Below are 144,179 nucleotides of genomic sequence, written 5' to 3'. Positions count from 1 at the left end.
CTAAGTCCAAGTCCAAGACCAAGCCCAACACATGCACAAGCACAAGCCTAGGCCAAGTCCAAGTCCAAACTAAGACTAAGTCCAAATCTAAGTCCAACTTTTATTGATGCCCACTTTATGAAACCATTCTCATTCACAACTCAATGGTTTTGGGTCATTATTATTGTATTGCAATCTTCTCACGTCAGAGAACACAAAACTACTCTGACCTACCTCAACTGGTGGTTGGGTCCCACTTAATTTTGAATTAGAGTTGTCGAAAACCATTATTTTTCAACAATCCCCCACATGAACAAAATTGGATGAAAAAAGAAAAAAAACAAACAATGCTTAACAACAAAGACTCGGACAGAGAGAGCACATAGAATAACCCTGCATCAGAAAATGTAGCTTTTGGCCTTGAACCTTTCGTAGTGAAGCCTATCAGATTTACTAGCTGAGCAGTGAACGTGATGTCTTAAATTGTTCTGCCATTTGTGTAAATTGAGACAATAGACCTAACACAAGAGTCACTCTAACCATTGTTCTTGTTCTCACTGTTATGTCCGGTTTGGCCCTAGAACACTAACCTGGTTCAGTGAGTTTTTTTAAAGTATTCGGTGTCGTCAATTCTTAAAGAAGCGGCCCCACTTTGCACTCACATAGGTGACCTACATAAGGTATCTCATTACATCATGGTTGACTATTCACAGCACTGAGGTCATTAAAAGCATCGGCTTAACCTTCCACCCCACAGGGTATCATTGTATAAAGGAATGGGCAAGAGGATTTACCTCTTCAGTGACTCACCCGTTACACGCAATTAAGTTGTCCTTTTGAACTTAGATCTTGGGATATCCAATCAACTAAGTTGGGTTTTCCATTTCGATAACATTCGGTAAAGGCCTTAACCTCATTCCTCTTGACGACTTCTTACTAACTCTCGATTTAACCCTTTGATTGGCAGATCCGCAATATTGTCCATAGACTTTATGTAGTCTATAGTGACAACACAAGAGAGTAGTTGTCGTATGGAATTATGTCTTCGACGAAAATGTCTAGACCTTCCATTATACGTATTACTTTGTGCCTTACAAATACTTGATTGGTTGTCTCAAAGTATACAAAATCGATAGTCCAAGTTTTGATCAACATGGAATATTCTCAAGAAAATGGCAAAGCCATTCAACTACTTCAGTAGCTTTATCTAAAGCACTGAACTCTAACTCCATCATTGATCTCGCAATACACATCTACTTGGAAGATTTCCAAGACACGGTTGCATTTCCAAAAGTGAAAGCAAGTCCACTAAATGACAAGATATCTAGTAGGCGTGCCTCTGAGTACAATTGGATATCAAATGTAATGCTACCCATAATTCTGATTATATTGTAAGTACCTTGGTCCCGCACAATCACCTTGTCCGTAGACTTGAGTCTACATTTGGTCGAGAATAATAGTGAGAGTGTATTTTAACTGAGTAGGCTATTATTCTCGGCCAAATGTAGACTCAAGTCTAAGGACAAGGCGATTGTGCAAGACTAAGGTACTTACGGTATAATCGGGATTATGGGTAGCATTACACTTGATATCTAGTTGTACTAGGAGGTGCGCCTACTAGATATCTTGTCTGTTAGCGGAATTGTTTTCACTTTTGTGTAATGTCCTAAATTTCAAAGATCAATTAGACCGAAATTAAATAACCCAAGCGTGAGGTTTTAGAAAAATACCTTCATTCTCACTTAATTAATTATAAAAAATCTTTTTCATTAACCATTTTCTTTACTTTTCACAAAAAAAAATAAATAAATAAATACTATGAATGAAACCATAAGCCCACTCTCCATGTATTTCAATTAATATAACATAATCATTACAAATGGAATGCCTCAAAGTTTACAATAAAAGAGAAGACACTACTCTTTACAAAAAATAGCACTCAACCAAATAACAAATGCAATATTACAATTCATCACTACATTACACTTATGAAATGGTAAAACCAACTGTTTGATCTTCAAATCCGAAAATCATTCCCTGTACACATGTACAGGCAGGGGGTGAGCGAACCACTAGCTCACCAAACAATCTTATATTATAACATTAAAAGACATGCGGGTGTAGTGATACAATGTTACCATACATATACAAAATCATATTATGCCATAACCTTATGATTTTATTATCTAATCCCTTAAATCCAATTTATTTAATTAACCACAACTAGTTAACTTAAATAAATAAACATGCTTCAATGGCAATAGGACATCCTTTTCAATCTATTCAATTATCCCATTGTGAGTTAAACAAATAGTTAATCAATTCATAATATTGTAAACATTGTAATCCTCCACTGATAGCTAGAACAGTTATCTCTAATGTATTAATTAAAAGATAACAACATGGATATACAATCCAACATATAACCATAACTTAGAATCTCCCATGATTCCCAACATTTGGAAACAATCCACAGTCCGCATTTTTAAAACAAAATTTTCAAGACTTATATAACTTTCCATTAAACTCAATATTTCAAAGGAGTAACCAATACTCGATATTCCAAAAGTTTCATAAGTGTTTTCCAAATCCTCAATTTTAAAACCAAACAAAATCTTTTCTCAATAATTCAACAACTCCCAAAACATTAACATTTAGGGTTTTTCACAAATTGGGGCTTTCTCACCTTCAAATACCCACATGCAATTTATATATAGAAAATACATTAAATAGCAAGATTATAAGTAATCAACTCCCAATTCAACCAAACCCTCAATCTACAGTTCAAATATCTTATATATGAATTTGATGTGCAAAAAAAACATTAGCATGCTCCAACTATTAAAACTAATAATCAATTTTTCAATTGTTTTCACTCACACAAAACTTTCAATCAACTTTGTTCCACCTCAACCAAGATAACCAATATGGTTTTCACCAAATCTCATACTTATTGCATATTACCATTTCCAACCTACTATATTAAAAGTTATGGTATTATCTCAATAATACACTTTTATTCATAAAGAATATAAACTTTAAACCAAACTAATTTAATCCACTAAATTAGTAAGCTTATTTTATTCACATTTTTTTTTCCAAAAGAAATAATACCAAACATAACTTAACATGTCTCATCCTTCAAACATAACCATATGTCATACCAAGTGTGGGGATGTATTTTCTGAATACCAACATGTGGCAAGGTGACACCGACATGTCAGCCGAGGTGCCACGTGTCCAGGTTGTAACGCCGAGGTTATCTCAGCAGGGCCAAGGTTATCTCCGAAGATATCGAAATCTGAGATAAATGGATAAAAGATAAGGGACAAGAGTCCTAGAGTAAAAAGGAGACTTAGCCAAGATAAGGATAAAGCTCTTAGGGAGTTTATCTTTATCTCTTGAGGAGTCCAAAGTACGTACTGAATTGGAGTCCATAGAAGTCAAGCTTCTAGTGGGACTAGGATTGAGTAAACTATAAAAGAGAGGCACCCCCGTGGGTCTAAGGTATGCAGTTTTATGCTTTGAGTAATGAGTTTAGCACTGGAATATCTTTGAGAGATATATTGACTTGATCGTCGGAGTGCCCCCGGGTGGAAGAACCACCGCCGGAGCCTTTTCTTTCTGTTGCAGGTTAGTTGAAGCCATCTATTCTGCCGGTGCTCTCCAGCTGATTACTAGGCGGGCAGTGTGGTCAGAAAATCACCCACACAATTTGGCGCCGTCTATGGGAACTTAGAAGAATAGATGGCCAGTAACGGACAGAAGGAAAACATTGGGGGCGACACTCCTGCTGGGAGTGGCAGACCAATTGACCTTGACGTTGAAGAAGACAACCACAATGCAGAAACTCATGACCAAGGCCATGGAGAGAAAGACGTCGGCCAGGAGGGCGACACTTCGAAGAGAACAGACCAAAGCAAGTACTATAACGAAGATAACCTTCAGGTATGGAGGGATAGATGCCTACGGAGGGATGAGGAAGTAAAAGACTTGGCAAACAAGTTGGCAGACCTACAGTCAGTGGTCAACTTCATGATGCAAAACAATGTCATGCAGCCACCATACCCGCTGCAGGATACGCCAATGCCAGCAATTAATACCTAGAATGGAGGAAGAAGAACAATCCCCGAAGTCCCTCAGTACACCAGGAGCGGAAGGCACTCTCACCGACCTTCCAGGGAAGGCAGACGAGAAGAACCGAGACGAGAGGAGTCCCGAAGAACGTATCACACGAAGGATCCAGAGCCCAAAGAACATCGGCATGTTCAAGGGCAGGCGCTCTGCTTTGACACAACACATGGAGAGAGATCAAAACGAGCCCACCACGAGGCCGAAAGTAGTGTGCCAAAGAGATTGAAGTCCAGAGATAGCCGAGCTCCAGGAAGGAGTAAAGAAGACTTGAGAGATTACCTCAAGAGGAAGCAACAGAATGCTGAAGCCGAGGTAACCTCCCCGGTTAAACCGAGGACACCATTCTCGGTGGAACTGGACAAATTTCAAGCACCAAAGAGATTCAGTATGCCGAGGTTTCAAATATATGATGGTAAGTCAGATCCCAACTTCCACGTCGGGCTATACCTGAATTCAATGGCATTATATAGTGGGAACGAGCCGTTGCTCTGCAAAGTATTCCCCTCGTCCTTTGGCGAAATTGCATCAGATTGGTTCCATAAATTACCGAAGGGAAACGTAAAGACTTGGGAAGGCATGGCCGAGATGTTTGTGGCCAGGTTTGTGACAAATAAACTACAACCCTTGAGGGTCGCGCACTGATGGCTTTAAAGATTGCCAAGGATGAAGGCCTTAAGGCCTACGCAAAGAGGTACTACGAGGTGTTCAACCGAATACCTGATTGCAACCAAGAGGTGGCGGTTGTGTCCTTCAAGAACGGCCTGAAAGATGACTGCTTACTACGGAAATCTTTGGCAAAGACATTGCCAAAAAGCATGGAAGAACTCATGGCAAGAATAGAGAAGTACGCCAGAGCCGAGGAGGATACGTCGGGAAATAAAAAAACAAAGCAGGAGAAAGGAAACGGCTCGCCGAAGCGAAGCCGAGGCAACAATGGACCAACCAAACAAGAAACGGAATTGAGGGCTAAACAGGCAGTAACGACTATATTCTGAGTCCCGATCCACAAAGTCTTGGATCAAATACGAAACCAACCATATTTTAGAGGACCGACAAGAACACCAGGGGAATTCATGGGAAGAAACGTCGGTAGGCGTTGTGCTTACCATAATGAAGAAGGGCATCCAACTCAGGGCTGCAGAGCCCTAAAAGCATACTTAGAAGACTTGGTAAGGCAAGGACATCTGAGAGACCTTGTTGATGAGGCCAGGACTAGAGAAGAACAGGCAAGATTGCCACAAGCACCAGCAGCTCGCCTCCTTAGCACAGCAACCACCCGCAGGAGGACCACAGGTGGTTAACGTAATTCACTCAAAGATGAACGAAAATGACATACGAGGGGAGACCCAGAAGGTAAAACACCTGCAACACGTGAACCAGGTTGGACATAAACGACCTCGGCCTGAAGAATGCCAGGGACCGACGATAGCATTTACTGAAGCCGACCTAGAGATGGTCCAGCATCCACATAATGATGCCTTGGTAGTATCCCTCCAGGTTGGGGAGTGCCAAGTAAAACGCATCCTGATTGATCAAGGCAGCTCTTGTGACATCATGTATGTTAGATTTTACAAGGAGCTGGGCCTTCATCCTGACGACTTGGAACAATCCAATAACCCGATGGTCGGCTTCAATGGAACGCCGACATGGCCACTAGGCGCAACAAGCTTGGAAGTACAAGCTGGCACTAAGAAGATCAGGACAGAATTCATGGTGATTGACACACCTTCACCATATAACATCATCTTGGGAAGACCATGGTTGCATGCAATGGGGGCAATTCCCTCAACATTGCATCAACTACTGCGGTTCCCAACAGAACATGGGATTGAAGAAGTTAGAAGAGATCAACTGCAGGCAAAGAATTGCTCCATGGCAGCAATGAAATCCACCTGCTACATTCAAGAACCAAAAAAGGCAAAAATTGAAGATGAGGACGGAGAAGTCCTAGAAGACGTCGGCAAAGAACCAGCCGATAAGAGCGAAGAAGCGCTGAAGAAAATCCTCGTCCAGGATGGAGACGAAGAATGGCATAAATGATATATTTCTAGCCCGAGATCTGGATCTCGTAGAAGAAAGAAGGGAGAAAGCTGCAATTCAGCTCGCAGCATACCAGCAGCAACTTGCTAGAGCTTACAATAAAAAGGTTAATCCAAGGAATTTTCAGGTCGGCGACCTAGTCCTGAGAAAAGTAGTTGGCAACAAGAAGGACCCCAGAGAAGGTAAGCTCGGACTAAACTGGGAAAGACCCTACAGAATCACTTCGGTATTGGGCAATGGAGCATACCGACTTGATGACAATGAGGGCAAAGCATTGCCAAGACCTTGGAACACTTGTAATTTAAAATTTTTCTATCATTAGATGTTCCTTGTTATTATTCATCAATAAAATTTTAGCAGAGTTCTCCAAAGACTTGTAAATTGTCAAAAGATGCATAATAATTGTTTCTGAATAATGAGAACCCAAGTGGAACTCAGGTTCACATTGGGGGCAGAGAGAAGATAGTAATGCTTAACGCTTGTTGAAATTTGTAGCAATTTACAAGTTGAAGTTAAGCCGAGATAATTGTTTATCTTCACTTGTTGAAATTTGTAGCAATTTACAAGTTGAAGTTAAACTAAAGTAATGCTTAACGCTTGCTGAAATTTGTAGTAATTTACAAGTTGAAGTTAAGCCGAGATAATTGTTTATCTTCACTTGTTGAAATTTGTAGCAATTTACAAGTTGAAGTTAAAACTAAAGTAACACTTAATGCTTGCTGAAATTTGTAGCAATTTACAAGTTGAAGTTAAGCCGAGATAATTGTTTATCTTCACTTGTTGAAATTTGTAGCAATTTACAAGTTGAAGTTAAACTAAAGTAATGCTTAACGCTTGTTGAAATTTGTAGCAATTTACAAATTGAAGTTAAGCCGAGATAATTGTTTATCTTCACTTGTTGAAATTTGTAGCAATTTACAAGTTGAAGTTAAAACCAAAGTAATGCTTAACGTTTGTTGAAATTTGTAGCAATTTACAAGTTGAAGTTAAGCCGAGATAATTGTTTATCTTCACTTGTTGAAATTTGTAACAATTTACAAGTTGAAGTTAAACTAAAATAATGCTTAACGCTTGTTGAAATTTGTAGCAATTTACAAATTGAAGTTAAACCGAGATAATTGTTTATCTTCACTTGTTGAAATTTGTAGCAATTTACAAGTTGAAGTTAAGTCGAGATAATTATTTATCTTCACTTGTTGAAATTTGTAGCAATTTACAAGTTGAAGTTAAACTAAAGTAATGCTTAACGCTTGTTGAAATATGTAGCAATTTACAAGTTGAAGTTAAGCTGAGATAATTATTTATATTCACTTGTTGAAATTTGTAGCAATTCACAAGTTGAAGTTAAGCCGAGATAATTATTTATTTTCACTTGTTGAAATTTGTAGCAATTTACAAGTTGAAGTTAAACTAAAGTAATGCTTAACGCTTGTTAAAATTTGTAGCAATTTACAAGTTGAAGTTAAGCCGAGATAATTGTTTATCTTCACTTGTTGAAATTTGTAGCAATTCACAAGTTGAAGTTAAGCCGAGATAATTGTTTATCTTCACTTGTTGAAATTTGTAGCAATTTACAAGTTGAAGTTAAACTAAAGTAATGCTTAACGCTTGTTGAAATTTGTAGCAATTTACAAGTTGAAGTTAAGCCGAGATAATTGTTTATCTTCACTTGTTGAAATTTGTAGCAATTCACAAATTGAAGTTAAGCCGAGATAATTGTTTATCTTCACTTGTTGAAATTTGTAGCAATTTACAAGTTGAAGTTAAACTAAAGTAATGCTTAACGCTTGTTGAAATTTGTAGCAATTTACAAGTTGAAGTTAAGCCGAGATAATTGTTTATCTTCACTTGTTGAAATTTGTAGCAATTTACAAGTTGAAGTTAAACCGAAGTAATGCTTAACGCTTGTTGAAATTTGTAGCAATTCACAAGTTGAAGTTAAGCCAATATATTGCTTAGCACTTGTTATAACTTGAGAAAAATTTATAACCATTATATGTTTATTCTTGTTGACACTTATAAGCAATTTACAGGACAAATACTTGCCGAGATATATTATCAGGTGGCATAACCGAGGTGTGTTACCCCGAGAAGATTACACAAAGAAGAAAGAGTACATATGATATATGCAGAATATTCTAAGCATAGAATCATACGAAGACAAAGAAGAAAAGACAGGAGTACAAGCATTCAATAAAAGAGAAAAGTTATATTAACATTCAAAGTAAAAAGGGGGGCACATCGGCCATACAAAGAATATACATCCTTCCCTAAGATAAAGAAGCAAGAAGATACAAGTAAAAAGAAGACTTAGAGCTAAGGCTCCTCTCCGCCAGATTGTTGAATTTGAGGATTAGATACGACCTCGGCCTCCTTCTCTGCCGCTATCTCGGCGTCAATTTCTTGAAGAGTTTCTTCAACCGACTTGGCCTCAGAAGAGATGTCGGCTGGTGCAATCTCAGGAACAGCTTCTATGGGAACCAAATCACCTTCCTCATCCTGAGTCAAGTCTAGGACTTCATCATTCTGAGGAGGGGACTTGGCCCCATCAGCATCTTTTGATTTTCTAATCAAAGCCTCGTCCTCTTTTTCCTCGGCCTCATCGTCAGCATCAGATTCGCCATCTTCACTTGAAATTGGGGCTGGAGGAAATGGCAAGGGAATGGCGTCGGCCTTTCGCAATGGAGAGTTATCAGGACCATTCAATTTTTTTCAGAAGAGACATCCAACCAAGGGTAAAACCCTTGTTGCATGCCTGCTTTACTTGAAGTTCATAGGCCTCAATAACGTCGGCCATACCCTGATTATACGTCTTTTCGTCAACATCTTTCATTTCAGCTTCTTTGGTGGCCAGGGCCTCCTGAAGCTCTTTCTCAGCTTGAGCCATTTTTTCCTCGGCCTCTCTCTTTTAAGACTCAGCCACCTTTCTGATAGCCTCAGCCGCCTCAGCCTTCTCTTCGGCATTATTTTGAGCTTTAACTGCAGCTTCGGCTTGATCCTCCAACTTCTTCATTTTTTATTCAAGGCCTTTATTGATCTTTTGAATAGAAGAGAACTCCTTTTTCATGTCGGCCAGCTTTTGCCGATTCTCAAAAGACTGCATCGAGAAAGAATGGGCGTGCTGGATGGCCTGAAAGAAAACAAAGGTATTAAAGAATATTCAAAGCATGAAATAAAGAGAAAGAAAAATTTACCAAGAAGAATACGTTTACCTAAACAGAGTGCTGTAACATTAAGTCATAATTTTCATACTCGTTGTACTTGGCGTTCCGCTCCAAGTCGTCTGGGAGAAGTAAAGCGGTACTGAGTGCAACGCCGACATTAATATCGTCGGCACTGTCACTTGCCATTACAGGCTTATCCTCTAGGGTGATCTCGGGGGCCCAGGGGACAGCTGGTTTCTTTGACCCCGAAGTCGTTTCAGATGACCTCGGCCTTTTTGACTTGGAGGATTCGGAAGGAAGTACTTCGGCAGACCTCTTCGAAGGGACAGAGGCAGTTCTCTGACTTGGAGCCAGTTGTGGGGCTAGCAAAGTGTCCTCAGTCTCAACCTGAGTCACTTTCACCTTCGGTTGAGCTTTCTTAATTCTTTTTGGTTTTTCTAGAGGTTGGGTTTGTATTGGTTGTTCGTCAATAGATGTTGGAATGCTGGCCAGAAGATCTTTCGCAACCGGCTTTGCGCGACCCATCTCGGCTGCAAGAACAAGACGTCGACGACGCTTTCTTTGGGATGGTGAAATACGGTATGAAGCTGAGGTCGACGGCTGTTCTGCTGGATCAGAGGTTGGTCCTTGGTCTGTTCGCGATGATGAAGCAACTAGAAGAGTTGTAGCAGAGGGAGGAGATGAGCTTTTCTTCTTCTTTTTTCTAGGGACGTCAGAGAGAGCTGATTTGTATGTTGGGATGAAGTTCAGAAACAGGGGTGCCTTTCGCTTCTAAACTGGCAGGTCCAGTAATTTCTTTAAATCCTTGCTGGGAACAAAGGATTGACGAAAGTTTTTTGGAGGTTGACGAACAGCTGCAAGAAAAACAGACATCAAAAAACAGATAAAGTATTTAAGACTTTGAAAGAAAACAGGCAAAGCTAAATGCTGGGCTCTTACCCTTGCCCTCTAAAACTGATCGGAGAACAGGGTAGAGATGGATGTCCTCGTCTGGAGCAAACTCCCAATTTCCCGAGGTAATAAGATAGTCATCTCCAGCCCCCTTGTTAGAGTCTGGGAGGTCGGCTATGATTTTGAATTCTGTAGACCTCGGCTTAAGATAATAAATGAAGCCTTTTTCTTTCAAGTTAAGGGCACACATGGTGTAACAATACTGTATATCGGCTAGGGTGATCCTAACATTTTCCTGTCTAGCCAAGGCGATAATACCAAAAATCACTCAATAAGAATTGATTTCCAGTTGCATGGGGTTCAACTTATAATAATGAAGGATCTCGCGAAAAAGAATGTTGAGTGGGAGCCGGAGTCCGCACTCAGTAAAAGCTACAATGGGAAGAGGCATGGCGTTTTCTGTAGGCATGATGGAGTCATCATCCCCAGCCAGTCTCAGATGGACATCGGCAGGGATGGAGAACTCTTGCCTAAAGTACTCAAGTTTGGTCGGGGTATCTACCCTATGTCTCCACATACCCATGATATCGGCTTGAATTAGAAGGGTTGAAATTCAGAAAGATGTTTCTTATTGATAGGACCTCGGCAAACAGTAAGGTAGGTGCAAGTTTCAGTTTTTTCCTAAGTTATGGATTCTACAAACAAATCCCAAACCTAAGCTATGAAGAAGAAGATCAAAGGTACAGATCTGGAAAAGAGGCAAAAAACAGAAAACAAAAACAAAGTTTCAGAAACAAGAATTGAGATGGGCTATCAAGAACATAAAGAATACAAGAGTATATGGCCAAGAACAGTGGCAAACGTGCGAAGAAGTAGTGAAACAGTGCGTGTGTTCAAAATATGGGCAAAGGCAAAATCATGGATGAATGCATTCAGATGTACGATTTATGAATTAAAAACACTTAAAACAGTACAGTAATGGCGACAGCAAAAAAAAAAAGAAGAAACCTCAGGAACTGAAAACGAAAGAAACAGTAACTTACCACAGAAAGGGAAGCCGAAAAGGGATTTGCCGATGTCCTACAACGATTGCAGGAGCAGAAGACCGGTGGAAATCTTACCGGAAGAGGTGAACGGAGAAGGATGCAGAGCTTTGGAAGCTTGAGCAAAGGAGGATTTCGAAAGCTAGAGAGAGATAGCAGGAGATTCGAATGAAAAAGTGAAGAGACGGAAACAAAGGGGAAAAGTTTTTGATTAAACAGAAACGGCAGCAAAAGCAATCAATACGCCTAGAAGAACGAGGGCGTCAGACGGCGCACGTGAAAAAAGAGATGGCTAACAAGCGTGATTTTTTAAGGAAAGCATGTCGGCCAGAAATGGATGATCTCGGCTATCAAACTTTAAGCCGATTTACTAGAAGAAAATACAGATATAGGTTCCATCACCTCAGAATGCCGAGGTAATAGAACCTAGGGGGCAGTTGTAGGGATGTATTTTCTGAATACCAACACGTGGCAAGGTGACAGCGACGTGTCAGCCGAGGTGCCACGTGTCCAGGTTGTAACGCCGAGGTTATCTCGGCAGGGCCGAGGTTATCTCCGAAGATATCGGAATCCGAGATAAATGGATAAAAGATAAGGGACAAGAGTCCTAGAGTAAAAATGAGACTTAGCCAAGATAAGGATAAAGCTCTTAGGGAGTTTATCTTTTATCTCTTGACGAGTCCAAAGTACGTACTGAATTGGAGTCCATAGAAGTCAAGCTTCTAGTGGGACTAGGATTGAGTAAACTATAAAAGAGAGGCACTCCCGTGGGTCTAAGGTATGCAGTTTTATGCTTTGAGTAGTGAGTTTAGCACTTGAATATCTTTGAGAGATATACTGACTTGATCGTCGGAGTGCCCCCGGGTGGAAGAGCCATTGCCGGAGCCTTTTCTTTCGGTTGCAGGTTAGTTGAAGCCATCTATTCTGCCGGTGCTCTCCAGCTGATTACTAGGCAGGCAGTGTGGTCAGAAAATCACCCACACACCAAGCTACTTAAATAGTTAATTTTCCGAAATTATCTAAAAATAACAATTTCACAACTTTTCTAAAATTAATTAATCAACATGATATTTACATCAAAAATCTAGAAATATGTCCAGGAGTACACTTTTTAAAGTTGGGAGTTCAAACATCCTCATTTCATATTTTCGTTTTCACAAAAATGAACAAAACTTAATCTATCAATATATCACCTTTCATAACATATCATGAATACAACACTTTTAGAGTTTTGAATCTTAAAACAACTCTATAATCCCAACTTAACAATTTACATAATATTCATCAACATCAATTTACTTTTTCTAAAAAATAAATCCCAAAAAAAAAAAAAATCAAAGATGAGATAATATTTCAACTTTATATTTTCTCAAAATAAATTATCTAACCATAATATGATGTCGATACAAACCATACAACTATTAAATTTATTTTTTGATTTTTTTAACAAATGTTTCCAACACAAGATGATTTTTCCAAATCAATTTCAAAATACCAATATGCTCTTAACATTTTTAGATAATTTTTCTTCCAAAATTATTCCAACAAAATCTGAGAATAATATATATGTAAGACCTCCTATAATGATATATTTTCTCAAAATATCCCTAACATGGATTTAAAGCAATAATATGAAGAAAGTTCCTACCTCAAATAATGAAGATGAGCAAATTCGAAAGGCAAACTTCATTTGATCATGAATTCAAGACTACCATTGCGAAGAGTACAACGAGTTCTTTGACTTTCATTTACAAGGTTTTTGCAAAATCTCACTCTAAGGACTCCCATTTGAAGCTCAAAAGCTGAGCCAACAATGGAGGAACAAAGAGAAAGAGAGACAGACAGACAGACAGACAGACAGACAAACAGATGAAGAAAGTTGAGCTCTCTGCTCAAGAAAGAAAAAAAAAAGGCAAAAAGGAGTAGAAGAAGAAAATAAGGGAAAGTAGACAAAAGAGAGTAGGGGAAGCAACCCCACGTGGGTTTGCTTTTCCAAGAATTCTCACACAATCCAATACATAAATTAATATAAATATATTGTAAAATATCTCAGAATTTTATAAGATAGATTATAAAATGATTCTATAATTTTTCTCATTACAAAATATAACATTTTTATACACCACCAAATATAATCTTTTGCTCACTACGAAATATATATCCAATTTTGTTCACTATAAAAATATATAATTTTTCACCGTATGTCACACACTATAAGTTCAACTTTCAAATATATATTATGTAACACTCAGTACTTCTTGAACACATGAGATTTCTTGTGACACTCTTATTATTCTACTTGGAGCCCCTTTGGTTCATTTTGGAATATTGATTGAGGTAGTATCATAATGGTAAAATAAGATTGAACCAAAAACATTGATTCGGATAATTGTCTCCTGAGTAGTTTTCACTCTTTTACCCTTTTCTCTTTCCACATTTTTAATTTGAATGTGAATCTAGAACCATTGGAAAGCTTGTCTCCAAGGCTTCGATTTGGACACAAGAACGACCTAAAATGGAGTTCGGACAAGAGGGTTATGCCCATTTGAAATTTGAGTATCTGTGTTGGAAGCAAGTTCGCTCGAGCAAAGGAAGTTGCGCTCAAGCGAACTGTGAGTATTTTAGAGATTCTGGGAGCTTCTTTTCTTCGGTCGAGCCAATCTTTGTTCGCTCAAGCGAGCAGGTCGATATTAGGCATTATAAAGTGAGTTTTTGACCCAAAATCCTCGTTCTTTCTTCCTTTATTCTCTTTCTCTCCTCAATACCAAAACCCTAAAGCCCCAAACACTTGATTTCTTCAATTTTTACCTTAGATCTACCCTAGATCCTTCAAGGGGGTTCAAAGGAAAGCTTAGATCAAGAGTTCTACTAATTGTTTTGTAATTTTGCTAGAGTTTCAAGTGGGTTCTCATCTCCAACTTTCAATCTTGAGGTAAGGGTGTCTTTAACCTGTTATATCTTTGATTTGAGACCCACATATGGTAATTTCATTAGATATTCATCCTTATATATATATATATATGTGTGTATGTATTTATATGTATATGGATTGTGTTGGTTAATAAATGATTTGAAAGGATGTTGTGAATACCTCATGATTTTTGGATGGAATGATCTCTTTTATTGATGGTTTTCATCTTTGATGAGGAAAATTAGTCCTTAATCCATAAAAGAGGGAAAACCCCCAAATTTTACATAAACCCTAGTTTTGAGATTTGTTCAATAAAGACGGGTTTTGCTCAATTGGTTTCAACAACATGAAATTGAATGTATTTACTTAACTTTAAATTTGAAATGTTAGATTTGGAGCTTTTCTTTACATACACCTTGAATTGGTAAAGGTTATTAATGAGGTATCCTCCGTTATTGATGTGTAAAGTAGTGAATTGTTGTGAATTGAAATCATTGTAGGGAAAATTGAAGATTTACAAATTCATGCAACATATGAATTCCCAATTTTTCTTTTGACACTATGATGAAGTAATTGTTGAAAAGCGGAAGGGGTTGAACAGTTTATGAGTCCGGGTAGTGAGTCAGGTTGATTTTGAGTTCTTTAATGTAATTGGTACCCGCACGGGGAGTTAAGATGCCCAATTTCCCTGTCTGCGCATATCGCCGGATGAATGTAGGAAAATGGTTTTTGGATGTCCACGAATCTGCCATTTCAGGAGCTGGCAAATGTGGACAAATGGTGTTTGAGTGTCCACCAGCCTACCGTTTCAAGAGTCGGCAAATGTAGAAAAAGATGGTTTTTGAAAAACGGTTTTGGGTGTATGTGTCCTCGTCGTTTCTGGAGCCGGCAAATGCGGAAGGGAAAAATGTTTTTGGGTGCCCATTACCCCACCATTTTTGGAGTTGGCAAATGTGGGACTATTTTCAGTATACAAAACTATATCTATTATGTATCATACTTGAGATGTCAGAGTATATTTACCACATGTGGATAATGTGGAAAGATTGGGCAAAATTTCATGAAGTGCATGTTTCACTTGCATACATAGACACTTATTTACATATTCTTTTCTATATTTCAAATGTTTGTATTGCATGATCATGTGTCTTTTAATTAATTATATAACTTGTTAAATTCTTTACCTACTGAGGTTTTGCTCACCCCAAATCTAACCAATTTCAGGAAATGAGGACTAAGCATTTCCAATGTGTTTTCTTGAGAAGAAGAAAACCCTTTTGAACCGTGGAAACTTTTGTTGAAATTAGTTTTTTTGTTCTAGACTATGGTTGTATTGTAATTGGATGTCAGTTTTATGCTAGTGTAACAACGAACACATTTTTTAAGGAAGTCTACTTGCGACTTGTCTTGTTGTATATTTTCTTACTTTTGAACTATTTTGTTTTGTTTATGGATGTAATGAGACGATATTGTAAATCTTAGGGAATAGTTTAAAAGGGAACGGAATGTAATGAATGTTATTTCAGTATTATTGTCTCTATCTGTATGGTGTGTGATGTATGGCGGCAATGTTCAAGTGAACAGGTTTTGGGAGGGGCTTTCCCAGGGCGTTACAGATTTGTATCAGAGCTAACCAGGTTGAATACCTTGGGCTCACGGGAAGTGACGTTCGTCACAATAGGTTTACTAGGCTAAGATGGGGCACTTATGTGCTTTGCATGCCTTGTGTTTATGTGGCTATGTGGATATGGGGTTAAGCTTCTAGAATATGACTAGTGTCCATTGTGTTCATCGAAATCCTTTTGGAAAGGCACCTAGTCAATGCTTTTTCCACTTGGAGGTCTTTGAGCGCCATGGAACAAGTTGATATCTTAGGAGAGTGATCCATATGTGTTCTATGAGATTATGTGCTAATGTGGTTTGCCTTATGTGGAAGTAGATACATGTATTGGCATATGTGTAACTCGTGTTTGGCATGTGAGATTTCGTGTGGAGTATTTAAGCGTGGGTTAAACCTTATCTCTATTTTCTTATAGGATATAAGAATGCGAGTGACCTCAAATGGGGGAAAACTTTTGGGACTTAAATCTTTGGCACCACTTTTTATTGGTAAGATATATCGTTTTGGGATCACGTAAGAAAACGATTATGAGATTGGTGTGGAACCTTAGTTTATCGGTTTTGTAAGTTCATGAGAAGCAATTGTGACCTTATGATGGTAACATTTTTTTTTATTGTATGGTGAAAGGTTTGTGGTTATGAAAAGTTGAAATTATCTCGTAGACTCACATTGAAATTTTGGAAAAGAGGCTAGAAGGGAGGTCTTGGAAGGGGAGTGAAATAAGGATTAAACCATATGGTAATGTACAGTGATTGAGACCTCAAGGATCATTAGAGTGACCTAAGGGTGAGCGTTTTGGAATGTTAATATTAGAATATATGAACTAGTTTTAAACCCTTCTCAAACTAGGTGACGTTAGTTATATTTAACTCAGTCAGCGGAGTAGCATAAGAAAGAGGCTATGTGATTGGTGTCTTAAGGGTTAGCTTTATAAACATCGATACCGTGAGTCAAGCGTGGAGTTGTTATGTATAAACTGAGGCTTATGATAGGCATTTTGAACTAGCTGATGTGATTAAAATAGGAAAATCTTGGTAAGGGGTGGTATTTGACTTGCCGACATATAGGTGTGCCCTTTATGTTCCAGCCTTGTTATGAGGTAGGAGTTATGGATACGAGAAATGTATACAATTGTTTGGGGTTGGTTTTGATGCATACTATGACGAAGCGAGCATGTAACGACCCTACCATGTGTAATATTTGGCATTTAATTAATTAAGGAGATTCAGATTTTTATTAGTCATTATTCTAATTTAATTTTGGAGTTATAAGAATTATTCAGTCTGATTCGTATATGATTTGATTAAGGATTTATTTTGGAATTAGAAATTAAAAGCCTACATCGCTTAAGAAGGTGAAATTAATGAGTTGAATGGGTTCAATTTCGAGTATTAGACCATATAGGAGTTTAATTAAATATTTGATTTAGTTTAGTGAAATTAAGATTTGATCAATTGGGTCTGAATTGAAGTTAATTAAGTTATGAGGATTGGGAATTAAGCTTATTATGGATTAAATTTATTTATGAGGTGTTCAATTTGAGTATGTAATTTATTGACAGAGATTTTGAGTTTATCAGAAATTGAAGGCCTTAAAGATTTGGGAAGCCAAAATTGATGATGAAAATAAGTTTAATTTGATATTTGGAGCCTTTTAGGAGTTCGATTAAAAATCTGATTCAGAATGAGAAAATTAAATACAATTAATTGGGCTCTAAAGGATGTCAAATTAGACTAATTAAATTAAGTGGGATTTGTGATTAGTTATGATTAATTTAATTATGTGTTAATCAAGATTTATTAAAAGTAAGTGTTGCTTAATTAAATTAACCTTGATCATAAATTAAATTGTAGAATGCTGTAGAATTTGAAGATGTATGTGGGTGTAGGTGTGGGTGTGGGTGTGGGTGTGCAGAGAACTATTGTGTGTGCTAAGAAATCTGTGTTAGCATGTACATGTGAGCGATGTATATGTGTAACATTTAGAGAGTTGCTTCAATTGTTTTGCAGGAAGCTCAAAGAGCTGAGAGAAAGAGAAGAAAATCGACAGAGAGAGAGAGAGAGACGAACTCTAGAGAAAAAGTGAGTTCCAAAATTTTGAAGAGAAGAAGAGAATCGAGCTCAAGGAAGAATCAAAGAAGGAAAGTGTATAAAGGAAGAGAAATATAGCGATTCTGGTTTTGACCCGACACTTTTGGTAGTTCGAACTCAGGTTTATGGTTTCTGAATTTTTTTCATTGTCTTTTCCTCTTTATTTCTCCTTAAATTTGGTTATTTGGACGGGTTGAGTGTGTTTGGAACAAGATGGTTGCTTAGTTTTCAAACCTGGTGCTGCCTAGAATTTTGGTCCATCGCTCAAGCGGCCTTTCTTGTGCTCAAGCAGGATTTGCAAACTCTCAGTACTTTGCACGTCTACAAAAGTACTGAAGGGGTGTTTTCCATGCTCGAGCGACATTTCCTACGCTCGAGCAGGTGGTCGCTCGAGCGCCACTTCTTTCGCTCGAGCGGTTTGTCTATGGTAATGACCCCAAAATACGTATCAAAAATTATCTCTATTTAATTATGGGTTAATGTGCTTTAATTTAATTATATCTGTTTGAATTGAGGAATTATCTATTAAGTTACGACCTTGAAACTGAAATTGCCGACTTTTAAGGGTTCAGAAACCGAAATTGAGTACAAGGGTATGCTAATGGGAATTTTTAGAGCTACTTGGGAAAGTTAATTGGAAATTTATTTCGTCTGATTCGTTAAGGTGTGTTTGGGTGGTTAATTTTGCACTGCAAATTGAAAGCCTTAGAGGCTTCAGAAACCAGAACGGAGTACATAGTTATGATCAGCATAATTTTTAGAGTCATCTAGGAAGTTTAATTGAAATTTAATTTTCTTCGATTCATAAGGGTGCGTTTAGCTCTCCCTAATTGATAAGCTTATGTATATATATATATATGATATATGAGTTGAACTCATCACTTTTGAGCCCAAAAATATCTGAGGGAGAGGGAGAGAATTGAGATAGAGAGAGAGAGAGAGAGCAAAAGAGAGAGAGAAAGCTTCTCTGAGAGAGAGAGCTCAACATTCATGGGATTTAAAGACAATTGAAGAGATTTAAGAGAAAGGAAGAAGATCAACCATGAAAGCTTGAGAAAATGGAAGAGAGTTAAGGGAAAAGCAAAGATTGAACTAAGGTATGGAAATCTATCTTGAATTCTTATGATTAATTCATCTATTTCATGAAATCATAATGAGATTGGAGGATTTGAAACCCATTTGGGTTAGGGTTTTGTGTAATGTATTTAATTGAGATAAATTTAAGAAATTAGAACTTGGGTCCTTTGATTTTGTTTTTGGTTGGAGCTCAATCTTGTGAATAACATATGAAATGAACTCTAGATTATCCATAGAACAAGATTTATGCAAGGATCAAGTGTGTTTGTGGGTTGTGTTTTGAGAACTTTCAAGATTATGAAAGATGAAACATTGATCTTGAACTTGAGGCAAAGATTGATTTGTTTGAGATGAAATTACACGTGAATGATGTTAGTTTATCATGTTGTGGGGTAATTTTACATGTTTTTGAGTGATTAGAGTTGAAACCTAGCTTAGAAAATGGAAAAAACAAGTATTAGAGCCATTAGGGATTTTCGAACAGCAGATTTTGCCTAGAGCTGCACGTGCGGCAAGGCTTCCCTCACGTGTGGCAGTCCACTTCCAGTACCTAAATTGATTCTGAAATAAAAGCACCTTATCCGCACATGTGGCTCAATTCCCGCACGTGCGGTCCTATTTCCCACAGGTGCGGGGCACCCTTGTTTCAGCCCACTTTCAAATAAACATATCTCTTTCATTCGAACTCCATTTTAAGTGATTCTTAAGCCTAAATTCAAGCCCCGAAAGTCTAGTTTCCAATGGTAGTCTCATATCCAAATTCTAAGTACACAAATAGATATGCTCAAATTAATGAAGGTTGTTCACTTTCTGTCTACTGGTTTTATACCATTTCTTCTTCTAACCCATTTGCCTTTTGTTTCCTCCTATTTTCCTTGACACAGATTATGACCTATCAAGAACTAATGAGTTTAGAACCAACATAACTAATTGATTAAAGAGAACAAAGAACGGGATCGGTTATATTCATATGTTGTGTTATGTAATTGTGGTTGTAGGTCAAGACGAGAACATCGTCCAACTGCTATCAGAAGCCCATCACTGTGAGTAATAGTATAGTAAAGATATGTTTTCCATTATCTATCTTGATTTATGTATGACATGATTCTCTAAATGTTACATTTTATCAAAATGCACAAGTTTCAAAGAAATGTGAAATAAGTTATGAACAAGAAATGTGAATTATTTATAATATGATATGGTGGGCCCAAGGTCGTTCCTCTTATCCGTTTCGTTTATGCTATGGCATGATTGTTCGGTCTTTAAGACCTATTGACTTTTGGTATGGAACAAAGTGTTGTACGGAACTAAGTGCTACAATAAGAGTCATCTCTAGAGTCCATACGAGTCACCTCTTAGGTCCATACATACATGAATTGGGGCCCAAGAAGAGGTGGAGACATGTCGATGTTCCATTTACTCCATAATCAGATACAGTGATATGAAATGATACGTTTGGATCTAAGGTCATTTTGATACATGATTGAGCCCAAGGCCATTTTGTTATATATGGACCCCGAGGTCGTTCAAAACATATGATATGAATACAAATGTTTTTACATCGCTATATGACTCGTGTTACAATGTGTTATTTTATATGCATGAATGGATGTCCTATTTTAAAATGTGCTTCTACCTTTTGTATAAGTGGGCGTACCACATAAAATGTTTTGTAATAGTTCAAATATATATTCCACTTGAAAAGGCATGGATTATGATATGATAAATGTTTGTTTTGAAAAGATTTAAGGTACGTTTCTGAATTGTGAAATATGTTTTCCTAATGTTAAGAACATCATTCATTAACCTCTTTACTTTAATATTACTCACTGGGCATTAGCTCACCTTTTTATTTTATATATATGTGCAGGTGAGCCATCGGGGACCAACATTAAAGTTGCATCGAGGTCCGTCTCTCTGTCAAGCCGCCTGAGTTATGCCTCTTTGTCGAGGCTTTAACTATGTGTTGGAGAATTATGTATTTTATTGAAGCTTATGTATGTGTGTGTGTGAGATCTGTATAAGTTCTGTGATTATATGTAAATATGGAAAGTGTATTTAAATGCTTAAATTAATCTAAATCGTCATGTATGCACAAGCTCAATGGGCATTATCTTTATGTTGGTATTTGCTTCCGCTTAAGGCCCCGTATTTGAATAAATATTCGTGAAATGTTGTCTGAGGCCTAAGTGCGGTTGGTCATGGACCAAACTTTTAGGGGTTGGTTTGGGTCATGACATCTGTTGTCTGCAAAAGTACTGGAGGTGTGTATTCTACGCTCGAGCGAGACTTTTTGGGCTCAAGCGGAACAAATTTTTATATCTGACGCTCGAGCGTCAACTCTTCCGCTCAACCGAACTATGCGTATATCAAATTGCGAAAGTGACATTCTATATCACTTTTTCATTCTTCTCTCTCTCTCTCTCTCAAACTTTCCAAAAACCTAGATCTTGACTCTCTCTCTCTTTAAAACACTTTATCTCTCTACACTTACACCTAGATCTAGTGATCTCTACACCCTTGTGCCTTTATTAAAAAGAGATTGCATCTTAAGAGCTTCTTTTTGGTCCTATTAAAGTTTGATTTCGGCGTCTTTGAAGATTCTCCATCTTTTCCATTGCTCTTCTAAGCTTGAGGTAGGGATATTCTACACCTTAATATGATTTTTAGCTTAGTTATTTGTTGTTATGTATTAAAGATGGAACATTTGGGATATTTGTGGATGAACCTAGGGCTTGGGTGTGGAATGAAAGAGGGGTTTTCAAATGTAATTGGCAAAAATGGTTTAGCTGTATATGTAAAGGTTTGTTGTTGAAAAAAGGTTAATTTGGACACTTGAGTTAATATTTGAAAGAATGAGAGTAGTGCCCTAGATGGGTCAATTTGTGTTTTGTATAATTAAGGGAAATTGATTATGATAAGATAAAACTAAATAGTTATTGATATACATGGTGGAGCCAGATACGCGTTATCTCGCTCCTATGGAAACTTGAATAAATTATCTGTCTTGAGATTGAATATCCATTTAGAAATATCTGTATTGGGCTATCGATGGAAGATAGCTGTGATTGTTGTAGAAATTGCATGAGGATTAGGTGAATTGAAACTAATCATTTAATTGTATCATTGAATATGACGGTATGTTAAGGCATTGAATATGTATGAATGATAGTCATTGAATATGACGGTATTTTAAATACATTGTATATGTGGAATGTTTTGGGAGGAGAAAGGGGATGTACTCCATGTTTTGGGAGGAGATAGGGTATGGACTCTATTGAAAATTAAGCTGGCCAGAGTACCCAGGGTGAAAGTCCCGAAATCATGTGTATACTTGGGTGCCGATCCCGGGAACGAAATTTTCGTAAAATGGCAAGATTGGAGTGTTTGTATGATGATTGCGTTGATTTGAGAACCATTGAGTTGTAATCTCAGTTGGATTGTTCGGAGAATTTTAACTTAGCCCATAAATTGTAATAAAATGAATTAACTTGAGATGGATAAGTGGGATTGGATAGAGATGTGAATATTGGTACCATATGTTTATGTGGGAAATGTGTGTTATGTCATGAATATTGAATATGCACTTGACGCTTAGATCATCGTTAAACCTTATATATTATGATAGATTGTTTCCACTGGGTTTTGGCTCACCCTACTTAGGAAACCACTTTCAGGTATCGGTGACATGCTTCCTCCAAGGACGTAGCTTGGGAGGACCTAGGAGATGGAGGCTCTATTTTGCTATTTTGTGCTTAAATGTTTATTCAAGCCGAGGGTTTTATATGTACAGAGCTTGTGACTCTCTTTCGTTGTAACCAAGCAATGTCTTGGAAAGATGTAAGCCCGTAGGGCATTTTTTTTGTTGATCAACTAGTACTACATGCTATAGATTCAGGATGTATATTTATGAATATATATTACATGTATTACCTTTTATAATACGAACTCTGATGAACGAAAATGTTTTATTTCTGTTGTTCTTCCGTTCATGAGTTAGATTTATTATATTATTTTGGGGGCGTTACAACTTGGTATTAGAGCGTACTGGGTTTGAATACTCTGGGTACGTGGAAGTGATTAGTACCGCAATGGGTTTGTCCCGCTTGTTAGAGACTTAAGTATAAACGAAATGTGCTTATATGATAACATGCTTATGTGATTTTATGGGTACGGGATTAAATTTCTAGGATGTTGATTGAGTCCACGGGTTCCCAGAAGTCCTGTTAGAAGAGCACTTGATCACTGTTGTTTCTAATTGGAACTCTGGCAACGCTACGGGATGGTCATTATCCAGAAATAAAATTCATATGTGTTTATGTGAATATGTGCTGGCGTAGAGTGAATTGTTGTTGTCCATCGTGTTAGGATGCAAGTGAGTTAGCTTTGGCACATTTGTAAATGTGCTAACCTCTTTTGTTACCTTTATTAGGATGTCAGGACATGGACGCGGTGGTAAGCATGGTAGGCCTAGACAGCAAGAGATGCCGATACTAGATAATATTCCAGCACAGGAGGAGGGTGTTGGTCAAGCCAACATGGCCGAACCGATTGGTCAGCAAGCCATGGGCGCCTTAGCCCACGAAATGGCCGAAGCTTTGAGGGAATCTATGGACATTCTCAGGGCTGAGAATCAAGTCTAGGCCCAAGTAGTTGAGGCAAGGCCATCTTTCTTGAAGAGGTAGTTCTTTCGGTCGAATTCGAACGAGTTTCTAGGTGATCCCAAGGAGCCATTGAAGGCTGATAAGTGGCTAGAATAGATAGTGAAGATGTTCTAGATGCTTAGCATCGAGACGACCAGTTGAGGGTGACCTTGGCGTCCTTCCAATTGAAGGAGGATGCAGGTCAGTGGTGGAAGTATGCACGTGGACGCATTAGGGTGACTTAGGAGGCTTTTGTCAATGCCTTCCAGGAGAAGTTGAGAGACCAGTTTTCTAAGCTGGTGCAGTTGAACACACCTATGGCAGAATTCGAAGCCACCTTTACTAGCTTGTCTAGGTTTGCACCCGAGCTTGTGAGGACTGAGGAACGCCGTTGCTTGGAGTTTGAGAAGAGGTTGAGGACAGGGCTAATGTTTAAGGCGGCTGGTTCGATGATTAAAGATTATGGATGCCTTGTGGAGGCGACGGCTCATCTTGAGACCGTGATGCAGATAGAGGAGAAGAGGATGAGGGGCTCCAAGAAGAGTCAGGATGCCCAAAAGAACAGTAAGAGACAAAAAGGTTCTAATCCCCCGTAGTCCCATGGAGCACGGTCGAGGTCTACCTTTCCAGTACCGAGTTCGGGTTTTGGGAGAGGTGGTCAAGGGGATTTCACATGTTTTAAATGTGGTCAATTGGGCCACAAGTCTCCGGCTTGCCCATAAAGAGGGGGAAGGCAGCGATCTGCACAGTCTTCGGCTCGTTCTCAGAGCCAGAGTCAAGGGAGAGGGCAGCCACTCACATGTTACAAATGTAGGCAGGCGGGTCACCTGAAGAGATTTTACCCACAGTTGGGTGGCACACCTGGTGCGTCTGGTTCGAGGCAGACATAGAGCCACCAGCCAGCACAGTCAGCGCAAGCCTCGAGGGCCAATCAAAGAGCCTTTTCAGCTCAGTCAGTGCATCAATCCTATGCTCTGAAGGGTGAGTAGGTAGATCAAAGGCCTACAGGGCATGTGTATGCTGTTACTGCGCCAGACTTAGTACTAGCGCTTTCTATTGTGAAAGGTACTTTCTTGTTTTGTAATTCAGTTGTTAATGTGTTGATTGATACGGGTGCATCCCATTAATTTGTCTCATCTGCATTTGCATCGGTTTTAGGGTTGGAGTTGGCACAGTTAGCATCTCCTATTTGTGTAGAGTCACCTATTGGTGGTGAAGTTATTTTGAAACAGGGGTGTCGGGGCTGTGACATCGAGGTTGCCAGTTGTCGATTACCTTTTTGCATTTGCCTTGCTTGACATGTCTAGTTTTGATGTTATTTTGGGTATGGACTGATTATCGTCATACCGGGCTGTTATAGATTACTATCGTCAGAGGGTTACTGTATGTACCTTGAGTGGTGACTGCTTTTATTTCTTGGGGGACCGGGTGGATAGAGTCTTATCACCGGTGCATGATCCGCGCTGTTAGAGCAAACTTAGTTGTCTTCTTGCCAGCTTTTTGAGTAGTGAGTGTGATGAAGTCCAGGTTTGAGTTACCAAAGGTGGTTTGTGAGTACCCCGATGTCTTTCTTGAGGACCTTACTAGTTTACCGCCTCACCAAGAGATCGAGTTCTCTATTGATTTAGTGCTTGGCACGACACCGATTTCTCTGGCACCGTATCGGTTTGAACCTGCTGAGTTGAGTGAGTTGAAGGTTCAACTCCAGGAATTGTTAGATAAGGGTTTCATCCATCCTAGTACTTCACCTTGGAGAGCACCTATTCTCTTTGCTAAAAAAAAAAAGATAGAGCGTTGCGACTTTGTATTGATTATCGGAAGTTGAATTGGGTAACTGTCAAGAACAAGTACCCAATGCCTCGTATGGATAATATGTTTGATCAGTTGAAGGGGTCTTGTTGTTTCTCTAAGATAGACCTAAGATCAGGTTATCATCAATTGAGGGTGAAGGGGGAGGATCCCGAAGATGACATTCCGTACGCGATATGGCCGTTACAAGTTTCTATTGATGCCCTTTGGGCTAACAAATGCACCGGTCGTGTTTATGGATTTGACGAACCAGATCTTCCGTGAGTTCTTAGATCGCGTTATGGTCGTCTTTGTGGACGACATTTTGATTTACTCACCTTCTGAGAAAGAGCACGAGGAACACTTGCGAGTGGTGCTTGAATTGCTTAAAGCCCATAAACTTTATGCAAAGTTTAGGAAATGTGAATTCTGGCTGAGGAAAGTTAAGTTCTTAGGCCATGTAGTATCTGGAAAAAGGGTGACTGTAGATTCATCCGAGATAAAAGCAGTGCAAGATTAGGCACAACCTAAGAATGCTTTTGAGATTCGTAGTTTCTTGGGGTTGGCCGGGTATTATCGGAGATTTGTAAAAGATTTCTCTAGGCTAGCCTCACCTTTGGCTAGACTAACAAAGAAGGGAATTAAATTTGTGTTAAGTGAGACTTGTGAGAAGTCATTCCGAGAACTTAAAGTTAGACTGACCACTACTCCAATTTTGATTATTCCGAAAAGGAGTTTGGGTTATTTAGTATATTGTGATGCCTCACGGGAAGGTTTAGGTTGTGTTTTGATGCAAGAGGGAAAGGTAGTAGCCTATGGCTCGCGGCAGTTGAAAACATACGAGAGGAAATACCCTACTCATGATCTAGAATTAGCAGCGGTGATATTCGCCTTGAAAATTGGAGGCATTATCTATATGGTGAGAAATTTGAGGTGTTTTCCGATCATAAGAGTCTGAAGTATCTGTTCACACAGAAAGACTTGAATTTAAGGCAGAGGAGGTGGATGGAGTTTATAGAGGACTATGATTTTAAGTTGCATTATCATCCGGGGAAGGCCAATGTTATGGCCAACGCCTTGAGTAGGAAATCGATTAGCAGTGTGGCTTATATCGCCATTCAGGAATGGGAGATGTTGGGTGCTCTTGGGGAGTTTGACCTGCATCTTAGTTAGTCCGCTGAATCTGCGGCTTTGTTTACGGTAGTTGCCTAACCCACACTTGTGAACCGAGTATTAGATGCGCAAAGGGGTGACCTTGAGGTAAAATCCCTCCTAGAAAAGATTTCAAGTGGAAAAGTGGAGAGGGGCTTGAATGTGTATCCCGACCAGAGTGTCAGATACCATGACCGTTTGTTCGTGCTGGAGCCTTGCCAAGAGGAAGTACTCCAGGAGTTTCACCATTCTCACCTTGCGGTGCATCCAAAAGGCACAAAGATGTATCACGACCTTAGTCGCCAGTTTTGGTAGAGGGGTATGAAGAAGGATGTAGCTGTGTTTATATCAAAGTGTCTTACTTGTCAGCGAGTGAAGGCCGAGCATCAGAGGCTAGTGGGTTTGTTGCAACCTTTGCCTATTGCTGAGTGAAAGTGGCAGCATGTCACGATGGATTTTGTTGTGGGCCTTCTGAGGACTCAATGGGGTAGTGATGCCATTTGGGTAGTAGTTGACCGGTTGACCAAGTCTACGCACTTCATACCTATGCGCGTGAGTGATTCGGTAGACCATCTTGCCGACTTGTATATCAAGGACATAGTGAGGTTGTACGGAGTCCTTGTGATGATTGTTTCGAATAGAGACCCACGTTTCACGGCTCAGTTATGACAGAGCTTGTAGAGGGCCTTGGGCACTAGATTGACCTTTAGCACCGCGTATCATCCTCAAACCAATAGGCAGTCCGAGCATACCATTCAGATCCTTGAAAACATGCTTCAAGGTTATGTCCTTGATTTTAAGGGGTCGTGGGAGAGGCATTTGCCCTTGGTGGAATTTGTCTATAATAATAGCTTCCAATCGAGTATTGGCATGGCAACATTTGAGGCTTTGTATGGTCGACCGTGTAGATCTCCGGTATGTTAGGCCGAGATGGGTGATGCACCTTTATTGGGCCCAGACTTGGTTCGAGAAATGACGGAGAAGGTGGCACTTATCCGTAAGAGGTTGGTTACGGCCTAAAGTCGTCAAAAGAGTTATGCCAACCGTAGAAGGAGACCCTTGTCTTTAGAGGTGAAGGATCACGTGTTCTTGAAAATATCACCTAAGAGGGGTTCGATGAGGTTTGGAAAGAGTGGGAAGTTGTCCCCTCAATTTATTGGGCCTTTTGAGAACCATGAGCGGGTCAGAGAGATTGCCTACCGTTTGGCGTTGCCGCCACAACTTTTCAGAGTTTATGACGTGTTTCACATTAGTATGCTTTGAAAGTATGATCTGGATCCATCGCACGTGTTGGATTGGACCGACTTAGAGGTGGATGAGGATGCCTTGCATGAGGAGAGACCAGTGAGAGTCTTGGATAGACGGGACCAAGTCTTGCGAGGCAAGACAATTCCCTTAGTAAAGGTATTGTGGAAACATCACGAGGTTGAGGAAGCAACTTGGGAACGTGAATTAGAAGTCCGAGAGAAATATCTGGACTTGTTTGTTGATGCCTAAAAATGTATTAAGATTTTAATTATGTTAATGAAAAGTATAAACGTTGTATATGATTTGGACTATGAGAACATTGTATATGTTATGGGTGTTTTGAAATCATAAATTCAATATAAACATTGTATATGTTTTAGAATATGGAATATTGTGTATGTTGTATCACTTTTGGGAGCATTGTATATATGTTGAGTAAAGTTTGAAAAAAGGAACTTGGTTTGATTTAAACATTGTAAATGTTTGAGAATTGTAATTGGCATACTTGATACTAGAACTTGTGCATCGAGTTGGTAAGAATGGATGACCGATGAGTGGGTCATAATGTAGAATTGGATGCACTAATACTATTGTGAATGGTTTAATAATGATTTTGAGCTTGATTTGAAATTTCGGGGACGAAATTCTTTAAGGGATGAAGGTTATAGCGATTCTGGTTTTGGCCCGACATTTGTGGTAGTTCGAACTCGGGTTTATGGTTTATGAATGTTGTTCATTGTCTTTTCCTCTTTATTTCTCCTTAAATTTGGTTATTTGGACATGTTGAGTGTGTTTGGAACAGGTTGGTTGCTTAGTTTTCAAACCTGGTGTTGCCCAGAATTTTGGTCCATGCGCTCAAGCGGGATTTGCAAACTCTCAGTACTTTGCACGTCTGCAAAAGTACTGGTGGGGTATGTTCCACGCTCGAGCGACGTTTCCTACTCTCGAGCGGGTGGTCGCTCGAGCGGCACTTCTTGCGCTCGAGCGGTTTGTCTGTTGTGTGCAAAAGTGCTGGAGGTGTGTATTCTGCACTGGAGCAGGACTTTTTGCGTTCGAGCGGAACAAAATTTTGTGTCTGATGCTCGAGTATCAACTCTTCCACTCGAGCCAACTGTGCATATATCAAATCACAAAAGTGACATTTTATATCACTTTTCATTCTTCTCTCTCTCTAAAACTTTCCAAAAACCTAGATCTTGACTCTCTCTCTCTTTCTCTAAAACACTCTATCTCTCTACATTTACACCTAGATCTAGTGATCTCTACACCTTTGTGCCTTTATTAAAAATAGAGTACATCTCAAGAGCTTCTTTTTGGTCCGATTAAAGTTTGATTTCGACGTCTTTGAAGATTCTCCATCTCTTCCTTTGCTCTTCTAAGCTTGATGTAGGGATGTTCTACACCTTAATATGATTTTTAGCTTAGCTATTTGTTGTTATGTATAAAAGGTGGAATATTTGGGATATTTGTGGATGAACCTAGGGCTTGGATGTGGAATGAAAGAGGGGTTCAAATGTAATTGGTAAAAATGGTTTAGGTGTAGATGTAAAGGTTTGTTGTTGAAAAAAGGTTGATTTGGATACTTGAGCTAATATTTCGAAGAATGGGAGTTGTGCCCTAGATGGGTCAATTTGTTGTTTTGTATAATTAAGCGACATTGATTATGATAACATGAAATTGAATAGTTGTTGATATACATGATGGAGTCGGATATGCATTATCTCGCTCCTATGGAAACTTGAATAAATTATATGTCTTGAGATTGAATTTCTGTTTAGAAATATCTATATTGGGCTATCGGTGGAGGATAGCTATGATTGTTGTAGAAATTGCATGAGGATTAGGTGAATTGAAACGAATCATTTAATTGTGTCATTGAATATGACGGTATGTTAAGGCATTGAATATGTATGAATGACAGTCATTGAATATAATGGTATTTTAAATACATTGTATATATGGAATGTTTTGGGAGGAGAAAAGGGATGTACTCCATGTTTTGGGAGGAGATAGGGGATGGACTCTATTGAAAATTAAGTTGGCTAGAGTTCCCAAGGTGAAAGTCCCGAAATCATATGTATACTTGGGTGCCAATCCCGGGAACGAAATTTTCGTAAAATGGCAAGATTGGAGTGTTTGTATGATGATTGCGTTGATTTGAGAACCATTGAGTTGTAATCTCAGTTGGATTGTTCGGAGAATTTTAACTTAGCCCATGAATTGTAATGAAATGAATTAACTTAAGATGGATAAGTGGGATTGGATAGAGATGTGAATATTGGTACCGTATGTTTATGTGGGAAATGTGTGTTATGTCATGAATATTGAATATACACTTGACACTTATATCTTCGTTAAACCTCATATATTGTGATAGATTGTTTCTACTAGGCTTTGGCTCACCCTACTTGGGAAACCATTTTCAGGTACCGGTGACATGCTTCCTCCAAGGATGTAGCTTGGGAGGACCTAGGAGATGGAGGCTCTATTTTGCTATTTTGTGCTTAAATGTTTATTCAAGCTGAGGGTTTTATATGTACAGAGCTTATGACTCTTTTTCGTTGTAACCAAGCAATATCTTGGAAATATGTAAGCCTGTAGGGCATTTATTTTGTTGATCATCAACTAGTACTACATGCTATAGATTCAGGATGTATATTTATGAATATATATTGTATGTATTACCTTTTGTAATACGAACTCTGATGAACGAAAATGTTTTATTTCTGTTATTCTTCCATTCATTAGTTGGATTTATTATATTATTTTGGTGACGTTAAAACTTGATATCGAAGCGTACCGGGTTCGAATACTTTAGGTACGTGGGAAGTAGTTAGTACCACAATGGGTTTGTCCCGCTTGTTAGAGACTTAAGTATAGACGAAATGTGCTTATATGATAACATGCTTATATATGTTTATTTTGTAAATCTGATCGTCAGATTATTGATGTTAACTTCAATCTTGGATTTCTGGTTAGGGTTTTTGTTCGATAAGATGATTTATTGGGAATGGTCTATATATTCTATGCAGTTAATGGCTTGTATTAGTTAGTCGGTGCTTATTATGACATGTTTTACATACAACCCCTTTGATTATAGTTTAGGCCTTTTTTGGCAACATCATGTTTTAGTCTAAAAGTTAAAAAAACATTAAAAAGGCCAAAAATTCAACAAACTATATCAAAAAAAATCAAAGATTCTCTTTTCTCTTTACTTTTGCACATCTTTTCATAAAAAAATTAAAAAGTTATTCCAAACATACTAATTTTTTTTACCTCATATTTTAACCAAAAAAAATCAAAATGTTACTAAAATAGCATGTTCTCAAACGAGGCCTTGATACACTTAATCTAGTATTAATGATAAATATTTGGGAAAGTTACACATCAATGAAAAATAAACTGAGATTCACCTATGTGTAGTAAGGCAACCCTGTTTGGTTTAATTTGATTCAATTTGTTTTTTATATTTTACTTTTACCATAAATATACAGGCATACTAGATAGAAAAACTACAAAAATACTAACAAATATAACAAATTTTGGGCCTAAATAAGGCCAAAAAAGAAGTGAAATATAAATTTAAAAAATGTTGAAATTTTGCTAGGTCTAAACCGCCAACCCAATCACATCAATCCACCAATCTGTCAATCGGCATCTGCCAACTAAGTGGACGGATGCGGATTGATTTTTTTCAATCCGCCTACTTTTGGGCCGACGGCGGATGGAATGTCATCCGACCCAACCTGAACCGCGAGCACTCTAGCATTTGTTATGTCATTAATTATATATTTTAAGTTATCAATAAGAAATATATCTCATAATTTAATTGGTAAAGCTAAAAAAATAGATGAAATTACAAAAAGTATATTTATGATGAAATAAAAGTACTTGTCATCCTATAAGTTCTTCAGTTTTATTGTATTCTATGTTAATGTTTGTCCAATTATATATAGATAAAAATTCCATTCATATTTTCTATTTAGATATGTTAAAGTTTATACAATTATTTTATGTGATATTTTGGATGTTAGTGCCAAGGTGCATAATCATTATTGTTCAACATTATGTATGCCGCACACTTCTGAAAAATGACAGGGAATATGTAACGGCTTGGGTCGTAACCTGACCCTTGCCTTTTCGAACGGGATTTGTATCCGTTTCGATTGATTTTTACTTTGCCTTCTTTCGTTTGGCCTTGTTTTCGTTTGGAGTCGTGTCAAAATTGAACCAACAAATCTTTCCCAGTTGTGTGTTCGTGCCTAATTCGACTTGGAGTTGCCTTAATGCACTGATTTTCTAGTTATGCGTGCATGTGGGCTTGATCTGACTTGAGATTTGAGAGATGGACTCTCCGAGTCCGATAACTACTAATTGTGTGTTACTTGTGTATAATTTATTATTATTATTATTACTTGACCATGCAAATTTTGTTAAATTCTAGTACAGAAAACGTATAAAAACTATATTATTTTTTACAGATTTGAGTTAAGACTTTAAAAAGAAAAAGAAAAATAGTTTAATAAATCAATTTTGAACAATATTGAGGTTCTCCAAGCCCTTTGATTGAAACCTTCTTCATCTCTCTCTAAAAGTCTTTCTCGTTTTTTAGAAACTTACTTCCCTTACAGAAGTTCTTACAGCTTACACAAAACATCAAAGAAGAATGAATTAGCTTACTTTTGCTAAGTGTGTTGAGAAATGTATAAACTTGATAATCAAAATATCTATTTGAATGGAGGGTTGTGATTATTTTGTCTTATTGAAAATTTATTATATGCCTTTGGATTGATAAAATTAATTAATGATTAAGTATGAATTATTATTATTTGTTGTTAGACTTTCAAGTGAGACAAAAAGCTTCGTCTCCTCTCATTTTTCCCCCCTAAAATCGGGGCTAGCTCTCTTTATTTATTTTTGATTTTCTTTCTTCCATTATTCCTTGACACAAGCTTGAAACTAAGGTTTCATAAAGCGGTGTTACATAACGGTTGCAGTCGTTACGTAACGGTTGTGGCGGTAGGCACTACCTATTACACCCGCTTTTGCGGTGTGACGAAAATTCACACGTATAACGGTTGTTTCGGTGTTACGTAACGGCTATAGCAGTATCGTAACCTCCCGTTATACATCGTTAAACACACTTACAATATTCTGAACTTCCTTTAAAAAAAAAAAAAAAAAATTCACAAATTATACATTATACACATTCTCCAATATTCAATAGCTCAAAAATAATTTTTGTAGGTCTCAATTTTTATTTTTATAATCATTTCATTTAATAATTATAAACATTTTTTATTTAGTAAGTTTAGGTATTGGTAAAAAATAATTTTGTAGACATTTAAAATCAATTATTCTTAAAAAATAAATAAAAATAAGAGGTACAATATAGATTTATGACATATAAAGTCATTAACTATTGAAATAAAATGTAAAAAACTTATTATTTTATAGTGATTTAAAAATATGAAATATATTTGATCATACTTGAAAACTGACAAAAATTGATAAAAATCTATTTTAAACCCCAGTAAATGTGATTCTGAAGAAAAAAAATGTGTATCGGGTAACTTTTTTTCATTTTGTGTGAAAAATAAAAAAAATTCACAGTTCCGATTACTGCAACCATTATACTACGATCTTTACACTTCGCAACCGCAACTGTTATGGCGACCACAACTGCTTGTTGAAGCCTTGCTTGAAACCTAAGTCTTGGTTTCTATTGTTACATATTAGCGGTAAATTATTGAAGTTATGCCTTTAGTTTGTCACTTATGAGTTTAAATAGAGGGTTTTGATTGAGTTTCAAAAAGAATATTGAAGAACACTTTGTAAGTTTGGTGTGTTATTGAAGCTTGTGGTTTACTTGCATCATTACAACCATCAACTCTATCTTTTCCCTTCTTATTGTGAATCAAAGCTTCATTGAAGGTTCACATCTCCATTAGAAGTATGTTAGGGTTTCTATTTTTTTTTTTTTTTTTTTGGGTTGATTTTAAAACTAAAAGCATGATTTCAAGCATGAAAAGTTTTGAGTTAGTTTTGTATATATTTTAATCGCTGAAACTAATGCTCCATTGATCCATGTTTTGAATGTATTAAGCTAAATTCGTATTCATGCTTTGTTTTATGCTTAATAACTCATTTTTAAACTAGAGTTGAGGTATCATTATGAAACCCTTAAAAGTGATAGTGTTGCATGATTTCATGAATTCAAATGTTAAAAACTGTACTTTATGGCATATTAGAAGGCAATTGGTATAAAGAACAAGTGATTTGAACAACTTTGATTTTTTTTTGAATTATTTAAATTGTTGAAAAATTGGAGAAAGTAGTTTAGTTAGATTAATCATGGAATAATTTGACTAGTTTAAAAGATGGCTTGATTTGATGGTGATTGATATTTTTACTATAAATTTCAAGTTAGTTTACTTACTAGTTTCATTAAATATGTATTTTAATGATTATTTTATGATTAAGTTAGTTTAGTAACTTAATTGAATTATTTAATGATTTGGGCCTTAATAGAACAAATGGAAATGCCACACTAGGAGTATATTTAATATTATAGCCATGGGGGCAATTGGATAAAATTAGCTAGAATGAGGAATTGTTGAGAAAGTGGCTAAGTGTTGAAAAATATTCCTAGTGTGGAAAAGTGGAACTTTACTTAAGTATTAAATAAACAGTGTTGGGATTTACTATACTTAGTTACTTGGCCGGGGTTATAGGCTTATTGATTTTACATACCAGGTCCCTCTCTTCATCTTATTGATTTTACGGGCTTGGGCCAGGTTATAGGCTTGTAGCCAATATTGAGGAGATAGTGGATCCAACTATCTGTGGATTAGAATGGACACTGCGTAGTTGAGAGGAATAATAGCATGTGGAGAGGGTGGTATGGATTTTCTAACACGCAGCTCGAAGGGAGCATATGGCATGATCAGGGTATGACCTAGTATGTATTTATTTACAGTTCAGACATGGTATGTGTTTATGAGATTTGGTTTATTGCTCAGTTGGCAGGTTATTGAAGCCCTGTTGGCGGTTGTTGTTTTTAGATTATTTCTTTAATTTAATTATAAAGTGAGTTAATTAAGTAAAATGAATTTAATGAGACGGAGTAATAGAATTTGAGAATAAGACATGTATTGTATTATATATTCTATCACTATACTTGCATGCTTAATAATGTAGATATGAGATTACTGTTGGGTGAGTGTCTTTGCTCACTCCTCTACATTGTGTAGGTATTGGTAGACTCCCCGCCGATATGAGCACTGGGACGTAATTTATTTTTGCTAAGTTTAGACCCTAGGTTAATCGGGCTTGTGCGCCTTTATACCTTTTTGTCGAAATATTTGTATTAATTAATGTCGGGTCTGTAACATAACATATCATCTATTATATTATGTTGTATTTCATTTTCTAGAATTATGTGCCAGTGAGATTAATTTATTTAATTAAGTGTTTCACATGCTTTTAAAAAAAATACATTTAATTATTTTTTAAAAATAATGAATTACTCGTTTCTCAAGGCAAGTCGGTTATATACCAAAACACTTCTTTTGTCACTTAAATCATGCTTAACTTTAAGAAAATGATAACCGGCACATTTTACGAGGTAAACCAAATTTTCAAAATCAAATGAGAATATGCTGAGAAAAGTGATTTTGAGGATGAATTAAGTAATAAATGGAGTTTTCACTTAAAAATCTCATGCTTAGGTTAATTAGTTTTTTGCCTAATTAATCTTTGAAAATTGGGACGTGACATGATTCGTGCTATGCATGGGAGAAAATAAAATATTATTTGTAAACAAATATAATAATTCTGTTCAATTTTTTGTATTATCTATCATAAATAAAATTTTATATATAAATCTAAAAGTTCTATAAAATTATAGAAAAAAGTAAGAGCTTAATATACAAATATTTTAATTTTATAAAACTTATAATTACTTTTTTTTAAAATTCCATAGAAAACAAATTTAATTGTTACCTTAATTTTTTTTTTTAAATTCAAAAATCAAAATCAATACAGATTTTTAAATATTTTGAAGGGTTTTAATAGTCAATAAGTTTTGATAAGATTGTACCCGTATAATATTTTAAATAGAGGTTATTTAATAGGTGTTTTTTATTTATTTATTCAATAAATTTAGTCAAGTAATTTAGGTTTCGTTTGGCAAAAACTATTTTAGTCAGAAAGTTAAAAAGTTATTCAGCTTACTTGGTTAGGTTTTTCAAAAAATACTTATCAGAAAATTCTTCTGTATTTTTTTTGTTTTTACTGAATTTTTTTAATGTTTTAAGTAATTTTTTTTTTTTTTACTTTTTAGACATACCTAACAGAAATATACTTAAAAAATAAAATATTTGTGAAAAAAATATTTTAAAAACTCATTAAATACTAAAAATACAAAAAAAAAATGAGAATTCAATACATTTTTTAATATTTTTATGTATTTATTAATTTTTTAAAATATTTTTTCACAAATTTTTCACTTTTTAGATATATATAAGTAAGGTACATCTAAAAAAATTAAAAAAATATATTTAAAATTTTAAAAATATTCACTAAAAATAAAAAAATACAAAAATCAAAAAACTTATAGGTTGTTTGGGATAAACTAAATAAGTGCACTTTTTGACTTTTTATGAAATATGGGTTAAGTATGGGTTGGATTTGAAGTGATGTGGTAGAGAGATGATGTGACTTAAATAAGATGATGCGACTTAGGCCAAGTTTGGTAACCCAAAAATAATCTATCTTTTTATCTTTTTTCATCACATCACCTCTCTACTTTTCTGAACATTTTTTCGTAAAAAAATAAAAAATACACTTATTTAGGTCATCCCAAACAATCCCTTAAATAAAATAGTGACTTTTTTATTTTTTTTATTATACAAAATCAAATCTTAATTTTCAAAAAATTTAATCTCAAAAATTTTAACCGAACACACTGATTAAAAACAGTCAAAAAGCCCACAACTTTCACCTTATATGCCTACAACTTTCGAGTGAGGATCCTCTCCTTGCACCCTCCGTGCTTGCGCCCGTCCTTGCAGGCCTTCGGGTCTACTTTTAGGCCCAATTTTGATAATCCGAACCGTTCATATTTTATGATTTATTCAGTATATCATACCTGTAAAAAATCAAGTTGATCGGATATCAGAAAGCATATGTTCGGAAAACTGTTTATTAAATTCTTTAAAAAATAGTGTTTAGTTCAATTTTTCAAACACATACTTTCTGATATCCGATCAACTTGATTTTTTACAGGTACGATATACTGAATAAATCATAAAATATAAACGGTTCAGATTATCAAAATTAGACCTAAAAATAGACCCGAAAACCTGTAAAGACGGACGCAAGCACAAACTTGCAAGGAGAGGCTCTTGACTCACAACTTTCACCTTATAAACCTATATATATACTAGCTTCACGTGATGTGTGCCAGCTGCAGTATAAAAAGACCCTTTTGCCCCCTCATTGATGTGTCCTTGTTTCGTCTTTAACCCTGCTTTATGTCAGACATTGATGGGAATATCTTCAGGAATATTATCAGACCCATCACAGAGGGTCTACTAGCGAGAGGTGTTCAGCTACATCAGACATCAGACATCAGACACGCAAGATGAAGAGGCCTCTTCGTTCAAGGCAAGAAAATAGTAGAAGCTTTGATCTGAAGAGGAAGACGAAGCAAGCGACGACGAGAGTCCGCCAAGCCCAACGGAAAAGCAGTCCCTACTCCGACGATCGCCCCAACCGCAGGTAAGCTCTTCTTCTCTCTCTCTCTCTCTCTCTTCAGCCTCTCTTGTTTCTATTTCTGCATGTAAGCATTCGTATGCTCTGATTTTCATATATGTATGAACTCTCTCTCTCTCTCTGTGTATCTGTGACCACTTTCCTATTTCAATTTGTCTTCTAAAATCAGACTTTTTTGTTTGGGTAATTAAAAAGATGGCGGTTTTAGGGCTTCCTTTGAACTACCGAGAGCACTTTACCAATAACCGGGTTGTTTGGTGATGGGGTGTGTGGATCTGATAACCATGAGTCCTGTGCTCTGTTTTTGATTTATGTATGAACTGTGTTTTCGGTGATGTTTTTGGGACTTGACTGCACTGGGTTGTCGCACTATATCAACCGTTGAAACATATGCTTATATGTGTAAATATTTGAGTGCTTCCTTTTCTCTACTAATATAAGAATTACAGCAATGTTAGTGTTTGCTCTATGCAAATTGAGTTATGTTCTCTATGTGAAGGTATATGTATATCTATATATATATATATATCTGTTTTGGATTGTCTGAATTGAGAAATCTAGTGCATGCCAGTATTCGAGATTTTGTAAACATATTTTTGTAAACAGGTTTTATAATTTTCATTTCCGAAAGATTTTGTAAACAGATTTTTGTGAACAGGTTTTGTAATTTTCATTTCCGAAAGATTTTGTAAACAGATTTTTGTGAACAGGTTTTGTAATTTTCATTTCCGAAAGTTTTGTAAACAGATTTTGTAATTTTCATTTCCGAAAGTTTTGTAAACAGATTTTTGTGAACAGATTTCAAGATTTCCAAAGAATTTTGAAAGATTTGTTTATGTCAGTAGAGGATCACCTGTTCATTGCACTTCCACTGCCCAAATCTGTTCACCAGACAAAAAGTAAACGGTATTGTATGTGACATTAGCCAGCCATCTATGCGTCCTTCTTGATCGTCTGAGCAACTGTGATTGAGCGAACAGAATGACTAGGCAAAGTAAATTCTTAAAATTAATAGTGATTTATGATTTTTTAAGTAATGTCTTGGATCTGAGATTTGTGAGGATAGTCAAAAGAAATACACTTTTAACCAACTTTTATCTGTTGCCTTTGTTTCATCTGACACTAATCTACAGCCAAAAGAAATACACTTTTTTTGGGGAATTTTGGTTGTAATTTCTTGTTTTGTAAGGATATATGCACACGATATGAAACTGTTTACATTTTTTAAGATGGCGTACAAAATTCACAAACGTGTTATGCAATTGTCGTATTTTGCATTCTCGTATGGTTAATGCAAATTCCATATTTTACGGATTGTTGTAAAGAATTTCTTCATAAATATTACACACATGGATTCAGATGTAATTAAAAATTATAGGTTTGGCCAACAATTTTACCATTGTCCAAGTAGGTGACTTACAACACAACATGAAAATAGGTGAATAACGGAAGTTTTGATTGGCTTATGAATTTTGAAAAATGCATGGCATGATTCTTGGAAAGAAAACTATATTTTGGCATGGCATATCATTTGCATGGCATGATTATAATTATATTAAGGCATATATACCTTGTTAAATTTATCTCTACTGGCCCTCAATGCTCATCCCTATGTAGAAAAACATTTCAAATTACAATGATATGCTTACCCCTCGTTGAATGATCTTGGAGATCTTTTTGGAACACCAATCTCATTTTTGTACTGTTTGTTTTCAACTTTTGAACTTCTATGTATGGGATAGAGGTCCATCCCTTTTTGTACCAGGGTTCTTAACCTTGAAAGATGCAAGCCCGTAGGATATTTTATTTGTTTACTTTAATTCTCTTAGTTGATTTACGTTTCATGGTTTGTGTAAAAACAATGAATGTATTTTCTAACTTTCAAATAAGATATCCAATGAGAAAAAGAGAATTATTCCTATTTATGAGATTGTTGCATTTTATGTCTTTACAGTTTCCGCACTTATACCATGAAAATGGATATTAATAATGGGTTGATAATATAAAATTAATTGTAAATTTTGGGATGTTACAGTGAATTTCTCGAAGACTCTTGTAGAAAAAAGAAGTATGAAGTGTTGAAGCCTCTGGTGTTGTTCTTGTTGAAATCCCACTAGTACACAGCAGAGAAAGAAATTTAACGAGATTGTGAGCGAATGACTTCAAATTATGAGAAAGTTTTTTTATTAGGTAATGTATAATTTCATTGTTTCTTCCAATTATATTCTGGTATGTTCCTTTATTATATTTTGTATTTATTATGATTATGATTTTATTTTATTTTATTTATTTTAAAAAGATGTTGCAAAGAGTTTAACCATTAGATATAATCTCGCGGGGAGACTTGACTACTGGACATTTCATGCTTTGACAACTTGGTCTAACTTGACAAACGAAGATCAATTTTTAGTGACTATACAATTTTATAAAATGCAAGCAGAAACTAAGGCAGTTCATAGAATTCTCTAATTAGTGCGTAATCCCAATATAGTCAATGTTTTGGACTTTGATGTAGACTACCGAAACGACTATACTGTTATAATATTTAAAAGATTTAAGCTAAACTTCAATGATTGGTTGAACATGCAATCGAATATTTGTGAGTATAATTCTAACGGCACAATAGTCATTTACATGACAAAAGAATTCTTTACCTCATTCAAATAATGCAATGTTTATTAAATTTTATAGTTTGTTATATATTTAAGTAAGACTAGTTGTTTCTTTCATTAATTTCTTTTTTATTTTATTTTATTTTTAAAAAATGACTTTTTTGTTTGATTTTTTATATGGTTATGTACGTATTTATTTAATTTCAAAGATCATAAATGGTATTTGAGCTCTTCATTACCAAGGACTATACCATGACAACTTAATAAACGGTGTTACAATGTCAAACATCAGTGACATTAAACTTGTGAACTTTAAGTATAAGCAAGGTATAGGTATATTAAATTTATAAAATATGTTTTGAATTAATCTCCTATATATTTACCTTATTTTCTAGATTTGCTGCATAAATATATATATGTATCATGCATGCTATAATTGATTTCGAATAAGGGATGAAGAAAGATTTTGATGATCGCAAGTTTTTGATATTGCAAGTTGTAGAAATGTATCCCATTAAAGATGATAATGAGAATGAACCTGTTGGTTTATCTCTCTTTCTTCAGCTTGAAAATGAATTATCTGATCTAAGTATAAATAGTGGCATAAGTTATTAAATTTTTTTTAAACATAATTTTTGCCCTCTTTTGCTCGAAGCAAAAAAATACTGATTCTGTTGATTTTTGTATTTTTTTATATTTATTTTGTAGAACGTATGCTTATTTCATGTACCACAATCGCTTGTTCGATAATGGGAATTATCGTTATAACATGATCCATAAGTCATGGGATTATAGCATGGTTAATAGGGATAGTTTTTGTACTATGATGATATTATACGATGACACCTCATACATGATCATTTGGTGGATGAGGGTATCGACATATTTTATATTTTACAAGTTTACGAATAAGGAGAAACTAAATATCGATACCCAACAGGCTATTAGAGTTTTGTCTTTTTTGAGAGATGCCTATTCTCATTTTGGAAAGGTAAATTTGTACTTTTTAAATTGTTTATGGTTATTAATTTTTATTTTTGACTTTTATTTTATTTGATAACGTACAAAACAGTAGAATTGACGAATCAACAATAGAAAAGTTCTTGAATAAATTGTTTCCTGATTTCATTTCGAAATTATATTTTGAATTTGTCAAAAAGATAGCTTGTAGATACTCAATCATGTATGGGTAAACAAATATTGTTTATATTATTTACTTGTTAGTTGTTAGTCTAAATTGGTTCACCGACTTATTGTTTGTGCTGTTTCTTTCTTTGTTTCTTACTAGTAGTAACTTCTTTCTTTCTCACTCCCACACTCTGTGTTCTGTGAAGCAAAATTTCATAAACTCTTCCTATGGGAAGGAAGGAAACCCGGTTCGGAAATGGGACAATTTCATACCTTTATAAAGAAAGAAACAACGTAAACAATAAGTCGGTGAACCTATTTGGACTAACAAGTAAATAATGTGAACATTATTTGCTTACTTAGATATGGTTGAGTATCGACAAGCTATCTTTTTGACGAACTCAAAATATAATTTTGGGATGGCATCAGGAAACAATTTGTTCAAGTACCTTTCTATTGTTGATTCGTCAATTCCATTGTTCTGTACGTTATCAAATAAAATTAAGCAGTCAAAAATAAAAATTAATAACTATTAGTAATTTAAAAAATACAAATTTACCTTTCTAAAATGAGGGTAGACATCTCTCAAAAAAGATAAAAATCAAACATCCCGTTAGTATCGATCTTGGGTTTTCACCTTATTTGTAAACTTGTGAAATATAAAATCTGCCGGTACCCTCGTCCACTAATTGATCATGTATCCAGTGTCCTTGTTTAATGTCATCATGGTACATAAATTACTCTTATTAATCATGCTATAATCCCAAAACTTATGGATCATGTTATAACGATCATTCCCATCATCGAACAAGGGATTGTGGTACATGAAGTAAGCATATGTTTTACAAAATAAATATAAAAAACACAAAAATTAACCAAATCAGTAGTTTTTGCTTTGAACAAGAGGAGGCAAAAATTAGGTTTAAAAAAAGTTTAGTACCTTGAGCCACCATTTATACTTAGACCAGGGAATTCATTTTCAAGATGAAAAAAGAGAGATAAAGCAACAGGTTCATCCTCACTACCATCTTTAGTGAGATATTATTTTACAACTTGCAATACCAAAAACTTGAGATCATCAAGATCTTTCTTCATTCCGTATTCGAAATCAACTATAGCATGCATAATACATATATATTTAAGCAGCAAATCTAGAAAATGGAGTAAATATATAGGATACTAGTTCAAAATATATTTTATAAGTTTAGTATACCTATATCTTGCTTATAGTTAAAGTTTGCTAGTTTAATGGTACTGGTTTCTGACACTATAACACCGTTTATTAAGTTGTCATGGTATAGTCCTTAGTAATGAAGAGCTCAAATGCCATTTGTGATCCCTGAAATTATATAAATACGTACATAAACCACATGAAAAATCAAGCAAAAAAGTCAATTTTTTTAAATAAAATAAAACAAAAAAAGAAATTAATGAAAGAAACAACCAGTCTTGTTTAAATTTATAACAAATTGTAAAATTTAATAAACATTGTTTTACTTAAATGGGTAAGGAATTCTTTAGTCATGGAAATGACTATTGTGCCATTAGAATTATACTACTAAATATTCAATTGCATGTTCAACCAATCGTTGAATCTTTCAAATATTATGGCAATATAGCCATTTTGATAGTCTACATCCAAGTCCAAAATATTGGCTATATTAGGATTGTGCATTGATTGGAGAATTTTCTGAACTATCTCAGCTTCTGCTTGCATTTTATAAAATCGTATAGTCACTGGAAATTGATTTCCGTTTGTCAAGTTAGACCAAGTTGTTAAATCATGGAATGTCCGGTAGTCAACTCTTCCCGCGAGACGATATCTAATGGTTAAACTTTTTGCATCTTTTTAAAATAAAATAAATAAAATAAAATCATAATCATAATAAATACATAAATATAAAAAAGAAACATACCAGAATACAATTGGAAGAAAAAATGAGATTATACATTACCCGGTAAAACTCTCTTATAATTTGAAGTTATTGTCTCACAATATGTCACCCCCAGTCTCTGAAACTCCAAAGTTCCTACTTGATGGTGTTTGGGAAATACTTATTCAGGAATGGTTCCTTGAATTGCTCCCAAGTCAAGGTTGAAATGTCGCAAGTACTTTTCATCAGTGATCATCTTCATCATCCAATTCATATACAGCTAGGGCAATTCAGTCGGCATGTTCGGTAATTCCCATTGTATCCAACATTTTCTCGATCTAGCGGAGCCAATTCTTCTCTACCCACGGGTTTGGTATGTGATTTCGTGTATCCATCGTCTATTGCATGCTTTATTGTTTCAAACACCCTAGGATAATTGAACTTTAACTTCAAGATTAATTAAATTACTCTTGAGGAATCGCCTCTGTAAGTAGAACACAATTTACACCTCACCAAATTATGAACAGAATGGTGGATATTCGTGCCAACGGCTACCCAGGGCTACCAAAAAATGAGCAATAACAACCAGGGCTGTGAACAGCAACGCAGAAATGCTGTACCTAGGAACCATTACATAGAGGATGGGCCAATGTCTGCAAGAATTGAAATCCCTAATCATTTTGGAACCTAGATTTTGGAAGAATTGGGACAGTTAAGAGGGAATAGGCAGGATAGTAGAATCCATTTTTTCTTGGAGTTTAGAAAGTACTACACATATATTGGCACATAAGTTTACAACACATCACTAGGGGTTCCTGATTACAAATCTAAGCCTGGTGGTTTTTGGACTAGTCGAGGCCCTCTTTTGGGTCGTTTTCCTGAGATGAGGTAATTGCTTGCCCAGTGTTATTAAAGGCAATAGGCGCACCAAAGGCGCCAAGGTCTCCTGGGGCATAGGCTCAAGGCGAGGCACAGGCTTCACCGAAGTGAGGCGCACTTTGTACGGGAAAAAAAAAATATAATTTAATATAAGTAAATAATTTAGGGTTCAACATAAATAAAATGAAATGTTATACATTTAGTGTTTTTTGAAGATTATGAATTAGGGCTAATTTTTCTTCTATAATTGATTAGGGGTTGAATACTTAATGTATTGGCATCTGTAATAAGAGTAGGGATCTTATGTAGTTGCACCATATTAAATCAATGGTTCGATTTTAAACAAAACCAATTAAAGCAAGCCTTGGGCCAATTAGGCACCTTATCACAGTTGTCTGGCCTGGAACGCTACAAGGCATAAACCTTGGCCTGGGCGGGACTTGGGCCTAGGCGCATGCCTAGGCGCGCCTTTAATAACACTGTTGTTGCCCCGACGTGAAGCATGGTGACCCCTGCGCATCTCCTACTCTTGATACTCGGGGGCATGATCAAAAGGGAAGCTCAATTAATCTAGTTGGGCGGAACCCTAGTTCAAGTGCTACCTTCGGATAATAAAAGTCCCAGCTCTCAGCTTGTGGAATGTGCCAAAATCGTAGCCCGTTCTATAGTGCCTCGAAAGTTATTTCTATAAATATTTGGTCGTCTTTCTCAGGCTCAAGTGCATGCTGGGGGCCCGATACTGACTCTTGAGTTGGCGTCGGATCATGGCCCTCTTTTGATCGGGGTGAGATAGGGATGCACTTCCTCCAACTTTTTTACCTCTTCGATTAACCTTTCCTTTCCCGCTCTTACACCCGAGGTCATAAACTTGCTGGTCAAGAAGTTCAATGCGTTGTTTCCCTTGAAAGCGGTAATAACCCCCGAGGTCGTGGTACAAGACGTTTGGCGGGTTATTGGCCATCCTACGTTAAAGGAAATCTCTTATTAGTCTCTTGTTAATATTAAATAAAAGTGTTACAGTAATGCATTAGTGTATAAGGAAAAAGGTAACTAGAGTGCCAAATCAAGTTACACAGGTTAAGGGTTAAACTTAAGCTCTGATACTAAGTCGTGGCGCCTCAAATCTAAGGTTTGAGGTCAAGGCAACGCCACTAAAGAGTTCTTTGGTCAATAACCAAGTAAGATCTCCGGAAGGTCATAGGAGTCAATATAGCTTTCATTTTAAGTCCACCACTTTAGATAGTAAGTTATTTTTTTGACAAATCTTAAGAAGTGATATTCACACAAGATCTCATATGTAATGCGGATATAGGTATAGGATTACAAAAAGATTTATGTATATAAGCAAATCATAATTGCAGAGTTACAAATTTTAATTACAAAACAAGTTCCATCATGATGACAATCCCAAAAAGAAAATAAAAGCACGGATGGACTTGTAACAAAATGGCTTCTAACTTCGTTTAAGATAGCCAGAAATCTTCAAATGCCTTCGGCTCCTCGTCAGCCCCTTTCGACACCTGCATGAAATGCCATGAGTTTGGAATGCCCAGTAAATGCATACACATCCCTTCCTTTTTTCCCAATCCAATACGCTTACAAGTATACAACTAAATATTTTAAACATGATGAACAAGTAAACAATTAGAGAGTTACAAGGTTAGGTGCCTACATTTAGAAATCCTTCAAAGAGATTTCATCCTCCCAACCACAAGAATCGAACTTGGTTTATTTGGTAGGTCTCCTCTTTTGTTGCTTTGTAGACTTTACCCTGGATGCCTACAATTGTTACATACCGTGTAGCGCCAACTAAGGACTTCAAAAGAGACGGTAAAAGGGCCTTGCCCATTCCTTCCTTACACCAAGCTCCTAGGGTCCGAATATAACCAATTCATTCAATGGTTTTGAAATACCACTTGCGCAAGACTTTACTTCAAATAGGGAACACGTCTCGCCAACCAATTCAATTCAAATACAACATTATCTCATAACATTATTCAATTGATCGAAACGCAGTTACCATCCCAATTAAGTTTCCCGTTGAGTTAGATGCTTTAAATTAAAGTTAGAACAAATTTATTAAGATAATAATTTCTATATAAGCATGTGTATCACCAAGGGACTATTGTAAGGAACGTAATTATAACACATGCAAATATCATATCAAGACATGAACAAGTGATAATAAGCACATGCATGAAGTTAAGAACATAAATTCATCAGCAAAAGTAAATTTTCAAATTTGGTGCACTTTAAATATTGCAATTAAAGAGACATTTTTAAATTTTTCCTAAACCTCGCCTTTCCGTAGTTTGTAGAAAATTTTATCTACTTTTTAGAATATTTTTCAGAAGTGGCATAGCTTTCCTAGATTTTTAGTTATTTAAGAAATACTTCAATGCTGTCTAGATTCGTCAACTGTTACGAAAATCGGGTTTTCCCTCAAACCGCTCACTCTTTTTCGATAATTTTTTTTTTTCATGAAAGCTAACACTTAGAGGAAGGTTATGACATAAAAATGAGGTTAAGGAGATTTTCTTGTATTTTTCTAGAACTTTTGCAAGTGGGCTGCAAATACCAGTTCTTTAAGCACAAAGCTTGAAATACGAAAAAAAGTAAGAAAAGAGGGTAACTATGGATAATTTTTCATTTCTATTATGATGAAAACGTGCTAAATAATATGTATTTAACTCAAAATTTTGGATTGAAGGTGTGCCTATTGAAATTATGTGAGATAGGTGTAGAAAAATATAGCTTTGTACCAGAGAAAGCACAAGTAAGGGTGGAACAATGCTCAACTCTTTTCATTTTTAACGAAAGAACACCATTAGAACACATCTGAAAATAATGTTTAAAACCTCTAAGAAGATGTATTTGAAAGAGCTAAATAAAAGGTACGGTGGTAATGTGGCTGGCTTGTTATCTAGATTGGATGTTTGCACAATTTCTCCTCTCCTCCACCACCAAACTGTCTTTTTTTCTTTCTCTCAGCCGTGGGATTAGTGTGTGAGCGTGTATGTGTGTTCAACAAGTGGGGGTGACTGTATATTTATAGGGGAAAAAAATGGTAAAAAGACTATTTTGCCCTTGGTTCTAATTCAATTGAATAGTGCTTTGATTTAGTTTGAATATAATGGAATAAGGGATGATTAGGATCTTAATTATGATCTAGTTAGGCTTAGGTCTAATTTAATTCCTTCTAATTACAAGTACATGCATATATACCAAGATTTGTTCTTGTTTCAAAAAACTTTTAGCTTAACTTAACTTTCTCAAATTATTGCCAATATCAATATCAATTGATAAAGCTGTCTTTTGCAATTTTAGTTTGAGTTCAAACTTCTTAGAATTTGATTTGGAACCCAGTTTGACTATGAACCCTACCAACTTTACATGGCTTAGATGAATTATAAACCCCTCCTTTTGTGTCAATAAGTTTGTTCCAAAAGCATAAATTTGAGGGTATAGTCTTTTTGCACAGTATACTACTCACCGGAGTGAAAAAGCATGGGTTAAAGTTGCATTTGGTTGTAGATAAATATTCTTTTGACAATGTTGTCAATTTCCTATGATTTCTATTTAGAAAAACAAAAAACACAGAAGAAAATTAACAGCATTCTCATTATATGGATCCTATAGTGGCTCGGGTTAAGACTCGATCCTTTTATATTATTTGGTTCGAAATTTTGTGTCTATTGGTGTTGTTGGCATCTGTTCTAGTTATATGTAATCTCTGGGTTGTGAATTGAATCTTTAGGTTGTGTTTTGAAACAGGTTGGGTTTAGTATTTCTGGGGAGGTTTTGCCTGTTTTATCTTGGGTTCGCTTGAGCAGTGGGTTGGTCCCTCAAGCAGTCTTTCGTTTCTCCCAGATTCAGGATTTGCAGTCAGAACTTTTAGGAGCAGGGTATTCTTCGCTCGAGCAATGTTTTGGTCACCCGAGCAATCATTTTGCAGTCTGAATTACTAAGAGCTTGTATTCTGCACTTGAGCGGTCTATTTTGCAAGGTTAACCTTCTGGGAGTTTGGTTTCTTCGCTCGAGCCTAGTTTTGGTCGCTCGAGCGATGTGGTGTGTCTGATGCTCGAGCGGTCTGTTTGTATAAAGCTGTGGAAAAAGATCCTTTTTTGACTTCTCTCTCTCTCTCTCTCTCTCTCTCTCTGTGTGTGTAAAGTTTCTAAACCCAATTTCTCTCATCTCTCTAAAATTCTTGCCTAAATCTTCCGTGAATTGGGATTAAAGGCAGAGCTTGAGGGGAGGAACGTTTTAATCTGAAAAAATTTGAGTTTCTCTTCGTCAGTTTGGGATTGTTCTTTGCTTCTTCCTCTTTTCTGGTTTGAGGTTGGGATTTCTTTAATGTTTTATATGATATTTAGCTTCATTATATGCTCCTTGAATAGTGTAACACTTTGAGGGATTTGGATTTGATTTGGGTTTAAATTAATTTATAAAAGAGGGGTTTTGGGATGGTTTCCTTTGAAATGTTGTTGGAATGATTTTGTTGATGAAAAGTATTGAAACGACGAAAATTGCTTTTAAATGAGGCTTTTTGAAAGAAACAGATGTTTGAAATTATGGAAACTTTTAGAGATTATTAAATTAAACAATGAAGGAAATGGATGAAATTTTAAAAGAATGTTATTATTCTTGTTTGAGTTGAAAAAGAGGAGATTGAACATGTGATTTTTACTCTTATAGTGATTGAGACCCCCTCTCCTCCCCACCCCCACCACCCCTACACACACGTGGGGGTTGGTGATTGGAGGAGAAGAAAAAAAAAAAATTGGCCAATCACCGGCCAATGGGGGTCGTGGGGGTGACCCCTAGTATGTTTGGAAAGAATTTTTGGACTTTTTAAAAAAAAAATGTAAAAAACATGTGAAAGGAAATAATATAAATAAAGTGAACATGAGTAAAATGATAGTTTTGCCCTTCCAAAATTTGTTGTGCAATCTGTGATCATGTGACTTCACCTGACATGCTGTCAAGTGAAGTGATGCTGCAGCAGTACAAGCAGCAGGTCACCTATATGCCTGGGAAATATGAAACTGTTGGCATAGCTTTCTTAGATTTTTAGTTATTTACGAAATACTCCAGCGCTGTCTAGATTCGTCAACTGTTACGAAAATCAGGTTTTCTCTCAAACTGCTCACTCTTTTTCGATAAAACTTTTTTTTTTTTCATGAAAGCTAACACTAAAAGGAAGGTTTTGACAAAAAAATGAGATTAAGGAGATTTTCTTGCATTTTTCTTTGAATTTTTGCAAGTGGGCTGCAAATACTGGTTCTTTGAGCACAAAGCTTGAAATAAGAAGAAAAAAAAGTAAGAAAAGAGGGTAACCATGGATAATTTTTCACTTCTATTATGATGAAAATATGCAAAATAATATGTATTTAACTCAGAATTTTGGATTGAAGGTGTGCCTATGGAAATTATGTGAGATAGGTGTAAAAAAAGATAGTTTTGTACCCTATTAAGAGAAAACACAAGGGTGGAACAAATCTCAACTCTTTTCATTTTTAACCCAAGAACACCTTTAGAACACATTTGAAGGTAATGTTTAAAACCTCTAAAAACGTGTATTTGAAAGAGGAAAATAAAAGATATTGTGGTAATGTGGCTTACTTGTTATCTAGGATGTTTGCATAATTTTTCCTCTCTACCACCACCAAACTGTCTCTTTTTTCTTTCTCTCAACCATGGGAGTAGTGTGAGTGTGTATGTGTGTATGTGTGTTCAACAAGTGGAGATGAGTGGTATTTTTATAGGGGAAAAAAATGGTAAAAAGACTATTTTGCCCTTGGTTCCAATTCAAATGAATAGTGCTTTGATTTAGTTTAAATATAATAGAATGAGGGACGACTAGGATCTTAATTATGTACTTAATTATTATCTAGTTAGGCTTAGGTCTAATGTAATTCATTCTGGTTACAAGTACATGCATATATACCAAGATTTGTTCTTGTTTCAAAAAACTTTTAGCTTCGCTTAACTTTCTGAAACTATTGCCAATATCAACTGAGATTGGTAAAGCCGCCTTTTGCAATTTGAATTTGAGTTCAAACTTCTTAGAATTTGATTTGGAACACAGTTTGACTATGAACCCTACCAACTTTACATGGCTTGGGTGAATTATAAACCCCTCCTTTTGTGTTAATAAGTTTGTTCTAAAAGCATAAATTTGATGGTATAGTCTTTTTGCACAAGATACTCCTCACCGGAGTGAAAAAGCATGGGCAAAAGTTGCATTTAGTTGTAGATAAATATTCTTTTGCAACGTTGTCAATCTCCTGTGATTTCTATTTAGAAAAACAAAAAGCACAAAAGAAAATTAACAGCAGTCTCACTATATGGTGCCTATAGCAGCTCGAGTTAAGACTCTATCCTTTTATACTCTTTGGTTATGAATTTTGTGTCTATTGGTGTTGTTGGCATCTGTTCTAGTTATATGTAATCTTTGGGTTGCGAATTGGATCTTTAGGTTGTGTTTTGAAAGAGGTTAGGTTTAGTATTTCTAGGGAGGTTTTTCCTGTTTTATCTTGGGTTCGCTCGAACAGTGGATTAGTCGCTCTAGTGGTTTTTCGTTTTTCCCAGATTCAGGGTTTGCAGTCTACTCTTTTGGGAGTAGGGTTTTTTTCGCTCGAGCAGTGTTTTGGTCATTCAAGCGGTCTGGTTGCAGTCTAAATTACTGAGAGTTTGTATTCTGCGCTCGAGCGGTGTTTTGTTCTGTAGGATTAATCTTCTGGGAGTTTGATTTCTTTGCTCGAGCCTTGTTTGAGTCGCTCGAGCGATGTGCTGTATTTGATGCTCGAGCAGTATTTTGTTCACTCGAGCAGTCTGTTTGCATAAAGTTGTGGGAAACAAATCTGTTTCACTTCTCTCTCTCTCTCTCTCTCTCTCTCTCTCTCTCTCTCTCTATAAAGTTTCTAAACCCAATTTCTCTCATCTCTCTCTAAAAATCTTGTCTTTGAATCTTGCCACCATAGTGTTTTGGGATTAAAGGTAGAGCTTGAGGAGAGGAACGCTTTTATTTGAAAAAGTTCGAGTTTCGTCTCCGTTAGTTTGGGAATGTTCTTTCCTTCTTCCTCTCTTCCGGTTTGAGGTAGGGATTTCTTTAATATTTTACATGATATTTAGCTTCATTATACGCTCTTTGAATAGTGTAGCACTTTGAGGGATTTGGGTTTGATTTGGATTTGATTTGGGTTTGAATTGATTTATTTTGGGATGGTTTCCTTTGAAATGTTGTAGGAATGATTTTGTTGATGAAAAGTATTGGAAACTATGAAAATTGCTTTTAAATGAGGCTTTTTGAAAGAAACAGATGTTTTGAAATTATGGAAACTTTTGGAGATTATTAGCTTAAACAATGAAGGAAATGGATGAAATCTTAGAAGAATGTTATTATTCTTGTTTGAGTTGGAAAAGGAGATTGAACATGTGATTGTTACTCATATATTTAAATTTTGGAATTTATATCTATCACTTGGAATTTATCTTTTGAATTGAGATATCTGTCTTGGCTATCAATGGAAGATAGCATTGATTGTTGTAGAAATTGCATATGAACTAGGTTAACGAAAACCCATTCACTCGTGCATTCAAATTGAACATATGTTTTATACTTATGCATTGAAAAGTATCGTTTTGAGAAAAATGAGTGAATATCTTGGTGAATCTGATTCGGGGGTATGGTTGTGGTTAATTAAGTTGGCCTTTGCGTCATTGGTGAAAGTTTAGAAATCCGCGTGGTTAGGATGCCATCCTTCGGGTTAGTTGCCGGTAAAGTGGCTTTGGTAGTACTTTTATAGTCTACTTGTAGACACGTATCTAGAAATTCCCAGTGTGTATTTACCACCATGTTTTCTGTTTTGGAAACAATGATTTATAAACTGTGATATAAACTTGGCATTGTATTGTTTTGAAAAAGGGAAAGCGCATTTTTATGATAGCATTTCATATGTATTCATCATATGACTTTGTTGAGCATCACACAGATCATTAAATTTATATCTACTAGGCATTAGGTCACCCTATGTGAAAGCAACTTTCAGGAGCTGATAGTATGCCTCTGCCAACAAGGGGATAGGTTGGGAGGGCAGTGGAGCTGGACGTTTATTTTTGTTTTGTACAAGTCTAGGGCTTTATTTGTATTGGGTTTTAACCCACTTTTGTAGTAACCAAGCAATGTCTTAAAAATTTGTAGTCGTTAGGGCATGAACTTATCTTTGTTTCTTTTGTTTCTATATATTTGTCACATGCTATAGATTCATCAATCCTAAATTATGAATCTATAATTTACAATGCTTGCCATCGCTTTAGTTTTTGTTTTCCTTTTCCTTTCTTGGACTCATGGTTCTAATAGGTTTTGTATTAATAGAGAGTAAAGTTTTGTTAACCATTTGCTAGTTGTCGTGAAAATGATATAAATACATAAATTAAGGGTCTAAATGGGATAGTTTTCATTTTTTGATTTGTGATTTTCTTATTTGAACCTCCTTGATGAAAATATTTGAATTTTTGGAAATATTTTTTGGTGAACAATTCTGTGAGATGCCTTTTCTGTACAAAATTTAATTTTATTGCTTATATGGGTTAAAAAATCTGATCCTAATATTTCAGTTGTGCTTCTTTTTCTCTTCTTTTTGTTTTTGGGTGCTTTTTTTTTTTTTTTGCCTTCACCCCCTTTGTGTTTTATTTGACATCCATAACTACTGTTGGGAGTTCTATTTTTCTAGCAGTTGGTTTCTTACCTATTGATTTTTATTTTTATCAATTTGTATCCTTTTATCATTATTATCTTTTTCTCTATTAAAAAAAAAAAAACTCTTTTGCAGATCATTTTCAATGATGAATAAAAGTGTGGAGCATAGAGTGTTAGTGAACCCCCTTGAGGAGCTGCATGTTTCGATGTTTTCTTCAACTCGAGCAATAGAGAGAGATTGTACAAACCATTGCCTGAGCTAGTGTCGCTGGAGAAAACAGCTCATTTTTGACAATTTACACTGTCAGATTACAAGCAAAGGTTCTTCAGTAAAGAGTTGGAGGGAAAGACCTTCACAAATTACTATAGGCTTTGAAACACAAGATAGACTTACATCTATGATTTGTGTCATATAAACAATAATGATTGTCAATGTTATTTGTGAAATTATGAATTTATAATTGTCAATGTTGAATAATTTATTCTCTACTAAAATTTGTACTCTTGTTGAACAAATTTTTATTGAAAATTATGAAGCTATAAGATGAGAAAGCAATGTTCATGGTGTAACAATATTGAGAATATTAAGCGCTATATATTGGTGACTCAATTGGGTGTCTTTATATAGGGTGAGCGATTGTACTATTTTTTACATCTTTTAATTGTGCATCATAAAGGACATTGGCCAGTATGACAGCATTTTATAAACTTGGAAGTGATTGAGATCTCCTCTCCTCCCCACCCCCACCATCCTTACACATGGGGGTTGGTGATTGGAGCAGGAGAAAAAAAAAAGATTGGCCAATCACCAGTCAATGGGGGTCGTGGGGGTGACCCCTAGTATGTTTGGAAAGAATTTTTTGACTTAAAAAAAAAAATGTAGAAAAGATGTGAAATAAAATAATATAAAGAAAGTGAACATGAAGAAAATGATAGTTTTGTCCTTCCAAAATTTGTTGTGCAATCTGTGATCATGTGATTTCACTTGACATGCTGTCAGGTAAAGTGATGCCGCAGCGGTACAAGCAGCAAGTTACCTATAAAGAAAAATGTTTAGGAGCACTAAATTGAGAGCACTAAAGGAGCTCTAGAGAATGGGTCTCACTGACTGATGTGATATTTTAGTCTTAAGTTTTTTTTTTTTTTTTTTTTTGAATTTCCACCTCATTAATGGTCTATTAGTGCTCCCAAATTAGTGGGATGTATCATTGTTGTACCTATAAATATGAAACTGTTGGCACATATTGTTGGTATGCATATAAAGGACTTCACGGATGTGTATATGTGAAATTATTTGTACAAAAAAAAAAAATCTACAATTTGGACTTCACCATAATTTGGAAAAATAGACAGAAAAAAAAATGTTGCAATTTGATTGACGAAAATATTTTGTTATAATTTGTGGAAAGTAATAAATTTATTAAATTTATTTTGAAAAAATATTTTCAAAACTCATTGCGAAACAAGTTTCACAAGTTCCCTAGTAATTGTACATATGTCAAAACTCTTTTGAAATCTTCATTTCAAACTCATGACCACATCAATATCAAAGTGTTTGCAAAACTCTATTTTTTTCACAAAATATATACGAAGAAATCAAATATTAGACTTCATGAATTTCGTATTCCAAAAAAGAGTTGTCATTAAAAAACTGTTAATTTACGAAAATGTTATGTTGTGATTTGTGAAATGTTATCAGTTTGTTTGGCTCGATTTTTCAAGAATCACAGATCAAAAAATTATAATTTGAAGTATTTCTTTTCATTTTCTAAGCAATTACTTTAATTATGCACCTAACATAAAAACACTAAAAAAATATAATAGTTGTGAAAAAAAATTTGGAAAATTAAATTCAAAAAATAAAAAACAAGTTGTTAAACAATGCAGTACATGTGCTGTGTTTAAGGGTGTAATAATGGCCCGGCCTGGCCTAATCAGGCTTCGTGGGCTCACGTTTTTTAGCGTCCCGACCCGACCCATGGGCCAAAAGGGGGGCCCCAAGCCCACTCATAATAAGGGCCTGGGCTCGGGCCTTGGTCCGTGAGTCGGGCCTAGTCGGGCTTTTTTTTTTAATATTCGAAATAAAAAATTAAAAAAAAAATTATACTAGAGTATTTTAGTTACGATTAATGAAATGTTTTGTTTGGTTATGTAATGTTTCATGGTGATATTTAAATTTAATTATGTATGACTTATGTTTTTTTAATTATTAACTTATAACTAAAAAAGTATGCAATTATGTAATTTTTTTCTTTCAAAATGAATAATTTTATATATATGAAATTGAAACTTTCAATATTGCAATATTAAATTATTTATATAACATTTATTGAATGAATAATTTTTATTTCAAAATGAAATAAAATATTACAAAAATTGATATTATTAAATAAATTAGGTGTAGATTACTGATGATGGTATAGCAATTGCATCACTATAGGTCAAGTACATCCTAACTAGGTTGGCACGTATTAGCCTACTAATCATTTGCATTATACTCCACCTCAATAATCTAATACAAAAAAAAAAAAAAAAAAAAAAACCAAGAAAAATACGAAATGAAATGAAATAGTAAAAAATAAATTGTTGATCAATCATCGGAGGAGACAGACATTTCAGTCGCTTTGCCCGATGATATGTCATCCAAATCATATTGAATTCACTCATTTTCACTAAAATTTTGTCTTCTTGTAAGGGCATGCATATAATCTCTAGACATCATCAGTGCCTCAACCATTTCGGGTGAAAGCCTGCTCTTGTAGTCATTCAGTACCCGTCCATCTGCACTAAAAGCAGTTTCCGAAGCAACTGTAGAAATAGAAACGATTAGTATATCACGGGCCATCTGTTCTAAAATGTCAAAATTATCGGAATCATCCACTGACAGGCTTTCCAAATAATGCCGGAATTAATGTCGGTAACATTAAATTAATTAATAAATTTAATTAAACTAATTAATGCTACTCATTAATTATTAATTAAATTTATTAACTACTCATTTTTTTATTAATTATTTATGCACATATATTAATTATTATTTTTTAGTGATTGAAGTTACACATTATTTAAATTAATTATTAATTCTTATATATTGTTTTACTTGCATTACTATGGATCCTAATATGCCAAATGTTTATGTCGATGTTGATACATGTACTACACAACATGAATCTGTTGATTCTCCTTTTAATATCCCTATTCCAATAGTTGGATCATCATCTAGGAGCAGAAGTAGTAGTGTTTGGGAATATTTTGAAAAAATATCTATAAATAATCATGATGGCACAATTACATTTAAAGCAAAACGTAAATATTGTGCACGTTTACTTAGTGTTGCATCTGCAGGGGGTACTAGTCATTTAAAAAGGCATTCTGACAAATATTTACAAAGTAAACAACCTGATATTCGAAGTCAAATGCAATTAGAGGCTTCATCAGCTGGTAATTTGCACACATTTTCATATGATCCTATACGTGCACAAAATTCTGTAGTTGATTATATTATTAAAAAGAACAACCTTTTAGTACTAATGAATGTCCTGATTTACCAAAATGATTTACGAAAGTTTTGCACCATAATATCAAAGTTTTTCAAGAAATACTATTAGAAACATGATTTTAAATAAATTTGAGGATATTAAAGGTGAATTATTTGATATCTTTAAAAATTTGAATGGAAGAGTTTGTTTAACATCTGATCTGTGGTCAAATAATGGTTTTAAATATCAATGTATCACTGCACATTTTATTGATAATTATTGAAAATTAAATAAAAGAATTATTTCATTTAAATTAGTTGAACTTCCATACACTGGTCATTCGCTTGGTGTAGAAATAAGAAATGTATTACATAAGTGGGCTTTACAAAATAAAATATTTACGATTAGTTTAGATAATGCATCATATTATAATCAAACTGTAGCCCATTTAAAATCAACTTTACAATTACTTGTTGATGGTGATTTATTTCATGTTCGTTGTTGTGCCTATATTTTAAATTTGATTGTTAAAGAAGCTATGCATGTATACAAAACTTCTGTACTTGTAATAAAAATGCAGTTGTTATTATTATGTCTTCTGGTAATCGAATTTCAGAATATAGAAAGATTTGTCAACGATATGTCATTTAGAAAATTAATTTTAGATGTATTCAACATATAATATGTTAAAAATAGCTTGTAAACAAAGAAAAGCAATAGATTTATTTTTTGTAACAACATCAATAGGAGGAGTACTGACACCCACTGAATTTAATTGGCGCCAAGTAGCCTTGTATAAAGATTTTTTAAAAGTTTTCGATACTTCAACAAAATTATTTTCTTATATATATATAAATATATATATTCCTACTTCACCATTTGTTTTACATATGCTAGCAGAAATAATTAAAGTTTTCATAAAATATATGGGTAATGAATATTATGTAACCATTATTACTTCAATGAAAGAAAAATTTGATAAATATTTTCATCCTTTGCCTCATCTATTAGGTTTAGCCATAATAATTGATCCTAGGTGTAAAGAAGTTGGTTTACAAGAATTTTTAGAGCATATTTTCGCTGATCAAATACAGTTTGCCCTTATTATGCAATCATGCAACATATTATTTCAAGAATACAGGGCAGCTGTATTTGTAAATACACCTACACACTACACTGGAAGTCCAATCTCAAGGCGGGAGATTAAGTATTTTCACAGCAATAAAAAGTAGAAGAATATCTCAACATATAAGTGTAAGTAGTTCTGAACTATAACGTTATTTGGAAAGCCCGTCAGTGGATGATTCCGATAATTTTTATAGCGATCCCGATTGTCCCTTTACTGTTCTGTTGTATTCCGGACTAGGTTCCGTGAAGTTGGTAGTTGTATCTATCTTGTTGTCATCCTTTAATTCCGCTTGATTGAGTTTTAGGATGTTTTGGGCAGGGTTGTTACAGGTTGGTTAGGCCTTGGTTTCAATTCCTTATTGCCCAGTTTTTAGGCGGTCCGCTCGAGCGGGTCTTCTTGCACTCGAGCGGGGATTGCACACCCCTAGTATTTCGTGTCCCTACAAAACTTCTGCAGGTGTGATTTTTACGCTCGAACGGGTTTCTTTACGCTCGAGCGGTAGAGCTCGAGCGAGTTTGTTGGCGCTCAAGCGGGTAGTACCTTTTTTGTGTAAGTTCTGGGAGGGGGAAATCTACGCTCGAGCGGACTGATTTTCGCGCTCGAGCGGATGTGCTTTATTCTTGTGTCTTGGCGCTGGAGCGGGCCTTCTTGCGCTCGAGCGTGTCCAGATTTTTGTTCTTGACGCTCGAGCGTTGTATTCTCCGCTCGAGCGGGAATGTCGTATATCAGTTGGCAACTGGGCATTTTAAAATCACTTTTTATACTCTCTCTCTCTCTCTCTTACTTTCTAAAAAGCCATTTGAGAGCTCCTTTCTCTAAAACCATAACTTCTCTCTAAGTGTTGATCTAGCTAGGGTGTTTTCCTCACCTTTGGTCTTTACGAAAGTTGGGTTGATCGTCGAGGGTTTTACTTTGATCCGAAAATTTCGAGTTTTGGAGCACGTTGAGTTTCGACATCTTCTTCCCTTGAGCTCCGAAGTTGAGGTAGGGATTCCTACTCACTATTATGGTCTTCGACATAGATTATTGGTAGTTTTGATAAGGTGTTGAAGTTGGTTGATTTTGGGACTTAGGGTTTCAAAAGGGTATGAACGAGGGTTTCTTATTTTGATTCTTAAATATGTATTTTGGGTTTCAAAATAATGACTTTGTTGTTGGTTGTTGATATATAGGCCATTGGGTCGATATTGGGAAATGAGGTGGAAAACCCTAATTTGTTGAACAAATTAATTGGTATAATTAATTTGGAAAAAATTGTGGACTTAAGGAATTGAGTTGGAAATAATGAAATTGGCTCATTAAGTTGTGAAATGATCGAGTTGGATTTATAAATCGCTCGCTTTTGAAAACATTGATATTTTATCTGTTGAAACTTTTATTATCTGTTTAGAAATAATTGCTTGGGCTACCGGTAGAGGGTAGTTTTGATTGTTGTAGACAATACATGATGATTAGGCAAACTAAAACTAATCAATTGGATATGTCATAGAGTATGACGGTTGATAGAATACATTAACGTTATGTATTGATTGATGGTGTATATGACCTATGTGTATATACATTGTGTGTGTGGGAGGAGATAGGGGATGTACTCCACGGTTTAGGGGAAGATAGGGGATGGACCTCTAAACCGGATGTTGTTTGGGAAGAGATAGGGGATGGACTCCACTGATACAGCTCATATGCTTGTCAGATAATATGTTGATATAGCTCATAGGCTTATCTTTGGAAGTGTTGAAACAGCTCATATGCTTGTCATTGGAAGTGTTGATACAGCTAATATGCATATCTGTTGAAATGTGGATATAGCTTGTATGCTTGTCTGTCGAGATATTGATATAACCAGTGTGTTTATCTATTGTAAAATGGGAAATGTTTAATATGAGCCATTGTCTCATATAAGCGGTTGGCCAGAGTCTGAGCCGTTGATGTAAATTGTGTAATTGATAAGAAATGGAAAGTGGAATGGAATGGAAATGGGTTATGAATCGGTTTATGGAAATTGAACATTTATCAATTGCTAATGTCTTAATCATTGCTCATACTGTGTTTAGCATATCTCCACTGGGCTGTGGCTCACCCTTTATGGGACATCATTTTTAGGTACAGGTAGCATGCCACCTCCAAGGACATAGCTTGGGAGGCTAGAGGCAGGCGGATTGTTTTGTTTATTTTCTTTTGGTGTATTACATGTAAATTCAAGCCAAGGACTTTATGTGTATTGAGCTAGTACTCCTTTTTGTAACCAAGTGTTAACTTGGAAAGCTGTAAGCCCGTAGGTCATTTACTTTTGTTGTTAACATGTAATACAGTTGTAAAAATTACTCTGATGAATAGAAATGGCTGGTTTCTTTTATATCAATGCATGTCTAAAATGATGGGTTTTATGTATTATTTTGAGGGCGTTACAACTTGGTATCAAAGCGTACCGGGTTCGAATACCTTGGGTACGTAGGAAGTGATTAGGATCACAATGGGTTTGTCTCGCTTGATAGAGACTTAGATGTAGTGTCATATGCTATGTGCTTAATTGATAACATGCTTATATGACTATGCGGGTATGGGATTTAGTTTCTAGGATGTTGATTAGATCCTTGGGTTTCTGGAAGTCTTGTTGGAAAAGCACTTGATCAATGTTGTTTCTAACCGGAACTCTAGTAACGCCTTGGGACTATCATTATCCGGAAATGAAATTCGTAATTGCTTACGTAACTATATGCTTACGTGGAGTGAATTACAGTTGTCCATGCATTAGGACGCGAGTGTTATAGCTTCGGCACATTTGTGAATGTGGCAATAGTCTTGGTTACCTTTATTAGAATGTCAGGACGAGGACGTGGTAAGCGTGGCAGGCGTGGTAGGCAGGAGATGCCTTTACCGGATGACGTTCCGGCAATGCAGGAGGGAGTTGGCCCGGCCAACGTGGCCGAGCCAGCGGATCAGCAGGCTATGGGCGCCTTGGCCCGAGAGATAGCGGGAGCCTTGGGTATTCTCAGAGCTGAGAATCAGGTTGTTGAGGCAGGGCCTTCATTCTTGAAGAGGGAATTCTTTCGGTCTAACCCGGACGAGTTTGTTGGGGATCCGAAAGAGCCACTTAAGGCTGACGAGTGGTTGGAACAGATGGAGAAGACGTTCGAGATGCTTGGCATCGAGGACGGGACTTTGAAGGTGACCTTGGCATCCTTCCAGCTAAAGGGAGATGCGGGTCAATGGTGGAAGTACGAGAAGGGTAGTGTTGGCGGTGCACGGGAGGCGTTTGTGAATGCTTTCCAGGAGAAGTTTTTATCTTCAGCTGCAAGGGAGAAGTTGAGGGAACAGTTTTGCCAGCTTAAACAGCAGGGCTTGTCAGTGGCCGAGTTTGAGGCTACTTTTACTAGTCTGTCCAGGTTTGCACCTGAACTGGTGGCGTTCGAGGAACGTCGTTGCTTTGAGTTTGAGCGGAAGTTGAGGCGTGGACTCAAGCTGAGGGTTGGAGGGTCGTTTATCCAGGAGTATAGACGTTTGGTAGATACTGCTGCTCATATGGAGATTATGATGCAAGAGGAAGACGAGGGGCAGAGAGGCTCCAAGAGGAGCCAAAATGGTCAGGGTGATGGCAGGAGACAGAGGGGTTCTAACCCTCAACAGTCTCAGGGTGGTTTGGCCAGATCGACCTTTCCAGTGCCAGGTGCGGGCTCTGGGAGAGGTAGTCAGGGAGGCTTGACTTGTTTTGCGTGTGGCCAGCTGGGTCACAAGTCTTCGGTTTGCCCGCAGAAGGGAGGGGGTCAGCGAGCTGCTTCTTCTTCAGCTAGACCTCAGGGCCAGAGTCAGGGCAGGGGCCAACATTTGTCTTACTATCAGTGTGGTCAGCCTGGGCACCTGAAGAGGTTTTGCCCATAGTTGAGTGCCACTTCGGGCGCGTCTGGTTCCAGGCAGACGCAGGGTTATCAGCCAGCTCAGTCTGTGCAGGCCTCGAGGGCCAATCCGGGAGCTTCGTCGTCCCAGTCAGTGCAACAGTCTTTTGCTTCTAGAGGTGAGCAGGTGGATCAGGGGCCTACAGGGCGCATGTATGCTGTTACCGCGCAGGACCTAGTACCGGCTCCATCGGTAGTGAGAGGTACCTTCCTGTTTTGCAACTCGGTTGCTAGTGTATTGATTAATACAGGTGCATCTCATTCTTTTGTATCTGCTGCATTTGCATCTGTTTTGGAATTGGAGTTGGCACAGTTAGCATCTCCTATATGTGTAGTATCGCCTGTTGGTGGTGAGTTGATCTTGAAACAAGGTGTTAGAGGTTGTGATATGGAGGTCGCCGACCATAGGCTTCCTTTTCCTTTTGTTGTCATGCCCATGAAGGGTTTTAATGTTATTCTGGGTATGGACTGGCTATCGTCATACCGAGCTGTTATTGTCATTGATTGCTACCGCCAGAGGGTCACGGTTTGTACCTTGAGCGGGGAGTGTTTCCATTTCTTGGGAGATCGGGTTGGTAATGTGTTGCCACCGATGTATGATCCGCGAGGGCGGAATGAGCTTAGTGGTCTACTTGCTAGCTTTATGAGGGGTGAGTGTGATGAGACCCAGATTATTTTGCCGATGGTGGTTTATGAGTATTCGGATGTTTTTCCCGAGGATCTCGTTAGTTTGCCACCTCACCGAGAGATAGAGTTCTCTATTGATTTAGTGCCCGGCACAGCGCCGATTTCTATGGCACCTTATCGTTTTGCCCTAGCCGAGTTGAGTGAGTTGAAGAACCAGCTCCAGGAATTGCTAGATAAGGGTTTTGTTCGCCCTAGTGTTTCGCCGTGGGGAGCACCGGCCCTCTTTGCTAAAAAGAAAGATGGTGCCTTGAGATTGTGTATAGACTATCGGAAGTTGAATCGGGCTACGGTCAAGAATAAGTACCCTATGCCCCGTATAGATGATCTGTTTGACCAGTTGAAGGGTTCCCGTTGTTTCTCTAAGATGGACTTGAGATCGGGTTACCACCAGTTGAGGGTCAGAGAAGAGGATATTCCTAAGACGGCATTCCGTACGCGGTATGGCCATTATGAGTTTCTGGTGATGCCATTCGGGCTTACCAATGCACCGGCAGTCTTTATGGATTTGATGAACCGGATCTTCTGGGAATTCTTAGACCGTTTTGTAGTCGTTTTCGTGGACGACATTCTTATCTATTCGCCTTCTGAGGAGGAGCACGAGGAACACTTGAGAGTGGTGCTTGAGTTACTTAGAGCCCATAGGCTGTATGCCAAGTTTGGGAAGTGTGAGTTCTGGCTAGGGGAAGTCAAATTCTTAGGCCATGTGGTATCCGGGGAAGGGGTGTCTGTAGATACATCCAAGGTTGAGGCAGTGCAAGATTGGGCACAGCCTAAGAGTGTGTTTGAGATCCGCAGTTTTCTTTGATTAGATGGGTATTACCGTCGATTTGTGAAAGATTTCTCCAGGCTAGCTTCGCCGTTGACTAGATTGACGCGGAAAGGGGTCAAGTTTGTATGGAGTGAGACTTGTGAAAGTTCGTTCCAAGAGTTGAAGGTTAGATTGACCACCACTGCAGTTTTGATTATTCCGGGGAGAGGGTTAGGTTACGCGGTTTATTGTGATGCCTCACGAGAGGGTTTGGGTTGTGTGTTGATGCAAGAGGGGAAAGTGGTAACTTATGGCTCACGTCAGTTGAAAATACACGAGAATAACTACCCTACACACGACCTAGAGTTAGCAGCAGTGATCTTTGCCTTGAAGATTTGGAGACACTACCTTTATGGTGAGAGGTTCGAGGTGTTCTCGGACCACAAGAGTTTGAAGTATCTGTTTACACAGAGAGACTTGAATTTGAGGCAGAAGAGATGGATAGAGTTCATGGAGGACTATGATTTTGAGTTGCACTATCACCCGGGAAAGGCCAATGTTGTGGCCGATACCCTTAGTAGGAAATCCATTAGTGATGTAGCTTGTATAGCCATCCGGGAATGGGAGATGTTGGGTGCGCTTGGCGAGTTTGATTTGCTTCTGGGCGAATCCGTTGAGGCTGCGGCCTTGTTTTCTGTTGTTGCGCAGCCCACACTTGTGACTAGAGTGTTAGAGGCACAGAAAGGTGACCTTGAGATAGAGTCCTTCTGAGAGAAGATCTCTAGTGGAAAAGTTGAGAAGGGTTTGACGGTGTATCCCAACCAGAGCGTGAGATACCGAGACCATTTGTTTGTACCGGAGTCTTGCCGAGAGGAAGTACTCCGAGAGTTTCACCATTCACGCCTTGCGGTGTATCCGGGAGGCACTAAGATGTATCGGGATTTGGGTCGCCAGTTTTGGTGGCGGGGCATAAAGAGATATGTGGCTGTTTTCGTATCGAAGTGCCTTACTTGCCAGCAAGTGAAGCCCGAGCATCAGAGGCCAGCGGGTTTGTTGCAACCCTTGCCTATTGCCGAGTGGAAGTGGGAGCATGTCACTATGGACTTCGTTGTAGGTCTTCCGAGGACTCAGCGAGGTAGTGATGCCATTTGGGTGGTTGTAGACCGGTTGACTAAGTCGGCGCATTTCATTCTTATGCGCGTGAGAGATTCGGTAGATCATCTCGCCGACTTGTATATTCGGGACATAGTGAGATTGCACGGGGTCCCAGTGACGATCGTCTCAGATAGAGATCCTCGTTTTACTGCTAGGTTGTGGCAGAGTTTGCAGAGTGCCTTGGGTACTAAGTTGACTTTTAGTACGGCTTATCATCCTCAGACTGACGGGAAGTCCGAGCGTACTATTCAGATCCTTGAGGACATGCTTCGGGGTTGTGTCCTTGACTTTAATGGGACGTGGGAGAGGCACTTGCCCTTGGTGGAGTTTGCCTACAACAACAGTTTTCAATCTAGCATCGGTATGGCACTGTTTGAGGTCTTGTATGGCCGACCGTGTAGGTCTCCAGTGTGTTGGGCCGAGGTGGGTGATGTACCTTTGTTGGGTTCGGAGTTGGTTAGGGAGACGACGGAGAAAGTTGAGCTTATCCGTAAGAGGCTTGTTATAGCCCAGAGTCGCCAAAAGAGTTATGCCGACCGTCGGAGGAGGCCTTTGGCGTTTGAGGTAGGTGATCATGTTTTCTTGAAAATATCACCTAGGCGAGGTTTGATGAGGTTCGGGAAGAGTGAGAAGTTATCCCCTCGGTTTATTGGTCCCTTTGAGATCCTCGAGAGGATTGGAGAAGTTGCTTATCGTTTGGCTTTGCCACCGCAGTTGTCCGGGGTTCATGACGTCTTTCATGTTAGTATGCTTCGGAAATATGAGTCGGATCCGTCCCATGTGTTAGATTGGACCGACTTGGAGGTAGATGAGGATGCCTCATATGAGGAGAGACCGGTTCGGGTCTTGGATAGGCGGGATCAAGTCTTGCGAGGCAAGACCATTCCCTTGGTAAAGGTTTTGTGGAAACATCACGGAGTGGAGGAAGCCACTTGGGAACGTGAGTTGGAAGTCCGTGAAAAGTATCCGGACATGTTTATTGATGAGTAATTTTGTAATGAAATTTTGTAATATTGTTGAACTTTAAGAGCATTGTATATGTCTTAAGTTGTGAAACATTGTGAATGTTTGGGTTAATGGAAGTTTGTTTTAACATTGCGTATGTTAAGTATATTGTGGAAATGCAAGCATGATATAAATGTTGCATGTGTTGAGAAATTGTGAGAAACATGTTGAAATTGGTAGATTTCAAAAGACTGCATGTTAATAATGCAGGTTGCTATGAATAATGTGTTTTGCCTCTTGAAAAGAGATGGGATTGACCGGTAATGGGTTGGGTCGTTTAATATTATGTTGTAATATTGTTGAGAATGGAGAAAACCTGTTTTTGAAAAACTTGTGTTTAATTTCGGGGACGAAATTCTTTAAGGGGAGGAGGTTATAGCGATCCCGGTTGTCCCTTTACTGTTCTGTTGTATTCCGGACTCGGTTCCGTGAAGTTGGTAGTTGTATCTATCTTGTTGTCATCCTTTAATTCCGCTTGATTGAGTTTTAGGATGTTTTGGGCAGGGTTGTTACAGGTTGGTTAGGCCTTGGTTTCAATTCCTTGTTGCCCAGTTTTTAGGCAGTCCGCTCGAGCGGGTTTTCTTGCGCTCGAGCGGGGATTGCACACCCCCAGTATTTCGCGTCCCTGCAAAACTTCTGCAAGTGTGATTTTTACGCTCGAGCGGGTTTCTTTACGCTCGAGCGGTAGCGCTCGAGCGGTTTGTTGGCGCTCGAGCGGGTAGTACCTTTTTGGTGTAAGTTCTGGGAGAGGGAAATCTACGCTCGAGTGGACTGGTTTTCGCGCTCGAGCGGATATGCTTTATTCTTGTGTCTTGGCGCTCGAGCGGGCCTTCTTGCGCTCGAGCGTGTCCAGATTTTTGTTCTTGACGCTCGAGCGTTGTGTTCTCCGCTCGAGTGGGAATGTCGTATATCAGTTAGCAGCTGGGCATTTTAAAATAACTTTTTATACTCTCTCTCACTTACTTTCTAAAAAGCCATTTGAGAGCTCCTTTCTCTAAAACCATAACTTCTCTCTAAGTGTTGATCTAGCTAGGGTGTTTTCCTCACCTTTGGTCTTTGCGAAAATTGGGTTGATCGTCGAGGGCTTTACTTTGATCCGAAAATTTCGAGTTTTGGAGCACGTTGAGTTTCGACATCTTCTTTCCTTGAGCTCTGAAGTTGAGGTAGGGATTCCTACTCACTATTATGGTCTTCGACATAGATTATTGGTAGTTTTGATAAGGTGTTGAAGTTGGTTGATTTTGGTACTTAGGGTTTCAAAAGGGTATAAACGAGAGTTTCTTATTTTGATTCTTAAATATGTATTTTGGGTTTCAAAATAATGACTTTGTTGTTGGTTGTTGATATATAGGCCATTGGGTCGATATTGGAAAATGGGGTAGAAAACCCTAATTTGTTGAATAAATTAATTGGTATAATTAATTTGGAAAAAATTGTGGACTTAAGGAATTGAGTTGGAAATAATGAAATTGGCTCATTAAGTTGTGAAATGATCGAGTTGGATTTATAAATCGCTCACTTTTGAAAACATTGATATTTTATCTGTTGGAACTTTTATTATCTGTTTAGAAATAATTGCTTGGGCTACCGGTGGAGGGTAGTTTTGATTGTTGTAGACAATGCATGATGATTAGGCAAACTAAAACTAATCAATTGGATATGTCATAGAGTATGACGGTTGATAGAATACATTAACGTTGTGTATTGATTGATGGTGCATATGACCTATGTGTATATACATTGTGTGTGTGGGAGGAGATAGGGGATGTACTCCACGGTTTAGGGGAAGATAGGGGATGGACCTCTAAACCGGATGTTGTTTGGGAGGAGATAGGGGATAGACTCCACTGATACAGCTCATATGCTTGTCAGATAATGTGTTGATATAACTCATAGGCTTATCTTTGGAAGTGTTGAAACAGCTCATATGCTTGTCATTGGAAGTGTTGATATAGCTAATATGCATATCTGTTGAAATGTGGATATAGCTTGTATGCTTGTCTGTCGAGATATTGATATAACTAGTGTGTTTATCTATTGTAAAATGGGAAATGTTTAATATGAGCCATTGTCTCATATAAGCGGTTGGCCAGGGTCTGAGCCGTTGATGTAAATTGTGTAATTGATAAGAAATGGAAGGTGGAATGGAATGGAAATGGGTTATGAATCGGTTTATGGAAATTGAACATTTATCCATTGCTAATGTCTTAGTCATTGCTCATACTGTGTTTAGCATATCTCTACTGGGCTGTGGCTCACCCTTTATGGGACATCATTTTCAGGTACAGGTAGCATGCCACCTCCAAGGACATAGCTTGGGAGGCTAGAGGCAGGCGGATTGTTTTGTTTATTTTCTTTTGGTGTATTACATGTAAATTCAAGCCAAGGGTTTTATGTGTATTGAGCTAGTACTCCTTTTTGTAACCAAGTGTTAACTTGAAAAGCTGTAAGCCCGTAGGGCATTTGTTTTTGTTGTTAACATGTAATACAGTTGTAAGAATTATTCTGATGAACAGAAATGGCTGGTTTCTTTTATATCAATGCATGTCTAAAATGATGGGTTTTATGTATTATTTTGAGGGCGTTACAATTTTGACATTTTAGAACAGATGGCCCGTGATATACTAACCGTTCCTATTTCTACAGTTGCTTCGGAAACAGCTTTTAGTGCAGGCGGACGGGTGCTGAGTGACTACAGGAACAGGCTTTCATCCGAAATGGTTGAGGCATTGATGATATCCAGAGATCATATGCATGCGCTTACAATAAGACAAAATTTTAGTGAAAATGAGCGAATTCAATATGATTTGGATGACATATCATCGGGCAACGCGGCTGAAATGTCTGTCTCCTCCGATGATTTTTCAACAATTTATTTTTTACTATTTCATTTCATTTCGTTTTTTTCTTGGTTTTTTTTTTTTTGTATTAGATTATTGAGGTGGAGTATAATGCAAATGATTGGTAGGCTAATACGTGCCAACCTAGTTGGGATGTACTTGATCTATGGTGATGCAATTGTTATACCATCATCAGTAATTTACACCTAATTTATTTAATAATATCAATTTTTGTAATATTTTATTTCATTTTGAAATAAAAATTATTCATTCAATAAATGTTATATAAATAATTTAATATTGTAATATTGAAAGTTTTAATTTCATATATATAAAATTATTAATTTCGAAAGAAAAAAAATTACATAATTGCATACTTTTTTAGTTATAAGTTAATAATTAAAAAAACATAAGTCATACATAATTAAATTTAAATATCACCATGAAACATTACATAACCAAACAAACATTTCATTAATCGTAACTAAAATACTCTAATATAATTTTTGTTTTTTAATTTTTTATTTCTAATATTAAAAAAAGCCCGATTAAACCCGGCTCGCGACATAAGGCCCGAGCCCAGGCCCTTATTATGAGTGGGCTTGGGTCTGGGCCCTACCTTGTGGCCCATGGGCCAGACCGGCCCGCTAAAAAAAAATGAGCCGACGAAGGCCGATTGGGCCGGCCTGGGCCATTATTACATCCTTAGCTAAATGTACAAAACTAATATGTACAGAAAAATACATAAAAGCTAAATGTACAAAACTAATATGTACAGAAAAATACATAAAAATTGGTACTATCCTTGTGTCATGTAGTCACAGAGAAAATAAAATAAATATAACACGGAAAACCAACAACGCCAATAACAAATAAACATATAATGCAACAAATTTAAACCACACATGGTGACTAATTTTGTTAATCTTTTGTTTTAAACGGGCTAGTCAAAAATCACAACGAAAATGCTTTTGGAATTTCATTGAAAATTACATGTACACTCTTTTCTTCATTAATTTCATTTAAGTAGATTATTTATTTTCTTCATTGAAAATTACATGTAAACTCTTTTCTCCATTAAGTAGATAAATAAATAAAAAAAATTATATTTCATAAAATGTCATAAATTATAATAAAATTTCATAAATTATAATAAAATGTATAAAATTCACATTTATTTTTTATATTTTTTTCTTAAATTCTATTTTTTTAATTTTATATTTATTTTGGAGGTTTTAAAAATTTATTATAACTTAATTTTTTAAGTTTACCTGTTACCTGAATAGCAAGTTAAATGTATTTTATTAATAATTGAATAGTAAGTATAGTTATTAAAAATAGTAAGTATAATCATATTAAATAATAAGTGTACTTAGGTTTGGTTTGGGAAGTGAGTTAACTTTTTAATTTTTTTGGCTATTTTTGCCTGGGGCTAAAAAGCCTAATTTGGGAAGGACTTTTGGATTTTTTATGACAGAAAGAATATAATGATTATGAATTAGATGTGATATTTTGTCTTATTTGGGTTAAAATGTTTATTTTATTTTTTGTGGCTATTTTAGTCCCAAACTCACCCAAACCCACTTCCCAAACAATGGCTTAGTTATTATGGTAAGTTGAAAACCACTTTTTGGTTTCAAAACCATTGAAAACAATCTTATTTTTTATGAAACTATATAGATTTCTTAACCTGATTTTAATTATTACCAATCAATAGCTAGATTTATTTTACTTTTAGATCTAATGGTCCAAATTTATTTATGTGTGGTACATAAGAGCATCTCTAATGGTTATTGTTATAATGTCATTGCTATTGCTATAATTTGGTAATAAATAGTGCTATTTTGCCAAATTATAGCAATGGTGCTCCAATAGTCATTTGCTATTTTGACAAATCTCAACTAACTTTCCCTCTAAATTTGTAGGTATTGTTTGGATATAGATTTTTTTGTGATTTTATTTTTGTTTATTTTTATCTTTTGTGACCTTTTTTTAACTGTCTGTAAAAAAAATTATATATTTATATTATTCCATACTAGACAAATAAAAAAATTGAAAAATTGAAAAAAAAAATAGTGTATGTATCCTTGACTTCACGTATTCATATGAGTTACATCTTGCCACTTGATATTATTTTGCAAGATTGGCAAACAATATTCAAAAACAAAATATTTGTTTTCATCTTTATGGTATAACAGTTTTGCTTGAAACATCTATATTAATAAAATATTAAATTAATTAATTAATTAATTTTTATGTGAGACAAAATTAAAAAAACTAATATAATAAATGAAAATGAAATCTTACCATATCAACTTGTGATGCCCCACTTGGATGTAGATTTTCGACTTATGCTAGACACCCACGAAATTTGGTGCAACATTTCATGATTACACCCTATCGAGATGATATAGACACTTGCGTTCTTTAGTGATCATTCTGCAGCGAGCAATAATTTTCAAAAATTCTTTCCAAAAAATGAGCATGCGATTGCGAATTTCCAACAATTGGGTCTTCAGTAACGTAACACCAAGCTCTACAAATTGTCACATCTTCTTGAATAGTGAATGATTTTCGTCTTTTTGTTTTTGATGGACCTTCCATAGTAATTGGCCAAAAAAATTTAAAAAAGAAAATTCAAAAGTAATTTTGAAAGTTTGCTATCAAATGTAATTGAGATGAAGAGAGGAAAAAAGAAATATAAAATTTAAAATATGTGCTGTAAATAAAATTGAGATTGAGGTTTTTATTTATAAAAATGTAAAATATGACCGTTTGAAAAAAATATGAACGTTAATTTATAGTTAAAATTTTTTTTTTTGATTTTATTTTAGGTAAGATAAATCACCACCGTCCAATAGAGTACCTTCCAGATTGAAATAGACCCGTTGGCTCATGTTACACATTCCAAGAGAGTACCTTTACCGTTGGATGATATAGATCCAACGGCTGAGATCAAACCTTATCTGTCTATCTCTACACTACCTCTCTCATTTCCTTTTCCTCATTCGGATTTACCCCATCACTGTATCTCTCCTCTATATATCTCTTACAAACCCTATTTCTCTTCTCTCTAGCTTCGAATTGGAGACCGAATGGGGGTAGAGTTTGGGGGTTTCAGAGAGGCGTTTGGGGATGAGAGAGAGGGAGCGATTGAAGGAAGGAGAGGGAGCGAGTGAGATCACCACCAGATCGACGATCGCCGATTCATCAGGAGATAAACGATCGAAGAGACTCCTGTCTCTCACTCTTTTCGGACTCTCTTCTCTGTATATTCGAATTGGAGACCGAATGGGGGTAGAGTTTGGGGGTTTCGGAGCATCATTTCTCAAATTTGGCAGCTGCCATATTCAACCACTGGAGCATCATTTTTCAACACAGCCTGCAGCTCCAATGGCAAACCATGGGAGATGCTCTAAAAATCACCTTCATGTATCATAGAAAAATCCAGCTCAGATAGGTACAGCAGAGACAGATAGGAAAAGCCTGAAAGCCTGAAGCTCAGATAGGTACAACAGACCAATACTCAAGCCTGAAAGCCTGTGTGTCTTTCTTTATACTTTCTCCGTCGCTCTCGCTCGCTGTGTGTACATCTCATCCTTATCTTGGCCGATGGATCGATTCGATTTGCTTTCTTCAATCATAGAGCTATGCAAAGGTATATACATAACATCTTCATCTTCATTTTCGTCGTCATCTTTTATCGCCAGATCTGCTACTTCTTTTTCCGTATCCATACAGATTATTTTATTCTTATTTAATCCTGTCTGTTTTTTGTTCATCTGCTTTGGATTTGTTCAGATCCCTAAAATGCGAGTTTGTGTTTTTCTTTCCTACTTGTTCTGCATCTTGATGCTTCATTCATGCTTATATTTGTTTATTTTGTAAATCTGATCGTCAGATTATTGTTGTTAATTTCGATCTTGGATTTTCTGGTTAGGGTTTTTGTTCGATGAGATGATTTATTGGGAATGGTCTGTATATTCTGTGCAGGTAATGGTTTGTATTAGTTAGTTGGTACTTACTATGACATGCTTTACATTCAGCCCCTTTGATTATAGTTTATCTTTACGGTAAAGTTAAAAAATTATTAAAAAAGTTAAAAATCCAACAAACTATATAAAAAAAAGTCAAAAATTCTCTTTTCTTTTTATTTTTTCACATTTTTTTGTAAAAAATCAAAAAGTCGTCATAAACATACTAATTCTTTTAATGCATATTTTAATCAAAAAAACCAAAATGTTACTAAAATAGCATGTTCCTGAACGAGGCCTTAATACACTTAATCTAGTATTAATGATAAATCTAGATTCACCTATGTGTAGTAAGGCAACCCTTTTTAGTTTAATTTGATTCAATTTGTTTTTTATATTTTACTTTTAACATAAATATACAGGCATACTAGATAGAAAAACTACAAAAAGACTAACAAATATAACAAATTTTGGGCCTAAATAAGGCCTAAAAAGAAGTGAAATATAAGTTTAAAAAATTTTGAAATTTTGTCAAGTCTAAACCACAACCAACCCGATCGCACCAATCCACATCCGCCAACTAAGCAGACGGATGCGGATTAATTTTTTTCAATCCGCCTACTTTTGGGCGGACGGCGGATGGAATGTCACCCAACCCAACCTAAACCACGAGCACCCCCAGCATTCGCTATGTCATTAATTGTATATTTTAAGTTATCAATAAGAAATATATCTCATTATTTAACTGGTAAAGCTAAACAAAGAGATAAAATTACAAAAATTATATTTATGATAAAATAATTTACTTGTCATTCCTTTAAGTTCTTTAGTTTTATTGTATTCTATGTTAAAGTTTATCCAATTATATATAGTTAAAAATTCTATTAATATTTTCTATTTAAATATGTTAAAGTTTATATTTAATTGTGTGAATGCCGGGGACCTATAAAGCATTGACACTTCAAAACACGTGTCGTATCTGTGTCGGATACACGGACATGGTGGGGACACGCATCCCCTTATTTAATTAATTTATTTTTAAGGGACACGCTAGGGTCACTTTTGGGACACTAGGGACATTCTGACATTCTAACTTGTCTTTTCCCCCATTTTCTTTAATGCTTTTGATGAATGTTGGATGTTGGATGTTGTATGTTGTATGTTTATTATTTTTTTCTTGGATTGAAATTCTTGGATCATCTATAAAAAGATATAAATTGTAAGTATTAATTTAAAAGTTTTTTTTTTAAATAAATAGAATTAGAGTTAATTTTTGTTAATATTGATTGTCTGTAAATGTAATATTAATCTAGATAGCAAATAAAAATATATGAAAACATATTTTACTCACTTGTTCCCGCTGTGTCCTTGTTCTCATTTTTTTGAAATTGCCATGTCCATGTTCGCATTCGTATCTGCGTCCGTGATTCTTAGGTGGGGACCACCTTGAGTCCATTCAATCGCAACTCGTTTGTAATCATCTTGATGCAGATTGAATTTTAGAAAATAAGTATTTTTATTTTATTATTTTATTGCTTATGTCCACCATAGTAGTATAGATTCGGAACAGAGTAGCAGTTTAGGAAATTGCCTTATATTTTCTTCTATTTTTGGTCGTTGTTTTTCCCTTCCAAATCTGGTTGTTTCTTAGTTAGGTCTATAATTTGCTTATAAATATTGGATGTAAGCCTTAGGGCTCTAGAGAGAGTTTTTTGATTAATATATTTTGAGTTTTATTACTCTTTGTTCCAACTTTGGTTAATTCTGTGTGAATCAATTTTGGTTGAGCCTTTAAACTCGGTATTCTTGGGGAATCAACGGGTCTAAAGAGGAGTCTTATTTCCGGTATTCTTGTGTGAATCAACGGATCTTAAGATTGTTACTATTATTTCGATAAGCACTGCATCACATCTATTGTTCTCGTTATTATTGTTGTTATTATTATTATTTATTTTACTATCAAGAGAGAGTTATAAATATTTGTAAGTGTGTAGCATCAACGAAATATATTATGTTGAGAAAAGAATTATATCATTTTATAATTTGTATTACAAAATCTTATAATTTAGCACTTCTAATTATATAGATAAATAGATATAGATATTACTATAAAAAAATTAAAACACGAGACAGCATAGTTCTTAAGGTCAAATTGTAGAGCTCGAGAGCGTCATTTCGATCCGAAAATATTGTGAATCCGGCAAAGTCAATTTTCGGGACTTTTGCTTCCTTTAGCTACTAATCTGAGATAGGAATTTTCTTAACATCATATATATATATGTTTTAACATGATTATGTGGTATTTTATTAGTTATTATGATTTGAGAAATTAGTGCTTCCTTTAACATGATTATTTTTTTGAGAAATTATGCATTAATGAGGATTAACTCTAAATTTTTGAATTGGTGTTTGAATTTGTGGAACCTTGAATTTGTGAAGATGGAATTTAAATTGAGGAAACCCTATATTTGGGGAAAATGTAGAACATTATTGGAAATGGGAGATCATTGTTGAAATTGCGAAATGTTGATGCATTGAAAATTTTGAAAATATTAAAATATTGGAAATGCTGAGAAATATTGAAATTTGATGATTTGGATATATTGAGTATATTATACTGTGGTGGTGTTGAAAAATTATACTCTAAATTATATTGTTGTAATTGAAATATTCTGTTAGAGATAATTGTTTTTGGCTATCAGTGGAGGATAACATTGATTATTGTAGAACTAATAAGCACGGACACTTCTAAGAAGGTGATGTATCCTTGTCGGACGCTGACACTCTTCAAAATATGTCCTATTTAGTAATTTTTTTTTAAAGACTTGGACACTCTTTGGGGACACTTGGTGGACACACGTCTATCGCTTAAGCACACGTGCCTATTGATTAGACACAGGTGAAATTAATTGTAAGTTTGAACAAAATAATTTAAGATATAATAATAAAACAAAAATCATATAAATTTATAGGAATTGGTGTCATATTGCATTTTTCGTTATCTTTGAATGATATATTTATATATATAACATATAATAAGTATATAAAATTATATATTTTATGCTTGTCCCCCACGTGTCGTGTCCTGCATTTTTTGAAAATAGACGTGTCGGCGTGTCCATGTTCGTGTCCATGCTTCTTAGTTGTAAAATGATTATGAAATTAGGAAAAATTGGAGAACTTTGTGAATTCATGCATCCATCCATTGCACTCTCATGGCTTTACATTGACATTGTGCTATTATTTTGAAACTGATGGATATGTTGAAATGGGGTAAATACCTTGATAAATCCGGTTAAGGGTTGTAGTTGTTTGAGAATTAAGTTGGCTTGTTCCAATTTCCTTCCAGTTAAGAGCCAGTAAAATGGTATTTGTAGTGCTCTAAGAGATGTGCCGCCCCAGCCAAACTCCCCACTTGACAATGTCTTTCGCCCGGAGTCGTATTTACTGTCCTATATTTTGTTGAAATGAAAGCTCATTTGATTGGCTTATGAATTCTGAAAAATGCATGGCATGATTCTTGGAAAGAAACTATATTTTGGTAGGGCATATCATTTGCATAGCATGATTATAATCATATTAAGGCATATATACCTTGTTAAATTTATCTCTACTGGGCCTCATTTCAAATTACAATGATATGCTTACCCCTCGTTGAATGATCTTGGAGATCTTTTTGGAACACCAATCTCGTTTTTGTATTGTTTGTTTTCAACTTTTGAACTTTAAACTTTTGACCCCGTTTGTTTTTAGAGGTAGAATGGAGGGGATTGATAGTGAGGGATTAAGTAAAATTGTGTTTGTTTTGATGATAGTTAGTGTAGGAATTGTTAAATTATTTTTATACAAAAAAATATAAAAAATTAAACATAAATATTTTTAAAAAAATTCCCAATATATAAAAAATAAAAATAAATAAAAAAATTTCTAATCCCCTCACTATTTTTCTAATACCATCTCTACCTCCTCCTTCCCAATCCCCCTTCTAAGGCCTTTACTAATACCAAGGGATTAGGAGTCCTCATCTCTCAAAACAAACACCCATATAGTAGTCTCACCTCAGTATCAATAATCCCAATCCCCTCCCTATAACCCCAAACAACCGGGGCCTTTATATAACCCCAAACAACCGGGGCCTTTATGTATGGGATAGAGGTCCACCCCTTTTTTGTATCAGGGTTCTTAACCTTGAAAGATGCGAGCCCGTAGGATAATTTATTTGTTTACTTTAATTCTCTTAGTTGATTTACGTGTCATGGTTTGTGTAAAAACAATGAATGTATTTTGTAACTTCCAAATAAGATATCCAATGAGAAAAAGAGAATTATTCCTATTTATGAGATTGTTGTATTTTATGTTTTTACAGTTTTCGCACTTAAATAATGGGTTGATAATATAAAATTAATTGTAAATTTTGGGATGTTATAGTAAATTTCTCGAAGACTATTGTAGAAAAAAGAAGTATGAAGTGTTGAAGCCTCTCGTGTTGTTCTCGTTGAAATGCCACTAGTACACAGCAGAGAAAGAAATTTAACAAGAGATTGCGAGAGAATAACCTTCAAATTATGAGAGTTTTTTTATCGGGTAATGTATAATTTCATTTTTTCTTCCAATTGTGTTATGGTTACACCTTTATTGATTATGATTATGATTATGATTATGATTATGATTATGATTATGATTATGATTTTATTTTATTTTATTTTATTTATTTAAAAAAGATGTTGCAAAGAGTTTAACCAATAGATATCTTCTTGCGGGGAGAGTTGACTACCGGACATTCCATGCTTTCACAACTTGGTCTAACTTGACAAACGAAGATCAATTTCTAGTGACTATATAATTTTATAAATACAAGTAGAAGCTAAGTTAGTTTAGAGAATTCTCCAATTTGGTGCGCAATCCCAATATAGCCAATGTTTTGGACTTGGGTGTAGACTACTGAAACGACTATACTGCCATAATATTTAAAAGATTCAACCTAAGCTTTTACGATTGGTTGAACATGCAATTGAACATTTATAAGTCCTATTTCGGACACTTATGCTATGTCAAGTCCTGTGTAATTTCTTATAGAGTTTCAAGTCTTATTTAGATAGGAATGTATTCCACAAGATCCTATGAGTTGTAAATAAATGGTATTAATATACTATTATACACTATAATGGCAAAACAATATATAGGAAATTGAATGTTACCATAGATCATATCTATATGAATGTGAATTTCAAAATACATGAACAAGTAACATTTTCAACATTTTCACATTTAATTTAAAAAATCGAAAACCTAGTGAGTTTGCAAAACGTAACGTGTCACGTTACGTTACGTTTATGTAATGTACCATCTGATATGGTCACGTTACGTTATGTTTATGTAGGTGTCACGTTATGCTTCGCAAACTTAATCTATGGTAACATTCAATTTCCTATATATGATTTTACCATTATTTATGATATTAACAACTAATATTGAGGGTAATTGTGTCAACAAACTTCACACAGGATTTATGGGAACATAAGTTTTTTAGTAGGACCATATGTAGCATAAGTCTCCCTAATAGGACTTATAAATAATTTTTCCTTGTTTCTTTCATTAATTTCTTTTTTTATTTTATTTAAAAAAAATCGACTTTTTTGCTTGATTTTTCATGTGATTATGTACGTATTTATATAATTCCAGGGATCATAAATGGTATTCGAGCTTTCCATTACCAAAGACTATACCATGACAACTTAATAAACGGTGTTATAATGTCAGATAACGGTACCATTAAACTAGTGAACTTTAACTATAATAAGCAAGGTGCATATAAACTTATAAAATATGTTTCGAACTAGTATCCTATATATTTACTTCATCTTCTAGATTTGCTGTTTAAATATACATGTGTCATGCATGCTATAGGTTATTTTGAATAAGGGATGAAGAAAGATTTTGATGAGTTCCAGTTTTTGGTATTGCAAGTTGTAGAAATGTATCCCACTAAAAATGGTAATGAGATGAACATGTTGTTTTATCTCTCTTTCTTCAGCTTGAAAATGAATTATCTGATCTAAGTATAAATGGTGGCATAAGGTACTAAATTTTTTTTAAACATAATTTTTGCCCTCTTTTGCTCAAAGCAAAAAATACTGATTCTGTCGATTTTTGTATTTTTTTATATTTATTTTGTAGAACATATGCTTACTTCATGTACCACAATTCCTTGTTCGATGATGGGAATGATCGTTATAAAATAAGCCATGAGTTATGAGATTATAGCATGGTAATAGGGATAATTTTTGTACTATGATGACACGATGACACCATATACATGATCATTTGGTGGATGAGGGTACCGCCATATTTTATATTTTACAAGTTTACGAATAAGGAGAAAACTAAAGATTGATACCAATAGGCTATTAATGTTTTATCTTTTTTGAGAGACGCCTATTCTCATTTTAGAAAAATAAATTTGTACTCTTTAAATTGATAGTAGTTATTAATTTTTATTTTTGATTGCTTTATTTTATTTGATAACGTACAGAACAGTGAAATTGACGAATCAACAATAGAAAGGTACTTGAATAAATTGTTTCTTGATTTCATTCTGAAATTATATTTTAAGTTCGTCAAAAAGATAACTTGTCGATACTCAATCGTGTCTGGGTAAACAAATATTGCTAAATTATTTGTTTGTTAGTTGTTAGTCTAAAATATGTTCACTGACTTATTGTTTGTGACGTTTCTTTCTTTGTGAAGGTATGAAATTGTCCCATTTTTTCGGACGGGGCTTCCTTCCCTCCTATAGGAGGAGTTCATGAAATTGCTTCACAAAACACAGAGTTTGGGGGTAAGAAAGAAAGAAGTCACTACTACTACATACCTCCATGTTCTTACAAAATTTGTGTCTTTTACATTATAATGTTCTTTTATCGGTAGATTTGAGATTATCAATTTCTTCAAAGAACCAATTTCAAATCTGCCGATGAAAGAACATTATAATGTTAAAAATTAGCACATTTTGTAACAACATGGAGGTGTACAGTAGTAGTAGCGACTTCCTTCTTTCTTATCCCAATCTCTGTGTTCTGTGAAGCAAAATTTCATAAACTCTTCCTATGGGAAGGAAGGAAACCGAGTGCGGAAAAATGGGACAATTTCATACTTTCACAAAGAAAGAAATAGCACAAACAATTAGTCGGTGAACCTATTTGGACTAACAATTAAATAATGTGAAGATTATTTGCTTACTCAGACATGGTTTGAGTATTGACAAACTCAAAATATAATTTCGTGATGGCATCAGGAAACAATCTGTCAAAAAAGATAAAAATCAAACAACTCGGTATCTGCTGTAATTTCAATCTTTGGTTTTCGCCTTACTTGTAAAATATAGAATCTGCTGGTACCCGCATTCACCAATTGATCATGTATCTAGTGTCCTCGTTTAATGTCATCATGGTATAGAAATTACCTTTATTAATCATGTTATAATCCCAAAACTTATGGATCATGTTATAACGATCATTTTCATCATCGAACAAGGGATTGTGGTACATGAAGTAAGCATATGCTCTACAAAATAAATATAAAAAAATACAAAAATTATGAAAATTAGTATTTTTTTGTTTCGAACAAGAGGAGGCAAAAATTAGGTTGTGTCACCATTTATACTTGGATTAGGGAATTTATTTTCAAGTTGAAAAAAGAGATAAAGTAACAGGTTCATCCTTACTATCATTTTTGGTGGGATATCTTTCTACAACTTGCAATACCAAAAACTTTCAAGATCTTTCTTCATCTGTTATTCGAAATCAATTATAGCATGCATGATACATATATATTTAAGTAGCAAATCTAGAAAATGGGGTGGATATATAGGATAGTAGTTCAAAACATATTTTTATAAGTTTAATATATCTATACCTTGCTTACAGTCAAAGTTCACTAGCTTAATGGTATTGCTGTTTGACACTGTAACCTCATTTATTAAGTTGTCACGGTAGTCCTTGATAATGAAGAGCTCGAATGCCATTTATGATCCCTAAATACGTACATAACCACATGAAAAATCAAACAAAAAAGTTGGTCTTTTTAAATAAAATAAAAAAAAAATTAATGAAATAAACAACTAGTCTTGCTACTTGAATGGGGTAAAGAATTCTTTTGTCACCATTAGAATTATACTTTCAAATATTATGGCAGTATGGCCATTTTGGTAGTCTACATCAGCTTCTTCTGCTTGCATTTTATAAAATCATAGTCATTGGAAATTGATCTCTGTAGACCAAGGTGTTAAAGCATGGAATCATAGTCCTTGTAACATCTTTTTAAAATAAAATAAAGTCATAATCATAATAAATACATAAATATAATAAAGCAGCATATCAGAACACAATTGGAAGAAAAAAGGGATTATACATTACCCGGTAAAACTTTCTCATAATTTGAAGTTATTCTCTCACAATATGTCACACACAGTCTTTGAAACTCCAAAACCCCGTTCCTACTTGATGGTGTTTGGGAAGTACTTATTCAGGAATAGTTCCTTGAATTGCTCCCAAGTTAAGGTTGAAATGTCGTGAGTACTTTTCATCAGTGATCAACTTCATCATCCAATTCATATACAGCTAGTGCAATTCGGTCGGCTCGTTCCCATTGTATCCAACATTTTCTCAATCTAGCGGAGCCAATTCTCCTCTACTCTCAGGTTTGGCATGTGATTTCGTGTATCCATTGTCTATTGAACTTTAACTTCCAAGATTAATTAAATTACTCTTAAGAAGAACACAATTTAATTGACAAATTATGAACATAATGGTGGATGCCAATGACTACCCAAAAACGAGCAACCATTGCATAGATAGAGGATGGGCCATTGCAGGAACTGAAAATCCCTAATCATTTTGGAAACCAAATTTTGGAAGAATTAGGACAATAGTTAAGGGGGAATAGGCAGAATAATAGGATCCATCTTTTCTTGGAGTTTAGAAAGTCAAGGACCTCTAGGGGTTCCTGATTACAAATCTAAGCTTGGTTGTTTCTGGACCAGTCTTCTGGGTCGTTGTCCTGGGATGAGCTAATTGCTTGCCCCGATGTAAAGCATGGTGAGATCGCTGACTGGGCGGAACCCTAGTTCTCAGCTTGTGGAATGTGCCAAAACCGTAGCCCATTCTATAAATTTTTGGTCGTCTTTCTCAAGCTCGAGTGCATGCTTGAGGGCCCGATACTGACTCTTGAGTTGGCATCGGATCATAGGCCCTCTTTTGATCGGGGGTGGGATTCACTTCCTCGTAAACTTTTTTACCTCTTCGATTACACCTGAGGTCATAAATTGCGGGTCAAGAAGTTCAATGTGGTGTTGACCCAGAGAGGTCGTGGTACCAGACGTTTGTATCAGAGGCCTAAGTTCAACACTATTATTTAATATGCTCTAGTTATCTTTTTCCTTATACACTAATGTATTACTATAACACTATTATTTAATATTAACTTAAAAGAGACTAATAACAGATTTCCTTTCTTTAATGTATGATAAGTTGTGACGCCTCAAATCCAAGGGTTAATATACCGAAGGTCAGAGGAGTCAATAACCACTTTAGATAATAAGTAACGCGGAGATAGATAATAATTACAATGTTACAAATTTTAATTAGTGTAACAAAACGGTTTCTAACTTCGTTTAAGATGGCTTCAAATGTCTTCGGCTCCATATGAGTTTGGAATGCCCAGTAAACATGATGAACAAGTAAACAATTAGAGAGTTACAAGGTCGGTAACGTACCGTGTAGCGCGAATGCCTTTACCCCGAATGCCTTCTACTGTTACGTACCGCGTGTAGCGCCAACCGAGGACCTCTAAAGAGACGGTAAAAGAGCCTTGCCCATTCCTTCCTTGCATCCTTACACCAAGCACCTAGGGTCCGAATATAACCAATCCAGTCAAGAGTTTCGAAATACCACTTGCGCAATACTTTGCTTCAAATAGTGAACACGTCCCGCCAACCAATTCAATTCAATTCAAATACAACATTATCTCATAACATTATTCAATTGATCGAAACGCAGTTACCACCCCAATTAAGTTTTAAGTTAGAACAAGTTAAGAACATCAATTCATTAACTATAACATATGCAAATATCATATCAAGACGTGAACAAGTGATAATAAGCACATGCATGAAGTTAAGAACATCAATTCATTAACAAAAGTAAAAATTTCAAATTTGGTGCACTTTAAATATTGCAATTAAAGAGACATTTTTAGATTTTTCCTAAACCTGGCCTTTCCATAATTTTTATCTAGTTTTTAGAATATTTTTCAGAAGTGGCATAGCTTTTCTAGATTTTTAGTTATTTAAAAAATACTCCAGTGCTGTCTAGATTTGTACCTATTAAGAGAAAACACAAGAACACAATTAGAACACATCTGAAAATAATGTTTAAAACCTCTAAGAACATGGTATTTGAAAGAGCAAAATAAAAGGTACGGTGGTAATGTGGCTGGCTGGTTATTTGCACAATTTCTCCTCTCCACCACCAAACTCTCTCTCTCTTTTTTCTCTCTCAGCCGTTGGAGTAGTGTGTGTGTATGTGTTCAACAAGTGGGGATGAGCGTATATTTATAGAAAAAAAAATGGTAAAAAGACTACCCTTGGTTCCAATTAATTGAATAGTGCTTTGATTTAGTTTAAATATAATGGAATGAGGGATTAGGCTTAGGTCTAATTTAATTCCTTCTAATTATAAGTACATGCATATATTTCAAAAAACTTTTAACTTCACTTAACTTTCTCAAATTATTGCCAATATCAACTGATATTGGTAAAGCTGCCTTTTGCAATTTGAATTTGAGTTCAAACTTCTTAGAATTTGATTTGGAACCCAGTTTGACTATAAACCCTACCAACTTTACATGGCTTAAATGAATTATAAACCCTAATAAGTTTGTTCTGAAAGCATAAATTTGAGGGTATAGCCTTTTTGCACACTCCTCACCGGAGTGAAAAGCATGGGTTTGATTTGGAAAAATAGTTTCGTCTCCATCAGTTTGGGATTGTTCTTTCTTTCTTCCTCTTTTCTGGTTTGAGGTAGGGAATTCTTTAATGTTTTACATGATATTTAGCTTCATTATATGCTCCTTGAATAGTGTAGCACTTTGAGGGATTTGGGTTTGATTTGGATTTGATTTGGGTTTAATTTAAATTGATTTATAAAAGAGGGGTTTTGGGATGGTTTCCTTTGAAATGTTGTTGGAATGATTTTGTTGATGAAAAGTATTGGAAACTACGAAAATTGCTTTTAAATGAGGTTTTTTGAAAGAAACAGATGTTTGAAATTATGGAAATTTGGAGATTATTAGCTTAAACAATATAGGAAATGGATGAAATCTTAAAAGAATGTTATTATTCTTGTTTGAGTTGGAAAAGAGGAGATTTTGGAATTTATATCTATCACTTGGAATTTATCTTTTGAATAGAGATATCTGTTTTGGTTATCGTGGAAGATAGCATTGCTGCTTGTAGAAATTGCATATGAACTACGTTAACGAAAACCCACTGCATATGTTTTACACTCGTTTTGAGAAAATTGAGTGAAATATCTTAGTGAATCTGGTTAGGGATATGGTTATGGTTAATTAAGTTGGCCTTTGTGTCATTGTTGAAAGTTCAGAATTTTGTGTGGTTAGGATGCGATTCTTCCGGTTAGTTGCCAATAAAGTAGCTTTGGTAGTACTTTTATAGTCTACTTGCAGACACGTACCTAGAGATTCCTAGAGTGTGTATTTACTGCCCTGTTTTTTGTTTTGGAAGCAATGGTTTATAAACTGTGATATAAACTTGGCATAGTATTGTTTTGAAAAAGAGAAAGCGCATGTTTTATAATAGCATTTCGTATGCATCATACAGATCATTAAATTTATATCCACTGGGCATTAGGTCACCCTATGTGGAAACAACTTTTAGGTGCTAATAGTATGCCTCTGCCAAGGGCTTTATTTTGTAAATTCGTTTTGTATAAGCCTAAGGCTTTATTTTTGTATTGGGTTTCAACCCACCTTTGTAGTAACCAAGCAATGTCTTGACAATTTGTAGTCAGGGCATGAACTTATCTTTGTTTCTTTTGTTTCTATATATTTGTCACATGCTCTAGATTCATAATCTAGGATTGGTGGATGTATTATTCATAATGCATGCGACGTCTTTTGTATTATTTTTTTAGGAAATCAATGAATGAAAGGTAGTTCTAGAAATGTTGGTCACCTAAATAATTGAGATTAATCAGCTTCCGCATGTATGTTTGAGAGTAATGAGGTATATCGATTGTTGTTATTTTCGGGGTGTTATTGCCATCACTTTAGTTTTTGTTTTCCTTTTCCTTTCTTGGACTCATGGTTCTAATAGGTTTTGTATTAATAGAGAGTAAAGTTGTGTTAACCATTTGCTAGTTGGCTTGGCAATGATATAAATATATCAATTAAGGCTGGTATAGTTTTCGTTTTTTTATTTGTGGTTTTCTTATTTGAACTTCCTTGAAGAAAATATTTGAATTTTTGGAAATATTTTTTGGTGTACTTTTCTTCTGTTAGATGCCTTTTCTCTACAAAATTTAATTGTATTTGCTTATATGGATTAAAAATCTGATCCTAATATTTTTGGTTGTGCTTTTTCTCTTCTTTTTGTTTTTGGGGGTGCTTCTTTTTTTTTGTTTTGTGTGTGTGTTTTATTTGACATCCATAACTACTGTCAGGAGTTCTATTTTTCTAGCAGTTGGTTTCTTACCTATTGATTTTTATATTTATCAATTTGTATCGTTTTGTTATTATTATTATATTATTATTATATTTTTCTCTATTTAAAAAAAAAAAAAAAAAAAACTCGTTTGCGGAACATGTCCAATGATGAATACGGAAGTGTGGAGCATTGAGTGTTACCCCCATGAGGAGCTGCGTGTTTCGATTGTAGTTTTCTTCAACTCGAGCAATAGACACAGATTGGACGAACCATTGCCTGAGCCAGTGTCGCCGGAGAAAAGCTCGTTTTCGACAATTTACAATATCAGATTACATGCAAAGGTTCTTCAGTAAAGAGTTGGAGGGAAAGACCTTCACAAATTACTATAGGCTTTGAAACACAAGATAGACTTGCATGTATGATTTGTGTCATATAAACAATAATGATTGTCAATGTTATTTGTGAAATTATGCATTTATAATTGTCAATGTTGAATAATTTATTCTCAACTAAAATTTGTACTCTTGTTGAACAAATTTTTATTGAAAATTATGAAGTTATAAGATGAGAAGGCAATGCTCATGGTGAAACAATATTGAGAATATTGCAAGCGATATATATTGGTGATCGATTGTACTATTTTATTGGCCACAGTACGACAGCATTTTATGAATTTATGTAACTTTTTTGTTTAGAAAAAGTTGACTACTAGTCTTTGGTTACAATGGTAAATTACAACTTAAATTAACTTTTTAAAATTTATTTGGCCAGAAAAGGTGAAATTTTCTTTCAGTTACAATTTATATTTTTTGTTAAAAACAAATTTAATTTGATTTTGATGATGATTTTTAAAATTGGTTTATACTTTCAGGATCTTGCGTCTTTTATGAAATCCTATTTTTGTACTTAAGATGTCATTTTATTTTATTTTATTTTATTTTCTAGAACTTTGCTTTAATTTAATCTATAACATGTTCAATTAATTTTGTAAAAGTTAACTTATTGTCACTAACATCTATAAAGGTGTATTTGTAACAAAGCAACACAAGAACAAACAACAAAAATTACTCGCAGTGGACAACCGACCTAACGATAGGACGTTAGCTCTGAGATGGTTTTGGTTCTATTGAGCTCTGCATCCCCAATTGATGATTATATATAATTTGATTGTCCGAGAGGTTGTCTAGCTAGTGTAAAAGAGATTTAACTAGTCATCCATAAAGACTTGATTAATCGGAATTTAGCAAGTAATGGTTATATGATTAATATCTAGCTGCTAAAACTTCCACTTTTCTATAAAGAGCAAGTCGTGAAACACAGATTTAAACCAGAATACGTATATGTTTGGATTGATTGATTTGGAGAGAGAATGATTGATTTGGAGAGAGAAGAAAAGAAATTGAGTGATATGTATTTCTCTTATTTATTTGGATAACCTAAGTAGAGAGAAATAAGAAGAAATAGAGAGAAATGGAGAGAAACACATTTCTCTTATAAGTTTCATTTTCAATCTTTCCAAAAGTGGAGAGATTGAGAGAGAAAATAAATCACTATTTTCATAATATCAATTTTGTCCCTATAAAAATAAAAGAAATAAAATGATTGAAAATATAAAAGGTTATTTTGGTAATATAACATAAAATAATTTCTTTTCTTTTCTCTTAATGAAACCTAACCAAACAAGAATGAGAGAAATCACAATCATTTCTTTTCTTTTATTTCTTCCTTATCCAAACAAAAAGAAGAGAAATCACAATAATTTCTTTTATTTTCTTTTCTCTTATTATTTAGGTAATCTTTTCTTTTCTTTTTTCTCCTAGGTTCCCAAACATAGTGTGAGTCTTGAAATTTCTTCTCTCTATTATTAATGTTGTATTTTACTATGAGAGTCCTCATAGCGTTTTTAAGCTTGTTATTCTCAAATCTTGCAAAGCGGAAGTTTTTCCTTTTAGAGTAAAATTATAAATATATCTTTTGAGATTTATTTAAAAATGTAAATTGTTTTTGTAGTTTCAAAAATTACAAATACTCATTTGTAAGAATTTTTTATTTAGCAGAATTAACTAAAAAAAGAAAAATTTTCACTACTCTCTTATACAATAATAAAATTAATAAATTATTAATTAAAATAAATTTCCAACGACATTAAAAACTATTAATTGACTTAATAATTTATTAATAAAAAATCTTTTATTATGAAATTAAAATTTTCAAAGGACATGATGAAATTAAAAGCTATTAATTAACTTAATAACTTATTTATTTTTATTTTTATTTTTATTTTTATCTTTATTTTTATTTTCGAATAAAACTAGGGGATTACGAAGCTGTTGAAGTCCAACTTCTGGGTTAGAGTTTTGGAACAAAGCCATGTAACCCTGGTGGAGTAGTTTTTTTTTTTTTTTTTTTTTTGTTTTTTTTTAAGAGTTAAAAATCGATAATTAAAAAATAAAAACTAAAAGTACTCTTTCACTAGTTTTAAATAATTAATTTTTTTAGTTAATTTTAATTATTTTTATCTAATAAACTATGAACAAAAATTATATTAAACAGTCTAACACATATTAAGGCTTACTTTAGCAATTAGAAAAAAAGTTAACTTATTGACTTATTTAGATTATATTATCTCTTTATTTTTTTATATATTTTTTCAAAAAAATTAAAAAATAAAAAACAAAAATTTAACTTTTTTCTTACTTCTTGAAATAGGCCTAAATTAAACTATAGGCTTTGGCTTATTTTAGCCTACTGCAATAAGTTAACTTTTTTATTTTTATTTTTTTATTTTTTTAACTTTTTAAAATAGACCTAAATTAAAATAAGTTTTTTTTACTTCCAATTCTCAATCCAAAACCCAACTATTTTAATCTACTAAAATTACCAAAAATTAAATTAATTTAGGTTTTGTTTGATAACCTTCAGTTTTAACTAAAAAAAATTAAAAAATTACTATAAATTGTCATATTACTCTCACTATTTTTTACATATTTTTTTATACAAAATCAAAATATTATTAAAATAACTTATTCCTAAACGAGGGCTTACTAAAATAACTTACTTCCCAAACACTCTCAAAATAAGCTATAACCATTTCATAGAGATGCAACAAACAGCTCCTAGCAGCCAACCAAGTTAGAGAGCGCCTGTTTGATAATCATTTCTTTTTCAATTTTCAGTTTATATTTACAAAAATTTTGAAAATTGTCATAAAAATTTGTTTGATAATTTTTTTAGTTTATAAATTGTTGTCTCAGTTTATAAATTTGAGGAAAAAACGTAAACTCAAAAAATAAGTTTACGTTGGTTTTTAAACAGATATTTAAAAATTTGACTAACAAATTTTTTTTTAAATAAATTTTTTTAAATAATTTTTTTTTTAATTATAATGTGTATGATCTAATTGTCATAAACAATAAGACCATCTCCAACGGTTTATCAAACCCAGCATCAAATTTAAAATTTGGTGAAAGGTTACTGTTTGATACTCCAACGGTTGCACCAAATCGATCTCAAAATGAGATTTCACCAAACATTCCATCAAACTGAGAACAGGCGAAGCATTTCAGCAAATCACTGTTACTGACTGTTGGGGTGATACCAACCGGTCGACCAGTCGGTTGACCGGCCGGTAAAAGATTCAAACAGTTCAAAAAAAAAAAAAATTCCCTAACCGGTCAACCGGCCGGTAGACCACCCAGTCGTCCCGAAAAAAGTTCAGAAAGTTCAACAAAAACGGTTCAGACAATTAAAAAAAAAAAAATTTCTTCTCACCGGTCGACCAACCGGTTGTCCCGGGACAAATTTGGTGAAAGGTGAACCGTTGGAGCATCTGGTACTAGATTTGGTGAAATGAGTCATTTTTTACTCAGATTTGATGAAAAATCTGATTCACCGTTGGAGATGCTCTAAAAAATAAAAATAAATATTTTAGGCCTGAACAAATATATTTTTTAGTTTATATTTTTAAAATTTTTTAAACATTTTGTTTAAATCAAATGCATTTGTAATTTATATTTTTTTAAAAATAAACAAAAATTAATTTATAAACATAAAAAAAAGAAAAAAAAGAAAAAGAAAGAAAAGGGTAAACGTTACCGAACGCTAATTCCTGATTGGAAAATAGATGGTCTAAGTCTGGAGAGTAATTCCTGATTGTAAAATAGTCGAAGTCTGGAGGAGGCCCTTCTAAGTGAGGAGTTGTGAAAAATTTCCAGTCTCAAATTCTCTTGATCCTTGTTTGTTTTTCATTTTCCCGAGGGAATGGCCAGAAATTTGGGATTTCTGGTTCTAATACTATCTGTAATCTTTGTATGCGAAGCTGTGATAGTTCATCCCATTTCGGAGTCTCACCGATTTGCTGCATTAGAGCTCTTCACGCCACTCCATGGATCTTTTGGAAGGTCAAACTAAACCCTAATTAAACCCAACTTTCTTTTGATTTACTTGTAATGATCATATAAGGGCTTGATCTACTGCTCCTTCATTATTTTATTTCTTTCTGTAATTGAAAAACCCAGGTCTCTTTCTTTGTTTTTGTTTTTGGTTTTTTTGGTGTGTCCTTTTCGTTCCTGTGTTTGTCTATAAGAAATCAAGTGGTAGTGTTAGATGCTGGGTTAATTGTCAAAAAAGTTTAATTTGATGTCTAGTTTTGTTTTGTTTGAGTCTCATTCTAAATGGATTTTTAATAATTTCACTGATTACAAACAATGTGATCCTAACGATCAATTCAGCCAAACTTATCTTGTTCAACATATGAATATAATGGTTTTCTAACAATATAACCACATCATAGTTATATATTGTCATGAATTGTTAAGTTGGTATCTATCATAGTTGCCAAATACACTATCTGATATGATTTATTTATTTATTTTTTCCCTTATGCAGTAATATTTTAAATAAATATTTTTCGTACATATAATGCATTTACATCGGGCTTCGGCCACTATTACTGGCATTTTCACTAATCCATTGAACTTGAATTGTGCAATTTTAAGGCCAACAATTATCTGATTTAATGTTATATGTTTATAGCTTAGAAGAAGCTTCTGAAGCTCTAAGAACATTCGAGATTCTTGGAATTGGGAAAGAGCTTAACATAAGGGATTCTACTTGTCCCTCTGTGGTGGATACACTTGGGTCTTCGTCTTCAAGTTTAAAGGATTTGTTCTATGCACTGAGAGCCAACAAACTATTAAAATGCGAGACTAATGAGGAAGTCTTTGCGGTAACTTTAAGCTTTGGGATTGATTAGTTTTCTTAGTTTGGAATTGACTTCTATTTGAAATATCAACTACATGTTGAAATATTACATTGATCTTTGTCTTCTTTCTCTTCTAGGGCATTGTTACAAAACTTAAAGCATCTATCCATGAAGCAAATTCGTTACTCGACTTCTACTATTCCATAGGAAGTTTGAGGCTTATTAAGGTAATTAATACACTTAAACAATGATGTAATTTTTACCTCATTTTGACTTAAGATCTTACCATGTTTCTGCTGCATACATGTGGCCTGTGAACGGCCTGTGAACGAGTTTTCTTTTGGGTTCTCATATATGATATAATATACTTAGGCTGTTAAATGACATATTTCTTTTAACTTTTAGTATCTTTAGCGGAGACTTTGCTATCCTCTTTTAGGATTTTAATATACCCCTGACCATTGTTTTCTTTCTATGATATTGTTTTTGATTGATTTTTTGTGCAGGATCAAACTTCTGAAGTTGATGTGTTTCTCGTTGATGCTGATGAATTTTTCAAATCTATAAAGGTTGGTATCAATACTATATGGCATGATATTGGGTAATTCACTCATTCGATTGGTGTGTGTGGTGTTTGTGAGTACTCTTTTCCATGGCTTTCCTAGAGTACAAAACTTGTTTTGTGTATGCTTGAGTTTACGTTAAATTTTTTTGACAGGCACTCAGCCAAAGTGATGGAAGGTGGCGCTATAGCTCAAACAACCCTGCATCGAGTACTTATGCTGCTGGTAATGGTTTGTCTCTAATGTGTATTATTATCCTGTTTTTCTAGTAGCATTGACTACCATAATTTAACATCTGCAGTAGATTGTTCAAAATTTATGATTTCAGTATTTAGGTATTAATTTACCTTGTTCATACCAATCTTGGGTTTATTAATTCTTGCAGGATTAGCACTTGAAACTCTTGCTGGAGTTGTCTCATTAGCAACTTCTGAGATTGATCAATCTCTGGTGAGCTGAGCTCTATTATAGTTTCTGCTCTGGAAAAATGTGTATTCTAACATCAAAACAGTGTTGTCCATTTAAAATTTATAAAAAGAAAAGATGTGTTACATTTGTTGGTTCATCTCTCCTGGTTTTAGGGGATTCTACAATCTTGTGCTTTGAGCTTTGTACTGATGCTTACTGTAAAGTTCTTTCATATTAAAATATGCCATGTGATGATATTAAAGTCATACTTGTCTGAATTCCCGGCTATTTCTCATGAATGATTGACTGTTAGGTCGTAGGACATTGTAGCCTTGCATGTGTTTTGTTTGGTAGAAACAATATCTAGATGTGGAAACTATGTATATATATATATATTAGCCATAGTTGTCAAATCGGGATTCGAATTCGTGAATCGAAATGGACTTGTATCGAATCTCGAATCGAATCGAATTGAATTGCGAATCGTAAAGATTCTTTTACTTTTTTTAAATTACATAAAAAAATATATCTACACATTTAGATATTAAATATATATAATAAATATGAAATATTTAGACTTAAATCAATGAAAATGTTGTTTTGAATGATGAACACGTGGTCTAGGTAAAAAGTTAACACGGGTTCCCATGTTCACTACTTTACCATTTCTTTTTTAGATACTATTTCTTATCAACCATTATTAATAAAGAAAGCAAACAAAGACAAACTTTCAATTTCCATGTAACAATAACTCAACAACAATGTTTTTAACTTTTTACGAGGTTAAGAAACCAAAATTGAATAAAATTGAAACTTAATAAAAAATCTCACTTGATGTCATAAAAAAATTCCTTTTGTAAATGCAAGCACTTGGATAAAATTGAATATTTGAGAGTAAATTGGGGGATAGAAAGTCAAAAGATGGCATATAGTAATCCTAAAGGCCTTAAAAAGGTTGTGTAAACCCTTTCTAACAATAAAAAATAAAAAAAGAAAGCCAAACATTGATTTTAGCAAATCGAATCGATATACGATTCACTAATTTGGTTCAACGATTCACCGATGATTCACAGCTATTTGCGATTCATGCAATATGTTTGTATCGATTATGCATTGAATTGAATCGAATCGCATTGAATTGAATCGTACGATTCTAATAATAGTAGTAACAAAGGAAATTTCTTAAAAATGAGAAAAATAGGAATACAACAGAGTTCAGAAAGGCAAAAGGTCCTCTAAGGAGAAAATAAGCAAAAACAAAAATTACAAATCACAAATAGCTCTTCAATCTCTAGAAATAAAAAACATAGGAATCCTCAAAGGGGATGTCATTGAATCCTGAAAAGAGGACAAATAATATATCCTATCCCATATTCCTTCTACATCTTCAAACTTATCTTGCTGAGTTTTTGCATTCCTTTCCAATCAAGCTTAAATTACAACTTCCAAGAACTTAGGTCTTCTTAATGGACCCAAAACCTTTGTAATCAACGATGAGCACATGCAACGGGAGTTGTGCAGTCAATTTTTTTTCACCAATTGAAGCAATCTATGTCATAATGCCACAGCCATAAGGCAATGCAAAAATAGTTCAAATCTAGATGGTCAATGACTCAACGCTCTCCCCACTCCCTTCACAGATAATACACCACTGTGAAAGTAAACAACAATTGGGCTTCATCCTGTGAAATATGTCATTACTAGTATTGAGTTTTGAATGAGCCATAGACCACGCAAAAGGACGAGTTTAGGGGTCCAAGGCTCCATCCATGGTCACATTTTTTGTGTGGACCAACTTCTCATGAGAAGATTTGTTTATTGATAATTTGATTAGGACACATTTGTGTATCTCTGAAGGAAGAACTAAAAGGGAGAGTGAGACCCCAATAGAAATGGTGGAAGGATTGAACTTTACGTCTCCAAATGTCCACTGAACATGTCCTTTTATGCTAGGCTGTTCTTTTTCATTTATCTGCCTGTGGACCCGTTTAGATTTATGCTAGTTCTTATTTTTCATACTTGGATCTCTTTGATTGCTGATGTTACTTCTGAAAGGGTTGCATAAAATGTTTTGAGGTTTTTTTTGCATATTTAGATCTGACAGTTGTTACTATTTCCAGATTGGAACGCTAAAAAATGATATAGTGAAGCTTTTCGACAGTGCTGAGAAATATGGTATGTGTATACATTATTGTTTAACCCACAAAATTCTTCATAAATTGATTCTCATATTTACTTCAATGATGCATGTGAGATTTAAGTTTGTTTCTTTTTGTATGATGTGCTTGCTCCACCAAAACCACCACCACACTTGCATTCTTTATTATTTTTTTCCTGTTATCTAAGATTCCAAAAGTGTCTGGTTGCACCCATTAGGTAAATGATTTGCCTTATGAAGTGTTAATTTGATGAATTTTATGCCTTCCTTTTTAGCTTCTTGAGGTTATACACATCCGAAAAATCCATTTTACTTCTAATGTTTATACTAAGAATGAACCCACATATCTTGGTTGATTTTTGCCTTTTGGTCTAGTCAGTATCGTTTGGGTGATAGTCATAGTACTATGATTTTTCCCAGTTTTTAATATGTGCTTGCTGATCCTCTTCTCAACTCAATGTGAAAATGATCTTCTACTCAACTTGATGGGAAAACAAATGCTTACCCCAAATAGCGTGATATGTCCTTAGATTTCATCTAAAAAATGAATAATCGAGAAAATATAAAATAAGAAATAAGGATTCTCATTAAATAATTCTACATTTTGCTTTGTTTTGTCATGTTCTTATAGTTTTTTGGGGATAGTTTTAGTCGATTATCTATTGATAACTTTAGGATACTGATGACTGAATAAATAACTGAAGAGCGTGTGAAACATCTAATCATGTAACATTTCATTTTTTAATATCCAGCATTGATTTATAAAGACCTTAAGTTTTTGTTTTTATTTTTTATTTCATCTTATTCTGAATGTACCTCCTTGCCTACTGTAGATGATGGGTCCTACTACTTTGATGAGAAACTAGTTGATGCACCTGAACATCAGGGTCCTCTTTCAGCTACTTCATCAGTAGTTCATGGGCTGACAGCTTTTGCAACATCTACTTCTGAAAGTTTAAATGTGCGCAGAAGAATACTCTTTTGGAGTGTATTAGTGCTTTTATATTTGCTTTGCTAAAATTATAGTCTAAAGATTTTGGTTTTGAATTTTCCAGCTGCCAGGGGCCAAAATATTGGGTTTGGCAAAATTTTTTCTTGGCATTGGAATTCCTGGCAATGCCAAAGACTTCTATAACCAAATTGATGCATTAGCTTGCTTGGAAAGCAATCGGTAACTATTTGAATCCCATTCTTTCTTTCTTGTGAACTATGTCTGTATCATGACACTAGATTGTGCAATTTGAGTATGATTGTGTTGTTTGTTAGGAGAAAAACAAACTCAGGGTTGTGATTAGAATACCACCCCCTTTTATATTAGAAAAATAACTTACAATGGAAGCCTTTTAGGCGAGAAAGGAAATACAACTAAGCTACAACTGATAATCATAAATAAGGAAATACAATATTGCTATAATGGTAACACTCACCCTCAAGCTGGTGTAAAAATATCTCTCATTCGCAGTTTGCTAAGAACATCATGGAATGATTTATTTCTGACTCTCTTGGTGAGAATATTTGCTAGTTGTTCGTCAGACTTCACAAAAGGAGTACAAATGGCGCCACTAGTAAGTTTCTCTTGATGAAGTGATGATCAATTTCAACATGCTTCGTCCGGTCATGTTGAACTGAATTGTGAGCTATGTTGATAGCAATCTTATTATCACCATATAGTCTGATTGATTTCCAAATCACTCAACAGCAGCTTGATCTACAAGAGTTTGCACACACCTTGTGCCATAGCTCTAAACTCTGCCTCTGCACTAGACCTTGTTACCATATTTTGTTTCTTGCTCCGCCAAGTAACCAAATTGCCTCCAACAAAGGTACAATATCCCGATGTGGACCTTTTATCAGCTACTGAACCTACCCAATTAGCATTTGTATAAGCTTCCACCTAGCGATGATCATGCTTGGAGAAGTATAGACCCTTTCCAGGTGAAGATTTTAAGTACCCAAGGATGTGCATAACAACATCCAAGTGTGCCTCATGAGGAGCATGCATGAACTGGCTAACTATGTTGACAGCAACAACAATACTAATGTCGGAACGAGAATGAGAAATAAATAAGCTTACCTACAAGTCTCTGATATCTCTCCCTTTCAACAGCAGCTCCCCCCACTATCATCACTAAGTTTCTGATTGGGTTCCATTGGCGTCACAAACTTTGCTTCCAAGCATCTGAGTTTCCTTCAATAGGTCAAGAACGTATTTTCTTTGACAGATAAAAATTCCATCATTGGATTGGGCAACCTCAATACCTATGAAATACTTCAGAGTCCCAAAGCCTTTTATTTCAAATTCACTTGCCAAATACTTCTTCAACCGAGTCATCTCCTCAACATCATCTCTTGTAAACACTATGTCATTCACATATACAATGGGAGCTGTAGTCTTACCATGTGAAGAATGTTTAACAAACAAGGTGTGATCAGCTTGACTCTGTTTGAAGTCATATTTAAGTATTGCCTGTGTAAATCTCTCAGACCAAGAACTTGGAGACTATTTGAGACCATATAGTGATTTTCAGAGCCTACATATCTTACCCTCTGTCTAAAGATCTTCAAAGCAAGGAAGAATGTCCGTATACACATCATCTTCTAGATCACTATGTAAGAAAGCATTCTTCATATCAAACTGGTGAAGAGGCCAATCACAATTAGCTACAAGAGAGAAATATTCGAACTGAATTCATTTTCACAACGAGAGCAAATTTCTCTTGATAATCAACTCCATAGGTTTGAGTAAAGCCCTTCACCACAAGCCGAGCTTTATAGCGCTCAATAGAACCATCTTCAATCATGGCATGATTCCACTTAGGAGCGGCAAGAACATCTTGAAAATGATCAGGGTATACTAACAAAGGAAATTTTTGACACAAATGCTCTATATGAGGGTGACAAATTAGAATATGATACAAAATTTGAGATAGGATGTTGAGAACAAAACCTCAAACTCTTCCGGTGCCCAATGGGAATATCAAGATCTGTGCATTCAGGATTATCAGAGTTACCTGGACTCTCATCAGTTGAAGGAGACGGCAGTGGAAGATCAAGAGAAATGGTCTCTTGGATCCAAGCTGTGAAGCATGGGTACTTCGAAAATATTGCCGTACTCATACCAGGTACTTACCGGGTACTGGTACTTGTACTGATAGGGCTGCATGTGTACCGGGTACTCGACATATGTACCGGTTAATTTTTATACATTCTTTGGCAGTTGGATACTTCATGGGTACATCGGGAGCACACCAAGCTATGGGACATTGGTAGGGATACGTTTAATTTATTAGGGAGTTCTTATTTTACTTGAAATTGCAAATCCTTTACATGATGTGCTATAGATGAAAGAAGTATTATTCAATGATGAAGTTGATGGAAGTGAAAACTAAAACTTCAATTTTTTAAATTTTGCTTAGCTTGCTTATGGAATGAAATTTTATTTTGTAATTTCTCCTATTTAATGGCATTAAAATAGTTTTATAGACTTTGTTTTAGTATTGGTATTGTTGAACTATGATTCCTCTTTTGGTTTTGTATTTTCTTCTTGTAGTTTTGGTATTGAATTTTGATTTGTAGATTGAATCTCAAACTATAAATTATAAAAAATAAAAAACTTATTGACGTACCACTGCCATACTCGTATCTTATTTTTTTTTAGGTCTTGTCGTATCGGCGTACCAATACCAATATCCGTAACCACACCTGTGCTTCATAGGATCTAAGTAATTTGCTGTCTTTTTTTGTTCCTGACATAAACTTTTCCTTGCTTCTTGAATGTATCAGCATATGTATTCCCAATAGCTGGTTCACATTGTGGTTCACCTGCTATATCCTCAACAATTGGTAAGGGTTCAGAAACAGGTAATACTCCAGGAATCTCTTCACACCAAGGCTCTCTTTGAAGGGATGATTGGGAAACCGGAGAGGACAAGAAGTAGGACTGTGACTCAAAGAATGTGACATCCATGGACACAAACCACTTGCGAGAAGGAAAATGATAACACTTATACATCTTTTGAGTAGGTGAGTACCCAAGAAAGATACATTTAATAGAATGGGAATCCATTTTTTCACGAGAAGGGAAATGATTGTGAACAAAACAAACGCACCCAAACATTTTGAGGGGAAGAGAAGATATCGATTGAGAGCCTAAAAATACTTGAAGAGGGGTTTGTTTTTGCAGCACTTGAGTAGGAAGTCGGTTGATAAGATAGGCAGCGGTAAGAACAGCGTCACCCAGTAAGACCAAGGTACATGTATAGAAAAGGTCATGTAGCAATATCAAGAAGATGACGATTCTTGCATTCCGCAACCCCATTTTGTTGAGAGGTATTGGTGCAAGATGTCTGATGAATAATGCCATAAGTGCTGAAATATTTCCCTAATCCTGAATTAATATACTCACCCCCATTATCAGAACGCAGAATTTTGACAACCCCAAATTGAGTGCGAATCATTTGATGAAAGGTTTAAAACACAGAAAAAATCTCACTTTTTTCTTTTAGTAAATACACTATAGTACGAGAAAAATCATCAATTGAGGTGACAACCCATCTATGACTTTTTAATGAAATAACACGAGAAAGACTCCAAACATCAGAATGAGTAGTGTTATTAAAGGCTTGCCTAGGCGTGTGCCTAGGCCCGAGTCCCAGTCCCATCTAGGCCCAAGGTTTGTGCCTTGTAGTGTTCCAGGCTAGGCGACTTTGATAAGGCGTGCCTAGGCCCAACCCAAGTCCCGTCCAAACCCAAGGTTTGCGCCTTGTAGTGTTCCAGGCTAGGCGACTTCGATAGCACCTACTGGCCTAAGGCTTGCGGCTTGAGGGCTTTTTTTATTGTTGCTTTAATTTTTTTTTTTTTTAAAAAAAAAAAATCTGACCATTGATTTAATATAGTGTAACTACAGAAGATCCCTACTCTTATTATAGATGCTAATACATTGGGCATTTAACCCCAAATCATTGATAAAAGAAAAATTAGTCCTAATTCCTAATCTCCATAAAACACTAAATGTTTAACATTTTATTTTGTTTATGTTGAATCCTAAATTATTTACTTATATTAAATTATATATTTTTTTCAGTACAAGGTGCGCCACACTTCGGTGAAGCTTGCGCCTCGCCTTGTGCCTTGAGCCTAGGTTCTAGGAGACCTTGGTGCCTTGGTGCGCCTATCACCTTTAATAACACTGAATGAATCAATGAAAAATGAACTAAACTTTTATTAATACTTGGAGCAAAAGAAACTCGGTATTGTTTGTCAAGTTGACATGACGCACAATAAAATTTAGAAACATTATTGTTCATAAAAGAAGAAGGAAATTGTTGAATGTATAGATGAGAAGAAGAAGAAGAAGAAGAGGAGGTAGAACAAGTTGTTGCAGAAGCATAACGAGAGAGTGGGAGAAGCTGCTGTATATTATTTGATTAAAAAACATAAGGTTTTCCCCTTACACACAACTATTTACAATAATAAGAATAAGACATAAAGACCAAACTACCCCTAACATTTAACACTCCCTCTCAAGTTGGTGCAAAGATGTCTCTCATGCCCAACTTGTAATAAATGGGGTGAAAGACCTTACTACTAAGACCCTTAGTAAAAGCATCTGCCAGTTGATCTTCAGATTTAACAAAAGGCATACATATCACACCCTTATTCAATTTCTCTTTAATGAAATGTCTGTCAATCTCAATATGCTTAGTTCGGTCATGTTGAACAAGATTGTGCGCAATATTAATGGCGGCCTTGTCACAATACAAAGTCATGGGATCACTGCAATCAAGCCCTATATCACTCAACAAAGATTGAAGCCACATCAGTACACATGTTCCATGTGTCATAGCTCTGTATTCAGCTTCAGCACTAGATCTGGATACTACTGTCTGCTTTTTACTCCGCCAAGTGACTAGATTTCCCCCTACAAAAGCACAGTAACCGGAGGTAGAGCGTTTGTTATCTATAGAGCCTACCCAATTTGCATCTGTAAATGCTTCCAACCTTAAGTGACCATGATTAGAGAACAAAATTTCTTTTCCAGGGGCAGATTTAAAGTACTTCAAAATGCGATAGACCGCATCCAAATGAGTTGCACGAGAATCATGCATAAACTGACTCACTATCCCAACTGCATAGACAATATTTGGCTAAGTATGAGATAGATATATCAGTCTTCCCATAAGTCTTTGGTACCTTTCCTTCTCCACAAGCTCACCAACCCCACTACAAAGATGATGATTGGTCTCAGTCAATGAATCAGCTGGTCTATAGCCCAACTTGACCGTTTCTTTAAGAAGATCTAGAATGTACTTCCTCTGAGAAATAAAGATGTCTTTATCAGATTTGGCAACTTCAATCCCAAGAAAGTACCTCAACGGATCAAGGTCTTTGATCTTAAACTCCTTGGCTAATTACACCTTGAGATGAGTCACCTTTTCCTCATTATTACCCGTCACAACTATGTCATCCACATATACAATAAGCACTGTTACCTTATGTACATTGCGTTTGACAAACAAGGTGTGATCTGCATTGCTTTGCTTATATCCAAATCCCAGCATTGCCTTTAGAAATCTACTAAACCAATTGTTTCAAATCATACAAAGCCTTCTTCAAAAAACAAACCTTTCCAACTGTAGTCTGAGATGAGAATCCTGGAGGTACATCCATATATACCTCCTCCTCCAAATCCCTATGAAGAAAGGCATTCTTCACATTTAGTTGCTGTAAAGGCCATCCCAAATTAGCAGCACACGAAAGAATAGCTTGAATGGAATTCATCTTCGCTACAGGAGCAAAAGTTTCTTGATAGTCTATTCCATATGTCTGGGTAAATTCTTTAGCCACTAGTCTTACTTTGTACCGTTCAATCATCCCATCTGCATTGTGCTTAATGGTGAACACCCACTTATATCCAACTGGTTTTTTTTTCCATTAGGAAGGGACACTAACTCCCAAGTGTTGTTTTTACTCAAAGCTCGCACCTCTTCTATCATAGCTACTTTCTACTTAGGATCATTTATAGCTTCTTTCCAACCCTGCGGAATACACACAGAAGAAAGAGACAAAACAAAGGCATGATATGTAGAAGACAGTGAATCATATGAAACAAATTTGGAAATAGGGTGTTGAATACAGGCTCTAACCCCCTTTCTAAGAGCAATAGAAAGACTCAAATCATTAGCAATAGGGCTATCAACAACTGGTGAAGAAATAGGCTGAGGATCATTACCTGTAGAGTCAGTGGAAACTGGGTATGGAACTGGCAGCAGAGATAATGATTGACTGGGTGGCACAAGAGAAGTCTGTTCTTTCTGACGCCGTAAATAAGTCTTAAGATCAGCTCTGTCCAAACGACCACTGACATCAGCCTCATCAACAGGAATCTTAGGCTCCCCCCTCACCACAAATAATAGCCCGTTGATTAGGAAGGAAAAAAGACAACTCGTGCTGATATGATGCCGTCTCATCTGCAGTCTCATCCGTAACACTCTCCTTGAGGAAATAGCGGAGGACACGGGAAAAAAGGCTCAGATTCACAGAAGGTGACATCCATACTAACATACAGCTTACAAGTGTGAGGGTGAAGGTCATAGCATTTGTAGCCCTTTTGAGTAGTAGAATAACCAAGAAAGACACACTGACAGACCAAGGTCTTTGATCTCAAACTTCTTGGCTAACTGCATCTTGAGGACGAACAGCATGACCACGACCACGACCACGACTACGGCCTTGAGTAGGCCGACCATGCAACTTCCAACAGTGCTCTTTATCATGTCTATCTTTCCCACAATAATCACACTTCAACCGGTCCCGATCAACCAAGGGACCCTGACCACCACCCGGAGGCTGACTAGGCTGAGTATCATGTGACTTTGGGGCTGCAACCATTGCTGACTGATCCTGAATAGGGGCATGTACCATAGCACTACGACGACTCGTCTCCTGCTGAACCAATGCATAAGCCTCGCGCAGTGTGGGAAACGGAGAGCGAGCCAACACCTGAACCCATATCTAATAATATTCCAAAGTCAGGCCAGCAAGAATGTCATACACCCGCTCCTTCTCTACAGCCTACTGAAACATAGTGGCATCCGTGGAGCAAACTAGCTGGAGACGATGATAGTAATCTAGCTCTTGCCATAAACCACTCAACTCCGCATAGTAGACTGCAAGAGAGTGATCCTTCTGATCCAAGCCCCTAATCTTCTTTCTCAATTCATAGGCCTGTGCATCGTTACCCTATTGAGAATACATGTGAGATACGGCTATCCAAATCTTGTGAACAGTATCCATCAAGAGAAAAGTTCGACTAATGGTAGGCTCCATAGAATTGATTAGCCAGGTCATAACTAAAGCATTCTCAAAAATCTATTGAGCAAATAAAGTACTATCCTCAGTAGGTTGCTGGGTACTACCAGAAATATAGCCAGTTAAACGCTGGGCGGCAATGGCAAGACTGCAGGAGCGGGACTAAATCAAGTAATTGGTACCATTAAGCTTGATCGGACTAATGTGGAGAGAAGGACTATCGCCAAGAGTCATACCACGGCTTAGTTCACTCTCCTCTTTGCCCTAAGAGTCTTGACCTTCGTTGGTAGCCATGAGATGAGAGAAAGATGGAGCAGAAACAAAAGCAAGATATCAAACGAATCTAGAAAACACCTAACTAGCATAGCAACTCACCTTCTAAGGCTGAAACAGTACAAGATAATCCCAGAACAAAGCAACCAGATCAATTAGAAGCCCAAAAACTGAAGCAGACCATCCGAAACATAGGAAAAAGCCAAGGTAGTGGCCAAAATACGTCAAACCAGGGACAGCAAACCCCGCTAGGGTTCCAGTTGGCTCCCCAAGAAGTGAGGGGAAAGGAAAAAACTAACCAAAAAAGGTTCAAACAGTGACTTTCGAAAATTCACCCAATTTTGACGAAAAATCAAAAAAATTGGAAAAAGTAATCAATAATGACTAAACATCAAAAGGAGATTATAGGGTGTATACTCATTAAATTTTGAGCATACAGCAATTTTTTATTTTTTTATTTTTATTATTATTATTATTTTTTGTAGATGTGCCAAGATACAAGGAGGGAAGAATGAGAGGAACAATCTTCAAGGAGGAAGATATTGTTTTGATACTATGTTGAATGTATAGATGAGAGTAAGAAGAAGTTGCAAAAGCAGAACGAGAGAGAGGGAGAAGTTGCTGTATATCATTTGATTCGAAAACATAGGGTTTCCCTCTTACACACAACTATTTATACTAATAAAAATAAGACATAAAGACCAAACTACCCTTAATACTTAACAGAAATAAATGCTTTAAGTAATAAAAAAGATGGATGTCCCAGACGCTGGTGCCAAAGCCAAATGTCTTCCTTGGTGGCTGAAGACTGGATGATATGATGTACCAAGTGATCTATCTGATCCAAGATGTAGAGACCATTCTCTATTCTACCACTGCCAATCATCCTCCTTGTGATTAGGTCTTGAAAAAGATAATGATCAGGAAAAAAAGATTACATTGCAATTCAAGTCCCAAGTAAGATGACTTAATGATAGAAGATTGTCAGAGAAACTGGGAACATGTAAGACTGAAGACAAAGGCAAAGAAGATGAAAGATGGATTAAACCTTTCCTAGAAATAGAAGAAATGATACCAACATCAATCCTAACTTTTTCCTTACCTAAATAAGGCTTGTATTCTGAGAAAAGATCAAAAGACCTAGTCATATGATCTGAGGCACCAGAATCAATGATCCAAGGTAAAGTTTTATGGGATAAGAAAACACTTGTAGAAGAGACTAAGTTATCTGAATGGGCAAACAAAGAGGAGGATGCACTTGTAGGAGTAGAGGAAGTCCGGCGGTCTAGCAAGTGACGTAGAGTATCCTCAAACTCAAAAGTAGACATACTAGACACAACATCTGTAGATTGAACAGCATGAACAGCAGGAGCAGAGTTAGGTGTATCAATTGCACTAGAATGATGGGCACGTGAGTTAAACCCACCAAAGTGCGTAAGCATTTCAAATTTCAAATTTTAATACTTACTGAATAAATTAAATATTTTTAAATAGTTAAAAAAATAAAAACAAAATTAAATATAAATATAAATATGTAAATACTTTTCGCTTTAATGCGTTGAACATTTTACTGCATAGAGGAAGTTTTCCTTCACTGAAAGAGAAATCGATATTCTTAACTTCAGTGATTGAGCTTCTCATTTGACCATTAACTGTGTTTTTCTTGATTAATCATTTACTTAATTTTTTCTGTAGAATATAGTTGTAAAAATGGATTCTTTTTAATTTTTTATGTTTAAACAATCTAATAGACTAAGTTTAACAAATGCCCAAGGCAACTTCTGCATGTGCATACTCCTCACATGCTTATGCGCAAAAAGCGTAAAAAGCGCACTTAAGGCGCATGTCTCAAACTATGATGCGCAAGCCTTTGGGGAGTAATGCCTAAAAATCAAAACCTTGATGCGTTTTACCTTAGCCTCAAGGCGAGGCGAGCCTTAAGAAAGCCTTTTAAAACTCTGAAACCCACGTCCTCTAGACTGTCCAGAGTGACCCCTTTGACTACCAAAGCGGTCACCATGACCCCTAGATGGAGTACCATGGAGCTTCCAACATGTCTCACGAGTGTGTCTAGGCCGGCAATAGTAGTCACAGAACAAAGTATCCTTCTCAGAAGGAGTGTGTGTACTACGAGACAGATAATCTCCATCTCTAGGAGGAGCATAGACTAAGGCTGAGTGCTCGGTGGAGGCAACAGGTAGCATAGCTGAGCGGCTACTCTCCTCATTCTGAACATAGGCAAATGCTTCCTAAAGGGAAGGAAGGACATTCATGCCGAGAATAGGACTTTGAATAGGATCAAACTCTGCATTGAGACCCTTCAAAAATTTGAAGACCCTCTCCTGTTTAATAAATTTGTGGTAACCTATAGAATCAGTCAGGCAAACCGGCTTATAATCCTGAAGATGATTGAGTCGCTTCCGGCCATTGCTAAGAAAAGTGAAGTATTGAAGAATAGTCATCTCACCATGTATTGAATGCTCAATGGAGCGGCGCAACTCAAACGTCTGTAAGAAATTCCCTTTCCGGGAATAAATAGTAGCCACGGCCTCCCAAATGTCTTGAGTAGTATTCATGGACAAGTATCCTTCACCAATCTCTGGAACCATATAGTGTATGAGCCATCTCATAATCAAATAATTTGTAATCCCCCACTAGTCATAACTAGGATCTGTGGTACTAGGTTCTTTGATTCTCTCATCAACATAACCCATCTCCCCCATACTCTTCAAAAAAAGTGTTATAGACATTGTGACCAAGTAAGATAATTCTGACAAGAGGTGGTGATTTTAAGGCTAGGATTGAGGTTCTTGGATGTAGTGGTCATAATAGTCTCCCCTTTAGATGCCTGGAAACTAATGGTGGATTCACTGGTATTTTCAGTCATCTCAATATACTTCTATCCAAACAACAACCTGCAACACTATTATTGGAAGAGAAAAAAACAACAGGGATCAAGGCACGTTTACACAAATCATGGGGAGCAGTAAGGCCATATACTTAGTCAAAGAAGAGCAATAGGGCCATATATTGACCCAAAGAAAAAGAAAAGAGGAATCTTACGGTTCAATCAAAACAGCCCAAAGAAGTCTTAAACAACCAAAAAATAAAACCAGCAATGGAGAGAACAGGCCAAACAAATATGATCAGACTATGGAATAAATTTTTCAGCTCCCTGTTAATCTGAGAAGCTGTCGGCAGTGCCCTAGGAGGCTGGAGAGAGAGCTGACAGGGGTTGGGGCTGTCGGCAATGCCCTAGGAGGCTAGAGAGAGGGCCGACAGGGCTTGGGTGGCTGTCGGCTGGCCCTAGAAAGCCTAAGGTAGTTCCGAAATAGGGTCTAGCAGTCACAGAAGTGTGTGGGTGATGATGGGTGGCTGCCAGAGAGAAGGGTGAGGATGTGGTGGAGCTGTGGTAGTGCTGGCAGGTGGTCTAGGGGCCAAGTGGCTCTGATACCATGTTTGTTAGGAGAAAAACAAACTTAGGGTTGTGAAATGTTACCCCCTTTTATATTAGAAAAATAAGTAATTTACAATGGAAGCCTTTTTAGGCGAGAAAGGAAATACAACTAAGCTACCACTAATAATCATAAATAAGGAAACACAATATTTCCATAATGCTAACATGTGTGTGGACTTCATTTTAGTGGGAATGTTTATTTAAGCTCTCGGAGATGCAAATTCTATTTCCCGGGTATAATGCTTGCAATTATGTGTTTAGTATTCCTTTCAATATTTTTTGCTTGATACTAGGAAATTGAAAGAGTTATTTTTGACAGCTTTTCCACCAAAAAATGTCATGAAAATTAGTTATACTGATTTACTTACTCCCTGCCCTGGCATTCACTAGAAATCTTTATATGTTTTTTTATTTTATTTCATCTTTTTAAAAAACTTTCTTCCAAAATTATCTGGACTTTTTTTTTTTATCTCTTTCTGTTACAGGGTTTCCATTCCGCTGATTTTATCTCTTCCAGCTACGGTGCTTTCACTGACTAGAGAAGACCAGCTCAAGGTTTTTCATCTCTGTTCATTTATTTCTTTGTATTTTAAGAATGTGCTTTTATGGCTTATTGTCAATGCGATCTTGATTATTAAGTACATGGCTTACTTCAATTTCCCTCCTTACTCCATATGTTTTGGATATCTTGTATGGTGAGTTCTTCGCCAACATGAACATATTCTCTTTTTTGGGTTGGTAGGTGAAGAATTGAGATATATGAATTCGGTCAGGATAAATTTTTTTTGTGCGTTCATTATGATAGGTCCAATTAACTAAATCTGTTTGAAAGAATACAGCCACGTTTACAAGGCTACCATGATCACAAAAGTAAATGTCAAATCCAATTATGACTACCAACAGTAGAGATTGAGGAACAAAATTCCTTGTTTTGAATGATTTTTGCAATTTTAGCAACAGAATTCCATACTTAGTGTGGTAGATTCTTAAAAAAATGGGCCAGTCATGTCCAGGCTTTTTGATATCTGGAGTCTTTTTAAAAAAGGGCCACTTAATGGATTTTTGCAATTATGTACTAAGTCAGAACACCGCCCCACACTCATAGATGTCCTCTTCTCCCAAGGTAGTTGAGTTCCATTAAGTGGCTTTTAACTCTTAGCTGTCAAGTTTCGGTCTACCTCTTGATAACCTCCAGTGGTAAATGATTCTTCCCAAGATCTAGTTTAAAGTTTAGCTTATATGGCTAAATACTGATCGGTATAATATTGTGATTATCAGGTTAGGGTGAATACTGTACTGGGATCTACAGCGCCGCCTCTATCAGTAAAACTCACGCAAGCTTTCAGTTCTGGTTCGAAGGATGCTTCTATAATCGAGAGCCAGGTGTTGCATGGACTGTTTTTTTAATTTTTTATTATCAGATGCTTATGAACATAATTTGCCTAGCTTGTAAGTTGTATCATAATTATCTTGTCATTTTCCTTGATGCAGGAACTCAAGTTTGATCAAGAAAATGATGTCCATTTCTTGGATGCATGGCCAAAGAGTGTTGATGTAGGCAATTATGTTTTTGTATTTGAGGTAATTGTATTTGTTATTGTCATTTCTTACTGATCTAAAGATCCCCACGCCTTTCCTCTCCTACTCACTATCTCATGTGTCAAAGAAGTTGATCTTCGTTTGTTGTTTATGTGCATCCTCTTTTCTTTTTTCATCCTTTTTTGGTAGATTGTGCTACAAGATTCGGAGCATAAGAAAATTTATGTCACTGGAGGCCGAACAAAAGTACCAATATATGTCACTGGAGTTATCAAAGTTGACAACGCCGAAATTGCAGTACTGGACAGTGATATTGGGAGCATAGAATCTCAGAAGAAGTATGCCACTTACTTTTTCCTTTAACATGGATTTGTTTATGTTTTTCTTCATTTTTATCAATAGACAGTGCTATCGATAGCTTAGTCCCCTGTTTTTTTCCACTGACATGCTTGAACCAATTCTCTTAAATGCTGCTGTTGTTCAATTTCATGTTCCATAGAACACTGATATCTCTCCTTACCGATTTTTTTTGAGGTTTGTGATTAATTTGAAGTCTCTGACTTTTCAAACTTCCAATGTGATTCTTGGTGTGAGAAAAATGCTTCTATTTCAATCAAAAGAAATATGACTTATTGATCTTTATGTGTTATTTTTCTGTATTACGTTGTTATTCATTATATTTTTTTACTTCAGGAGATTAAAATTTGCATCATGCTATGCTTTTTCTTTAGGCTAGATTTAGCTGGAGAGACTGCTCTTTCATTATCAGCAAACCATCTACAAAAGCTGCGTTTATCATTTCAATTGACCACTCCACTTGGGCATCCATTTAAACCACATCAGGTTTGTATTCTGCTTTTGGTTTGTCTCTTTAATAATGTTCTTCCTATATTAAGGTTGCTAAGAACTTTGTTTGCCTGCAGGCATTTCTCAAGTTGAGACATGAGACCAAAGTGGAGCACATCTTTGTCTTGGGGAACTCTGGTAAACAGTTTGAGATCACACTAGTAAGTTCCTCCGATCAATCAAATCTTAAATTTCATTTCCTCCCTTTTTTCAAATGAAATGAACCCCCAAATCTATAGAAATTTGTAACAAGACTTTAGCATGGGTGTATTGTTATGTTGCAATGCAATCTGGTCTGTTATACCAAACTAACCTTAAAAAGAAAATTAATTATGAATTCAACAAGATAGTTTACCTATTAGTGATGATTAGATGTAGTAGTTTCCTTATATATGTGGTGTTTGGTCTTGTAGGATTTTCTCGGACTGGTTGAGAAGTTTTTCTATCTTTCTGGTAGATATGATATTCAACTTACTGTTGGTGATGCTGTCATGGTAAGCACTACTTTTTTCTCATTGAGTTCTATTATTTTATTTATTTGTTCAATTGTACTCACATTTTAGGTATATTTCTCTCTAAATCTCTCTTATTTTTATTTATTTTTTTTAATAATTATAAACTTTTGTTTTCAGGAGAACTCTTACTTACGAGAACTGGGACATATTGAATTAGATCTTCCAGAACCACCTGAGAAGGCTACCCGCCCTCCTCCACAAGCTGTTGATCCTTATTTGACATATGGACCCAAAGCTGAGATAACTCATATCTTCAGGTCTCCAGAAAAGCGTCCACCTCAGGAGCTCTCTCTTGCCTTTTTGGCCCTTGTTTTCTTGCCATTCCTTGGATTCTTGGTTGGGGTGAGTCTTTGGTCCAGAGATCCTTACTGTATTTTCATTGAGTACAGACATTTTTGAGTACTAGATTGTTTACGCTGCTGAATAGTTGTTTCTTGAAAACACTGTGTGCCTGATAAATTGGCTGTACCAAGTTCGTTTGCGCATTTGCTGAATTCCTGAATGTGAATTTGGAACAATAATGATCCCCTGTTCCCAAACATTAAAAAAAGAAAAGAAAAGAAAAGAAAAGGGAAAAATAGCTGTTTATTTATTTCTCTTGGGAAGGAAATATAATCAAGTGGTTGAAATATCTTCATTAATTTGTCATCTAACTTTAAACTCAGCTATTATGGTTTTTGTGGGTACTTGTGTGCCGGGTTTTGAAGGTACTGATTTTTCTCTCATTAGTTGTTCTGCTTGATGGATAACTTTGCGTTCCAACTACTTTAAACATCCCAACTGTTTTGTGGACATTTACTTATTGCATACTTCTTGATATCTTTGACAGCTATTGCGTCTCGGCATGAACCTGAAGAACTTCCCTACAGCAACAGTATCTGCCACATTTGCCATTTTGTTCCATCTTGGCATTGCGGCAGTTGTCTCGCTCTATGTGCTTTTCTGGTTAAAGGTCTATCTCTAACTTTGCACTTGTCCTTTCTTAGACCCTTGACTGCTAGCCAGCAGACTTGCTACTAGAAGTGTACCCTTTATTGCATGGTAGTAAAGGGTAGCATCGACTTCTTGAGTATATTTCTAAAGATTTGGATATTAAAACCATTTTCTCTCCCTGCCATTTGACTGTAAATATTGTTATTTCTCTGCAGTTGGATCTATTCACAACGTTAAAAGCACTTAGTTTCTTGGGGATCTTCTTGATGTTTGTTGGACACAAGACCCTTTCTCACCTTGCCTCAACATCAGCCAAGTTGAAATCTGCCTGATGAAATGAGAGTATGTGCTTGCAAGGACAACATTCAGTGAAGTTTGGTTGGCCATCTTAATTCAGTTTTGTTGTAGGATGCTAACTTGTTCAGTGAAGTTTAGCACACAGTCACATTGAATGAAAACGCACATCCACTTGGTTTTTTACTTTCTATCAATGATGAGGGCTAACCATCCTTACGGGTTTTTAGAGAATAGCACCAAGGATAGTGGCCTATAACGAACCTATTTTATTTACTTTGGTGACTTGTTGAATCTTGTTTCTCAGGAGTTGCTTGAATTTGTTGCTTGAGAAATTTTGCCTATGAATTTATTTAGGAACCTTATGTTAAAAGAACGATAAATGATTGAATAGCAGCACATGTAGAGTTAATAAGATTGTAGTGCTGGTGTGTAGTTACTTTGAGCAATTTGACTATGCTTTTTGCTTCACCAAGAAGACCCACTTAATTATTTTAATGATCATGGCTTTATAGGACACTTTTTATGACCCCATGTTGTGGTACATAGGCTAGCCTTTATTTTAAAGCTAGTGTTTGCAGTATTGTTATCCTCTTTTCCCCCCTTATCATATGCTTGTTATGCGTTTAACCACCTCTGGCAACAGTGGACCTGTTAATACTTGTACCACCTGTGATTTGATTACTTCAAAATTGTTAAGCAGATTTAATTGGCTGTCATGCACATTTTGTAACGGACTTGAGAAAGGGGTGTTGTCAATTGCCTTTTGTAGCTCTTTTATTTATTTATTTTTATTTAGAATCTAAAAAGGTTTATGCATTTGGTAATTGTTCAGACCTCGTTTGTTGACCTTTTCAGTTTTTAGTTTACAAAAAACAAGAAACATGTTTTCATTTATTTTTGTAAAAAACAAAAACAGAAAACTTGTTTGGTTTACAAAAATATTTTGAAAACAAATAAAAATGAAAGTGGAGAAATGTATTTGATGAGTTGCGCTAGATGGAGAGTGGATGGATGTGCTGACCAGTAGTAGTTGGGTGCCCGGATGTGTCCACCAGAGATAGTGATCGGATTTTGTTGGAGGACACAAGATATGCCTAGGGATGGCAAAACACCTTGATCAGTCTGGTCCTCAACTTTCCCAATCTTAACGGGATGAGTTCGGGAGTGATTGAATAGGTAGGGTTGAATTTGGAGAAATTTTTGAAAAACCCGATTGGGTTCGGGTTGGGGGCTGGGCGAGAGTACTTTTCATCTGAATCTTGCCCAACTTGCAATTATAGTAATATATAAATAATAATATTATATGTGTATAATATATTGTTAAATTTTTACAGAATATATATATATATATATAATATCTATACAATTTGCTATTGAGTTTCTATTATTATATATATGATTTAACTTTTTTGGGTGAATAGTCTATAAATAATATAATTTAATATATAATACATTTTTTAAGGAAAGATTATAAAAAATATCTAGGGTTCCCTTTTAACAAATTAAACCCTTTTGTCAATTTAAATCTTAAATTTTTAATTTGTTTTTAACTAAACATTTGTCTATTGCCGTAAAGTAAAATCAATAATAAAAAAAAATTATTTTAGTCATTAAATTCAATAAAAATGATATTTTAAACATTTTATGTATACTTATATTGAATTTAATAACTAAAAAATATATATTTTTTCTGTTGATTTTAATTAACAAAAATAAGTGAATGATTCTTATTGAAAACAAATTAAAAGATTGGAGTTTGAATTGACAAAATTAAAAATTTAGGATTTATTTTGTTACAAGTCTCAAACTCGGTGTTTGGTAACGTTTACGTTTTCAGTTTATATTTACAAAATTTTATAAATTGTTTTTTTTTTTATTTTTTGAAAAACATAAACTGCAAATGCGTTTGGTAATTGACAAAATGTTTAAAAAATTTTAAAAATATAAAAAGAGTGAGAAATAGCAAGTAGCGGCGGAAGACGGTGGTGGAAAGTGATGACGGTGAGTGGTGGATAGCTGGTGGTGGCGGGTGAGTGGTGGCGGTGGGTGGGTGGGTGATGGTGGCGGGTGGTGGGTGGTAGCGAGTGGGTGGTGGTGGGTGGGTGGCGGATGGCAGGTGGTGGTAGCGGGTAGGTAGTAGGTGGTGGTGGTGGTGGGTGGGTGGGTGAGTGGGTGACGGTGGTGGGTGGTAGCGAGTGGGTGGTTGTGGCGGGTGGTGGTGGCAGGTGGGTGGTGGCGGATGGGTAGTGGGTGGTGATGGTGGGTGGGTGGGTGACGGTGGCGAGTGATGGGTGGTAGCAAGTGGGTGGTGGGTGGTGGTGGGTGGTGAGTGGGTGATGGTGGCGGGTGGTAGGTGGTAACGAGTGGGTGGTGGTGGTAGTAGTGGTGGATGGTGGCAGGTGGATGGCGGGTGGGTGGCACGTGAGTGGTGAGTGGTGGTGGCAAGTAGGTGGCGGGTGGTGGTGGCGGGCGGTGGATGGTAGTGACGGGTGGTGGGTGGTAGCGGGTGGATGACAGGTGGGTGGCGGTGGCGGTGGCGAGGGGTGGATGGTGGTGGCAAGTGGGTGGTGGTGGCAGGTGGTGGTGGGTGGTGGCAGGTGGTGGTGAAAGACGGTGGTGGAAAATTGTGGCAGGTGGTGGCTAGTGTTGGATGGTAAAAAAAAAAAAAAAAACTGAAAACTCAAAATGGAAACACATTTTTTGTGTTTTCATTTTTTGGCCAAATTTATAAACTGAGACTACTGATTTATAAATCAAAAATTTTACCAAACAAGTTTTTATTTGAATTTTTAAAATTTTTGTAAATATAAACAGAAAATAGAAAACGTAAGTGTTACCAAACGGCACAGTTTTTTTTTTAATTATTTTTTATGATTATAATTATAAATAGCATTTTTTGTTTTAATTATTAAATTTTAATATTATTGTTAATTTTTTTATTGTGTTGCGTATCGGGTAAGGTCGGGGTAATTGCGGGTTTGGATGGGGGAGAGCTTCATGAGGGTTGGGTCAGGGCAAGCAGTAAAAATAGGGTTGTGGTATGAGGGCCCCGAGGGCCCCGACCCATACCTTACTTGTTACCATCCCTAGGTATGCTAAAAAGTAGTTGAAAATCACGACGATGACCACCGACCCACTGGAGAGTCGTCGGGGGTTGGCTTAGAGCTCGTTACCCACCGTCGGTAGGTGGTGGTGGTCGGTGGTAGTGATAGCTGTGGGTGGTAGGTGAGAGGAGAAAGTGAACTTGTTTTAAAAACAACTTAAAACACTTTTTTTTTATGTTTTCAAAAATTTTAATAATTTTGAATTCAATTTCATTTAAAATATATATATATATATATATTATACCACATGAGTTTTCTTTTTTAGTTTTAAAAAAATGAAAACAAAAACATAAAACAAAAGTATTAACAAACAATCCATCAGATAGTTTTTTTTTTTTTTTTTTTTTTTTTTTTTTTTTTTTTTTTTGGGTATTTGCTCCGTTTTTCCTGAGTAGGCTTTTGCTTTTGTTTTTTAACCTCAAATTCCTTAATTTAGAATTCACATTTATTTAAATAGACTATTAACATTTAAGTTTAGTAACATCTTATTATGGTTTATTATAAGAAAAAATATTCAGTGTTGTCATTAATTTGTATCTCCCTTCACTAAGGGGGTGTTTGTTTCAGTTTTTCAGAACTAACTTATGGCTTTTAGCTTTGAAGAAGTTATTTTGGACTGTTTGGTTAAACTTATTTCAAACAGTTTCTGATTCTAACAGCTTATTTTAACTCAAAAAAGCTGATTCTGAGAAGCTGCTCACCCTTTGCTTCTGATTATCAGCTTCTGCTGTGGACATGTTAATTTATGGTTATACTCTTAAATTTTTTTTATTTTTTATTTTTTTAAAAATAGAAAAAGACTCAAATGGACTATAGATTATTATTATTATTTTTTATAAGAAATGTAGACAAAAAAAAAATAAAAATTAATTGAAAAAGCTATTTCATAGCTTATTTAACAAACACTACTCAGCAACTTAAATCTATAATCCAACAGTTACATCAAACAGATTAACAACTTCTGATTAAAGTCATAATCTATAATCTGTTAAGTTATAATCTATAAGCTGTTTTAACAGCTACACCAAACGGGGCCTAAATACGTGACTTTGCCACTGATAAGTTGTAAGTAAAAATTAAATTAAAAATTGAGGAGCTATATGAGATGAGTGTGATTTTGTAAAATAACTATAGAGGTGACTTATTAGTCAATTTTTTCGCTATCCACTCCAAAAAAAGACCGAACTTTATCTTACTTAGAGCCCGATTAACTTCCAAATTTGAAATCACTGCTTATATATTCGGCATTGACTATAATTCACGAGAGCAATTTGTAGTCTTAGTAAGAGAAAGAAGGGTTTAGGATTCATCCACAATAGCGTTTCAATGCCTTTAATATACAAGACTTGTTCATTCGATGATGTGTTACAAATTCTTAAAATATAAAAATTATATGTAGTTTCATAAGATGCAGTTGAGCAGACATTTGTTTACTGTTTAAAAATACTTACAATCATTAAATTATGAATTAAAATTTTTAATATCTTAAAATTTTTATATGATTCAACAATTTTTAAATATTTTGAAACAGAGAACATAGGATCATTGTTTGCATTGCCCACAGGTCTTTGAGTTAATTTGTTTGATTTTTTTTTATTTTTATTTTTTATAAAAAATGAAATGTTTAAAATAGGGTTATTTACATAGAGACCCCATAAACTATTAAGAAGTTTCACTTTAATCCCCTAAACTATAAAAGTACAAATGGACCACCTAAACTATTAAGGAGTATCACTTTAACTCTCTAAGCTATAAAAGCATACGAATGGACCCATTAAACAATTGGCATGTTTCATTTTGACGCTTCTATTACTACACCGTGAGTTAAACTAAACTTTTAAATTTTTTTTAGACAAAAATACCCTTTGGCACTCTATATATTTATAATTTCATTATTATTATTTTATATATTTTTTTTAATTATAAACATTCATTCATTATAATTGTTTTATTATTATTTTTTTAAATAGTTTTTGTAAATATATTTTTGCAAAAAGAATATTGAAAAAAAATAATAAAACAGAAAAATGAGAAAAAATTGAGAAGTGTTGTTGGGTGTGTTATAGAGTGTTGAAAGGTATTTTCGTTTAAAAAATGTCAATGCAGTAATGGAAGTGGTCAAGGTGAAACACCAATAGTTTAGGGGATCTATTTGTATATTTTATAGTTTAGGGGGTCAAAGTGATACTTCTCAATAATTTAGAGGGTTCATTTGTATGTTTTTATAATTTAGAGAGTTAAAGTGTTACTTCTTAATAATTTAGAAAGTCCTTATTTAAATAACCCTTTAACCTACTTATTGGATATTATAAAAGTTAAGCAAAACTACATTTTAATATCTCTGAGAAATGGATTGCTATGCTATGCTTGGCTGATAAAGGAGTGTGCTACTAATTGTACTTTGAAAATTAATTTGGGTTCCATTTCCTTTATTTATGAAGAAGCACAATGAATATGAGTTCGATTGGAACATCGAATACCATCACGTGGACATTACACTTTTTTAAACATTAATTGTCTTAGAATTTCATATAGAATAATGTAAAATTTTTGTAATCTTGTTTTATTTTAAGAAAATTTTTCTTATTATTTTGATATATAATTGTGGGAATAAAAACTCGACCCACAGACCTTAGGCCCGAACAAGCCCAACGAAGAGGAAAGCCCAATGACAAACACATTCCAGCCGAATGACTTCTAACAAAGGGTCATCCACCCGATAAAAAGGAGGGATATCCAATGGCTTACAATAGTTGAAAGTTGAGCATCATTTAGCTATAAAAGGACCCATCAACACAACAATAATACATAGGCCCGTTTAGTAGAGCTGTGGGAAAGTGATTATAACTTATAGCCTAATAGCTTATAGCTTATAACTGTGAACATAAGCTGATTTTTGACTTATAAATTAAGTTTCTCCTCCCCTGCTCAAAGAATAAGTTGATTTTTAACTTACAAAAAGCTAAAAGTTGTATTATTAAGCTGAACCAAACACATCAAAATAACTTAAATTAAGCTAAAAGCTGAAATAAGCTGAAAATAAGTCCTACCAAACAGGGCCATACAGTATTCAATATTTCTCTATGTCCAATCTAGATAGTTTTGCGTCTTTTATCTATATTATTATGTAACGTAAATGCTGAATTTGCACAATAATCTAAATTAGATCCTCTATCCTTTGGAGGACAAAGATGGTACAGATGACCTTGCTTCAATTTTTTGTGTCAAATTTTGATTTCTTCAAGTACTAAATTTAATTGTGAACAATTAAAGGTTTGATATCTTAGATTTTCTTAGCACACTTACAATTTTCTCGTTAAAAAAATGTCATTGTCATGAGTGTTTTTATATGAAATTTCTATTTGGGAATTGATACTAATGGGCACCCAAGAGGGCCCAGTCCACGGATCAGGGCTCAACTCAATGCCCAGATATTAAAGCCCAGTAATTCTGAGAAACCAATGCTGGGCCAGGACTAATAGCATTTAAACACTTGTCAGACAGAGGCTTAACCACGTAAGCAGACAAAAATCCTGCAAAGTTATTGCACCCACACATCAATCATTTAATGAGGCCCTCGTAGCATTAAATGCGGCAACCCCTTCACGCCGGAAGAAGCAGACTCACCATGAATGATGTCAACTAAGCTATAGACTTTCGGCCAACAAGACAGCTTGAAATGGACAAAGAAATTATGAGCAAAGGATATAAGGAAGTTTTAGAGATATGCCAAGGTTAAGTTTTCTACCCCCTTTCCTTCTCTCTCTCTCTCTCAAGTCAATTTGCTCTAACCTAACTTGATTGTCGGAGTGTTCGTCGGGGGATCATCTCCCCCCTTTTGAACCTTTTTGCAGGCACGCCTTGAGGACACAAAGGCCAACAGACCCATTGGAAGCGTGGATCTGTCCAACCCATCCACTCTTGAAGTTATTGCATTATCAGTTGACGCCGTCTGTAGGAAGTCTCCTTTGGTCGACAGTTGTGTTCATTGTTAACACCCACCTCCTACGTCAGGGTGGATGGTCACGACCGGGTCTATAGCTTCACAACACAATGCTAGTAACCTGGAAGCCGAGTCCTCCAACCCAAACAACCGCCCTCTATATTTCACAAAACTCACCAACAGCATTAACCAGCTGATCGAACAAAAAAAAGCCCCGATCAACGCTTTGCTCCAGCGCGACTTACCTATTTCTCCTCCACCACCGCAAATAGTCCCCCCTAACCCGGAACAAACCCACAATCATCACCCCTTCCTGCCACATGTGTCCCAAGGAATATTCCCTTCCTTTGTCCCATAGCCTTAACCATCGAACTCCCTCCTCCAAGCTCATAGCCTTGTCAGGAAGGACCATCGTTGTTCCACAACCACCCGCTACTACAACACACCGTCGTTTATAAAGGCGAGGCTAGCAGTGTTCAACCCCTAGTTCATGCTTGTGGAGATAATACTCCCGTTTGGGACGAAGAATTATGGGCCATGAAGCTGTAGCTACAAGGGGTCATGCAGAACATGCAGCATAAACCTTCTTCCACCGTCAATTCCCCTTTTATCCCTTCCATCAGGGATAAAACTCTACCCTCTAAGATCAAAATGTCGTTGATTGACACCTTCGATGGTACCACCGATCCAGTCAACCACATGGAAGCGTATCGGACACTTATGATCCTCCACGCCTTTCCAAATGAAATCATGTGTAGTTTTTCCCCTCATGTTGAAGGGGTTGGCGCGACTCTAGTCACTACGCCAAAATTGGGCTTTAGCGGCGGTTTTTTACCGCCGTTAAAGGCTGTAAAACCGCCGTTAAAGCCTTTAACAGCGGTATTAACGGCGGTTTTGTTACCGCCGTTTATGCGCGTGTCGGAAAAAGTACAACCGTCATAAAAAGGTAAATTACCGTCGTTAAAAGTCGACCAAAAACAGCGGTTTTTTACCGCCGTAAATAGGTTCAAATTTTTCAAAAAATAATTCTTTCTTCTTGCTCTCCCCAAGTCTTGAACCCTCAACCTCTCATCCACCCACACTTACCACTCTACCATAGCCACTCTTCATGAAATATATTCCCTAAATAAATATTTAAACATTACTTTTACTTTATTGTAGATGGTTTCGCCGGAGTTTCGCCGGCAAAGACCGCCGTCATTAACGGCGGTAATGATTGGGCATTAGCGGCGGTTTTGTTACCGCCATTAAAAGTAGGCATTAACGGCGGTTTTTTTAACGACGGTTTCCGTTACCGCCGTTAATAGTATCTTTAACGACGGTTTTCGTTACCGCCGTTAAAAAAATCGCCGTTAATGCCCTGTTTTGGCGTAGTGAGTTCAGCCAACTTCCTCTAGACTCTGTCACTTCCTTTCACCAGCTCAGAGAGTCTTTCCTGAGCCATTTCATTGGTGCGCAGCGCCAATGACACCCAGAGACTCATTTGCTGAACATCCGACAGACCGAGGGGGAATCGTTGCGCAGCTTTGTCACTCGCTTCAATGCAGAGGCCTTACAAGTGAAGGAAAAAGATGACAAGGTCGTTCTCATAGCCTTTATGGCCGGTTTGCACCCGTCGGATTTTCTTTTTTCCCTATTCAAAAACCCCCCGACTGTAATGGCCACCCTTCTTGCCAAAGTCCAGAAATACATAAATACTGAAGACTCCCTGGAGGCTTGCCAAGACTCCACATTCAAAACTTTGTAGTCCAAGGTAAAGAGAAAAGAACTTGAACCCCGGCACCTGTAATACACTCATCGACCTTCGCAGCATACAGATCGACCCCCACACTCAGACCAACTAGCTCTTACCCGACTACCTGGTCGGTTCGAATGATACACACCTCTCAACTCATCTATGGAGCAAGTCTTGCACCAAATCTAGCTTAACTATGACCTCAAATGGCCCCAACCATCGAAATCCCTCTCTACCAGGCGGGACCAGTCTAGGTACTGTCGTTTCCATCATGACCACGGCCATACCACCAAAGAATGTGTCAACCTCAAGGACCAAGTTGAGGGTTTGATCCGCCAAGGGCTCCTCAACCGGTTCACAACAGTCTAACCCACCAAAGACCTAAGGCCGACCCCCCGAGGCACAACAACCTACACACTCTTCTTAGACAGCCTGAACCACCTAGGCGGCATGATGACCGGGCTCCATAATAACCCCGCGTGCAAGGCGCTCCTGTCCCATCAGTCGGCGAAATCAGGGTCATTGCCGGAGGGCTTGCGTGTAGTGGACCATCTCGGTCGGCACAGCGAGCTGAGCTCCGAAAAATTAGACAAGACTCCGATAAGGCCGTCACGACAGTGGACCGCCCCTACAAACAACCCAAACAATGGTTTGAACCGATCACCTTTACAAAGGTAGACTGCACAGGAGTTCGCTACCCCCATGACGATCCCTTGGTCATTTCTGCTCTCTAATCAAATTACAAAGTCAGACGAGTACTTGTCGATAATGGCAGCTCCTCATACATCATTTTCCTCAACGCCTATCGACAACTCAAAGTTGGGGAAAAAAAGTTTGTCTCCTTTACAAACCCCTCTGGTCAGCTTTCACTGGAGACCGGGTGACGTCTATAGACTCCATCGACCTCCCAATCACCATCGGAGAATATCCACGGTAGTCCACGAAACTACTCACTTTTCTCGTCGTCGATTGCTCTTCCACCTACAACATTATACTTGGATGTACAACTTTCAATGCCCTCCAAGCTGTAACCTCCACATACCATTTCTCCATGAAATTCCCAACCGATCAAGGGTTTGGTATGGTGAGGAGTGAACAGACGATGACCAGAGAATGCTATGTCTCCTCATTAAAGGATGTTAGAATGAGGGAGACCATGATCATAGAAGGCCTTGATGTCAGAGATAAGGAGGAGTTAATCAGAGGGGAACTAGTGGAAGAACTAGTTGAAGTACCTATTGACCCCAACTCGATAAAGACAGCCAAAATTGACAGCCAGCTGCCCCCCTTAGCCAAAGCTGACTTTGCAGCCCTCTTAGCTAAGCATAACGATGTCTTTGCTTGGACTCATTCTGACATGCCATGTATTGATCTTTCTCTAATTACTCATCGCTTCAGTATTGAGCCCCAATTCCGGTCCTTCTGCCAATGGCAGCGCATTTTTCATCCAGAGCGCAACAATCTCATCGTTGCTGAAGTAGACAAGCTATTGCAAGCCTAGTTCATTAGAAACGTAGACTATCCCAAATGGTTATCCAATGTGGTCTTGGTCTGCAAAAACAATGGCAAATAGAGACTTTGTGTCAACTACTCCGACCTCAACCGAGCCTGTCCTAAGGATAACTACCCACTACCCAGGATCGATCTGTTGGTTGACGCAACGGTAGGACACCAGATGCTTAGCTTCATGGATGTTTTCTTAGGCTATAATCAGATCTTAATGCATGCAGCTGACTAGGAGCACACCTCATTCATTACTGACAGAGAAACTTATCATTACCGTGTGATGCCATTCAGTTTGAGGAATACAGGGGCCACTTACCAACGCCTGATCAATGCCATTTTCAAAAATCAGATAGGTAGGAATATGGAAGTCTACGTTAACAACATGCTCGTCAAAAGAAAACTCTCCTCCGATTACCTGGCCGACCTGCGGGAGACCTTCCAGACCCTGCGCAAGTATAAGATGAAACTAAACCCAGAGAAGTGCGTCTTCGGCGTTAGGTCTGGTAAGTTTTTGGGATTCATGGTCAGCCACAGAGGTATTGAGGCCAATCTAGAGAAAATCAAGGCCTCAATCGAAATGCAATCTCCCCGAACGGTAAAGGAAGTTCAACGGCTTACCGGCAGAGTTGTCGCCTTCAACCACTTCATTTCACGAGCAACCGACAAGTGCCTTTCATTCTTCAAAGTTCTCCGGCAGGCTTTTGAATGGAACACCAAATCCGAAGAGGCCTTCCAACAACTGAAACGGTGTATGGCCAACCCCCCTCTCCTCTCTCAAGCAATGCTAGGAGAGACCCTCTTCCTCTACTTAGCTGTCTCCAACACTGCGGTCAGTGCTGCCCTCATCAGAAAAGAAGACTCAATCCAACGTCTAGTTTACTACATTAGCCGCGCACTTCGGGGGCATAATAGAACTACCCCTTGTTAGAAAAGGTGGCCCTAGCTCTAGTCATCGCTTCCAGACGCCTCCGACCCTATTTTTAAGCCCATTCCATAGTGGTCCTCACTAACCAGCCTTTGAAAAAGGTTATGCAACAACCAGAGTCGTCAGGCAGGCTCATGCAATGGTTTGTTGAACTAAGCTAATACGAGATCTCCTACCGACCCCAAACAGCCATCAAAGGTCAGGCTGTTGCAGATTTTATCTTTGAGTTCACTAACCTCACTCCCGATATACCCCCGACACTAGGAAACGTCATTCCTAACACAGAAGATCCCTATTCCTGGGCTCTTAGCGTTGATGGTTTATCTCGCAAAGAAGGTAGTGGAGCTGGCTTAATCCTTACCACCCCCGAAGGTGAATCCTTCAAGTGTGCTCTTCAATTTCTGTTCCCCACAAGTAATAACGAGGCCGAATATAAGGCCCTACTAGCGGGTCTTCAGCTGGCCATGGACATTGGGGTCGATTATCTCTGTGTCTAGTGATTCTCGGATGGTCGTTGGACAGATAACAGGCGAATTCGATGCAAATGAGAAAACAATGCGGTTATACAGGGACATCGCTCTTCCCCTCACCTGTCTCTTTAATAGTTTTCATATCAAGCATGTCCCCAGGTCAGAGAATTCTCAAGCAGATGAAATGGCCTAGTTAGCCTCAGCAGACCAATCCGACCTCAACCACGGTGTCCAAATTGAATACTTGACCCACCAAGCAGTTTCACCAACTCAACAGGAGGTTCACCTGCTCCAAGACAAGCCTATCCCATGGGCCCCAGACATCATCCCATTCTTAGAGCAGGGCGTCTTACCAAAGAACAAACAGGAGACCGATAAGATCAGAGCTCGGTCGTCTAACTATGTCATTATCGATGGCATCTTATACAAACGGGGATTCTCACGTCCGTTCCTCAGATGTCTAAATGCTGACCAAGCTACCTATGTAACGAGAGAAGTCCATGAAGGGGTTTGCGGCAACTATTTTGGGGGACGGTCCTTAGCTCATGAAAGGCACAAGCTACTTTTGGCCCACGCTCCACTAGAATGCCACTGACTTTGTACTCAAGTGTGACAAATGCCAACACTTCGCCAACATCCCTCCCACCCCTCCAGCGGAACTGATCATGCTTAGCAGCCCCTACCTTTTCGCCAAGTGGGGCATCGATCTTGTCGGTCCATTGCCGACAGGCAGAGGTCAAGTAAAGTTCGTTGTGGTCGCCATCAATTACTTCACCAAGTGGGTGGAAGCGGAGCCTCTTTCCAAGATTACCGAGCAGAATACCACAAAGTTCATTTGGCAGTCCATTGTATGTCGTTTCGGGATCCCTCAGGCCATCGTCTCCGACAACGACAAGCAGTTTGACAATGCCAAATTCAGATAATTCTGTGCTGAGCTTAACATCCAGACTTATTTCTCCCCGCCTGGCCACCCCCAAGCTAACGTGCAGGTTGAAGTCACTAATCGCTCTCTGTTGAAAATAATCAAGACCAAGTTGGAAGCCACCAAAGGACTTTGGACAAACTCCCAAATGTGCTCTAGGCCTATCGAACAACAGCACAAGCTCCCACTGGCGAAACCCCTTTCCGCCTAATATACAGTGCCGAAGCGGTCATCCCCATGGAAATTGGTCTTTCAACCCCTTGGATGATACTCCTAAACATAAAACTACATAACGAGTTGCAACGAGCCAAAATTGAAGAACTATGAGAGTCAGTTGCTGTCAGGCTGGCCTCTTATCAACAGAGAATTCAGAAACATTACAACCGCAGAGTCAAACCTCGAGAATTCACAGTGGTAGACCTAGTCTTACAAGAAGCCACTCTCGCCACCAAAAACTCGACCGAGGGCAAGTTAGCAGCTTAGTGGGAAGGACCTTACATTGTCAAAACTAGACCCCGCCTAGGCATTTACTATCTCCAAGATATGGCATGCATAGACATACCTCATCCATGGAATGCCGAGCACTTGAAGTGATATTTCCAATAAACCGGCCTTTTCTGCTTTTTGTATGTTTCAATTGTTGTATGGTTCACTTTGTTGGTCGAAACACTTGTAACGGCCTTTTCTACTTTTTGTATGGTTCAATTACTGTATGGTTCGCTTTGCTGGTTGGAACATTTGTTCATTTTTTCCTTGCCATCCAATGTATAAACTTATGATCGTAGGACTAGGCCTTATTGACAAAAATTTTTAGTCCCCATTATTAATGTTGTACCTTTTTGAAGAGCTCAACCAAACTGAGCCAAGCAAGCCTCAGCCAGACTGAACATCTCAAGCCCAGGCCAGACCGAGCCTGAAGAGCTCAGCCAGACTAAGTCAAGCAAGTCTCAACTAGACTGAGCTTGAAGAGCTCAGCCAAACTTTGCCAACTAAGCCTCAACCAGATTGAACATCACAAGCCTAGGCCATACTGAGCCTGAAGAGCTCAGCCAGATTGAGTCAAGTAAGCCTCAGCCAGACTGAGCATCACAAGCCTCAGCCAGACTGAGCATCTCAAGGCCAGGCCAGACCGAGCCTGAAAAGCTCAGCCAGTTGAGCCTGAAGAGCTCAACCAAATTGAATCAACTAAGCCTCAACCAGATTAAGCATCACAAGCCTCAGCCAAACTAAGCATCACAAGTCTTAACCAGACTGAGCCTGAAGAGCTCAGCTAGACCGAGTCAAGTGAGCCTTAGCCAGACTAAGCATCACAAGCCCAAGCTAGACCGAGCTTGAAGAGCTCAGCCAGACTGAGTCAAGTAAGCCTTAGCCAGACTGAGCATCACAAGCCCAGGCTAGACTGAGCCTGAAGAGCTCAGCCAGACTGAGTCAAGTAAGCCTCAGCCAGACTGAGCATCACAAGTCTCAGCCAGACTGAGTCAAGTGAGCCTCAACTAGACTGGGCATCATAAGCTTAGGCCAGACCAAGCCTGAAAAACTCAGCCAAACTAAGGCAAGCACACCTCAGTAGACTAAGTCTCAAGCTCAGTCTAGCCAAGTCCAGTAACCCTTAATCCAGTTAAGTCTACCACAATCATATTTATATAACCATGATTGTTTTCAATAACATGATTATTTTTACAAATTATTTTCTTTTTTTCAAGTAATACTCATTTTCATACAACACCATGCACAAAGCCAATTCACCCATACAAAAAACTAATAACAACAATCACACAAACAATATAACCATAAAATAACAGCCATTAGACAAATAATATTTGTAATTTAAACGCGATTTCTTCACACCATTTAGATATTCTTTACAAAAGAGCCACTTCAATTATTACAAGGAGCTATTGCCAAAAAAAAAAAAAAACCAACAACAACAACAACAACAAAACACAAAAAGAGGGCCAATCTTCACATTGCTTCGCCTTCACTCCCATCATCCTCTCTGGATGTCAATTCTTCTTCTTCAACGCCCTCATCCAGCGGAGTCTGGGCAATATCCCCCTCTCTTGGCCTCACGACACTGAAATCTATGTCTGGGAAAAACTCCTCCGCTCTATACTTGAAGCTCCTCCCCTCTTAGTAGATGCTCATCTTGTGCTTGTAATAGTCCGATTACTGAAACCTCTGGATTATTTCTTCTTTGGTCTCTTCCTCCACCAGCTCAACAACAACCACATTTGACAGTCCCGCCCTACCTTTTCCCTCTCTGGCTAAGTTCCTCGCCACAGCTGCATCAATGGCCATTTTAAACTCAAGGGATAACTTAAATTGTTCCATTGTAGCGGTGCTCAAATCTGGATAGGTAGCCCTCTCAGACGCCATCACCTTGGCCAACTCCACTGTCTTAGCCATTTTTTCTTCCAGGGCCCTCTCTAACCCCACCACTCGTGTATCTACCTCCTCCTTATCCTTCAAGGCCAGATCGCGCAGCTCTTCATTATTTACGAGGGCCTTTTCTAATCTCTAGTTGGCAGTGGTGCAGGCTTGTTGGACTTTGTCAGTCCTCTGTTACTCGCTCACCAACTCAAACTCTAGTGATACTACCTTACGGCGCACCACTTCAAGTTCAGACTTGACGACTGACAACTCAAACGCAACCTCAGCCTGGCTTATGTTGGTGCGCTCAGCCAAGTACCTATGCACCACCGCCAACACCTCCATCTTTTTTGCCTTCTGAGCATAGGCCAATCCCTTCGCGCAGGCACTCCGCGCTGCCTTTCTCCAGCCAGCCGTCTCCACCCTTATGTTCTGCAATTGAGCCCGAACCCCTTCTAACTTGGCCTTAAGCGGCTTTACTTCCATCTTCGCCCCCACTGCCTTGCCCAACAAAGCAGCCTCCAAGGTCGTTGCCTCCATCTGCGCTGAGCAGAATCCTCTCAGGAGGTTGGCCTCTGTATATTGTGCAACACTTTGCATAGTTGTGTCCTTAACAATCCCCAACAGACAGTTTGTGGCCGCCCTGGCATCGCCCACATCGCCCGCTAAACAACCGACCACTGCACGAACATGATGAGTAGCGGTCCCCAACGTGGCGCTCGTCTTTGCTCCACTCACTCGCTCTCTCCTTAACTCCTGATTTGAGGGCATTTTTCTTAAGGGCATGTCCTTGGAGGGTAGGTTCGTCGACCGGTCGACCTCTGGCACCCCTTTTTGCTTGTCTACTCTACTCATCACTTAGACGGCCAGGAACTCGACCAAACCTCCCTCCGCCTCCACACTAACCCTGGTCTCTTCTCCCTCTACTCCCGGGGGTACTTCCACTGCCCCCTCTTTGGTCTTCTTCAGCAATGGTCCTTTTTCATTCCCCTCTAACACCGCCTTCCGCTTCTTCTTCTTCTTCAACACCAACTCTATCTCCTTCCTACTCCTCTCCCTCAATGGATCCACCGACGCTTGTAGAGGCACAAATGTTGCTAAGTCTTTTTCTCCCAAAGTCGTGGTCGGACCGACCTCTTTGCTACCATCTTCGGCGCTCGACCTAATTCTTTCTCCTTGTATTTGTCAACCCTGGCAAACGCTCGCACGTCCTCTACCTCCTGCACCTTCCTCATTGCCTCCACCTCCTCCGGAGCAGGATCTCCCCCAGTAGGCTTAGGTTCTAACTTCGGGGCAAACAAGGCTGAGGATTGGACCAGGTCATCTCATTTTAGCCCCTCTTTCTCCCTTCACTCCTTCACTTGCTTGACCCACCTCTCTGCCACAGGATCCAACCTTGGCTCCAACGACTTGGTTGGCACTTTCCAAGTCGTGCGAACTCTCCTCATGCCGTCTACCGACACTAAAAACCATTTTGGCCTCCACCCCTTCACTGAAGAGGGCAACCCTACCACCAGTCCTCTCCCCACTATCGCTTGCAGGGTCACCCAAGTCTCCTGTTGCCCTTAGCCTTGTAGCACAAAAAAAACTCATCTACTGTCATCGTCTCTCCTCCAGTTGCCCGCGGCTATGCGATCGCACAAGCAAATAGGATCTTCCACTCATTTGGCATTAGTTGCCTTGGTGCTATTTCTAGGCGGTTCAACACCTTGACCACCAGTGGGGGTAGTGGCAACCTTAGGCCCCCGCGCAACGTCTCCTCATACAGCGCAAATTCCATTGGCCACACGTCGGACGCTCTCTCCTTCGTCGTGGGCACTCTCAACTGTATCTCCACTGGAATCTAATATCTAATACACAACTCCTCCAGATCCTCTGTCGTTAGCATGGATTTGTCAACTTTGGTATGCTAGTGGTCAGACGCCACTTGGTTAGTCGGCTGGACTACCAAGATCATTGTCGTTGGAAGGGGGGGCACTGGCCGTTCCACAACCTTTTCCCCCAGCCTCTCCACTCTGTACTGTTCCGCCAATGCCACTCCATCATCATCTCCTAATGTATTTGATGTCATGGATGACGCTTTGTTTTGTGTCATCTCCTTCACATTTTTGTATATTGCCTTGGTTACGGGAGCAAGGAAATCTGCGATGTGAAATAGAGGAGAGTCCACCGAGATGTAGGAGCTTAAGTCTGGAATGTGTTGATTTTTCACAATCAGGTAAGTAAATCGTACCAACTCGAATGCCTAGGGTTTGCCCGTGTTCCAAGGATTACGGTTAAAATTCGCTAGTTTGAAATTGCACCAAGTTAAAACCCCTGTCTTTCTTAAGTCACCCCCTATGCAGCCCCTTCACTTCCTCCTACCGCTTCACCTTCCCTACCAGTGGCCTAGATTACCCCACATGTACAGCCTCGATCCCTCATTCGTCAGATCCTGAATACCTGAATCTTTTAGAGGCATTCCCATTTGCTCAAATTTATTTATTTATTTTTATTTTTTTGAGCATTAACAAAATTTCATTAAAAAACAAAAGTGAAAGAGGACAAGAAGTCCTCATACAAAGAAAGAGAAAGAAAAAGAGCAAAACAAAAGCACAAAACTTCTTGCCCTAGGGATGGCAAATAGTAGCCCAATCCCTAGAGATCAAGAACAAAGGGACTCCTTTAAAAGGAGGGGATACAAATGCCTAAAATGAAGCCAAATATTCCACCATATCTCACAAACCCTCTACACTTGCTTCCTTGCCATCAAAGATTCTAGCATTTCTCTACAACCATATAGCCTAGAAAATAGCAAAAACAATGCTTGTCCACATTGTTTTGGCTCTCTTGGTTCTCCCAAACCTTTTAAACCGAATAAGAAGCATTTGAATGCAGCCCTGCGGAGTAACCCACTGCTCATCACATAAGCCGAAAAGACACTGCCATAATACACAAGCCACCGGCCAATGAAAGAATAGATGATCCGCTACCTCCAAGTTTCTTTTGCACATCACACACCATTGAGGGCAAAGAGAGTGATTAGGCCTTCTCCTTTGGAAAACATCATTAGTTGTGACATCCTTTTGAGCCAAAGACCACATGAAAAACTTCACTTTACGAGGGACAACCGCTTTCCAAATTTTCTTATGAGAAGGAAACAAGGGAACAGAGGGATTATCAATGATCTTATCAAAAAAAGATTTACATGAAAAGACTCCTAAGGAAACAAGATTCCACACCCTAATATCACAAGAGGAAGAAAGAAAGACCCCCTCAAGCACGACCAACAAAGATGCCAACTCCACCGCCTCCCTATCATTCAAGTTTCTAATGAGATCAAAATTCCAAGAGATAGGTGCCACAGAAGAGCATGCCACAAACGCTATTAAAATATTTCGAGAACAGACCAACCGGTAAAGAAGAGGAAAAGATCTATCAAACGAGATATCCCTTAACCAAACATCCTCTCAAAAACGGACAGTCACCCCATTCCCCACTCTCAATGAAAAGAAGTTAGACACAAGTGGATACAAACGAGAAATAGATTTCCACGGTGAACGACTGCCTCTATTAACCACATTAGAATCTCTACCATTGGGTTGAGCTCTATCCTTTCTTTTAACAACTGAATACCATAGCGATTCACTAATAGAAAATCTCCACAACCACTTGTCAAGAGAGTAATGTTCCTAGCAACAATGTTCCCAATAGCCAAGCCACCTTTTCCCTAGGAAGAGAAACAATCTCCCACCTAACCAAATGAGCCCCTTTGCCCTCTTCACACCCTTTCCAAAGAAAATCGCTCATCAATTTCTCAATTTTCCTCGCAATGCTAACCGGAATTTTGAAAAGGGACAGGAAATAAATAGGAACAGATCCTAATACGAATTGTACCAAAGTATATCTCCTAGACAACAAAACTCACTTCCATCCCTCCAATCTTTTCCCAATTTTGACAAGAACAAGTTTCCAAAAGGATGCCAATCTAGGATCTCCTCCCAATGGAAGCCCCAAGTATTTGAGAGGAAAGGAATCAATGCAACATCGCAACATATCCACCACCCTATGCACATAGCTATCTTCCAAATTAATACCCACAACACTGCTCTTGCTAAGATTGACCTTGAGACCCGACACAATTTCAAAAATTCTCAGAATCTTTACCAAACTCCCCCACCTTATTTTCCTCATATGATGAGAAGAATATAGTATCATCTGCAAATTATAAATGAGTAACTCCAATCCTATCCCTTCCCATTTGCTCAAATTCACTCATGGCAATGAGTAATATCAGCATACATGAAACTTAAACCAGCTGACATCTTCCTCAGTTTCACAAATTAATCAACAGCAATGAAAAGGCAACTAATCAACACCAAAGATAACCATGAACATTTGTATGTAACCCTACTGGGAACATTGAAGTTCAGAAAAGTATCTAAGCAGGCATGCGCAAAAAGCTAACATGAAGTGAAGCCAACCTAACTGCCCTTGCATACTGATTTAGTTACTTCTGATGGTGTTATACAAAGTTTTGCTTCAAGAAAATATCCCAGAAAAATGTGGAGTTAAAATGAAAACCTGGCAACCTTTTCATCTTTATCCTCATCTATAACACCTTCCTTCTCAGTAAACCTCTCATAATCGTATACCTCTTCCTCTTCGTCATCTTCATCCATCATGGCCTTACTATTGATTTCTCTATCCTTCAAACCAATGCTCAATACCACAGTTTCTTCCCTAGACTTCTCCACATCTTTCCTCAGCTTCTCCATGTTCTCTCTCCTTCGTTCTTCCTTCAAATGTTGCTTCTCTGTCCACCGCTTGTCAAGATCAGCCCTAAAAAAACAAGCAAATGCCACACAAGAATAATAGTGGATCGCTTATCCTGACAACAAAAAGATCGAGTCAACAAGGATCAGCCACATCATGCCCATAAAAATAAAATCACACTACAACTTGATGAAGAGTTGAGTATGTGCTAAACTTGTACGTTTCCATGTACTCTTCGGCACTTGCTTCAATGGCCTTGAAGAAAGCCTCCATTCCAGCACGAGAAACTGCACACTCCAACAGATCTTAGATTCTCATAGAACTCCTCCAGAGCAAGAGAGAGGCTTCTAGTAAGGGTTGACGTGTACGAATGATCTGAATCTAGTGCCGCATGAAATGCCTCAAAGTCTTCCATCCACAGCACACACATCAGTAGCAGCAGCGTATTATCCAAACCAATGTAAAAGAAACAAAAAACAAAAAAAAAAAAACCTGAATTTGCATATTCAAGAAAACACACAAAATGAGAATAAAGATGGATCCAGACAAAATAAGGGAGAACATCCACGTGTACGGGTGTTACACTACCTTTAACAGTCATTTTGAAGAATCAGTTCTGATTACAGAATCCTTTTGATGAAGACAAATAGGTAATATTCTTAAAACTATACAAAACTAAACAAAAAATACGAGATATATCTACATACACTTGGTCTGGAGACAAGTAATTAACGAGGAGAAAGCACAAGTTCAAAAACAGAAAGGGGGTATACAAGACAAGTTTTCGTTATTTATTGCAAGATGCTTTTAGGTGAAAGATAAAATTTTCAAATTTCTATCTCTCTCCACTCAATCACTAAAGAGAAAATTTAAGCCAAATATCCAAAATTGTGTTCTCTTTTCCAACATCACAAAAATCTATATAATTGCATTTAAGTCTTTCTTTGGTTCATGTCATGAAGACAATTAAATCTTAACCAACATCATGCAATCATTTAACAAGTGATCATGCAATCATTTGACATACAGAGCATGCCCATGCCATTTCCTATTGCTTGTTCCATTATTCTATCTGTTTGGGAGAATCTATGACTTCCACCATGTACATATTCAGCAAACTTTTGTAATAAAGAATTCCAATTGTTTGTAAAACATTACAATTGATAATACTTCATCCTAACAAGTTAGCAAGCGATTAGTAGCGTAGTTCGCCCTTGGCCACTCTACAACATTTAGGGTCACACAATGTTAGATCATTGAGACCTTGTTTGGTGCAACTTATTGGAACTACTTATAGTTTTTTTATTTTGGGAATCTATGCCAATGTATTTCATGCAACTTTTACTTACAACCTATGAGAAAAAAAATAGCTTAAAAGTTGAAAAAAGTTGATTATGTGAAAACTAGAGAAGGGATTTTTTTGCTTCTATTTTTTGATTATCAACTTTCCGCTTATAGAAAATACACCAAACAGACCCTGTATGGTAATCATACCTTGACCTCAGTCAATCTACTTTTTGGCCTTTCAATTGCCCTTGTAGTGTCTCCAATTTATTATTACAATTATTGGTCCAATTTACAACACCAATCATTTCAATTGACTCTCATCCCTTCCTCACAAGTGATTTTCAATTACACAACATAAGACATTGTTGGAACTACCAATTTCCATCTTCACACCATCAAAACTTTTTTTTAAGTAACATAATGACCATGTATATCATTAAGCAGAACACTATAAAACTTTAAACATGGATTCTAAGAGTGTTGGCATAGTTTTAGCATATATTTGCAACAAATCACGTATTAACCCCAAGGGGTGGACCAAAGGCCCTGGGACTCTCTTGCTAAGCAAGAGATCTGAGGTTTCATTCCTCACTACCCCTTGAGGCTGCCCAGAGGCTTATGCTCAGTAATTACCTAGTATATGAGGGACGGGAGTCGGGACTAAAAAAACAACAAATTATATTAATATTTTCTACACTTTACCTAGTGTTTCAGTTCCAAAAAAATATGAAGAGGTTAGACTATTAAAGTGTACCTATGAAGTTGAAAGACTTCTAAAACAAACCAGAGAAAAAAAAAAAAAAAAAAAAAAAAAAATCTTGCTTTCAAGAATAACCTACTTCATAAACTCCAAAATCACAAGTCATAAACGTTGTAATCCACTGAAACCATGTGCATGTGCGCAGACTATGTTCTTCATGTTCTTGTGTCATTGAATGAATTTAGGTCCTTTAGTAAAATTATATTCAAACATGATGAAAATCCATTCACAAAACTTGCTTCCAGGTCACTTCAAAGTCGCAATTAATTTTTAAATTTTCTCACCTGATTAGTGCTGTGGTAGGTACCATTTCATCACCACAATAACCACACAAATAATTTACAAGCAACAAATAAAACCAGAACACAAAAGTGAAAGGTTTCACAATCTAATACATACGAAAACACTTAATCAACAAACATCAACATCAGAACAAGCAGTCATGTAAACAAGGAACGCAAATTACCTCCAAAGCAAATTGGTGTTGAGCCATATCAGTCTTGTTGAATGCCAACACCAAAGGCAATCGTGTCTTGTAGAGAATGCTACAAGCATAAAGCATATTGCTCATAAAAGTTTGTGGATTCGAAGAACAAGGTGTATCAACTACATATGTAATTATAGTGGGAAAGGTCGAAGCAAAAGCTTCTGTTATGATTGCTCCAGAAGCAGACGAAGTGAATATCTCGATCTGACCAGGAGTGTCCACAAGAACATAATCTAGCTGATCTGCTCGTTTCTCAATAACCGAAATAACCTGAAATTGACAATACTTCTATTTAGTCTGAACAAAGATGCATTTATGCAATTAAATAACTTGAAGGAAACATACAGATTGATTTATAAAATTTGCATAGACAAGGACATTTTAAACCTATCATTGTTAAACTCATGCAAGTAAGCTTGGGTACTCCTCTCAATGTCAATGAAACTTTGAGCCATCTAATCCAATAAAACTATTGAATATGAAGTCCTCTAGTGGATGTTCATAGTAGATGCTATATAAAACTGAGATAAATTAACAAATATAAGACCTCTGGTGGATGTTCATAATGCCACAATTGTCCTGTCTCAGTTTTTAACATATACGAAACACTCAAAAGACCCGATATAAACATTTTAAATAGTTACTTTCAGAGAAAGAACTTCCTGTTCACAGTTCTACCTCATAAAACTTAGTAGAAAACAAATTGAGTGATGTCAGGATTCCACCATTAGGACCAAGATTGAACTGCTTCATCACTTCCTTGTATTTGATGGTGTCCCTTGTATCGATATTTGCACTGAATGGGAGGGACATCACAGCAGGGTCAAGATTCATTACATAGCCCTGGATATTTGAAGCTTGCATATGACAAACTAGGCGATGAAGGAACGTTGTTTTTCCACTTCGTAACAAATTTGATATATGAAAACCCATATCAGAAATCAAATAATAATAACAAGGCACTTTGGAATTTATAAATACAAATTATATTTTACAATTTTACATATGTCCACATACATATATAATACCTGCCATTCCTACAACAACGATGATGACTGGTTTTCTTTTGAAATTGGTTTATGAAGTCCCTGCCTCCCCAGACTCAATATGCATTTTTTCTATCGACTCGGCAATATCGTCTTTGAATTTACCCTTTAAACGCCGAACAAAACAAACAACAACCATTCAACAGATCGAACGTGCAATTACTAAATTCGGACAATTCATGAAACACAAGAGGGTGCAAAACAAGTGATAGTATTTACTCAAGTGTTGGACGATCCATCTGAGTCCATTTACATTGTTGACACAGCTTCCTCAGGTGTTTTCGAGTTCGAATTGATGGAATCAGAATCAATGTCCATTTTCTTCGGTCCTTTATGTTGGACAATTTTCACTGTATTTAAAAAGATTAAATTCTGTTGTGTACAAAATAACAACAAGAATATAAAGAAATAAAGAAAAAGAGAGAATTTGTTTGATTACAAAAATCAAACTCGAAATAAAAATAAATAAATAAAAAACAAATTTTATTTTGTTACAAAAACAAAATTTAAATATGATTTTAATAAATAAAAACAACACTGAAAATAAATTAAATAACTTACTTGATTTAATTTGTTCGAATTATTTTCTGATCAAGTCCAGTGTTTGACACTGTGTCCTTAAGACAGATTCGTCCTCTCCACGGTGCTTTCAGAATTTGGACGTCTATCTCCCAGGATGAAATGATCTACCACAAACAATAGCAGCACTACTAATTGTTTGCCTTACGAACACACTAAGTGTTTACACTCTTTCTTTCAGAAATAAAATGCAACAAAATGAAGAATAGAATAAGCAGAGGTGAAATACGAAATTTCTGAATGAATAACATCAAATGAGGGTGGCCCTATTTATAGATGTAAAGGTGGCTCTTGATTTTAAATTGAACAGGTATGATACCTGTTGGTTTTGAATTCAAACAGATTTGAATCTGTTAATAATTCAAACAGATAGCAAAAAACGGGATGGGCCCTGTTTGGGTGTGCACTAATTCCAAACTAGTTTATTTCTGTTTGAAAACGGGAAGGGCCCTGTTTGGATGTACAGAAAATCCAAATCAGTTTAATTTGAATTCTGGATTTCATTTTACCAAAAAATAAAATTAAATTCAAATGTTTTTGGCCCAAAAAGATTAGTATTGGGCCGAACAAGCCCAACCACACACCACGCACCCGCGCCCAAGCCCAGCCCAGCCTAGCCCACCCGACCGGACGGACGGCGGCGGCAGCGCGCGCGCGCGTGTGGTGATTTTAGGGTCCAATGGGTTTAGCCATTTTGCCCATAACCTCTCCCTCTAAAACACTTGGGTACCTCTTGGGGCACACCCCAAGTATCTCACCCAAGCCTTATAAACCCTTTCAAAACTTCCCACCAAATCAATGTGGGACAAGCCAATTTACAACCTTAAGGAATTTCTACCAAAACTCCATTTCCATGGAGCACACTTTGGCTTTAATTTCCCATTCACTCGGTAATGGTTTTGAGCAACCAAATATACCACGTGAATCACAACGCGGCATAGAACGCGTTACCACTTTGACCCGTATAAATCGATGCACGGGGCCCACCTAAAAAATAGACCAAACTTGAGAAAAAATTCTGGTTTTTATCTAGAATTTTTCTACCATTTCCAACAATCCCCCACATGAATGGAATTTGATGACAACGGAAATGCAACAATATGCAGACTTAACGAAAGAGTATAAGTCGAAAATATCTTGCATCAAGATAGGTAGTTTTCGGCCTTGAACCTTCCCTAGTGATAACCTATCGGACTTACTGGCTAACCAATGGACGCGATGCCTTGAATTGTTCAGCCGTTTGTGTAAGCCAAGACAATAGATTTCACACAAAATATCTTCTAACACATCGTGGTTCTCACTGTTATGTTCATTTTGGCCTTGAACGTACCTGGTTTTCATGAGTATTTCTAGAGAATGTAGCCTTTTTCATTCTCATAGAACCGGCCCCAGTTCAACACTCATATAGGTGATTCTTATTGTGAGTATCTCCTTATACTCGTCTTGATTTTACGCCTTTAATCAAGATATAAGTAATCATTAAAAGCAAAGCTTATCCTTATACCCCTGCAGACAACATATGTTGCAGATATCACTCTCACCATAGGAATAGGTAGGAATTTTAATCCCTTGGTGATTTCTGGCGAGCCATACATAACTTAGTTGTCCTTTTGAACTTAGTTCTTGGGATCTCCAGTCATACAAGTAGGGTTACCATTATGACGACTCTTATGTAATAGGCTTTAATCTCATCCCCTTTGATGAACTATACACTGGCTCTTTTGTCAAACCTTTTGTTAACGGATCCGCAATATTCTCTTTAGATTTTATATAATCTATTAAGATTATTCCGTTTGACAACAATTGCCTTACGGTATTATGTCGACGACGAATATGTCGTGATTTACCGTTATACATGTGATTCTGTGCCCTGCCTATTGCAGATTGACTATCACAATGAATGCAAATAGCTGGCACAGGTTTTGGCCACATTGGAATGTCTTCTAAGAAGTGACGAAGCCATTCTGCTTCTTCACCTACTTTGTCTAAAGCAATGAACTCGGATTCCATTGTGGATCGTGCGATGCAAGTTTGTTTCGTGGACTTCCAAGAAACAGCAGCGCCTCCTAGAGTAAAGACATATCCACTAGTGGATTTTGAATCTTTAGTATCCGATATCCAATTGGCATCACAATAACCTTCGAGTACTGCTGGATATCGAGTAAAGTTCAAACCATGATCACGAGTAAATCTTAGATATCTAAGAACTCGAATGATCGCTTTCCAATGGTCTTCTCCAGGGTTACTAGTGTACCTACTCAATTTACTGATAGCATAAGCTATATCAGGACGAGTACAATTCATTAGGTACATTAGGCTTCTAATGATTTGGGAGTATTTTAACCGAGACACTGCATCACCTTTATTTTTCGATAAATAAAGACTGATGTCTACAGGTGTTCTAGCTAAATTCAAATCATCCTCGATAAATTTATCAAGAATTTTCTCAATATAATGAGATTGAGATAATGCATATCCGTCAGATGTTTTAGTAATTTTCATTCCTAATATAACATCTGCGACTCCCATATCTTTCATATCAAATCTTTTGTTAAGCATCTGCTTAGTTGATTTGATCATGTTTTGATTGCTTCCAATGATAAGCATGTCATCTACATAAAGACAAACTATGCCATATCCTTTGTCAGTGTTTTTAACATAGACGCATTTGTCACATTCATTTATCTTAAACCCATTAGTAAGCATTGCATGATCAAATTTTTCATGCTATTGCTTAGGTGCTTGTTTTAATCCATAAAGGGATTTTACAAGTCGACAAACTTTCTTTTCTTGCCCTGATACTACAAACCCTTAGGGTTGTTCCATATAGATCTCTTCATTTAGATCACCGTTTAAGAAAGCTGTCTTAACATCCATTTGATGTATTTCTAAATTAAACAACGCTGCTATAGCAATAAGCATGCGAATGGATGTTATTCTTATCACAGGGGAATATGTGTCAAAATAATCCAGACCTTCCTTTTGTCTGTAACCTTTAACTACAAGTCTTGCTTTATACTTGTCAATTGAACCATCTGCTTTCATTTTTCTCTTGAATATCCATTTATATCCAAGAGGTTTAGAACCTGGTGGAAGATCCACCAATTCCCAAGTATGATTTTGTATAATGGATTCAATTTCATTATTAACAGCCTCTTTCCACAAAGGTGCTTCAGGACCTGTCATTATTGCCTTAAAGCTTTGAGGTTCATTTTCTAACAAGTATGTCAGAAAATCTGGACCAAAGGATTTTGATGTTCTTGCTCTCTTACTTCGTCTTGGTTCATCATTAGTTAAATCCTGTTGGTCGAGACTATTACTAGTCTCTTGTGTTTGATTGTCATTAGTCTCTTGACTTTGTGTACAATCATAAGTTCTTTTCTGTGAATTTAATTCCTGTCCTTTCTTATAAGGAAAGACATGTTCAAAAAACACAGCATTTATAGCGACCCCGGTCTTTTCCCATTTGATTATTGTATCCGGACTTAGGTTCCGTAGCTCCTGCCATTGTATTATGATTGTTACCGTCTTTTTTTTTTTTTTCCTATTTCTGAGTTGGGGGATGCAATGGGCAGGTTTGTAGCAGGTTGGTTGAGCTTGAGAGCAAAGGGTTGCTGCCCAGAATTTTGACCCTTCGCTCGAGCGAGCTCTTTGTTTTGGTCCGTCGCTCGAGCCAGGGTTTCTTCGATCGAGCGAGGATCGCGTTTTGTAGTAAGACCTGAGAGCAGAGGTTTTTGGCTCGAGCGAGCTTTTCTTCGCTCGAGCGAGTTAGTTCGTTCTTCGCTCGAGCGAGAGTTCCTTCGCTCGAGCGTGTGTCTGGTTACAGACCTGAGGGTTTGAGTCCTTCGCTTGAGCAAGATTTCTTTCGCTCGAGCGAGATTTTGGGTTGTTGGCTCGAGCAAAGCTTCCTTGGCTCAAGCGTAGTTTTTCTGTGTCTGGTCGCTCGAGCGAGCAAGTCTTCGCTCGAGCGAGCCTGTCAGGTTTAAATAGGCAGCAGCGTGTTTCAGATCTGTTTTTCTTGCACTTTCATATTCCAAAACCCTAGTTACGAGTTCTCTCTCCCTCTACACACCTTCTCTCTTAGGATTGATCTACTTAGAGTAAGTTTCTACCTTAGATCCTTTATTAAAAAGATAGAGTGGGTCGAGGGCTTCCATTTAATCTGAATTGTTGGTAGTTTGGAGCACTTTGGAGTTTGGGTCTTCATCTCCATCTTCTCTTTTGGGGCTATTTCTTCGAGGTAGGGATTTCCTACTCCATTCTATAGGCTTTGTTCTAAGTTTTGGTATTTTGATATGTTGGGGATACTTTGGTGATTTTGGGAAAACCCTAGTTGTATTAATAAATCAATTTGTATAATTAATTCATGGAATTGGGAAAATATGGTTAAACTCATGGAATTGGGGAATTCATTGATTAAATGGCGTAGTTGGTTAATTTAAATCACTCGTCTATTGAATTGTTGGTATATTTATTTCCAAGTCTAGAAATAACTGTTTTGGGCTATCGGTGGAGGATAGTCGTGCTTGTTGTAGACACTGCATGTGGATTAGGGATAACTGAAACTAATCATTGATTAAGTCATCAATTTTGACTGCTGAATTAATACAGACATTATGTGTATTGAGTGTGTGTTGTATATGTTATGTGTTTGCATACATTGTTTTGTGTGGGAGGAGATAGGGGATGTACTCCACGGTTTAGGGGAAGATAGGGGATGGACCTCTAAACCGGATTTTGTTTGAGAGGAGATAGGGGATCGACTCCATTAGCATCACTTTTATGTGTGCTTATTTATATTGAAGTGTTTTTATTGATACAGCACTAAAATGTGTATCAAACTGGAAGTATGAAGTGTTTTGATTTGAGCCTGAGTCTCATCTGTTTATTGTCATTGGAAGAATGTGAATTTGATATATATATAGTTCACTGTTGTAAGTTTGGCCAGGTTCTGAGCCATATTGATAATGTTGGAAAGTAAAACGTGTTTTAGACATTAGTGTCATGAGACTGTATAATGAGGTAATTGATTATCCTGGTTAACCATCTATTGAATGCTATTGCTTTATTCACTGCTTATATGTGGTTTAGTATATTTCTACTGGGCTGTGGCTCACCCTTTATGGGAACATTATTTTCAGGTCCAGGTGATAAGCTACCTCCCAGGACTTAGCTTGGAAGGATTTGGAATTTGAAGACTATTTTTAGTTGTTTGTTTTTATTTGATAAATAATCAAGCCTTGGGCTTTATTTGTATTTGAGTTGGAACTCATATTTTGTGTCCAAGTGTTGGCTTGGAAAGATGTAAGCCCATAGGGCATTTAATTTGATGTTACATGTAATGTTTTTAATTAGTAATACTCTGATGAATGATTTAATAAATTGTTTTCTTTAAATAATGCATGTTGAGGATATACGTATAATGGGTTTATTTTGAGGGCGTTACAGCATTCCTTGACTTTTTAATAGTGTTCACATTTATATCAGGTATTTCTGATTTATAAGTCAGAAACCGATATGCACTACTATTATAACCAATAAACACACAGTCTACTGTTTTTGGTCCAATCTTAGTCTTTTTAGGAACAGGAACTTCAACTTTTGCCAAACACCCCCACACTTTTAAGTATTTGTAGGAAGGCGGTCGACCTTTCCACAATTCATAAGGAGTGCTGTTGGTTTTCTTGTGGGGTATTCTATTAAGAACATAATTAGCAGACAATATTGCTTCCCCTCACAAGTTCTGTGGTAAACCTGAACTTAGTAACATGGCATTCATCATTTCTTTGAGGGTTCTATTCTTCTTTTCAGCAATTCCATTTTACTGTGGAGAATAAGGGGCTGTAGTTTGGTGAATAATGCCATGTTGTGCACAAAATTCATTTAATGGTGCATCATATTCACCACCCCTATCACTTCTAACCATTTTAATGGTTTTACCAAGTTGATTTTCAACTTCTGTTTTGTAGAGTTTAAACATTTCTAAGGCTTCATCTTTACTTCTAAGTAAATAAACATAACAATATCTTGTGCAATCATCGATAAATGTTATGAAATACTTTTTGCCTCCTCTAGTTTGAATAAATTTTAAATCACATACATCAGTATGAATTAATTCTAGAGGTTCGGTTTCCTTTCAATCGATTTAAATGGAGCCTTAGTTAGTTTCGCTTCTACACAAATTTCACATTTATGATTAGGATTAATTTCAAACTTTCGTATATGATCTAAACCAATTAATCTACGCAAAGCATCAAAATTCACATGTCCTAATCTGCCATGCCATAAATTTAACTCAAGAATATAAACAAAAGATGTGTTATTCTTATTCATAGCAATTTTTGGTACAACTGTCATTACATTCAACTTAAAGAGACCATCGCTCATGTATCCCTTACCAACATACATATCACTCTTTGTTAATACAAATTTATCAGACTCAAAGACAAGCCTAAATCCATTTTTACTTAACAAAAAACCAGAAACTAAATTCTTCCGGATGTCAGGTACATGCAGTACGTTGTTGAGGGTCAGTTCTTTCCCTGATGTCATCTTCAAGATAAATTTTCCTTGTCCAGCCACAGTAGAAGTAGAAGAATTTTCCATGAAAAGTTGTTCACCATTTGTAGCCTCATTGTAGGCAGTGAACATCTTCTTGTGCGCACAAATGTGACGAGTTGCTCCAGTGTCAACCCACCACTCTTTGGGATTTCCAACCAAGTTAGCCTCAGACACCACAGCAGAAAGGTTGATGTCATTCACTCCGTCAGAGATGTAATCCAATTCTGTTACATTGGACTGATTGGTGGTCTTCTTACTTGTACTTCCATGATCCTTCTTAGGGCAGCGGCAGTTAGAAGCTCAATGTCCAGTTTTGCCACAGTTATAGCATTTTCCTTTGAACTTCTTGCTACTATCGCCTTGTTTAGGACCATCTCCAGTAAACTTTCTCTTTTTGTTATGTGGTTTATGAACTTGTTCAACCACATTAGCCTTGGACTCAATGGGATTTTTCCCATTCCTCTTTTCAGCCTTTCGGTTATCTTCCTCAATTCTTAATCTTACAATCAATTCATCCATAGTCAGCTCTTTGCGTTTATGTTTTAAATAATTTTTGAAATTTTTCCAAGCCGATGGTAACTTTTCCACTAAAGAAACGACTTGGAATGACTCGCTAAGAGACATACCTTCTGAATGAATATCATGCAAAATTATTTGAAAACTTTGAACTTGAGATATTACCGTTTGGGAGTCTACCATAACAAAATTCAGAAATTTACCGACGACAAATTTCTTCGTGCCGGCATCTTTTGTCTTGTATTTCTTCTCCAAAGAATCCTACAATTCTTTTGCTGTTTTCAGAGGACTGTATACATTATACAACATATTGTCAAGGCCATTTAGGATGTAGTTTCTGCACAGGAAATCTGAATGTTTCCAAGCATCTACAGCGGCAACAACTTGCCGATCACTTTCACCCTCTTTAAGTGCTGGAGCTTCTTCATGGAGAAACCGGGCCAAATTAAGAGTCATAAGATAGAACAGCATCTTCTGCTGCCATCTCTTAAACTCGGTACCGTAAAATTTTTCCCGTTTTTCTCCATAATTGATTGGTACATGAACATGGTTCTGGATAGGGACCGATGTAGGTGTAGCAATAGGAGTACCACTACCAGATGCAGTTTTAGTTGTAGTAGCCATAATCTCGGATTACAAAAATCATAAAAAATTAAAACACAAATTAATTTTCTAGTTACTAAAACCAGAAAATAAATTATAACAACAAAATAATTTTATTTTCCTTGTTACTAAGACTAGAAAAATAAAATATCACAATAATTTTCTGTAATACCAAATAATATTCTGCAATTGTTAATGACACCAGTATATTACTACTAGTTGTCAAAGAAAAGAGACAGTATATTACTACTATCTGTCAAATAGCATAAATCACTATTTGTTTTTCCAACCAGAATATTATTTTGAAAAGACAGAAAATTAAATACAATGAAGATACCAAAAAAGGAATCTGTCTTAAGATTGTTGGACAATCTTCACTGTATTTAAAAAGATTAAATTCTGTTGTGTACAAAACAACAACAAGAATATAAAGAAATAAAGAAAAAGAGAGAATTTGTTTGATTACAAAAATCAAACTCGAAATAAAAATAAATAAATAAAAAAATAGATTTTATTTTGTTACAAAAATAAAATTTAAATATGATTTTAATAAATAAAAAAAACACTGAAAATAAATTAAATAACTTACTTGATTTAATTTGTTCGAATTATTTTCTGATCAAGTCCAGTGTTTGACACTGTGTCCTTAAGACAGATTCGTCCTCTCCACGGTGCTTTCAGAATTTGGACGTCTATCTCCCAGGATGAAATGATCTACCACAAACAATAGCAGCACTACTAATTGTTTGCCTTACGAACACACTAAGTGTTTACACTCTTTCTTTCAGAAATAAAATGCAACAAAATGAAGAATAGAATAAGCAGAGGTGAAATACGAAATTTCTGAATGAATAACATCAAATGAGGGTGGTCCTATTTATAGATGTAAAGGTGGCTCTTGGTTTTAAATTGAACAGGTATGATACCTGTTGGTTTTGAATTCAAACAGATTTGAATCTGTTAATAATTCAAACAGATAGCAAAAAACGGGAAGGGCCCTGTTTGGGTGTGCACTAATTCCAAACTAGTTTATTTCTGTTTGAAAACGGGAAGGGCCCTGTTTGGATGTACAGAAAATCCAAATCAGTTTAATTTGAATTCTGGATTTTATTTTACCAAAAAATAAAACGGCCCAACCCAACCACACCCGACCAGACGGATGGCGGCGGCGGCGCGCGCGCGTGTGGTGATTTTTGGGTCCAATGGGTCTAGCCCATTTTGTCCATAACCTCTCCCTCTAAAACACTTGGGTACCCCTTGGGGCATACCCCAAATATCTCACCCAAACCTTATAAACCCATTCAAAGCTTCCCACCAAATCAATGTGGGACAAGCCAATTTACAACCTTAAGGAATTTCTACCAAAACTCCATTTCCATGGAGCACACTTTGGCTTCAATTTCCCATTCACTCGGTAATGGTTTTGAGCAACCAAATATACCACGTGAATCACAACGCGGCATAGAACGCGTTACCACTTTGACCCGTGTAAATCGATGCACGGGGCCCACCTAAAAAATAGACCAAACTTGAGAAAAAATTCTGGTTTTTATCCAAAATTTTTCTACCATTTCCAACACTTTAATGCATAAACAAGAGAGCATGTTTTGAACATTGAAAAAACACGAAAAAAAATATATAAGAAGGTGGGTTGTCATGAAAAGTTAGGGTTTTAGTTACGGTTTAGATGGCTCCAATATTTCACTTCTTTTTTCCTGGTATATTTCTCGGGAATCAAACGGAAAAAGTTATATAAATACTGCAGAAAAAACATGCATATATATATATATATATATATAGCAGAAGTGAAAAGAAAGAAATTGGCTTACTGTTAGAGTTGATCCTCTTCGAAGGAGACGAAAATGGAGTGAAAGGATTTGAGGGTTTTACGGAGGTTTTCTTCAATCGCTCTCTCCCTCCATCCGGGGCTGGCCTGAATTTTTCAAGTGCTCTGAGCTCTACTTTTTTCTTCCTTTTTTTTTTTTTTCAAGCCCATCTTTTTACGTTTTTTTATTTTATTTTATTTTATTTAAATCACATCACTTATATATTTTTATACATTATTTTTTAAAAAATTTAAAAATATATTTATTTAAATCATCTCGAACAACTCTTAAATAAATTCGGGGCCATTTTTATGTGGTGCATTTTTTCACTGTAATCTTTCAAAATTTTCTTTCTTTCACTTTTTATGTTTTATTTTTTTAATTTAAAATTAAACAAAAATATTATGTTAACAGTCACATTATATAAAAGGAAAAATTAGTTTACTATCTATTTTCAATTTTTAGTAATAGAATAGATCCATAATATTTTCTTTTGTAGTCTAGGATCCCTCACTTCCATACCCTTATATCACACCTACACTCTCATTCTCTCTCTACTCTCTTCTTCTTCATCTCTCTCTAGGGTTTTGATTGGCGCAAGAGAAAAGAAAAAGACAATGAGGACGATAATTGCTCCGATGAAGATTCCGATCACTACCCATAATCAGAGGACAATTATCAAGATTGGCTTTGAGAGCTTGCTATTTACAACATTGCGTTTGTATACTGTCATCTTAGAGTGAGAAGACTATATGTGTATATATGTACACTCAATTTAACCTTGTCTCTTATAACACCATTCTATCTGGGTTTTTCAAATCTAGCTTGTTAGTTTCCCAAACATTAACATTTTTCGATTCTATACACAAAAAGATTGTCAATCATGAAATATAGTTAGTTTTGCTCAGCACCAAAGATTGCAACAAACTTTGACCTATTTCATAAAAATACATCGTTGTTCGATTAAGCTGGATAATTATACTTATTCGATTGTATTGCCTTATTGTGATTTTGAATTTGGGAAACAAGTTCATGCAGAGGTTGTTAAGGTTTTCCCTTTATTGGATGAATTTCTTGGGACCAATCTTCTTAGGATGTATTCGGGAGCTAGGGACATAGCGAAGAAGGTGTTTGATGAAATGCCAAGAAGAGATTTAGTTAGATAGAATGCTTTGATTTGTTGTTATTCTAAGTGTGGAATGGGTGATGTGGGTGTAGAGTTGTTTCGGCAGATGGGTATTGAAGGAGTTGTTGTTGATGACTATACTTATGCTATTGTTTTGAATGAATTTGCTTATCGCTCTCAAGTCTTTGAAGCAATGCAAGTATATTAATTGATTTTACGATGTGGGATTTGTTTGGATCGCTTTATTAGTAATTCTTTATTAAATTTGTACTCTAAGTGCGGTTTTATGTTTGTCGTTATACTCAATTGAAGATTCCGATGACTATCCATAATTGAAGGACAAATATCAAGATTGGCTTCGAGAGCTCGTTGTTCATAACACTGGGTTTGTATACTGTCATCTTTGTGACGATCGCCTCCTTAATTCAGTACATTAATTAAGCTAATTATGTGTTTAATGTTGATCATGTGATTTGGGGTTAATTGTGAATTAGTGCCATGTATTGATTTCTGCCATGTGATTTTTTTTGAATTGTGATATGGTGGGCAGATAGGTTAAAGTGAATATTAGACCTGTCTAATTCGTTCATTTTAACAAGTTAAAATTAAATCATAAGATAGGAATTAGAGCCTAATTCACACTAATATAATTAAATTTAGTCTAATTTGAGACCATAAATGATAAGGATTAATTTAATTCGGGTGAAGTTGATTTTAATTAATTTAATAGTCTAATTTCATTGAAGCCTAATATAATGTATGTAGAAAACATA

At 36.5% G+C, this 144,179-nt stretch overlaps 2 protein-coding genes and 3 long non-coding RNA genes across 7 annotated transcripts; 4 read left to right on the top strand and 1 right to left on the bottom strand.

Moving 5' to 3' along the window:
* Positions 1-37,281: 37,281 nt before the first annotated feature.
* Positions 37,282-39,856, top strand: LOC114303626 (uncharacterized). The gene is made up of 2 exons (XR_003643802.2): positions 37,282-37,564; positions 39,594-39,856. It is a non-coding gene; the product is annotated as an uncharacterized LOC114303626 (long non-coding RNA).
* A 1,545-nt stretch (positions 39,857-41,401) lies between these two features.
* Positions 41,402-53,325, top strand: LOC114273671 (uncharacterized). The gene is made up of 2 exons (XR_014343922.1): positions 41,402-43,545; positions 52,886-53,325. It is a non-coding gene; the product is annotated as an uncharacterized LOC114273671 (long non-coding RNA).
* Positions 53,326-70,657: 17,332 nt separating this feature from the next.
* LOC114303628 (uncharacterized) lies at positions 70,658-84,959 on the top strand. 2 transcript variants are annotated; one of them, XR_003643805.2, is made up of 3 exons: positions 70,688-71,346; positions 71,629-71,681; positions 76,091-84,959. It is a non-coding gene; the product is annotated as an uncharacterized LOC114303628 (long non-coding RNA). The 2 variants fall into 2 exon arrangements; XR_003643804.2 differs by lacking the exon at positions 71,629-71,681 and having other exon boundaries at positions 70,658-71,346.
* Positions 84,960-88,465: 3,506 nt separating this feature from the next.
* On the top strand, positions 88,466-109,297 carry LOC114303629 (dolichyl-diphosphooligosaccharide--protein glycosyltransferase subunit 2). Its single transcript, XM_028248763.2, has 19 exons — positions 88,466-88,783; positions 89,418-89,610; positions 89,724-89,813; positions 90,093-90,155; positions 90,305-90,374; positions 90,535-90,599; positions 92,678-92,732; positions 93,549-93,676; positions 93,771-93,886; positions 105,241-105,310; positions 106,034-106,138; positions 106,247-106,336; positions 106,484-106,632; positions 107,026-107,137; positions 107,218-107,301; positions 107,554-107,634; positions 107,773-107,997; positions 108,485-108,607; positions 108,804-109,297. Exons 1-19 carry the CDS (start codon positions 88,644-88,646, stop codon positions 108,918-108,920), a joined length of 2,076 nt encoding a protein of 691 aa, XP_028104564.2. The 5' UTR covers positions 88,466-88,643; the 3' UTR covers positions 108,921-109,297.
* Positions 109,298-127,262: 17,965 nt separating this feature from the next.
* Positions 127,263-142,422, bottom strand: LOC114268434 (GPN-loop GTPase QQT2-like). Of its 2 annotated transcripts, XM_028209611.2 has the most exons (6): positions 142,284-142,422; positions 132,415-132,524; positions 132,178-132,301; positions 131,828-132,050; positions 131,129-131,419; positions 127,263-129,023 (listed from the first exon to the last, which is right to left on the bottom strand). In XM_028209611.2, exons 4-6 carry the CDS (start codon positions 132,011-132,013, stop codon positions 128,997-128,999), a joined length of 504 nt encoding a protein of 167 aa, XP_028065412.2. In that variant the 5' UTR covers positions 132,014-132,050; positions 132,178-132,301; positions 132,415-132,524; positions 142,284-142,422; the 3' UTR covers positions 127,263-128,996. The 2 variants fall into 2 exon arrangements, with proteins under 2 accessions (XP_028065412.2, XP_082750072.1); XM_082893946.1 differs by lacking the exon at positions 127,263-129,023 and having other exon boundaries at positions 131,035-131,419.
* Positions 142,423-144,179: the final 1,757 nt, after the last annotated feature.

Source organism: Camellia sinensis, chromosome 11, assembly GCF_055761805.1.
Source record: "Camellia sinensis isolate YWXY chromosome 11, ASM5576180v1, whole genome shotgun sequence".
Lineage (NCBI taxonomy): Eukaryota > Viridiplantae > Streptophyta > Magnoliopsida > Ericales > Theaceae > Camellia > Camellia sinensis.
Note: the sequence above shows the minus strand (reverse complement) of the source record. Positions and strands in the feature narration are given on the sequence as shown.

Bases quoted from the DNA above. Each gene is read 5' to 3' on its own strand.
- LOC114303629 (XM_028248763.2), top strand. From the start codon at position 88,644: ATGGCCAGAAATTTGGGATTTCTGGTTCTAATACTATCTGTAATCTTT. The intron at 90,375-90,534 runs GTAATGGTTTGT...TAATTCTTGCAG, and splicing joins ATCGAGTACTTATGCTGCTG to GATTAGCACTTGAAACTCTT. The intron at 107,998-108,484 runs GTGAGTCTTTGG...TATCTTTGACAG, and splicing joins TCCTTGGATTCTTGGTTGGG to CTATTGCGTCTCGGCATGAA.
- LOC114268434 (XM_082893946.1), bottom strand. From the start codon at position 132,013: ATGCAAGCTTCAAATATCCAGGGCTATGTAATGAATCTTGACCCTGCT. The intron at 131,420-131,827 runs GTAGAACTGTGA...TGTCAATTTCAG, and splicing joins TTTCTACTAAGTTTTATGAG to GTTATTTCGGTTATTGAGAA.